General features: G+C 50.4%; 6 protein-coding genes and 1 long non-coding RNA gene across 20 annotated transcripts; 6 read left to right on the top strand and 1 right to left on the bottom strand.

The window, feature by feature from the left end:
- Positions 1–14,105: 14,105 nt before the first annotated feature.
- On the top strand, positions 14,106–17,074 carry LOC126489089 (intestinal-type alkaline phosphatase). The gene is made up of 11 exons (XM_050123137.1): positions 14,106–14,213; positions 14,297–14,413; positions 14,527–14,642; positions 14,829–15,003; positions 15,081–15,253; positions 15,362–15,496; positions 15,577–15,649; positions 15,782–15,916; positions 15,996–16,187; positions 16,446–16,559; positions 16,658–17,074. The coding sequence occupies exons 1-11, from the start codon at positions 14,141–14,143 to the stop codon at positions 17,020–17,022; spliced, it is 1,668 nt and encodes a 555-aa protein (XP_049979094.1). The 5' UTR covers positions 14,106–14,140; the 3' UTR covers positions 17,023–17,074.
- Positions 17,075–28,643: 11,569 nt separating this feature from the next.
- On the bottom strand, positions 28,644–37,824 carry Ecel1 (endothelin converting enzyme like 1). Of its 5 annotated transcripts, none has more exons than XM_050123134.1 (18): positions 37,392–37,824; positions 35,359–36,243; positions 34,694–34,762; positions 34,477–34,587; positions 34,297–34,389; positions 33,999–34,123; positions 33,150–33,372; positions 32,605–32,703; positions 32,281–32,355; positions 31,979–32,151; positions 31,777–31,835; positions 31,647–31,698; positions 30,685–30,752; positions 30,425–30,549; positions 30,064–30,129; positions 29,589–29,684; positions 29,224–29,300; positions 28,644–29,076 (listed from the first exon to the last, which is right to left on the bottom strand). In XM_050123134.1, exons 2-18 carry the CDS (start codon positions 36,142–36,144, stop codon positions 28,977–28,979), a joined length of 2,397 nt encoding a protein of 798 aa, XP_049979091.1. In that variant the 5' UTR covers positions 36,145–36,243; positions 37,392–37,824; the 3' UTR covers positions 28,644–28,976. The 5 variants fall into 5 exon arrangements, 4 of the variants coding, with proteins under 4 accessions (XP_049979091.1, XP_049979092.1, XP_049979090.1 ...); XM_050123135.1 differs by lacking the exon at positions 37,392–37,824 and adding an exon at positions 37,169–37,320 and having other exon boundaries at positions 32,048–32,151; XM_050123133.1 differs by lacking the exon at positions 37,392–37,824 and adding an exon at positions 37,169–37,320.
- A 25,309-nt stretch (positions 37,825–63,133) lies between these two features.
- Positions 63,134–66,451, top strand: LOC126489095 (uncharacterized). Its single transcript, XR_007588852.1, has 3 exons — positions 63,134–63,383; positions 63,938–64,061; positions 64,685–66,451. It is a non-coding gene; the product is annotated as an uncharacterized lncRNA (long non-coding RNA).
- A 40-nt stretch (positions 66,452–66,491) lies between these two features.
- Positions 66,492–71,035, top strand: Prss56 (serine protease 56). The gene is given in 14 exon segments (XM_050123179.1): positions 66,492–66,519; positions 67,080–67,187; positions 67,505–67,558; positions 67,662–67,851; positions 68,203–68,302; positions 68,389–68,548; positions 68,768–68,910; positions 69,123–69,285; positions 69,427–69,606; positions 69,688–69,843; positions 69,938–70,000; positions 70,315–70,421; positions 70,723–70,906; positions 70,909–71,035. Coding segments are annotated over 14 exon segments (1,725 nt in total). The 3' UTR covers positions 70,998–71,035.
- A 2,151-nt stretch (positions 71,036–73,186) lies between these two features.
- Positions 73,187–79,306, top strand: Chrnd (cholinergic receptor nicotinic delta subunit). 4 transcript variants are annotated; one of them, XM_050123141.1, is made up of 12 exons: positions 73,187–73,238; positions 73,473–73,627; positions 73,997–74,041; positions 74,640–74,749; positions 74,918–75,073; positions 75,273–75,385; positions 75,894–76,094; positions 76,574–76,685; positions 76,775–76,889; positions 78,021–78,225; positions 78,312–78,430; positions 79,124–79,306. In XM_050123141.1, exons 1-12 carry the CDS (start codon positions 73,187–73,189, stop codon positions 79,304–79,306), a joined length of 1,566 nt encoding a protein of 521 aa, XP_049979098.1. The 4 variants fall into 4 exon arrangements, with proteins under 4 accessions (XP_049979098.1, XP_049979099.1, XP_049979100.1 ...); XM_050123142.1 differs by having other exon boundaries at positions 73,482–73,627; XM_050123143.1 differs by lacking the exon at positions 73,997–74,041 and having other exon boundaries at positions 73,482–73,627.
- Positions 79,307–85,553: 6,247 nt separating this feature from the next.
- Chrng (cholinergic receptor nicotinic gamma subunit) lies at positions 85,554–90,982 on the top strand. Its single transcript, XM_050123145.1, has 12 exons — positions 85,554–85,608; positions 85,798–85,937; positions 86,024–86,068; positions 86,232–86,341; positions 86,916–87,071; positions 87,761–87,858; positions 88,551–88,751; positions 88,912–89,026; positions 89,255–89,369; positions 90,007–90,223; positions 90,394–90,527; positions 90,809–90,982. Exons 1-12 carry the CDS (start codon positions 85,554–85,556, stop codon positions 90,980–90,982), a joined length of 1,560 nt encoding a protein of 519 aa, XP_049979102.1.
- Positions 90,983–93,498: 2,516 nt separating this feature from the next.
- On the top strand, positions 93,499–121,258 carry Eif4e2 (eukaryotic translation initiation factor 4E family member 2). 7 transcript variants are annotated; one of them, XM_050123152.1, is made up of 8 exons: positions 93,499–93,602; positions 99,299–99,413; positions 100,639–100,773; positions 104,983–105,087; positions 106,535–106,687; positions 106,784–106,920; positions 113,228–113,306; positions 118,836–121,258. In XM_050123152.1, the coding sequence occupies exons 1-7, from the start codon at positions 93,583–93,585 to the stop codon at positions 113,271–113,273; spliced, it is 711 nt and encodes a 236-aa protein (XP_049979109.1). In that variant the 5' UTR covers positions 93,499–93,582; the 3' UTR covers positions 113,274–113,306; positions 118,836–121,258. The 7 variants fall into 7 exon arrangements, with proteins under 7 accessions (XP_049979109.1, XP_049979110.1, XP_049979104.1 ...); XM_050123149.1 differs by lacking the exons at positions 113,228–113,306; positions 118,836–121,258 and adding exons at positions 96,674–96,751; positions 108,559–112,182 and having other exon boundaries at positions 93,585–93,602; XM_050123148.1 differs by lacking the exons at positions 93,499–93,602; positions 113,228–113,306; positions 118,836–121,258 and adding exons at positions 93,609–94,088; positions 96,674–96,751; positions 108,559–112,182.
- Positions 121,259–127,959: the final 6,701 nt, after the last annotated feature.

Consider the following 127,959-nt stretch of genomic DNA (forward strand, 5'->3'; position numbering starts at 1 on the left):
AGAAATGGCTCAGCAGGTAAGAGCACTGGCTGTTCTTCCAGAGGTGCTGAGTTCAATTCCCAGCAACCACATGGTGGCTCACAAACACCTGTGATAGATTTGGTGCCCTCTTCTGGCCTGCAAAGACAAATGCAGGCAAAACACTGTATACATAACAAAATATCTTTAAAAAAAAAAAAAGAAAGAAAAAGAAAAAGAAAAGAGGAAGTGAATTTCGTTTTTTAAAGATTTATCTTATTATTACTTGTAAGCTGCGTGTCTCTGTGTGCCTGAGGAGCCCAAAGGGGTCCCATTCCCTGGGGCTGGAGTTACAATTGTGAGCCACCCAAGTGTGGATGCTGGGAACTTGGGTCCTCTGCAGAAGCAGTGCTCACTGTTAACTGCTGAGTCATCACTCCATCCCCATAGGGAGGGGATTTCTAATAATTATAGCACGAGTTAGTCTCCTAAGTGACTATTACACAAAACCCAAAACAAGAAGAGAACAGCTCTGTGTGAGAGGAAAGTGAGACACGGCTTTTCAGAGGGATCCACGGAACCTAAAGATGGAACCCAGAAGCAAGAAATGACATCACTTTTGGAGATAGGTTCTCACTTAGCTCAGGCTGCCCTTAGACTCTCGATGTGGCAAAGGATGGCCTTGAACTTCTGATACTTGTGCATCCATATCCCAAGTGCTGGGATTGCAAGGATACACCGCCAGGCCCTGAGCATGCCTGGTAGGCGCTCTCCTGGTTTATCTTCAGTCCTAGCATCGCAGTTGTATTTTTAATCCTAAATCATTAATACAGACTAGTGGCTTCTTATTACTTAAAAGCAGCAGGAATAGCATTAATCGTGTATTATGTATTGACTGGGTTGGGATCTTTTACTAGAATATCAGCTCAAAAGCAGAAAGAAGCTAACCAAGCAAACAGACTACAGACCCAGCCACAGGAGCAGAGGCGAGGCAGTGCGGGCTATGGGGGAGGGAGAGGGGGAAGCGGGGGGGGGGGGGGCTGCAGTGTCTGGCTATCCACTGGCGTGGTTTCACAATCACCCCAGCCGTGAGATCCGTGTTCAATGGGCAGTTGATTTGCCCCCGAAACTGCTGAGTTACTCTTAAGGCCACCATTACCCTCTTGCACGAATGTCTTGGCTTCATGCTTTAGTCTGGGCTATGAGGGGCTGGAGCTGAGAAAACACAAGGCAGATGAAGAAACACACATAATCCAAAGACATTGTTCACCCTGTGTTCTAGTCTTTGGCATAAGACTTTGATTTTTTGTTTATCAATTTATTTCTTTTGATAGATCAAGACAGGGTCTCACTCTGTAGCTCAGTTGGTCTCAAAGCCTTATCCTCTATCCTCAGTCTCCTGGGCACTAGGATTATGGGTCTGGGCCACCACACCCATGCTTGGTCTGTCTGCTCTGCTCAGAACAGGAAACTGTGAAATTATCTTCTAAACAACCATCCTAGAAATCTAAGAGGATTTAAATTTCAGTATTTTGTGTGTAATGCTTTCCTTCCTCTCTCTCTCTTTCTCTCTCTCTCTCCCTCCCTCTTTCTTTCTTTCTTTCTTTCTTTCTTTCTTTCTTTCTTTCTTTCTTTCTTTCTTTCTTTGTATACAGTGTTCTGTCTGCATGTAGATCTGCAGGCCAGAAGAGGGCACCCAATAACATTACAGATGGTTGTGAGCCATCATGTGGTTGCTGGGAATTGAACTCAGGACCTCTGGAAGAACAAGCAATGCTCTTAACCTCTGAGCCATCTCTCTAGCCCCCGCCCCTTGTTCCAATTCTTAACTTTTAAATTACATCTATTTGTGTGTGTGTGTGTCTGTTCTCTTTCTATCTTTATGTAGTTCCAGGGATTGAACCCAGGTTGTCAGGCTTGGCAGCCAACGCCTTTACCCACTGAGCCGTCTCATCAGCCTCCTCATCTACAATGAATTTGGGATTTTCAGAGGGTCCTTAAGCCCAAAATACACATATTAGACTTGCACTTATATAAATGAATTTTTGTATGAATGGAGCTATGAATGCATTATTAATATATGATCCAAAATTGGATGAGTCATAAATTATAAGTCTGTATCCTGGTTTATATTAACAGTCATAATTCCAATGTTAATCTTTTTTGAGACAGGATCTCACAATGACATGTTCCAGCTAACACAGAACTTGCTATACAGGTTGTTATTGAACTCTTGGTGATCCTCCTGCATCTGTCTCACAGGGCAGGGGTTACAAACATTAAATTTCAGAGGCTGCAAAATATTGAATGTCTTTCATAGTGAAATATCAGATTTTTCTTTCTTTCTTTTTTCTTTTTTTGGTTTTTTGAGACAGGGTTTCTCTGTAGCTTTGGAGCCTGTCTTGGAACTAGCTCTTGTAGACCAGGCTGTCCTCAAACTCACAAAGATCCACTTGCCTTGCCTCTACCTCCCAAGTGCTGGGATTAAAGGCGTGCGCCACCACCGCCTGGCTCAGATCTTTCTATATTGTTGGTTTTGTTGGATTCAATTACTTTATTCCATATCTTCTTGCATGCAATTAAAACCTTAAGTGGTGTCTTCTAAGGGGTTTCTGGGAAGGAAGAGGTCACTGAGAAATGTGAATTTTTAATAACTTCAGACTGGAGAAGAATTTTCAGAACTCTGTGACAGAAATTGGTGAGTTTATGAAACCACTAACCCAAAGCAGGCAGAAAAAGAATGGATCAATGTGAGATTGAATTCATTAACAAAATCGTATGGAGAGTTAGGCACGGTGATGCATGCCTGTAATCCCAGTACCGAGGGGTGGAGACAGCAGGATTGAGGACAATATGAAGTTCGTAGTAAGATCCGATCTCAAAAACAGCAACAAGGACAAAATGAAAACTGAAGGAGATGCCAGGTGTAGTGGCCTGCAGCTGTCATCCTGGTGCTAAGGAAGCAGGTAGGAGGATTGCTTAGAAGCTAGCCTGGGCTACATCGTGAGTTCCAGGCCAGATTACCGACTAATACAGTAAAACATGTCTCAAAAGAAAGAAAGGAAGGATGGAAAAGAAAACAACACAGCTTCAAGTATTCCATTACAGTCACAGAAACCAAGCAGATAGAAGCTCTTATCACGTAAGAAATATCTCAGAAAATAGAAGCTTAGAGCTATGGCTGGATATGGCTTATGTATCTCAGGGGTCTCTCCAGGTTTCCTATGTGAAAAGCGGTGTAGTCTCCGGTGTGGCAATGGTGAAAGGCAGGAGCCTTTAAGAGCTAGGAACTATACACAAGGCCCTGGCATCAATCCCCAACACTGGAAGGAGCAGAGAGGTCAGGAGTGGGGAGAATAGAGGAGAGGAGCAGAGGGGTGTCAGAAGGTTCTAGAGGGAGTCATCAAGTCACAGAAGACGCTGTATCTGGGAGACATTAAGGTAGTTCTTATGGGACGTGAGTTACCTATAAAGGGGGTTGTTCTGTCTGTCTGTCTGTCTGTCTGACCTCTCCCCACACTCTGGCTTCCAGTCTGAGGATATTATCAGTCTCCTTGGAGTGTGCTTTTGCTGTTACAGTGCCATGGGTCATAAGGTCCTCACCAGAGGCAAGATAACAGACGGCTTGTCCCTGAATCTCAGAGCCCTGAGTTACCTCTTCTTTCTTTCCTTCTTTAGCTGTTGTTTTAGGAATTGTTGTATGTGTATACAATCTGTACATGCTGTGTGTGCATTGTTGTGGGGTACCCACCAGAGAAGACTACTCAGACGTGGGTTTAAGTCAGCAGAAAGTCTTTAGTAGCTAGCCAGAGACTGTACTGGGCTTTGGGGTGTAGCAGTATAGCCTTTTAAACACAGAAACCATATCCTGGGTTGACATACTTCCATTAGGAAGAACAGGTAGCTATAGGTAGCTATAGGCTAAGGTCTGGGGGCCTGTTCCATGCATCTGTGTGTATGGGTGCGTGAATGTGGGCACAAAACTGCAACTGAGCCTCTCTCTTCCAGTGTTCTGACAAATACGGGTGCTTCACAAATTTGTGTGTTGTCCTCTTGCAGGGACATACTGCTCTCTATATTGGTCCAGTTTTGGTGGATGTGCTGCAGACCCGAGCGTGAGACAAGGCCTTTCTTGCTTGCTAGCTGCTGATTCTCCTGCCTGTGCCTTCTGGCTCCTACTAGGGGCCCCTGGGATTAAAGACTCATGAGGTGCTGTTTGGAATTTTCCTGGTTCTGAGGATTTGAATGCAGGTTGGGGGAAATGGGTTCTGAGGGATGAGCATGAGAAAGATGCTTTTTTATTTTTATTTTTCCAGACTGGGCTTCTCTGTGTAGTCCTAAGCATCCTGGAACTCACTCTGTAGACCAGGCTAGCCTTGAACTCAGAGACACTCCTGCCTCTGCCTCTGCTTCTCGAATGCTGGAATTAAAGGCGCACACCTGAAGGGAATATAGTTTAAATGGTACCTAGCATGCTGGCTTGATCTCCAGTGTGGCCTAAAACTGAGTGTATTGCAGACTTGAATCCCTTGGGAGATAAAGGCAGGGAGATTAAAAATTCGAAATGCGAGACCCTGTCACTAAAGAAAACACAAAGTCCTGAGAAGCTACTTCATTGCAGGCTTGTCCTCCAACATCCCATTGTCTAGAGTTGGCGTTTTGTTTTGTTTAGTTGAGACAGGATGACCTTAAACTTGTGTAGCCAAGAATGACCTTGAGCCCCCTCCCCTCCCCCCTCCTCCCTCTTCCCACCGGAGTGCTAGGGTCACAGCTGTGAGCCCCGGAGCACTGACGCCCTTCGTTAAAGGGTGTGAGAAGGTTGATCTCATTTTGCCATCACCCTTTCCAGCAAACAGGCTTAGGAAACAAAGACTGCTTTAACAAATTGTTTCCTGAGCCTCCACGGGTCGAGTGAGAAAGCTAAATCCTCTGCTAAACAGCAACAGATTTTTCTAAGCTGTCTAACATCCTGTATTTCTCTTTTGGAGTCTTCTGATTGCCATTTTGATTAGATGGCTTCTTGACTATTGTTCACGGTGACCCTTGACATCTGATTAAGTGTTTTTAAGATCTTAATATGTTTTTACAAAAATTCGCCAAATCAAATTCTAGCTAGTCTTTTGACCTAAAGGTAAGCTGGAATTATCCAGCTGGGCCCTGTCCAGCCTGGAAGACTCTCCCTTTGATACAGAAAGTGAACTAATTAGGCTTAGCTGGGCGTGGGGCACACGCCTCTAATCCCAGCAAGTGGGAGGCTGAAGTAAGAGGAGCTGGAGTTTAAGGCCAGCCTGGGGCACGCAATGAGTTCCCTGCCAACCAACCTGGGTCACATAAAAAGACTAAGTAAGACTAAACCTCTTTTAGGGCCCTAAGAGAGACATACATGGCTATAGGAAGGTGAAAGAGACAGGATCTCCTGGGAAAATTGGGAGCACGAGGGTCACGGAAGAGGGTAGAAGAGAAGGGAGAAAGGGAGGGGATACTTATTAGTGGAGAAAAATGTATAGCTCAATAAAAAACAATAAAAATAGATTAATCCTCTTTTTCTTTTTCTACTTTCCATTTTGTTTGTTTGTTTTTTTAGGGAGGGTCTGCCTAGGTAGCCCTGTCTGGCCTGGCACTCACTATGTGGACCAGGCTAGCCTCAACCTCACCGTGATCCATCTTCCTCTGTCAGGGATTAAACCTCGTGCCTTCACAGCCATCAAGGCCCCATTTTTAACCCCACCCCCATCATAACAAAATACAGGACCTAATGTATTGAATTAAATGGGAAAGTTGTCAAGGAAAGAGTAATGATGAGTCTGAAGAGTTAAATTCGATAAGCGTGTCACTAATATGTGTCTCAGAAGTTGGACAAAATTCACGCAGATCTGATCATCTGGCATAGTTGTCCGCCATAGTCTGTTATCGTCACGTGTATGCAGGAGAAATAACTGAATTTCCACCTTCACAGATGGTTGTTTGCTCAGTAATTTCCCAAGCAACCATCAACCTAAAGTGTTTTGTTCTCAAGGAGACCCACGGAAGAGCTTGTGGCAACTTCCTGACGGCTTTAAGACTGAGCCACAGGACTGCTGAGATGTCCTGGGATGCCTCCCAGGAAGCCTGACAACCCAAAGGGGAGCAGAGCAAGAGTTCATTAGGGCCAGATGTGGGGTGCACCCCAGAATCCCTGCACTTAGGAGGTGAAGGTGGGGGGGTTAGAGTTCCAGTCTAGGTTATATATCTAAAAGGCAAGTTATTCAATACCAGGGCAATACTTCAGTAGATTTCCCCTTCTTCCCTCCCTCCCTCTTCCTTCCCCCCCTTCCTTCCTTCCTTCCTTCCTTCCTTCCTTCCTTCCTTCCCTCCCTCCTTCCCTTCCTTCCTTCCTTCCTTCCTTCCTTCCTTCCTTCCTTCCTTCCTTCCTTTTTCTCTCTCTATCTGCCTCTCTGTCTGTTTTTTCTTTCTTCCAGCAGGGTCTTCTGTATCCCAGGCTTTTCTTGAACTTCCAGTGTAGCCAAGGGTGACCTGGAAACTGATCTTCCTGCCTGTGCTTCCTGGATGCTGGGATTACAGGTGTGTACCACTGGGGTGCTTGGGGATTAAACCCAGGGCCCCCCTGCATGCCCTCTACCAACTGAGCTGTATCTCCAGCCCACCCCTAGACACAGTAAGCCTCTGCTATTTCTGTTAGTGACAGTCGTGAGAGTGATGACAGCAACTGGGATGCCCTGCTTAGGAAGCACTGTGCATTCAAATCCAAAAGAAAAATAAATAGTGTCAGGTGTGGTGGCACATGCTAAGGAGAGGCAGAGGCAAGCAAATCTCTGTGAGTTCAAGGCCAGCCTGGTCTACATAGCAAGTTCCCGGACAGTCAAAGCTACATAGTGAGATCCTTTCTCAAAGGGAGAGGACAGAAAGCAAACCTGCTACATAAGAAGGTACTCAGTCCCCCCTGTGACCTTATAGCTTCGTTATTAAGTGTGAGTCACTGGCAGAGTGTGCAAAGTCCTGGGTTTGATCCCCAGCACCATAAAAATAAAGTTGAAATATATAAAGCAGGAGTGGTGGTATGTGTTTGTAATCTCAGCAGTTAGGGAGTGGAGCAGGAGGATCAAGAATTCATAGCCAGTACAAGGCTTGGGCTGTAGGAGACCCTTTCTCCAAGAACCAATGGGGCTGCATATATAGCTCCGTTGATAAAGTATTAGCTTAACATGTTAAGTCCTGAGTTTGATGCCCAGCACTGTATAAACTTGACACGATGGTACATGTCTATAATGCTAGCACTTGAGAGGACAGAAGTTCAAGGTCATCTTCAGCTACATGGTAAGTTTGAGGCCAGCCTGGGATATGTGAGACCATCTCTCCCAAAATAAGTACATAAATACATTCATCGAGGCAGCCATGATAATAGATGCCAGACTTGATATTCGGTACTTGTAATCCCAGCACTCGGGAGATTGAAGCAGGTGGACTGCCAATAGGTAGAGGCCAACCTGGCCTATATCACTACTACAAGACCAGTCAGAGCTACACGAACTTGCCTTAGTAAGCCAAAAGTGAAGAAATACCAAATAAATAAATAAATGCTAGTAAACGTTTTCGATTCCATAACTCATAAAATAGACAAAAATGGTACAAATTGTGAGAAAACGTTGCTGTAGTTTTCTATTCTCAGTCTGTTATGATGGTTTATAATTAATTGATGCTTGCCCCTGAGTGGCACACACTTCTGGGAATATAATAAAACTCAGCTGGTGTGGTACTGAAGCTCATGCATCCCTTGATGGCCATTTTGGCAGAGGGACTCCCTCCCATCATCACCCTCGGACAGTGTGCACCTGTCATGGTTTGCGTGGTTTGGGTTGCAGAGACACTTTTCCACCCGGGGCCAACACTGTGACAGTAGTCAAGCTATAAGGAAACATGCTTCCTGGTGAAACCTGCAGAGACAGGGCCGCGCAGTCCCTGCACTCACGATAAAGGTGTTCAGCCAAGGCGCTACAGAGAGATGACACCATTTTTTTTTTTTTTTGGTTTTTCAAGACAGGGTTTCTCTGTAGCTTTGGAGCCTGTCCTGGAACTAGCTCTTATAGACCAGGCTGGCCTCAAACTCACAGAGATCCGTCTGCCTCTGCCTCCTGAGTGCTGGGATTAAAGGCATGTGCCACCACCGCCCGGCGAGGCGACACCATTCTTGACCCAGTGACCTCTAGTGTCCCAAGAAGGCTGAACAGACCAGATACAGTTTAAACTTGAAAGTGACAAGATGCTCCATCCATCCTGTGTCATACTGCTCTGCCACAGAGAGGAGTGGGGTACTGGTACTTGCTTGAGTGAACGCCCAAAGAATTACACTGAGGGAGAAGTCCTGCTTCCAAAGATAACCAAGGATTTCTTCCCATTGTTGCAATTGAAACATGGATGGAAGCCAGGCAGTGGTGGTGCACACCCTTAATCCCAGCACTCAGGAGGCAGAGGTAGGCAGATCTCTGTGAGTTCAAGGCCAGCCTGGTCTACAAGAGCTAGTTCGAGGACATGCTCCAAAGCTACACAAAGAAACCCTGTCTAGAAAAACAAACAAAACAAAACAAAAAAGAAACACAGATGGATTGCTGAATTAGGGGTTAGAGACAGAGGAAGAGGGTAGTGGATGCCAAGGAATGGCCGCAGAGGGGCCTGGTAGGTTTAGAGATAAAAGGGAACTTGGCCACGTGTTGACTGTGGTTTTCTGTCCTGCCCGATTCTCGCAATCGTTAAGTCCCAAAGAAATCACACAGAAGTCTACATTAATCATAAACTGATTGGCCCATTAGCTCAGGCTTCTTATTAACCCTTGTAACTAATATTAACCCATTATTCTTATCTGTGTTAGCCACATGGCTTGGTACCTGTTTCAGCGAGGCAGTCACAACTTCCTTCTGTGTCTGGGCAGGACTGCAGAGAATGGGCTTCCTCCTACCCAGAATTCTCCTGTTCTTATTGACCCACCTCTACTTCCTGTCTGGTTGTCCCCACTATACTTTCTGCCTGTCTACTGGCCAATCAATGTTTACTTAAAATAATATTGACAGAATACAGACCATTCTCCCACACCACTCCCCCCTCTTTTTTTTAAACAAAGGAAAATATCCATTAGTCCATTTTTTGGGGGAATGTGGGCATAGTTTTCCAGGCTACTTCCTGCTGGTTGGGGGCACTGATAATCTTATGGGGACCTAAAGAAAATTTAGAATTATGGTCAAGTCCTGACTAAAGTATCCTTTGAGGCTTGATCATCTCAGGCAGCATCTTGAATCCATGCTGGATGTAGAATTCTGACATCTGGGCCATCTGTTCCTATCAGATATGTCTCAGGTGGTCTTCCTTGACCAAACCTGATTTTTCTTACTTTAGAATGAATCCATAGCTTCCCATTTCCTGTGGAAACAAAAGCAAACCCTCTTCTCCAAAGTAACATACCTTTTGACTTCAATTTTGAAGTCAAGGTGTTTTTAAATTACCTACCTTGGATTAATTCAGCAGCATTTATAAACAAATATCTTTTAGTAGCTGTTGCTCCTTCCTCAGCATCCAAACAATTCAAAGAGAACATAATAACATACAGTATCCAGATTCTCTGTGTGTTTTCCATCTTTACATGGCTTTATTTTAACTGCTATTTCTTTTATTTTTAATTTTTGGCTTTTTGAGACAAGGTTTCTCTATGTATCTTTGTCTTGGAACTCACTCTGTAGACAAGGCTATCCTTGAACTCATAGAGATCTGTCTACCTCTGCCTCCCAAGTGTTGGGATTAAAAACGTGTGCTACCACACCCAACTACTCTCTTTTTTTTTTATTTTAAGGACTTTAACCATTTTCTTTACTCTTTCAAGCTTGCATATATTTTTAACACACTGTAAACCATTTAGAGGTTTTCTTCATCTTTGAATCGCTCTTTACTGTATATCTCTCTCTTTTTCTGACCACATGAGCCTTTAATTTGCTAAGCAATATGGGTAGGATTAAAGCCGTGGCTTTGATGGCTGGATCCAGCCCATTCCTTAGCTTTCTGAAATTCCAGCCTCATGGCAGAGGTGCCGGCTGGAGCCATGTTTATTGCCACAACTCTATGGTGTTTCAAGGTCCCTGCCACCACCAGAAAGCATGCAATCAGCTTTTCATCAACACCATTCAAGTATTTCATGGCAGGACCTCTTAAAAGAGCTGCAAGGTTTTACAGCTAAAGCTGAGGCAGGAAGCCTCTCTTAAATGAACCGCATTTGCCTCTAGCAAACAGAGCCCACCTGAGAAAATGCTGATATCAATAATCTGCACTTAACTCTATTCTTTTTTGTCTAGAATTACTTCCCAAGCTCTGGCAGGCTTTATGTGGATGCAGTTGTCCACACGTTGGGCGCCATTTGTTGACTGAGTTTTCTGTCCTGCCTGATTCCCACAATCGTTAAGTCCCAAAGAAATTACACAGAGGTCTACATTAATTATAAACTAATTGTCCCATTAGCTCAGGCTTCTTATTAACTCTTATATTAACCCATTATTCTTATCTACATGGCTCGGTACCTTTTTCAGTGAGGTAGTCACAACTTCCTTCTGTGTCTGGGCAGAACTGCAGAGAAATGGGTTTCCTTCTACCCAGAATTCTCCTGTTCTCATTGACTCGCCTCTACTTCCTGTCTGGTTGTCCCCCACACTATACTTCCTGCCTGTCTACTGGCCAATCAGCGTTTATTTAAAATATAATTGACAGACTACAGATCATTCTCCCACACCAGCCACAGTAGTGACAAGAACCCACTCAGGTGATAGAGCTGAACAAAGCCGGACATCATGGCACACACCTATAATCCTAGAACTCAGGAGGCTGAAGCAAGATCACAAGATTCAGGAGTCTGGGCTACATCAAGAGACATATGAAACAAGGAGATGAAGAAAGAAAGGCAGGGAAGATGAGCTGGAGAGATAACTCACTAGTTCAGAGCATATACCACTCTGGCCGGAAACATGAGTTGGATTCCCAGCACCCAGTTCAGGTGGCTCACAACCACATGTAGCACCCATAGGGATCCTGCATCCTCCTCTGGACTGTTCAGGCCCCTGCACTTGCTTGCTCAGATCTACAAAATACACACATAACTAAAAATGAAAATAAATATTTTAAAATAACAAAAGGGATTGGGAAACCTGAGTAAAGTCCACATTCCCACCTGGATTCACATATGTCAAGTTAGGGACATGAGAACAATGACTTCATGTATTGCAAAGTCCCCCCACTTTCCCCGTCCCCTGGCGGTCAGCTCACTATAAATGTGAATCTACAATACACCAACATTACAGCTTCAAAAAGGAATAGAGGCCTACAAGATGACTCAGTGGGTAAAGGTGCTTGTCACACAAGCTTGGGGACCTGAGTTCAATGAGTTCAATACCTGGAACCTACACAAAGGTATCAAGCGAGAACTGACCCCCACGTGGCATGACACACACCCGGTGATGATGGTGGCAGAAAAAGAATAAGAGGAGGGGGCAGTTTAAAACTTTAAAGGACTGACTAAGCCTTGAACCTTTAACCTACTACTTGAGGGGTTTTAATTCATTGATTAAGAGCTTCTCCAATAACCGGTCGCCTCTGAACTTTAGCCAAGAATTTTACTCTCCCAGCACAAAGAAATATTTAAGGAGATGAAAACTCTAATTACCCATATTTCCTCATTCAATATTGTATCATGGATTGAATTATCGCTGTACCCATTAATATGTGTAATTATTGTATGGCCATAAAATCATTTATTGATAAACTAGAAAAAGAATCATTTTCCTAGCACAGCATGCCAACACAGGAAGAGGAGGGAGTGGTTAGAGCGTGGGCTGGAGGCAAGGAGGCTTGCCTTGAGGTCGATTCTAGTTACACAGTGTTAAGGACTCCACGTGGCTGTGCAGTACAAGACCAGAATGTCTCAAAGAGCTGAGACACTGAACCTGTTAAACAAACCTCCCATCTCCCCCCCCCCCCCCCTTAGCAATGCTTCACTCTTATTTGCTTTTTCATTTTCATGTATGTGTGTGTGTGTGTGTGTGTGTGTGTGTGTGTGCGCACGCGCGCATGTGTGCAGGGTCTTCAGAGGCCAAAAAAGGGTGTAGGATTCTCCTGGAACTGGAGCAACAGACTTTTGTGAGCTACCATGAGGGGGCTAGGAATCAAATCTGGGCCCAATGGAAGAGTAGCCTGTGCTTTTAACCATCCAGTCATTTCCACAGCCCCTTTCTTCCTTTTAATAACATGTATGTGTGTGAATCAGTTTATGCATGGGGAAGAGTAGGCGTCTAAGGAAGCCATTAGATCCCTTGGAGCTAGAGTTACAGCCAGCTGTGAGCATCCTGATGCGGGAGCTGAGAACTGAACTCGGATCTTGTACAGGAACAGAATGTGCTTGTCACCTCTGAACCATCTCTCCAGTGCCTCATCATTCTTCTGTGTGTAGAGCATTTTATATCTCTTGGTGGCACCCAAGAAGGATGAGACAGTGTTGTGTCTTTGTGGTGGGCTGGTTTCACTTAGCACAGTTTCCTCAGGGTGTGTCCACACTGCAGTGTGAATCAGGATTCCCTTGCTTTTGATTTTGGTTTGTTTGAGTTTGGTTTGGTGGTGGTGGACTAGACCAGGCTAGACTCAAACTCACAGATATATTTGGGAGGCTCCTCTGCCTCCCAAATTCTGGGATTAACAATGCTTATCATATTGGTTTTTAACTCACTATGTAGCCATGGCTTCCTTGAACTCCAGATTCTCCTGCCTCCAACTTCTGAGTCTATGTACACAGCAGATTGTCTTCTCTTTTCAGGCTAATGGTATTCTACTTCTTATATGGACCATTTCTCTCTTTTATTTTTTTTCTTTGTTTGTTTTTGTTTTTCGAGACAGGCTTTCTCTGTAGCTTTGGAGCCTGTCCTGGAACTTGCTCTGTAGACCAGGCTGGCCTCGAACTCACAGAGATACACCTGCTTCTGCCTCCCAGAGTGCTGGGATTAAAGGTGTGCACCACTGCCACCGCCACCTGCTGGGTCACTTCTTGTTTGTTTATCCATTCATCCATCCGAGGACACTTGGTTTAGAGTTCCACCTTCCACTGTGATAGCAAAGTATCTGGCAGTGGGGAGTAAATAAAAAAGCAGGTCTCTTTAAGTAGGTTTGGAAGTCCAATGCCCTGGCTCTCGTGTGTACATGAATCTCATAAGGGTCTTTTTCACTACATCACATGGTGAACAGCACCATGATGTGGTCACAGAGGACAGAAAGATCCCAAGGGAGCCAGAAATGAAGGAGAGGCCATTCTTGGTCTTTTATTATAACCATGCCTAGTAGGAATTATTAGGAGCTCATGAGATATGATAACTCCTTCTAAGAATATAGCCTCAAAAGACCTAGTCACCTCTCCCTTCCACCCCTTCAATGTTCCCTCACCTCCCAGCACCGTCACCAAACTAGGGACCAAGCGCGTATCATATGCACCTGTGGGGGACAGACTCCAGCCATATCCAAACCCTAACACATGGTTGCTCCTGACTGGGGCCATTGTGAGTGAGTGGCACTTCTTCTTCTGTCTGCAACCTTGTTTCAAACAAACAACAGAGAGAAAAATCCCAGGTTCTTGCCCAGGTCAAGCTGGGCCGCTCGGCACTCAGGGTGTTCCATGTACTTATCTCCTTTGGCAGTGTGGTTCCTGGCATCGGGAGAGCAAATAAGAATCCTTCGTCCAAGCTGGGTCCTTCCAGACCCGCTCCCCTTCCGCACCCAGAACAACATCTGCTCCCCCTGACTCAGGAGCAAGGGTGATGTGTCCGTACGGGACAGTGTGAGCTCCCTGGCAGCATGGGGCATAGGGTCCTTGCCCAGAGAACAGCCACACAGCCCCCCACCCTACCTGGGGAGAACACATAGAACTTGTTCTGTCAGGACCCTGGCCCAGGCTGGACCAGACACACCCTGCCATTTTCCTCCAGTAAGCAGGGGTACAGTTCAGTTCACAGGAAGGAGGTGGAGCCAGCGTGGCCACCTGGTTCCAGGGGAGGAACACGAGATTGTTAATATAGGAACAAAGTCTCCCCCTATTTAAGCCCAGGCAGACTATGCCTTAGTTAGTACCCTGGTGTCCCAGCTCTCCATCTCTGCTGTCCCACCCCCAGCCCCAGCCATGCAGGGAGCCTGGCTGCTGCTGCTGCTGCTGCTGGGCCTCAGGTTGCAGCTGTCACTGAGTGTCATCCCAGGTAACGAGGCTCCTCTGGATGCCTGCTCCATTCACGCACGTGAACCTTTAGTCTGACCCTTCCTCTGCTATTCCCTTGGCCAGTGGAGGAGGAAAACCCAGCCTTCTGGAACCAAAAGGCAGCCGAAGCTCTGAGTGCTGCCAAGAAGCTGCAGCCCATCCAGACATCAGCCAAGAACCTCATCATCTTCCTGGGGGATGGTGAGTGTCTGAGGCCTGGCCACCCTGGGGTCCTTGCACTTGAAGAACCTAAGGTCGCTGGTGGGTCCAGGCGGGCCTGAGGGTTCAGTCCTGATCAGATTCTATGCCTTCAGGGATGGGGGTGCCCACAGTGACAGCCACCCGGATCCTAAAGGGACAGTTGGAAGGAAAACTGGGACCGGAGACACCCCTAGCCATGGACAGCTTCCCCTACATGGCTCTGTCCAAGGTGAGTACTGAGACACATATCTGGGATGTGGGGAAGAGGCTGACAAGGACCCAGGGAAAGGGTGACAGAGAGGACCCCGGAAACTGAGAGCCCAGTTCGGGGTCTGGCAATAATGAGCAGGTCACAGGCTTGGGTGAAGAAACAGACGTCTGCTTTGAGGCCAGTTGAGGATGTCTCTGTCTCCAGACCTACAGTGTAGACAGGCAGGTCCCAGACAGTGCAAGCACAGCCACAGCCTACCTGTGCGGGGTCAAGACCAACTACAAGACCATTGGCGTGAGCGCAGCCGCACGGTTTGACGAGTGCAATACCACTTTTGGCAATGAGGTCATCTCGGTGATGTACCGTGCAAAGAAAGCAGGTGGGTTGGAGCCAGGCTCGGGGATGGGGGCGGGCCTGGGAGACTGCATGTCCCACCCTGACCTCTGCTGTCTTCAGGAAAGGCCGTAGGACTGGTGACCACCACAAGGGTGCAGCACGCCTCTCCAGCTGGCACCTACGTTCACACGGTGAACCGGAACTGGTACGGGGATGCTGATATGCCTGCCTCGGCCCTACAGGAGGGCTGCAAGGACATTGCTACACAGCTTGTCTCCAACATGGACATCAATGTGAGGAATAAAGCCTGAGCTCCCTGGATCCTGGTGGGGAGCTGGGTCCTGGTTGGAAAGGAAGCAGAGGCCCTAAAGTCTGCCTTCTCTGATCCTCTCTGAGCATAGGTGATCCTAGGTGGGGGCCGAAAATACATGTTTCCTGAAGGAACCCCAGACCCTGAGTATCCGACTGATGTTAACCAGACCGGAACCAGACTTGATGGCCGGAACCTGGTGGAGGAATGGCTGTCGAAGCACCAGGTGATGAGGTGCACACCGATTGTGGCACAACAGAGACCGGGGAAGAGCTGTGGGTTTACCAATCATTTATGCCCCTCTAGGGCTCCCAGTATGTTTGGAACCGTGAAGAACTCATTCAGAAGTCCCTCGATCCATCGGTGACATACCTCATGGGTAATGACCCCAAACTTCCTGCACTGGTACCCCGTCAGTTCGGCAGCCTTTGAACATGTGTGTATGTGCACATACTGTGACCCTACTACCAAGCTTATTGGTCACCATAATTTTTTGGCTTTTGTCCCTAAGGCCTCTTTGAGCCTGTAGACACAAAATTCGACATTCAGCGAGACCCTTTGATGGATCCATCTCTGAAGGACATGACAGAGGCAGCCCTGAGAGTGCTGAGCAGGAACCCCAACGGCTTCTACCTCTTTGTGGAGGGTGAGTCTTCAGGACCCCATGGAAAGAGGGGGCAACGGACAAGGACAGGCTGGCGCTCACGCTCACTGGTTTCCTGCAGGTGGCCGAATCGACCGTGGTCACCATCTGGGCACAGCGTATCTGGCGCTGACTGAGGCTGTCATGTTCGACACAGCCATTGAGAAGGCCAGCCAACTCACCAGTGAGAAAGACACGTTGACCATAGTTACCGCTGACCACTCCCACGTCTTCTCCTTTGGTGGCTACACACTTCGGGGGACCTCCATCTTTGGTAGGTCGGGAACAAATGGCGGGTTTTTTGTTGTTGTTGCTGTTTGGTTTTTTGTTGTTGTTGTTGTGTTTTGTTTTGCATCAATTATGTAAAGAACTTTGTCTGATCCTCCCCTTCTCTATTTGTTAAATGGACAGAAAAGGGCACCTGCTTTGTGGAAATCTAGCAACCACTGGGCAGACAAAAGGTCCGGAGGGGAGGCGGGGCGTCTAAGCTTTAGACTTTGGCAGAACAAGATGTCTCTCTTCATCTATGCAGGGCTGGCCCCACTCAAAGCTCTGGACGGCAAGTCCTACACCTCCATCCTGTATGGCAATGGCCCGGGCTACGTTGGTACAGGGGAAAGACCCAACGTCACCGCTGCTGAAAGCAGTGAGTGCAATGTCACGGCTTGCCTGAGGGTGGGGCGGGGGGGGGATACTCCACAGAGATCTTGAGAGACCTTCTCGCTGAATGTCTTGTCCCTCCAGGTGACCCCTCATACCAGCAGCAGGCGGCTGTGCCGGTGAAGTCGGAGACCCACGGCGGGGAGGATGTGGCGATATTCGCGCGTGGTCCGCAGGCACACCTGCTGCACGGAGTGCAGGAGCAGAATTACATCGCGCACGTCATGGCCTTTGCAGGATGTCTGGAGCCATACACCGACTGCGGCCTGGCGCCCCCTGAGGACGAGAGCAGTGAAACCACCCCGAGCCAAACCACCACGACAACCCGCCAGACCACCACCACCATCCCTGTCAGGGACAGCGCTGGTAGCCTAGGCCCAGCCACCACCCCGCTGGCCCCGTCGCTGCTGGCCGGAATGGTGCTGATGCTACTGTGGGTTGTTGCGTAGTCCTCGGGCTCCACCCACCAGGTCCCAGGCCCTAACCTGGTGCTTCCTTTACCTTGACCACCCACTAACTTCTCATTGTCCCCTCCCTCCACTGCATCTCTATTCTGGCTGTGGGCCCTACCCTAGGACCTCTCTGCTTGTAGCCTCAACCCTTATCCCAGTCTAGAGTGACTGCTTCCAGGGCACCTACCCAAGCATTCACAAGGGCACAGTCACCTCTGAACCAGCAGCCAGCCTCAAACCTCACAGAGCTCCTCCTTCGGGAGGCACCATGACAACATGGCCCTGATTCTCCTGGGGCAGTCTGGACTCTCCTCTCTGACCTCAGCCCCCAGCTGCTTGCAAAGGAGAGGACCTCAACGAAATTTATAGAGGACCAAGCCTGCACCCTCCCAATGGTGCCCCCACCAAGCTTGGATTCCTGCAGAGGCCTTTATGGCCCAACCATGCCAATCCTCAGAGAGAAGATTCTGGAGTCGCTCAGCCCTCCCATGTCTACTGCCCAGCTAGGAAGTTCATGGCGCTGCACCTCACCGACTGCTACATCATCTCAGGCTGCACCGACATTTCTGAACTAAGGAAATCCCCTATGTGTTCTCCCGGGAGAGGCAAACCAATAATAAAGTGTTATGCAATACAATGCCAAGAATAGCTTTCTTTTTCCTCAGCTCCAAACAAGAGCCTAGTGCCTGCTGGGAATGTGCTCTGCCCCTGAGCCACATCCCCACCCTCTAGTAATATGTCCCACTCCTCATCTTGCTCCTCTTCTTTCTGAGACTCCGTAGCCCAAGCTGGCCTCAAATGTTAACAGTTCTATTGCTGTAGTCTTTCCAAATGCTGGGATTTTAAGTGTGAGCCACACGCCCAGTGTTCTAGTAGGTTCTTTGGAGAAGGAAAGCCTGGAGCAGCTAGAGCACAGGGCCCAGATTGGGAGGGGTGGGTGATAGTGGATATCAAGCCAGGGAGACAGCTGGTTGAGCAAGAACCCTGGACAAAGAAAAGGCCTGAACGGCACAGAACAGCAGTGCAAGGGGCCTGGGGCAGTGGTCATCAGGGACATTAGAAGGACAGAGTCAGAGAGGGTGGTTGGGATGAGGGCATAAGGGGGGGGGGCAAGGAGGGGAGGAGCCGTGAAATCTAGAGTGCTGTGGTAACAGCCTTCGAAAAAGGATTTAGACCAGCCAGCCCTGGCTGTTTCTGGAAGCATGTCATCTTTTCTCTTTTTTTCTATTTTTTCAGGTGTGTGTGTGCATGTGTGTGTGCAGGAGTTGGTCAGCTCAAGGGGAGGTACAGACCCTCCCTAACCATCTCTGACCTGAATAAGGAACTTTGTGGACCACCCCAGTATAGTCATGCTTGGCTCCTACCTAACCTGCCCAAGTGGACATTAGAAAGAATTACGTAAAGGTGGAATCGACTGTGCTTCCCAGCAAAATTTTCAGCATTAAAAATTTATTTGTACATTTATGAAGGTACAAAAACACACTTTGCTTCCACTAGTAATATTAGGAAGATTGAATATGTTTCCTTATTTGCTAAAATATTGATTTAACACGGTGAAGCATCCATTTGAAGTCTTGGCTCTTGGAATAGTTCATTTCAATTCCGAATTTTACTGTCTGTTGTGAAAATTCGGAGGCTGAGTGGAGGAAAGCGTTCTTAGCGGAGCTTCCAAGTCATCATACTGGTTTTTAAATTCCATCCGCCAATTATGCAAGGCTTTTGTCTGGCTCCAGCTGATATATTTCTGTCTTCTTGGGTGTCATTTGGTTGCTCTTTCAACACAATAGAGTGGCATTACACATTTATGTTTTATAAATTTGTTCAAAACCCAGGGACCTCTTCATTTTAAAACTTGCAGTTTTAAAAACAGCTTATCCCAGAATTAGGTGCTGGGTAATAGATGTTCAACTCCGTGAATGCCCTGAAAACTGCTAACTTGTGCACTTTAAAGGGGCAACTTTTATGGTGTGTGTAGATTATACCTAAATTTTCAAAAACAGAGTAGATGAGTTTCTACTTCGGAGCATCAAGGTGTGTGTATGAGGGTTTTATTAGTCATACACGTTGCTGGGGCACCAGCGAAAAGGCTCAGCAGGTGAAATTGCTGCTGACTGCCCAGCAAAGTAAGCTTGATCTTCAGGATCCACCTACAGGTAAAAGGAGAGATCCAGCTGCGCAATGTTGTCTTCTGATCTCCACAAGAAGTCTGTGGCATGCATGGGCATGTACATACAAGAGCACGCACACACACACACACACACACAGAGAGAGAGAGAGAGAGAGAGAGAGAGAGAGAGAATAAGTAATTTCTTTCTTTCTCTTTTCTTTCTTTCTTTTTCAAGACAGGGTTTCTCTGTGTAGCCCTGGTCGTCCTGGAACTCGCTTTGTAGACCAGGCTGGCCCCGAACTCTAAGAGATCCGCTAGCTTCTGCCTCAACAGTGCCGGAATTAAAGCTGTGCACCGCCACCGCCCCACGATAATTTAATTTCTAAAAATACATCTTTGGCCATGGGACCAAGCCTCAGTGAAAAGCCTTTTCAGGAGCTGGACTAGTGACTAGTGGCAGGAGCACTTGCAGCTCAAACATGAGTACCAGAGTTCAGATCCCAGTCAGGCATGATCTCACACATGCCTGTAACCCCAGCACCGAGGAGAACGAAGCTAGGAGGATCTTCAGAGCTCGGTAGCTGTGAGCTCCAGGTTCAGAACCAGACTGACTCAAAGGAATAAGGCAGGGGGTACCAGAGGAGGCCGTGTGCTGCTCTTCTGGCCTCTATGAACGCTCTCTCAGGTGCTCACGCCCATGCAAAGAAAATCCTTTCAAATCTGTCACCAGGTTCTCTTTCCCTACCACAAAACAGTATTCAAAGATTCACAGACAGTGACCCTCGTGCTTTTTCATTAAAAGGACATCCTCACTAAGAGGACACGAACAGGGAGGGAAAGCACATTTCTTTTTCAAGCTTTTTTACCAAGTACCTAAACAGACAGCTCTCATTGCCTTAATAAGTGTCAGCACATGCGTCTAGAAGAGCCAGTCATGGTGGTATAGCCTTGTAATTTCTAGCTCTTGGGAGACTGGGGCAGGAGGATAACCACGGGTTCAAGACCAGCTTGGGCTCCATAAGGCAGCCTGGACTATATAGTGAGACAGTGCCTAAAAAAAAAATGGAGAAAAAAGATGGAGGAGGAGGAGGAGAAGGAGGAGGAGGAGGAGGAGGAGGAGGAGGAGGAGGAAGAGGAGAGGAAGGAGGGAAAGTAAGAGGGAGAGGAGGAAGAGGGAGAGGAGTAATGGAACCAGATGATTCTGGCTACTGGGGAGGCTGAATCAGGAAGGTTTCTTGAGCTCAGGAGTTCCCTATTACCCTGGGGCAGCACAGTGAGACCGTGCCAGTGGCAGAGAAGGCTTGGGGTAAACTCAGGACACTGTCTTTGAGGACTTTGCCACAATTATCCCTGACTCATTCTGTCTGGCCTGGAGAGCTTTCAAGATCACACCCAACGTCGTTATCAATAGCAACGATTCTGCTCTAAGGTGAGGATCTTGTCTTTTTTAGAAGCTCAACCCACACCTCCTCCATCTGATGTGTGACCAGGCTTCTCTGCTCTTGGTGCTGGTTTAACCATGGATGGACGAGCAGGTGGGTGAATTGAAGGCGCTGAGCCTCAATTGTTACCCAGAATCCTTTTAAACATCCTTTCCAAAAGGTCCTTCCATCAGCGTAACTTCTACCATGCTCCCCATCGGCAGCTGCTTTCCTTCAACAAGGCATTTACTGGGGCAGTATATCTTCCCTGCTGTAGCTCGCCGTTCGTGGCGCACACACCCAGAGAGTGGTGTGTGTGTTTCATTATTGGGAGAGAATCCAGAAGATACCTTAAGCTGCAATGTGCTAGAAACATCTGTACTTCCAGTCAACTGTAGAGAAAACCTCCCACACTGGGTAATTTTCTCTAATACTTGCTTCTTCCAATCAACGGCAATGTTTCCCCCACATCTTTCAGGAGGATTTGCGGACAAAGATGTGCCTTCCGGTTTGTCGACAGATCATTTACTGCTCATTGTTTTTGCCATTTTTTACTGCAGCAGAAAGAAAAACCGTGCCTGGTGTTAGGTGTTTTTTTTTTTTTTTCCTGTTGTCTTATGCTATTATGTAAGAAACTTTACAAGCGCTTTCCAAATATTTATCATTGCTTAGGGAAACATCAGAAGTGCTGAGCTGAGAAGCACGTAGCTTTAAACATCACAGGGAAAAGAATTGCAGGGGTTTGTCTTCATGTTCTGAAGACTGTTTTTAAATGTCTGGTGAACCATGAGGGTTTTATGCTGTCATTGATGAATATCGTAAGGCACAAGGCTCCTAGAGCTGAGACTGTACTAGGAAGGATGGGAGGGGAGTGTTTCAAATAGTACTTTAAAAGCAGTAAAACACCCCCCCCCCTCTCTCTCTCTCTCTCTCTCTGTGTGTGTGTGTGTGTGTGTGTGTGTGTGTGTGTGTAGGTTAGAGGTCAGAGAATAACTTTTAGGGAGTTGGTTCTCTTCTTCCACCATGTGGGTCCTGGGGATTGAGCTCGGGTCGTCCAGGGTTTGGCAGCAAGCTCCTTTGTCCACTGAGCATATCAGCAGCCCTCGGAGTGTCTGTTGTCCTGCCCTCCTCCCACCTCTGGGACTTGTGATGATGAACTTGTGCGGAACTCCTCAGCCGGCCACTTCTCTCTGGCTCAGCAGGATTGGTTGCAGTTTCTTGGCAGGAATCTTGTAAGTCACTTGGCTACCCTGGAGTTTGGTTAAAGCTGGATGATATAATCCATGAATGCACCTAGGTAGACACATTAAAATTGAATGCACTGAAATACACAGAAAAGTGAGTGGATGGGGTGGGAAGAGAGACTGGCTTAGCCCTGGTTTGGGGGCAACCCTCTTGTTTCCCTCTGGGACCCCTGTGACTTCTGGTAGGTGGGTGCCCAGGTGACAGGTGAAGGTGACAGTATGGAGCTGTGTGTGTCCCTGTGGTAAACTTGTGTGTGCAGGTGCATGTGTGTGCATTTGCACATGGAGACCAGAGAAGCATTTTAGATATTATTCTCAGGAGTCATTCACCTTGGTTTTGCTTGTTTGTTTGTTTGAAGACACAGAGTCTCCTACTGAATCTGTAGCTCACCAAATATACTAGACTGGTCAGCCAGTGACCCCTAGGGATCCTCCTGGCTCTACCTCCTCACAGCTGGCATCACACGCATACACCAAAGTACCAAAGTACCTGGCTTTCACACAGGTTCCAGGGATCAAATCCATTTCTTGTTGCTTTGGCTTGACTTAGTTGTTTTTAGACAGAATCTCATAGTCCAGGCTGGCCTTGAACTCCTGAACCTCCAGGGTTTATGTAGCACCATCCTGGGTTTGTGCAGTACTAGGGATCAAACCTAGAACCTTATGCATCCTAGGCAAACATTCCACTAATATCCCCAGCCACATCCCCAGCACTGAAGTTTGGATTACTTATGAAAAGTGACTATTCCTGCTGTGGGTTCTCCACTGTATAGGGTTGTGGCAAGCACATGACAGAAGCATGTCTGAAGATACTGTGGTACGTAGTAGGCATTCAGGAGCACATAGTAGGCACCCAGGAGCATGTAGTATGTGCTCAAAAGGGCCTGGTACCCCTTAGCCAATTCCCCAAGGGCCAGATGCACAGGGCCCTGGGCAGGATAACGCCTCATGATGGTGATCACTTTGCCCAGGCACAGACTGACCCCCAGCCAGGGCCAGAGGGCACCTGAGACTCTCACTGCCTGCCCCTGCTCACAGACCCCTTCCAAGCACAGACAGCTGGCATAGAACGCACCACAAAGGAAAGAAATGGGCACAGCTGCCTTAGCCACTTGGGAGGATTCGAGCAGGTGCCAGGTGTGCCCTCCTCTTGCCCTTGCTGCCGATATTGCATCTGATACTGGGTCTAGAAACAGGTGCCTCTACTATTTAGCATTTGCGTGACAAGCCATGGCCCCTTGAGGAAGCCCCCTCACGATCCAGCCTCCGACCTTCCAGAGGCCTACAGAAGCAGCGTGGGGCTTCCAATCACACCCTTGATCAAAAGTGGCCCCAGGGCCTGCTTATTTCTGCTGCTCCAAGCTTCCGTGTTTGCTGGCAGCACACACAACAGCCTGCAGCACCCGCAAGTAGCTAGAAGTTCCCCTTCATGTAACCTTGTCCACTGGGGTTGTCAGCTTGCGAACATTCGGCATGATGCCAGAGAATCAAAAGGGGGAGGAGCCTCATACTGCCCTTCAAGGAAGAAATGGCCTTCTCCTGCCCCTACAGTGAGATCCCCCTCACTAACCTTAACAAAGGGGTCACCAAGATCCTAATGTGGTATTCTGGCCCTTTTTACACCTGATCCAGAGTTTCACCATGGGCTAGCATGGCGTCTCAGATCCTCCTTACCACGGCCAGGGCTCCTCAGGTGAAAGGAAAATGCTCCCAAAGATCCCTTTATGCATCACCCTGCAGGCCCCTGACAGCAGCCCCTGCGACTGTTTGGTCCCATGGGAAGATGGGAGAATTTTTTTTTCCTTATTTATGCAAAGTATAGAAAAGGAGAGACGCGCTTTTACAGCTCCGCGTGACAGCAGCTCGGGGATTTGAGTTGCCTGCCGGCCCAATGAATCAGCTGTGAGCGGCTGCCAGTGGCCCCCGCATCCCAGCAGCTGCTGAGGTCGAGGAAGCCAGGCGCCTGCTTCGCGTTCCACCAGATGAGCTCATGCTGGACTCTGGCCGGCTTGGGACTGAACCCAATGCCCCATGCATCACTCTAGGTATCTTGAACCTTGTATTAATTTCTGTGGTGGGAAGGGCGGGGAAGAAGAGGATCCTGTGACCCACCAAGTGGATTTGTTTGTGCTCTACCTGAACACACTGGGAGAAAGGGGACTTAAGCTGGTAATACGTGGCAGAATGAGGCACAGTGAAAAACAGCTATATTCACTGTTATACCACCAACGCACAGTGGGTACTAGAGTATAGGGACTTTAGCCAACAGAGCGTGCAGGTAGGGTGCAAGGAAGCAAAGGCTGAGGACCCTCGACTCAGGAGACCCCAGAGGCTCCAAATGAGCCGCAACTCGTGTCACATGAATAGCACAGAAAGATGAAGGGTTTGGTAGGGAGCAGTGTAATGCCCGTGAGGGAAGGGGCTGTGATGTGCCTTAAATAAAGGAATTGTGGTATGAGGCAGGGAGGAATAAGGACCCCAACGGGTGTCTCCAGATCATTATGAGGACTATGGGAAAGGCTGTGTGAGGTCAGGGCAGCCATTTCTCTCAAGGGGAAAGGGACACACAGTCCCTAGTTCCAATGCTACTCCAGGCAGGGCCCAGTGACTGCCTGGCGGATGAGGCAGAGAAGATCTGCACTTCTCTGCAAGGCTGCCAAGGTCTCCCGGTCAGTAACGTGCTGTCCAAATGCATGGACTTCAAAACACAATGACAAGTGAGCTTCTAGAGCGAGGGCCTCCCTGGGGAGGATGGGCTCCGTTTCTCATTGTCCTGAAACCTTCTCCAAGCGTATGAAGGAATTATAAATAGCATGATTAGGGATGGATTTTTTCTCCATGAATTCTCCCAAGGACCATCCCCTGCAGATCAATTGCTGTTCCATGGCCTAAACCTAGACAGCAGGCTACTGATTCCAAAGCCCAGAGGGTCCTTGTTTCACAAAAAAACCCTCCACAGCCCCTGTGGGTTCAGAGGTAACAGAAGTGCCCAAGACCCTGTGCCAAGGAAGGAGGGGAGGGAAGATGCTAATTCAAACAGAAACTCTCCTCTTTCAAAGGGTGGAAGAGGCGGAATTCTTGTCTGTACAAATAAGCCTCTCACTGGTAGAGGCCATCGCAAAGAGAAGGAAAGCTGGGCTCTGAAGTCTGGCCACAGTTGTGCCCGCCCTGGCACCGGGTGGCCCCCAAAGACAGTGGGAGGCAGGGAGTGCTCGGTTATTAAACAATCCAGAGCCAGCAGGAAAAGGAGGAAATTGAGATCTATGTGTGTGTGTGTCTTTTTCTCTCTGCCTTTCTCTGTGTCTTTCTCTCTTTGCCTGTGTGTCTCTCTGCCTCTCTGTCTCTGTCGTCTGAGTGTGTGTGTCTCTGCCTCTGTGGGCATGTGTGTGCACACCCATTCATCTACGGGGTACATGTGCAGGAGGATACACATGCATAAGTGGAGGTCAGGGGACAAACTCAGGAGTCCCCACTTTTTGTTAAGATGGTTCTCTCGCTGGCCTGGCACTTCACCATGTTTGGCAGGCTGACTGGCCTGCAGACTTCCAAGATCTGTCCCTCTTCGCCTTTCTTCTCTTCAGCAGGGTGCTAGGCATGCCACCTCTCCCGGCTTCCACATCAATTCGGGAGAGCCAAACTTAGCTCCTCACCATCATGAAACAAATATTTTGCCAACTGGGAGAACCACCTCCCCAGCCCTTCTTTTTCTGAAGAAAAAGCCCATGCTGGCCCTGGAACTCACTATGTGGTTAAGGATAACCTCAAACTCCTGATGCCCTGCCCCTGTTTCCCAAGTGCTGGATTACGGGTGTGTATTATTACACACAGTCTTTATGTGGTGCTGGTGCAAGAAAAGGTGGGGGTCTAAAACCAGCTTTGGAGGAGTAGGGAACTCAGAAAGGAGAGAAAGAGAGAGGCAGAACACCTCGACAGCTGCACAGCCCTTCTGGGCGCACCCCTCCAGCGCCCCTAAGGATGGTCCCTTCTGCAGGTCTGGGACTGTGCCCAGTCTTGCATGAGTGGCACACTAGGGACAGAAGACGAGATTGAGTGCTGCTCAGCAGAGGAGCAGGGGAGCAGACAGGCCTGACCACGTCCCCAGGGGCCCATCCCGGGGGAATTTCCACGTGGAAGACCCTCACTTCCAATGCATTTGGAATAAGGTTCAAACCATTTTAAAAAATATGCACCTAGGGTCTTTGGCACTGGAGTATACTCCAAGGGAGTAAGACATTTGGATCAGCTCAGATGGTGAGACACAGGGATATAGAGACCCAAATCTGGGCCCCACTGAATATGTTAGAGCCTCAGTGACACCAGACAGTGGCCCTTCAGGGTGTCACACAACCTCCAGGGTCACCAAGCTGCAGATGGACAATTCACCTTCAGGATGTCCCCCCTTCCCCAGATATCTTAAGTAGCTTCAAACCCTCTCCTATTTGGTCAAAGGAATACCCACATGCACAAGCTGAGGCGTACCACCAGCATCTTTGGCCTTGAGAACCCGAGTTGAGCTCATACTCATGACCATGCCTGGCAGCCATGATGGGCCAAGGCATGATGGGTACTGTGGAGAGGCAGCCCTGGAGTGGGAAGAAGGAAGACCCGTTTGTGGATCCACCATCAGATATGGCAGGGGGCTTCCTTGCTCATTCACTGCTAGGAGCCCAGAGAAGGTATCTGTCTCCCTGAGGTCACACAGCAATAACCTCTGGGCTTGAGGGCCAGTCACAAAGATGGGTGTTGGAATCAGATTCAGCCTAGAAGGCCCAGGAAGCTGATTTCAGAAAATATTGCCAGGGAGGGAGAAGTGCAGCTCTGGGCACGTGAGCATAGGTGGGTGCCTGGAAACTGACGTGCAGTTAGAATGTCCCCGGCCCTTTATTTCCCTGCTATTAAATACTTAGTGGAAGATTGTATTTGTCATCCCAGGGTGCGGTTTGGAGTACACCTGCTGTGAAAATGAGCTCAATGGAGCCAGTCCTATCACCACCCTTCTGGACGCCTGGCGTTATGGCCTAGAAGGTTCTTCACTGGTGCGCTGATGCCCCCTCACCAAACAGAATGGAAGTTAAAGCGATGTGGGGGTGGGGGTCCGTGTTGTTCTGGGTTTACGCTCTCTCTCCTCCACCTTAGGAGATCTAATCAGTTCCCAGCTCAGGGCCGAGCCGGCGGGAGAAGGGCCATGGCCTGTGCTGTAAGTGGTTTCCTGATAGAACACAGAGAAGACAGAGTCTGGACGCCTGAATGCAAGAGGACTCAGAAGCCAGCAGGTAACCTGTTGCTATGTCCATCGCGTTGGGTTGTGATGAAGGTGTTTATGGGGTCTGGGATCTAGCAGATGACACACAATGACACTGGACTCAGCTGCCTAGCCCAGGAAATTAATATTCTCTCCCAGCACCCCACTGATGTCCTCAGCAGGGCATGGTTGGAGTTGGGGGGGCTTGGCCTTTGACCCTGAAGCTCCCTTGGCTGCACCCACAGAAGCAGAAGGGACTGGACTTGGGTAGAACTGGGGGACGTTGATCAAGACATGGAGCCTGGGTCTGGAGCCCCAGTTCTATCTAGGCCCAGTACAGAATCATGGGGTGAATCTAGGACATGAGGAACATCAGATATCAGGACCCGAAACTATCTCATAGGTCAAGGCACAAGGAGTGTCCTTCTATACAAGCTACCCAAGGGGCATGCTATATATGCACCCGGGGCAAGGAAGAAAAAAATACAGAACCTATTCATTCCAGCATGGGACACACCTCCAAGAGTGTCATGAAAATGTTCCTGACAAGCAGTTCTGAGTTGGGCTTTGTGTTCAAGACTGAACAGTGTGCCCTTTGCCACCTTTTTCCAACACCTGGGGTGTAGGGCCCATGGGTCTACCCCCGCTCCTGGGGTTCATCTTGAGGACAGTTTCTGGTCATTCTGTTTGTTCCTGTGTTCCCTCTGCCCCACCTGGTGATTAGCTATAGGGTATTGCCACTCCATCTTGGGTGCGGCAATTTCCCCACCTGCCTAGGTGAATTCCTTATTAGCAGCTAGGTGTAAAAGGATTTCTCCAAGGTTGAATAACTGATCTCCTTTCAAATGACCCAGGCCCTCGCCCAGCTCACGTACTGTTCCGAGAGGGTAACGCAGACGCGGGTGTTACACTGGAGCTCCCGTGTGACCACCACGGACTAGGAGGAAGAGCCGTCCCTCCTATACTGGCCATTCTGGAGGTTCCTTCTCAGAGTCTGCCCCCTCATCAGGGTCACACCATTGCAGACCAAGTTCAGATAACTGGGACCCGGGAGGAAAGGCAGGTGCCCACTGACTTCCTTACTTGCAGACACAGGGTCTCTCGGGTACCCAGCATGAGGGTCTTCTCCCCAGGCACTGCTCTCCATGACTGGGCAGCACCCGTGGGCACTCTCCATATCCCTTCCACGGGTTGTGCCTAGAGCCCCTCAGATAATCACCTGCCACGCCTCAGCTCACGTAGGAGCCCTCACTCCAAGCTGCAGAAGGCCAGATGCTAGGGAGGCTGGCCTCAAGTCGATGGGACCTGGGGCCCCAGTCACCTTCCCAGATGAGAAGCTGACATGGAGGCCTGGCTGGGACACTGGGGGAGAAAAACTGGCTTTCCATTGCCAGCAAGTCTCTGTATCACCCCAAAAAGTAAAAGGCAGGTCAGCAGGCCACAGGGCTGGACTGGGGGTGCCCTGGAAGGAAGCTGCCTCATGGCTGTGGGGAGCGGGGAGGTAAAACAGGGAGCCAGCATCTGTCTCTAGGTTCCCAGCTGTGCCGCACGTTGAGCCTCCTACCCACAGGACCCTCCATTGCCGCTGGGTCTGGAGGCCAAGGTAATAGATAGCACAGCAGCTTTATTGACCAGACTTATCAGCAAGAGCACAGCAGTGGGACCTGTACAGTCCAGCCCCAGCTGGCGTCCAGCTGCCTACAGCCAAGTTTGGGGACCTCCTATCTCCTCGAGTGCCCCCAGAACCTAGCCTTGCCCTTACTCCAGGCCCTTGCTGAAGCAAAGGCCTGCAGGGTATGGAAAGACAGTTACATAGAGGTTGGAAGGCAGGTAGACCTGGAGCGGGGCAGCATGGGGCTCGTGCTGCCCCAGCAGCTGGTGGAAGTCATCCGTGCAGGGCAGTGGGGGCGTGCAGGTAGACAGGCAGACAGCCAGGCTCACCACACAGAGCACTTGTGGACAGGGTTCATGGGAGAGTCCTTGGGACAGTGGAAGGCCCGGCCGAACTCCTCAAACTGGGACACACTGCCCAGGACCCTGGGATGGGGGGAGAGACCCCAGCAGTGTGAGCTTCTCCAGCTACCCCAGCGCTTTTTCTGGGTTGACCCATGTCCCTTCTTGTCCCTCTGCCCCCATGCAGATACAAGGAGGGGACTGGCTGCCCAGAAAGGCAGGCGGGCATACCGGTAGTGCTCAGGTGCGTGTTTGTCTGTCAGCACCTGCAGGTAGATGGACTGCGACCGTCGCTTGATGCACCAGTTCTGGGACCCAGCAGGCCAAGGGAAAGAAGGGAAAAAATGGGACCAAGTGTCTACTGCTTATTCCCTGCCCCTTCCCCCACTTAGGGCCCAGCAGAAGCCACAGGCCATCATCTCTCAGCGGACAGGCAGGTGATGGGAGACAGGCTGGACCCTGGGAATGGCCGTTTGAGGCCAGTACATTTGAGAATGAGCCTGGACACCGCATTCCCTACCCAGCCCCTGCCCAGCCCCTGCCCAGCCCCTGCCCAGCCCCTGCCCAGCCCCTGTCAAGCTCTCCATCCAGCCCACCTGGGCAAAGGCAATGAAGAAAAGCTGGTTGTGTGTGTACTTGAGCCGGTGCAGCGGGTGCTCAGGGCCGTGCTCCCGAACCCACTTCTGATAGGCCTGGCGGTGCAGAGCCGGGAGCTGCTGTGACCACTCTGCTGCATGCTGTTCCTTCTCCGTCCTCCCCAACCAGCCATCCTCCCCTACCAGAAGACGAGCATCTCCGCCCCCCAGCTCTATACTGCCCATTCTGTCATACTCCCGGCCTGTCCACCTTCCTGCTTTGGCATATGGATCCCAGAATAGCGCCACCCCCTCCAGGCAGTCCTCTCTGCTCTCCCAGGGAAGGTGGCACCTGCTCTGGTTTGTTTTCCCCTAAAGGACCCTGGTCTAGGCAAAGCATCAGCAGGATGAGAAGGGAGGGGCTGTGTCCCTTGTCTGGAGTTCTCCACATCCACCTGTTCCCCAGCAGAGACAGAGAGTAGGCTGGGTGGCTCACATAGTAGGCCAGCTTCAGGCCTCCCATGTCTGCGATGTTCTCACCAAGTGTGTGCTTCCCATTCACCTGCCAGAAGGAAGAGGAAGGAGCCACATGGGGCCTGCTGGCCTCCCACAGATCTGGCTACCCTGAGCCCCTCCCCCTTTCCCAAGGAATTCAGGAACCGCTTTTTCCTCCCCTCGCTCCTACACATGTACCAGGTGAGTCTTCTTGGTGAAGTATGTGGCTGTTCATGAACGTGGGAATCCAGAGCATGTGTGCAGGGACCTTATTTGGGTACATGCAAATGTGCGTGAGCGTGCATGATTCCAGTTTGTGGCCAGCCAAAGGGGCGCTGACGACAAAGGTGGCAAGGTCTCACCCGCTGGTTATAGACGGTGAAGTTGTCATAGAGACGAACGATGCACTCGGCCTTGCGCAGAAAGCGGCTGTAGGAAGCTTCTGTCCACCAGTGCAACAGGTTTCCTGAGCGGTCATACTGGCCCCCTGTGGACAACAGATGGACATGCCAGCATGCCAAGAGTGAACCTCACTCTAAGGCCAGCCTGGGCACCTAGTTCATCCCTTATAACTCTCCCACTCTCTGAACTCCCCCTCTCCCAAGACCCTCTCAGGTCTTACCCCAGTCATCGTAGCCATGGGTCAGCTCATGTCCAATGATGGTGCCGATGCCCCCATAGTTCAGAGACCTGGACGCACGGCAGCAGGTTAGGCCCTAGCCCTCACCTGCCCTCTGAGAGCCCCACATTGCTGCCCAGGTCTCTATTGCCCCTGGCCAGGTGGCCAGGGAGGCCTCAGAGGTCTAGGCATCTCCAAGGTCCTGGGTATGTGTCCCGTAGCTTCCTCACAGGCTCCATGAAAGGTACCAGTGACCACATGTCTACCCGTGTTCTGGGAAATAACATCTTACAAAGTTGATGGAGGCTGTGAGCTAAAAGAAGCAGGAAGGAAACTCAGGAATTCACTTGAGGGCTAGGCCTCCTTCCTCATCTCTAAGTTCCCTCGCTTTCTGAGCCTAAAATGGGTAGAAATATGCTAGTTAGCTTTGGCTGTAAGCTTGGCATAGCCTAGAGTCATCTGAGCTGGTCTCAGTGGGGGATTGCCCATCTCAGATTGGCTGGTGGCCATGTCTTTGAGAGACTGCCTTGAATGATGATGGATGTGGGAGAGCCCAGTCAGTCCACTGTGGCCAGCACCATCCCTAGGCAGGGGGCCCAGGATGTATAAGAAAATAGGCTGAACAGGAGCCAGAGCAAGCTAGAGAGTGAGCAAGTGACATTCCTCCACGGATTCTTGCCTGACTTCCCTCAATAATGAACTGTGACCTGGGAGTATAAATAACTAAACCCTTCCCTCCCCAGGTTGCCTCTGGTCAGGGTGTTTTATTGCAGCAACCGTTATAGTCGAGAAGCTGTTGCATACAATTTCTTCCAAATAACCACAGTGACATGAAACGGGAGTATGGGAACCCCGGGTCTGTGGCTGAAATCACTCGGTTCTTCCCCCCTCCCCGTGCCCCTATAACCTGCCACCTGTAGACAGGGCTGGCGGACCCAGCTGCACCCTTTAAGTTCCCTACTTACTGTGGGAAGTCGGGGTCATACAGGGTGGGCTGCAGGATGCCAGCAGGGAAAACTAAGAGGAAGGTATGGTCAGTGGGAAACAATGCACTTTCAGGCCCACCCCAGGGCGGGGCGGGACACGTCTCCTTACCCATCTGGTTCTTGTTGGGTAGATAGTAGGCATTGAGTGCCTGTGGAGGGAGCAGCCACCTGTGCAGGGAGGCCAGAGTCACCTGGAGGGTGCATGCCACTGCCCCCGGGGTTCCCGATAGTACAGCTAGCTTCTAACAGAGCATCCTCTGGCCTCCCTCGGGCTAGGCCCTCCCCTTGGTCTCCTCACTTGGCCTGTGTACCCAGCATGCCAGCACGTCCTGCTTCCCTCAAGGCCCTCCTTGACCCCTAGCTCAGGGCCAGGCACCCACGTGGATTTGTCCACCTCCTGTCGAATCTTCTTGACGGACAGCTGGATGCTGAAGCGGATGCTGTTCAGGATGTTCTTGAAGTAGGTCTTCTCGTGGACCTCAAACTGCAAGGGGGATGGGCAGTGCTCAGCCATGAGCTGGGGAAGGGCCAGGCCTTTGGCTGAAGAACCGTGACTCCTCCCAGGCTCGTGGTGGGTTTCTCTGGGGCCTGGGGGCAGCGGAAGCCTGCCTACCTCGTATTCTTTATCTACGGCCTCGGGTTTCAGCAGGAAGTCCGGGTAGCCGACCATGACCATCATGTACTGGAGCTGCGGGTGAGAGGCAAGGGACCCGGGCCTCAGGAGACAGCCTCTCCCAGGCCAAAAATAAAAATCAAAAGAGCTTCAGACTAGCCTGGGACTGGGATGAAGGCAGGACGGAGCAGAATAGTCAATTCCATACAATCCCATAAAGGTATCTTTGCCTCTTTCCTCCTCTTATTCCCTGGACCTGATACCCAGTAGGCACTCAAACAAGTATTTGTGGAACCAACTGCTGGGACTCAGGCCCTATCTCACCTTGGCCCGAGCGGCTGCCTTGGTCTGGGCGTCCATCCAGTCCAACTCCTCTAGGCGCTGGCCGAGGATGAACTTGATGTCTTCCACCAGCTGCTGTACCTGAGGGTCAGACACCAGGGAAGAAGAGTCAGCTAAGAAACGAAAGCTGACCTGACCCCAGCCCCTGGTACCAGAGGTTTTCCTATCATCTACTGCCACTCCTTCAGTGCAGGGCACCATGCTGAACGCCAAGGAGAGACAGGAGAGCAAGCTCCAGCCTGAAAGAAGGAAGCACCCCAGCACAATTCTGACCAGTTCTAAGATCATGTCTCCCAAGCACGGCTAAGGAGAACCCTCAGGGGAAAGGCAGAGCAAGCCGCCTGCAGCTGACTGCATGCAAGCTTCCCAGGAGAGGAGAGGCCCAGGGAGGCGCATCCTAGATCCTCAGGGACAGCTGAGCCCTATGCCCAACCTATGCCTGAGCCATAAAGGGAAGCATGGAGTCTTCCATTGTTCACACCAAGCTCACCACCTGAACCCCCACCCTAGACCCAGGGCAGCCTGACCTTGGCTTTACTGGCAGCTGAGAAGTGTTCATGAACAAAGAGGGCACCAAGAGCCATGCCAAAGTGGCGGTTGGCCTGGCCCAGGCAGACTCGTGCCAACTCCTGGGGCTTGTCACTGCCCTCCATCTCTCTGGCCAGCTCGTGCAGTGCCTCGCGGAATGGTGGGGACAGGTGCTCACTCAGAACCACCACCACACGCCACACTAGGTAGTTGTGTAGGATCCTGGAGGCCAGGTAAAACGGGATTGTCCAGACAGGCATGCAGGAAGGTTACCATGGTCCTACCTCCCTGTGCTCCCAAGCTAGGATAGGACCCAGTACCCTACCCTGCCCACTAAGAAGATAAAAGAGGTCAATTTAGACATGCAGAAGTCAACTTTGAAATGTTCCAAGCCCCACCATACAGCAGAAGATGTTCTTGCTAATAACCCTTAAGCCTGCCCCTGATGGGCCAGCATGGTTTCCTACTTTTGTATGGGACACCAGACACTCAGAGATAGTTGTCTGGATGGCCTTCTCTTCCTTCCCTGGATGTGCAGAGACTAGCAAGATTTCCCCCAAGGATCGACCCATGTGCAGTATGACTTTAGCTACAAATCCCTGAGTGATGTTCAAACTCTCCATCCTAGGAGGTGAAGGCCGCCCAAGGGAATCCCAGGCTATTCAGTCTCCCACAGGGGAGGAGAGGGCACCAGCTTCCCATCCCAGCCCTCCCACCCGCCTCCTGGCCTCCTGAAGCGTGGCTTCAGCAGAGACAGGGTTTACAAAGGTCGCCCAGCCGGCAGCTCTAGGTTGCTGAAGGAGAGGCCTGGAGCCAGGAGTGCAGGGGTGAGGGACCTGCAGCCTCACCTGCGGGGTGTGGAGCGGATGAGCTGGGACACCTGCTGCATGTAGTCTGTGGCCAGCAGCACCACCTCCTCGTCCTCAGAGAAGTCCTCCTGGAAGATCTGGTCCAGCAGCCACTTCCACTGCAACTGCGGGGCCAAGGACAGGAAAACAAGGGATAGCAAAAGGGTCAAAAGAGAGGCAACAAAGGCACGTCGGCATGGGGGTGGGAGTGTCATGGAAGACCTCAGACATGCCTAAAGAAGGTGACCTGCCATCCCAGCCCTTGCATCACCCATCCGCCAGGTCTGGGGACACTCACATGGGGTGTGATCTTCTGTAGCTGGCCCAGAGTCACTTTGTTGTACGTGGAGCTGACATCTCGACGGAGATCATCATATTCCGACACAGAGATCTGGAGTGGAGATCAGACAGACCCGGGGCTGACCTAGGCTGCCTGCGCAGGTCCCAGTCCCAGGAGCTCCCAGCCCCTCCTGCTCACATTGGCCAGCCTCTGTTCCAGCTGAAGGATCTCTTGAGCCTTCTGCTCCACGGCATCTGCCCCCAATAGTCTGAGAAGCCGCTCCATGAACACCCTGTAAGCTGCCAGGATCTACACAGGACAAGAGTTCCTCAGTTAGCCGGAGGGAGACACTTACCCCTGGGGCTCTTTCATGGGGCCACTTCCTTTCCAGAAGCCCAACCCCATACCCAGGCACCTTTTCACTCTCCTCATCTTGAGCTAGGTACAGGGTTCTTTCTGGCAGTGTGAGCCCATCCTGGTCAATCTGAGGAGGGAAACGGGAACTACAGGTCAGAAGTGAATGGCCAGTTTTCCAGCGTTCCCATCCAACTGTCACAAAAGAGGAAATGAGTCAAACATAGATTCTTTGCCACAAGCTGCAGGAGCACAAGAACCAAGCCCTCCCTCCTTCTTTAGAGGCTAGCCAAACCTTGTCGCTGTTAGTCCTTAAGACGCCTCTGTGGAGCCCACCCTTCACTCCTTCCCCAACAGCCTTCACTTCCCCCACCTGTAGGGACACCATGGGGCGCTGTACTGGGAGTTGGCACCTCTGGAATTTCTGGTCAACCCCAATCTTTCAGGGCAGTAGCCCGCGGTTCCCCACTCCCGGAGCCCCGCCTGCCTGAGGACTGGGAATTGCGGCTCCCGCGGCTCAGCTAAACACCGCAATTACTCCAGGGAAATTACTTGCGCCCTCCTCCCGCGCTCTGCCCGCCGCGCGCTCCGCACCTCCCCGCGCCCCTCGCAGTCCGAACCCGCATCTCGGGCGCGGGATCGAGCTTGGGGCACGCGGCGCCAAGGGTCCCAGGTCTCAGGCGGAGCGCAGGGGTTGCGGTGGTGGGGTGGGGGTGACACACTCACGCGGATGACGTAGCGCGAGGAGTTCCTGTCGTCCAGGCTGACAGTGAGCGAGAAGAGCGCGGCCGCGCTGTACACGCCTTGCGCCTTGTACAGCAGTCGGTTGAGGTCCCAGCGAGCAGCTCCCGGGCGATCGGCCGTGCCGCCCAGGTCCCAGCCGCCGCAGTCCTCGATGACCTCGAGCATGGGCCGCGGCCCGAGCCTCTCGATCTCGCGCATGTCGAGGCACGAGCGGAAGAAGGCGCGCACCTTGCGCTGTGCAGCACCGCCGGGGCCTCCCGCGGGTCTCGCCAGCAGGCGCCGCAGACGCTCCTCGTTCTGCTCGCCGATGGCAGCGATTGTACCGTAGGTGAGCTTGTCGTCGGGGATGGCGTGGCGCCGCAGCCAGCCCCCACACGCAAACGAGTAGAAGTCCTGGCACGGGTCGATGCTGGCGTCCAGGTTGGCAGACAGGAAGCGGGCGGCGCGCGCGAAGGCCTTGCGCTCCGGGCAGCCCTCGGGACAGGCTCCGCCACCTCCCGCCGCTCCCGGGCCCAGGTACTTGAGTGCCAGCATGGCCGCCAGGATGGCACAGAGGCCGGCGGCGAACACCAGCCCCGACAGCAGGCACACCTCGCGTCGGTTCCAACGCGGCAGCCCGGCCCGGGTCCCGCTAGCGCTGCGCCCTGCGCCCCTCGGGAAGCCTGGAGGCAGCGAGGTCCCTCGGGCGCCCCCAGAACCACAACGGCTTACATACTTGACTTCCTGGAACTCATCGTAGTGTGCTGTCATGGAATATGGGGCCTCCATGGTGCTGAGGCTGTGGCCACACACGCCTGGTTTGGTCGTCTATATGCTGTTTCTGTCTTCGGGCTTTCTGATGGGCGCCCACATGGCCCTCGGTCGCAGCTGTAGGAAGGGAACATTAGCAGGCTCAGAGAGGCCCTAGAAAGCGAGGGGGACCCAGGAACAAGGATGGAGTTTAAGAAGAAGGAGGCCACCTGTGATCCACAACCAAAGCCTGCGCCTGGCTTCACTTCGCCACCCAAGGAAGAAGGAAAGAGGAGGGCTCAGTAGCCACCAGCTTGTACGGGAATAGTAGCTTTTTAACCTGCCTTCCCACATCCCCGCATGGTCACCGCAGAGTTGGGATGCCCTGACACAAGGCAAAAGAGCACCGGGCACAAAGTGGGGCTTCACTAGCAACCTGTTTCCCTTGCCTTTGCCTTTCTTGCCCATCGTCTGCTCCAGCCGAGGCTAGGTGGGGGAGGGGGGAAGCAGAAGCCAGAGAAAGGAAGTGTGGTCAGGGGCGCCTCTATGCGGACCCTGAACCCTCCTTCAGCTCTCTACACTAAAAAGCTATCAGACACCCAAACTTTGTCCTCGGGGAGGTCTGCAGGACCACTCCCAAGCCAGCTTCTGACTGTTTCTCTTCAGTAGCCCCCAGCCCACCAGCCTCTTCCCCAAGCAGCGGCCCACTCCAGACCCCACCCCTCCCCACCCCCGACGGCCCTGACCGGAGGTTGGTTTCATCATTTGCCACCCATCGCAGCCCTGGGCCATTCCTGGCGTCAACAGGTTCTCCCCAGAACCCAAAGTTGGGCGAAGTTTCACCCCTTCTGCTAAGCTGGCCCTGAGCTCGGAGTCTCCTGCGTCGCGCGGTGCAGCTAGCGGAGCTTAAGAGCCGAGACCTGGAGTCGCAGCCGCAGCCGCAGCTGGAACCAGAGCCGGGAGGACACAGACAAAGCCAAGAAGCTCGGCTCAGCGACCGCGGTGGCCCCAGAGGAGGCTGGGATGTGTGGCCTCGGCAGCAGTGGACCCAAATGACACTTACCCGGCGGGTGCGCGTCTGGGCCAGGCGAGGACAGATGAGTCGGGAGCAAATCCCGGCCTCAGCTGGAGCAGAGCTGTACTGGCTGCCGCTCCGTGTGCCCGCCGCCTCCTCTGCCGCCGCGCCGCGCCGCCCGCCGGCCCCGAAGGAGGGGGCGCGCAGGCGGCTCCACCCTCCTCCTCCCGCCCCCTGCACCCCTCCTTCTCCCTGCTTCCCTCCGGGCTACCTGTCAGCTCCCGCAGCGCGGAGGTGGGGATGACGACCGCCGATGTACGCTCCTGAGGGTGGTGCACCAGTTTCAGGCTCCAGAACTCCGGAGTCCGGATCTGTCCCGGGAGGAAGAAGCGGCAGTCCCTTCTGATGAGGTGCCTCCGCTTGGAGCCACCTACAGTCTGCGGGTAAAGGGGTTGAAGCTAGAGGTCTGGAGGCAAAACTGGAGGCTATAGGGCCGTCTGGGCCGAGCCCACAGCAGCTCAGCCCAGGGAGGACTCAGATGAGCTGTGGGAGGCGCAGGTGAAGAGCTTGATCTTGCCCCGCACTCTGCCAGGCGCCCTTAGCATCAGCCCTTCTTTGTCCTCGTGTTCACGCTTGCCCCGTCTGGGTTCTGTGGTTGGTGCAGTGCCCTTCACTTAGCTCTGCTGGGGAGGCTGCAAGAAGAGGCTGAGGCTATGGCCTCCTCAACCTTATTTTTTTCTCCTGCCGTCACTGCCGGGAAGTCCTGGGCCCACATAGGGAGAAGGGCCAAGAAAAGGATGCTGTAGGCTGGGAGAGGCAGGGATCTCAGCCCCCACTTTGCTCAGAACTACTCATGGGATTACATGGGGTGACTTTACCCGGCCTTCCACCGCTTCTAGTTGTACTTCCTTTTGAAATCTTGTCACTCCCTCCTCCCAAGAGGCAGAAGCATCTTTGCCCCTCCACTGTATCCACAGGGTAAGGCCAGCAGGTGACAGAGAACTAGGAGCTTCCTAAAGGACTGGTACTCTGCTCTCTCTGCCTTGCCTTACCCATCTCTTCCTGTGTCCCCAGCAAACCCTGTGGCTCCCGCCTGCAGCCCTGGCCTAAGCAGTGTTTCAGCATTGGTGAATACCCATATGATGGAATCTGTGTTGAGGTGGGAATGAAGGAATGTGTCCAGTGTCCTGCCACCCTCCCCCGGGGATGTTCTTCAGTTGGCCACCCAGTCACAAGCCTTCAGTAGCCACCTCTACCAACCTCCTGCCTGTCCAGTCTGTCTATCTCTTAAGTCTCTCAGTCAGGCCATCCTAAGGTCCTCCTCTGCCCCATGCATTTCTTCTCAGGTCCAATTAATTCTACGGAGGGGAAATGGAATTACGCAAAACGCCATGTTTCCATGAGGGGGAGGGGAGGGCAGGGCGGTGGCAGAGTGGCTCTTTGTGCTTTTAATCTGCATTTTCCCCTCAACATTCCATCTCCAGGAGGATAATTTTCCAGCCCTTTCAGGCCCTGATTGGTATCATTTCTCCAGCAATGACAGCTTTTATTTTCCCCGAAATGAATGCCGTGAAATTTCCAAGAAATATAAAAATGGATATTGTCTCAAGAAGCCGACTACTCCAACAGGAAGGCACAGAGGCAAAACCTGCTTCCCCTGCTTCCCCGGGGACTTTTCACTGCACCCACAGGAGAATGGGGACCCTGGTCCTCAGTCCCTTCCTCTGTTTCCTGCCTCGGAGTCAAACCTTGCACTGCCTTCATCCGGGTACCGTTCCCACGCTCAGCTACCATTGATCATTCATCTAGACCTCCCAGTCTACCTGTTCTATTCATCATCTTGTTGTCCACACAGAGTAGTCCTGAGTATAGGATCAGTCAGCTGGAGTTAGCTGAGAACTGGGTCCTCTAACCAGCTGGTCCTCGGCACCCTGACATGTTCAGTGGTCAGGCTGCCCGAAGAAACAGTCCAGACACTCATCCCTTCTTTCTCCTGCCTGTCTTCAGAAAAAGAAGGTGAATGGGACCCAGGGATCTGAACTCCAGCTCCTTGCTCTCTTCATTTCTGGGGTTCTCAGAGATCCCCCTTCAATTACTAGGTGATTCCAGAATTGATTAGCGAGAGAGTGACAGGGCACGGCCATGCCTACCTGAGACCAGCAGAGCCCCGAGTGAAACGAGTGGGATGCTAGAAGCCCAGCTTGGGGAGAGAGGGCTCGTGGCAGCCAGAGAAGGCACAAAGAGGTGCAAGGGATAGCAGAGAAGCATTTAGAAGCAGTTCCTTGCTTCCACATGAGCCGAGAGCTCATCCCAACAACTCTGGTGATGGGGCATCTCTGGGTCTGTGTTCTAGGAAGGAACACCAGCAGCCCCATCTCTGGCCCTCTTTGGGACAGCAGCATTCACACTAAGGACTCTTGAACATTCACCAAGATGCTGCTTGTCTTGCCCTAAAGGAGGGTTACAGCTTGAAGCCAGACCAACCAGTCTCAGACCTAGTTATGGTCAGTCCCCACTCTATACCATGTGGGATAGAACCTTGGCCCTGCATTGTTGTCAGCGCCGGGATACACCCCAACCTTTACCCTATCCAGTCAGTGTCCTAGTCTCCCAGCCGTTCTGTGGTATCTCCTAGGCCACAACCAGCTTCCTGCCCTCCGCCCGGCCTCCCCGGGCTCATCCATCCATTATTCACGGCACAAAATGGATTTTTAATTTGAGAAATGAAATGACTCTCCCTAGTGGCTGGTGTGGTGTGGTGGGAGGGGGGAGGAGAGTAGAAAGGTCGGCTCCTAGAGATGACTACACACTGCTAACTATGGAGTTATGAAGGCCCACCACAGGTGATGGAGGTGCCACAGGTACATGCACCCCACCCACCGCCCAGACCCATGCCTCCACTCCAGTCACGTTGTTGCTGTCGTTGGTTGGGTTAACTGTGCCCATCAGTTCTGCCTCAGGCCATTGTGAGGTCTGGGGTTAGCTAGAGCGGCCATCCCATTGCTTTCAGAGTCCTGTGCCAGCCTCCTGGCAGGTCTGTCACCTCTCAAAGTCCTGGTCTTCACTCTCTGGTCATCTGGCCTCCCCAGGATTCTACCCATCCAGTAATTCGCAGCTCAAAAGGTATTTTAAATTTGTCTTTCATTTATTATTTAGTTAGTTAATTTTTTTTTGTTTTTTTTTTGTTGTTGTTTTTCGAGACAGGGTTTCTCTGTGATTTTGGAGCCTGTCCTGGAACTAGCTCTTTTAGACCAGGCTGGTCTCGAACTCACAGAGATCCACCTGTCTCTGCCTCCCGAGTGCTGGGATTAAAGGCGTGCGCCACCACCGCCCGGCTAGTTAGTTAATTTTTGCAACAAGGCCTCGCTATGTTGCCCCAGCTGATCTGGAACTCCTGGACATAAACAATCCTCCTGCCTCAACCTCCTAACTAGCTGGGATCACGGTCAGAGCACACTACCATGCCTGGCTATGTAATGGCTTTTGGGGTGGGGTTTTATTTCTCTGTGAAGCCCTGGAAGCCCTGGAACTCAAATTGTAGACCTCGAACTCAGAGATCCACCTGCCTCTGCTTTTTTGAATGTTGTGATTAAAGGGTACGCCACCACACCTGGCTATGAAATGGCTTTTCAGTTTGAGGAACCACTGATGGCTGGGATGACAGGCAGAGACCAAAGAAGCCTGGGATCTCCTATATCCAATCTAATTTAGGTTCCCAGTTGAGCTCCTATGTGAAGCCCTGACTTTTCACTGTGTGTCCTTTGGTCTAGGCAGCTGCCTTGGCTTCCCTTCTGGCCTCCAGTCTCCAGAACCCTGAGTCACCCCTCACGACTGAGCTTAGTCACGTTAATATATTCCTTGAGGCAGTCATCCCCTACCCCCACCCGTGTGTGTGTGTGTGTGTGTGTGTGTGTGTGTGTGTGTGTGTGTGTGTGTAGACCAGACACCAACTGCAGGTATCCTTCCTCGGGTACGACTACCTACCTTATCTTTTGAAACAAGGTCTCTCATTGGCCTGCAGCTCACCAAGTGGACTACGCTGGCTGGCCACCTGCAGTGGGATCTCCCTGTCCCCATCTTCCTGGTATAAGTTTTATGAGCATGGGTACCACACCCAATGTTTTTGTCTTGTTCTTGTTTTTAAGGTGGGTTCTGAGAATCAAACACTGGTCCTGATGTGGGCGTGGCAAACACTTTACCAGCTCAGCTCTTACTCCCCAGCCTGGAAGGGGCCATGTCTATGTCTTCTCTGCCCTTCCCACTCTGAATCCTCCCGCCTACTCTCCCTCCTCTCCATGATTAACACAACTGACTCCCTTATACCTCAGGACCTTAGCACTTACTGACTGGAATATCCGCTGTCACCTCTTGGCCTGTTGTCAGTCATCTTTCTGACTTTCTGGAGCATTCCCAAGTGGCATCCTCAGTCCTCAAGTCTGGGCAAGTGTTATCTCCGTGGCCTTGGGGCATGCCCTCTGAGTCCCCGCCACGCTGCTCTTGCGCGGAGCATAGCACAGAGACTTGCGAAGTGGGCTCCAGGAATCCACTGGTACATACCTTCCCAGCACCAAGTTCACCACCACAGCCAGCCTCTGGGGATTGGGCTCATGTTCTCATGCTTGCACGGCCAACGCTACCAACTGCGCATTCCCCACCCTCTGGAACAATGTTTTATCTTTTTTAAAAAAAACTTTATTTAACTTTATTTCATGCACATTGGTATAACTGTGTCAGATTCTCTGGAACTGGAGCTACAGACAGCTGCGAGCTGCCATGTGGGTGCTGGGGATTGAACCCAGGTCCTCTGGAGGAGCAGTCAGTGCTCTTACCCACTGAGCCATCTCACCAGCCACCCAACGTTTTATCTTAATAAATACCTGAGTATCTTCTTGTTTCAAAAGATTTAAGCCATACACATATGTGGAGGACCAAGCTGAAGAGTCTCCTTCCCATCTTTTCCCATCCTCCTGGGCCTGTGTATCCATAACCCATGTGAGCCTCCCTTCCTCCTTGGTGTGGCCCTGCACCCTTGGTCATGGCAAATGAGTGTCCTTCCTCAAGCCCACTCTACTTTTGGGGCTGTTCCACAACTGTGCCCAGAAACTCGGGCAAGGGCATCCCGAAGCTGGCTGGGACCCAGCTGTAAAGTCCAAGACCTGAGCTGCAGGTGCTGAGTCTGGGGAGGACAGATGCTAGGGCTGGCTTTACCCAGAAACCTCTGAAGGAGGAGCAGACCTTGTGGCTGGGACCTTGACCTCCTGTCCAGATACCCTGCCTCCAAAGGCCTTTCCTGGATCTCCTGGTCTGAGGTGGCCCAGCCATCTTTCATCTGTTGCTCTGGGTACATTTTGTACCAGATTTGTCCCTATCTGACATTCTCTTGTGACTTGCTCTGTTCCCAGTGGCAGCCTCCTTTCCTCAGTCTGTTGGAAGCAGATTATTTTCCATTGTACCATTCATCCTGCCCAGTGAGGTTTGGGTACCGGGCATGGGATCAGGGTGGGGCTGGACCAATAGAACAGGCAAGGCAGTATCCATCAGAGGTGGAAAGGACAGGTTATTTGGAAGTCAGGTTTGCAAGCCTGCAGCTCTGACAGCTAGGCCTCTGGGGCTCACCGCTTTGATGGAAAGGTAGACACTCCGCTCTTGCTGCAGACAGAAACAAGGCAGAGGATTAGGAGGACTGTGTGGCATTGGACCTCACAGCCTAGGCACCCCTTCCTGCCTGTCACAGTGGCCATTGCCGTTACTGCAAGAAAAAAGCCAAAGGGACCCAAAAGGAATCTTTCTCGGCCCAAAGAGTCTCCAGGTCCCCTCCCCCAGCACTCCATCCTCATTCAAGTGATTGGAGCTGAAGGGGATTGTTAGGTAATTAAAGCTGAGCCACTAATTGTTCCTTTTAGGAAAAAGAGCCTGGATGCAGAGGGGAGGGGGCAGGGAGTCTCATGGGGCTAGGGCTGGCTCTGGCCCTGGCCCTGGGTGGGGCCTTCTAGAATTTCTATGTGTTTGAGGAAGGGATGGATTCAGAGACTAGGCAAAATGGATGGAAGACCAGAACAGAGTTCAGGGCCCTATGGAGCAACTGTGTAATACCATGGTTGTCCAAGCCTAGCTCTAAACTCTGCACCCACCTGTCCAGGTGTGGATTAGAATGGAGCTTGGCATCCTCTACAGCATCCTCTGAGAACAAGTGGCAGGATGCCAGGACCCAGCCCCCACCCCCAACAGTTCCAGGCTGACTTCTGGACAGGGAGCTTTGGTTCTAAGTTCCTGCCCTGCCTTCCTCCCCTGCTGGCCACTAGAGCGGGCACTCTGGCCTCACAGAGTTAGCAGAAGCTAGGTAGGTGTCCACCAGCTTAGGAAAGCAGTCACATCTGGAGATGCCAACAGCTTGGCTCCAAGCCCCCTCCTGGAAAGAAATCCCGGGCCTCTGCCACTGTTGCCAAAGCAAGTTTTCATTTTCTATCGCTGCCTAACAAGCTACTCCAAACACAGCCTTTAACATAGCTGAACTCTATCACCATCTCTATGTGCTTAGCCTGGGTGTGGCTAACTATATTTTTGTGCTCCGTGTCCCACTGGACTTAGATCAAGGTCTCGCTCACTATCACTCTTCCCTCAGACTCAGGGTCCTTTGCCATGAGCACTGGTGGGGCAGAATTCTGTTCTTTGTAGCTAGATAATTCAGGTGTCTGGCTTGGGCTAGTCGTCCACCAGGGGCTACTCTTCACTCCTGTGGTCCCCTGCATCCTAATCAGCATCCCCATCTCTAAAGACAGCAAGGGGTGTGCGCTTCACAGTGGGTGTGAACTTCTACCGGATGAACAACCAAGGAGAATGTTCTGCTCTAAAGGGCTCATGGGCTAGGTCAATTCACCTCCATAATCTCCTCCATTTTGAGGTCAACTCCCTGGAATATTCATGGCATCTTCAAAGCCATTTCACAGTAGGGTCTAGATGTGTGTTTGGTTGAATTACAGGGAGCGATGCGTGTATTCACCAGGGGCCTAGAATCTCGATGACCCCGTAGAATCCTGCCACATGGATGAGTCAAAGGTCAGAGTCAGTGCTAAAATACGAGCACTGAGCTCTCTTCTGGCCTGGTGAATTGTTTGGGTTTTTTTGTTTGATTTTTAGACAACTTGACCCACACCAGGGTCATCTGGGGAGAGGGAACTTCAATTGAGAAAATGCTTCCATTAGATTGGACAATAGCCAAGTCTGTGGGGGCATTTTCTTGATTAATGACTGGCATGGGAGGAAACAGCCCACAGTGGGCTGTTCTGTGTTGTATAAGAAAGCAGGCTGAGCAAACTATAGGGAGCAAGCCAGTAACCAACACTCCTCCATGGTCTGTGTTTCAGTTCCTGCTTCCAGGTTCCTGCTTTGAGCTTCTTCCCTGGTGACGACTATAAGCTGAAATAAACCCTTTGTTCCCCAAGTTGCTTTTGGCCATGATGTTTATATCACTCTATCAGACATAACCTCAGCCAAGCAGTGGTGGCACACACCTTTAATCCTAGCACTCAGGAGACAGAGGCAGGAAAATCTCTATGAGTTCAAAGCCAGCCTGATCTACGAAGCAAGTTCCAGGACAGCCAGAGCTATGCAAAAAGACCCTGCTCTGGAAAACCAAAAACAAAAACAAAACAAAAAGACACAGCCTCTGGGCCAGGCCCTGGACTCTAGGGCTAAATTATCTCATTTAGTCCCCAGAATGATCCCAGGAAGGAACACTACTATTCCCCGATTTTACAGAGAATGCAACCAAGATACCATGAATTTCACAAAGTCACACAGCTGATAAGCAGCCTGGCTGAGATGCAAGGGTTACCCAGGGTCTGATTTAGACCTTGCTGTGTGTTCTTGGGAAAACTGTGCAACTACTCTGGGCCTCTGTTCGATGAAAATGCTAAAATACATTCTTCATAGACAAGTAGGTCAGACTCAGCACACATACAATAGAAAATCAACAAGCTGGTCCACCCCTTCCATAGCCAATTAGTGTGTGGTTGCTGGTCTGGCATCTATAACACCTGATGAGATAGGGACCAGTCCCCAATGTCCATCCAACTACAGCCAGTCTGACTCTGTGACCCAATGACAATGCCCCCAGCATTGAGGCCGAGAGGCCCCCCAGCATCAAAAACCCAAAAATCAATGGCCAGGAATTGCCGCTCACCAGCGCAGGCTGGCTCCTAGACCCCCCCCCCAAGTGGGACCTGAAGCCCTAGGCCAGGATAGACACACGTATCTGTGAGGTGTGCCTCTCTTGCCACCCTCTCCTCACTGTGAGGCAGTTCTGAGAAAGGAGGCGAGATACAGAGGAGGCAATGGCCACCTGCTCCCTCCCCATGAGAAAAGCCACCAGTCACCCCCGTGGTCACCTCCCCCACTCCCCGCCCCTGCCCCCACGCTTGAGCTGCCTCCCTCAGTAATGGGCTTAATCATAACATGCATTAGCTGGGCCCTGCTGCCTGCAATTACCACTTCAATCAGCCACCCACCACCCGCCACCCCCCAGCCTCGGGCCACCCATAGGGACACCTCACCACTCCACCCCACCTCCCCCCAAATGTAGCACAGGAGCTCCAGACCGTGCAGATGGACAGAGATGTGACCCCTGCAGCAGAGCCCTGGGGTGGGGCTGGCCAGTGGGCAGAGAGCCACCGCTCGGGGTTACAGACAATTATATTAAAAGCCTGTTGAGGGAAATGTGCTGCCTGTCCAGCGCAGCTTTATCTTCCTGAGGTTATGTTGACCCAGGGAGCTGACGGGCAGCTAGCACACAGTGTGTTCACACGCTGGCCACACCGCACAAGCACCAACTGGTACCAGGGCATCAGCAGTATATACACAGACCGTGGTACCCACCTGGACCTTAAAGAGTTGGGTACTATCTCTAAGATGTAGGCACAAAAAGCCAGAACTTGGCTTGGGTTTTTTTTTTTCCCCTATGCAGCCTTTTGAACTCTTTAGCCCCAATTCCTAGCACCAGTTCCTTCCTAGGGTGCAGGGAGCAGAGGTGCTGAGATGAACTGGAGGACTTCCCATGACACCCAGCCTCAGCACTGGATGGGGACTGGCGAGAAGGGCAGGAGGCGGGCCTGGTGCGGGGAGGGGGGATGCTGTTGTGCTGTGCTTCTCTCTAATTGCTGTTTTGCTGAGAGGTAATTAAAATGCCTTTTTATTTCACACGTCAGAGCCCTCGCCAGGCTGTGGAGAGGGCACAGGGGGAAGCCAGGAGGTGGAGGCAATAGAGAGCTAGGTGCCTGGCACATGCGGGAGTTGGAGAGGTGAAGCATTGCGCCCAGCCAGCCTGCCAGGAGGCCCCCTGTCTGGCCCCTGGTCCAACCTATGAGCATCAGGAGTGTAGCCCAGACCGAGGTCTGTGGAGACCACCACACTCAGCAAAGGCCATGATAATGAAATCAGCATCATGCCTGCTGCCTCCTCCATGCAGGTGTTTTGCTGGCCGCTCAACCTGCAAAAACAACCACACCATTATGCTGGGAGCGAGGAAGAAAGAGCCATGAACTTCAGGCTTCTCAGTCAGTCACCTAGTAGGATGGGATTTGAACTGGACAGACTCTAAACCCAAAAGCTTTAGGGAAACCTGCCCATCCAGCCACAGACCTGTACTCTCCTAGAGTCCCACAGCCCTACTCTGACTCTCCTCGGAGCCACATAGGAAGGGGCACAGACTTGAGTGTGTGACAATACCTACTGTCAAGCAAGTCCATGCCTGTCACTCTGGGCCCGTGAATCGCAACCTTTCACAGGGGTCACCTATAAGATATCCTGCATATCAGATGTTTGCATTATGATTCATAACAGTAGCAAAACGACAGTTATAAAGTAGCAACAAAAGTAATTCTACAGTTGGGGTCACCACAACCCCTGGGGAACTGTGTTAAAGGGTCGCAGCATTAGGAAGGCTGAGAACCGCTGCTCCAGACTCCAAGTTACCTGCCAATAGATGGCTTGAGGCAGGGGAATCAGGACTTGCACTGGCTACAATTAGAACAGATAATTACTCAGGCAGAGTCAGGCTGGAAAGCAGAAGGTCCCCTGCTTTCTCTTACGGTGGTTGGAGATCACGGGTTAACAGCATCTAGGCATCACTGGTTGAGGAGGCAAACCCAGGTCCAACTGAACCACACCTCTGTGTTTCTTTTTTTAAAATAATATTTATTTATTTATTTATACGGGTTAACAGCATCTAGGCATCACTGGTTGAGGAGGCAAACCCAGGTCCAACTGAACCACACCTCTGTGTTTCTTTTTTTAAAATAATATTTATTTATTTATTTATTTATTATGTATACAATTTTCTGTCTGTGTGTATGTCTGCAGGCCAGAAGAGGGCACCAGACCTCATTACAGATGGTTGTGAGCCACCATGTGGTTGCTGGGAATTGAACTCAGGACCTTTGGAAGAGCAGGCAATGCTCTTAACTGCTGAGCCATCTCTCCAGCCCTACCTCTGTGATTCTTGTTCTGCTCCAACCAACTTCCTAGTATTCTTATTCTCTCCTCTCAGTGTGGGCCTGGTACCACACCACCCCATCTGTATCCACATCCTTACTCCTTCTCCACCACCATCATCACCCCATCACCTCATCTATTGTCCCTGTCTTAGTAGAATTCATCATCATCTCTACCATGGGCGTCAGCATCAACATCATGTAATCACTATCCCATCACCAGCGTTGCCATCACCACCATCAGCAGCAGGGCTCGCCTGGTACCCAGCACTATCTAACCTTACCGAATCCCCAGAAGACCTGCATGCTCCGGTTTCTCAGGTGGGCAAGCCAAACCTTACAGCCAAGGAGCTTATCCAAAGCCACTGAAGCAGAATTGAAAGCTAAACTGCTTGACCCCAGAGTTTGAAGTCATAGTTGCTACAGGCCACCACTGTCAGTCCAGAGGACTGGGACATGTCAAAGGGAAAGAGACATCAGGAGAGGCTCACTAGGACTACTTAGGGGGCAGCAGCAGCAGAGGTGTGCCCTGTACTTACTCCAGTTTTCTTAGTAGACAGCCACTTGTCAGCCCGACTTGTCACTCCGGTAATGCTTAACAGCCTGCTTCCCAGCTATCCTCTGTGCTTCACCAGAGCTGCAAGGCAGGATAGCTCCAAGAAGAGCCAGTAATACTCATGCTAAAGGGGAGAGATGGTTCAGTGGTCAAGAGCACTTGTTGCTCCTCCAGAGGACCTGGGTTCAACCCTTAGCCCTTACGTGGTGGCTCCCAGCTATCTGATGTCCTCTTCTGATCTCTGCAGGTACCAGGCAAACACATGGCTCACATACATTCAGACAAAACTTTCATACACATAAAATTGAAATAAATAGCTGGGAGCTAGTTCCAGGACAGGGCCTAAAGCTACAGAGAAATGCTGTCTCAAAAAAAACAAACAACAGCAACAACAACAACAAAAATAATGTAAGTAAATATATATAACAAAAAATAAGATAGGAAACAATCGGAGAAGACACCTGACTCCAGCTTCTGACTTCTGCATGCAAGCACATTTCTACCTAAACAAATAAAACTCTGTAATTCACCTTAAAGATGTGTGTGTATGTTACGAGATAGGATTTCTCTGCATAACAGTCATGACCATGCTGTCTTGGAACTCTATTTGTAGACCAGGCTGGCCTCGAACTCACAGAGGTCCGCCTGCCTCTGCCTCCTGAGTGCTGGGATTATAGGTGTGTGCCACTACCACCCGGCTATTTATTTACTTTATGTGTATGGTGTGTTGCCTGCATGTATGCATAGGCACAATGTGGAAGTCAGAAGAAAGCATCGGATTCCCTGGACCTGGAGTCATGGATGGTTATGAGCCACCGCATGGTGCCTGGATCATAACTCAGAACTTCTGCAAAAGCAACAAGCACTCTTTAACCACTAAGTCATCTCTTTAGCCCCTTCCGACTTCTTTTTTGAGAGAGTCTCTCCTTCTTCAGTGCTCGGATTACAGGCGTGCACGGCTGTACCTTTTTGGTTTGGTTTTAAAATGCGGGTTCTAGAGAACTGAACTCAAGTCTCCTCATTTCTATAGCATGCCTTTACTGCTGGTCACTTCCCGGCCCTGAATTCCAGCTTCATCTCCAGTGCAGTGGAGGCCAGATTGTCCCGTGTTCCCTCGTTTTGGTTAACTCTAGGAGGCACCCATCACCAGGGATGGCCAAGCTAGGGCTGGACTGGTATAATAAACATAACGGGACTGGGACTCCTCAGCGTGGGAGGCATGGTCAGGTGATGGGTGAGGGCTTGCTCCTGTTTATAGATGGCAGTCTCCCTCCTCTGGTCTCAAGTAGCAGAGAGGAGAGAGGTAAGGCAAGCCCAGTCATGCCTCCTCTTATGGGGATGAGAGTCTGAGCATGAGAGGGTCCTCTCTTGGGATCCGTGCTGTAGTTTCATCCATCAGCTGGGAGGGAACACTGTTAGCCAGTCAACAACAGGCAGTGGGGCCAGAGGGTATGCAATAGCCCAGCCATGCCATGGCCAATGATACAGGAAAGATGTGGCCAAGAGAAAACACCTTCCTCCCAGCCTGCCAGCCTTCACTCCTCAGCCTTACCTGTCCCTACATCCTGTTGGCCTTGGTCACTTGGGGAGGGTCATGAAAACACAGTCACGTCTTCAGGGTCTAATTAGATCTTTGGTGCCTTGTGATGTTTTCTGGAAGCACTGGGGTGGGAACCCTCGGGAGGGTTGAAGGGTGGCAGAAGAAGAATGAGGGGTCCCGAGGTCCATCAACAGTGACCCCCCCTTTTGCTTTCTCTGTGTAGTTCTGGATGTCCTGGAATTCAGGGGTCCAGCTGCCTCTGCCTCCAGAGTGCAGGGACTAAAGGCATGTGCCACAGCTGCCCAGAGGGGTGCTCCCCTCCTAAAGGCAAGGATGACAGCCTGTTCATCCTCTTGTCCACTATGGTAGCTCTGTGGTCTTGGAGGTAAGTGATCCAGGAATGGAGGGAAGAGGCTGGGGATCTTCTAGGTCTCTAAGCAAGACAGGAGATGCCTCTGCCACGTGTAGCAGCTTGGCCTAGGGCCAAGGAAGGGTCTCAATTGTCTTTGTGCCCCTAGTGTGTCACACAGATGGGAAGAACGAGTAGGGACCTTCTTAGGATTAAAGTTGCCCCAAGTGGGTTATGACACCCCCCCCCAGGAGAGGCAGCTCTCCATCACTGGAGAAAATGGACTGTCCTCAGGCTCCAGGGTGAGAATATTCTAGTTGAAATCCCAGCACTGCCATTTACTAGCCATGAACAGATTACGCGGTCTCTTTAAGGTTTGAAGTCATCATCCGAAGAAGGGAACAATAAGATCTCTGTTGATTTGCTCAGCTATGAAGGACGATACTATCTAGGAGGGCAGAGAGGAGCCCTGTGCCACTGATGGAGGCCAGGAAACAGCCCAGTGTGAGTGCTATGTCTGGATGGTGCCATCTTCCAGGAGCAGCTGGTCACGGTAGATCCCCGTGCAGTGAGATGTTCTCAAGGGGACAGGGCTATGAGACAGGGAGGGGACACGTTTCAGAGCAAGGTGGAGCCTTGGGAAACCAGCTCAGGCTGTGTTTGGGGACCACTGAAACCTGGGGAAGAACCTCTCAGAGGCCAGAAGAATCTCAGACTAAGAAATGAGTCTTCTGCCGATACTCACTGAGCTAGAGCCCTCCTTGTCTCTGAGACTCCATCTTCTCATCAGTTACATGGGAATCCCAAAAGGGGCAACAGCTCAGGGAATTGTGGGATTTATACCAAGCAATGTAATGAAAGCTCTCAGCAGCATGTTGGGCATACTATGGTAGAAGCTGAGTCACATATACAAGAATGCACACAAGCACACATACACGTTCATACACACACATGTTCACACACATCTTCACACGCACACAAACATGTTCACACACATGTTCATACACATACATGTTCACACACAAACATGTTCACATGCATGCATGCACACGCATGTTCTCACACACACGACTGGCTCCTCCGAAGGAGCCCTGGTGCCCCCACCACCCTTACCGTCCACCCCTGGAGCCTACAGCAGTCATACTCACGGCTGTCAATGTTCCCTGCCAGCTAATGGACCAATTTTTTAGCATTACGGAGATTTGGCCAATTTGGCGGCCCTGACAGAAAGGCGCACAGAGTGAGCAGTTGCCTGAGGGTAGGGTGGGGTGGGAGAGCCAAAGAGGACTGGGAGAGAAGGGGCTGCAGGCACTCCCCACCTTTCTGCCTGCTCCAGGCTGAGGGCTCACAGTCCAGCAAGGGAGGTGGAGCCATTGGGAGATTACAGAGATAATTACCCCCACTTACCGGCCCCTCCTGTGCTAAGCACTTTGCATATATTTTCCTCTTTTAATCCTCCATAACCCTATGAGGCCATTTCTATTATTTTCTCCATCCTTCCTGATGTGGAGTTTAGGCATAAGGCACTGTGCTTGCTCAAGGTCATATGGCCAGAAAAAATGATGGGGGTTAGAAGGAAGAGTTGAGGCTTAAAGCCAGGCCCTAACTATCACTGGGCTCCTCTGTAACTGGCGACTGAGAATCAGGCCAAGACACCCGTCAGCCACCCACCCACCCTTGTCGCTCACTTAGTGTCTTAACCCCAGGAACACCAGCCTCTAAGTGGGGATTCCCCATGTGCCACATAGGGCTCCTGATGCCCTTCTTCCTCTGACTGAGGGTGTGCCCTTGCCTCTTCAAACACTACTCAAGCCAGGGAGGGGGCACTGGTGCCCTAACCTGGAGCTGGGCTTCTTTCTCCTGCCCAGGCTGTGGCTTTCCGGGGCTGGTCCTAGAGCAGCGGCAGGCCAGGAACTCACCACACACCCTGGGCCCTTCTAGGAGCTAAGAGGCTGCCTTACCAGGGGGAAGGAGGAGGGGGCTGCAGAGGGGGAGGGGAGATGCAGCCACCAGCAGTGGGGAGGGGGCTGCTGGGCTCTGTGCATTAAGCGATCAGAGAGCACAATATTTCATTGCCGGTGATCGCAGCCAAGACATCAACCGCTCGGAGAGAGCAGCCTTAAAAGCCTTTTGATTTTATTTCTTCCACTTCATTTTTTTTTTCCTCCCTTCCCTTGCTAGTGTCCTTGACAAGGCTCCCTTCCCCCCTCTCCTGCCCCTTCCCCAACCTGGGCTGTAATGCTCCTTAGAGTCTAGCTAAGGATTTCTGCCTTTTGCAAAGCTAAGGGCCTCGGAGGGCTCTAGTCCAGTCAGACTCAAGGCTTGCGTGTGCAGGAGTGGCTGGGGAGATGCCTGGGTGTGCTTGTGTACATATACGGCCCCCGTACCCATTGTGTGCGTTCAAAATTCTTACAGGTATAGGCCTGTGTACACACGTGTGTTCATGCCTTAATGTACACACACACACACGCGCGCGCGCGCGCGCGCGCGTGCGCGCTTAATGTCCTTACCCCCGAGTCACCAGCATGTCCCCACAGAAAGCACTATACTAAAGTAAGAGATATTGGTGTGGGCAATTGTGTCGGGTGAGTGGGAACAGTAGCAAATTCATAGACCCTGGATGAGGAGAGGAGACATCCGTAAGTGTCCAGGCCAATCATGGACCCACTGTACATCCCCGAGGCCCTGAGACCAAGACTTGTGTAGGAAACAGGCACTGGCTCACTACAAAGTGAACCGGGGCCCTCCAGGTCGCGGCAGGACACCTGGCCTGGCGCCCCTGACGTCAGCCAACGGGCCGTGACGTCACTGCCCCGCCCCCGCCGCTCCCCCACCCCACCCCACCCCGGCCGTGTGTTTCATCTCCGCCTAATGGCAGGCAACGCAGAATTGCACATCTGTCTTGTCGGGAATTAGTTAATTGAATCAGGCGGCCTCGAGCTGCCGCAACGACCTCAGCCCTGGCCCCTGGGAGGGGGTTGGGCAAGGTGGGGGGAAGTTCAGACTGAAGGGCCGCTGCCAGAGCTCACCTAGGCTGGGGGGTTCGGGGGGGGGGAGGGTTGCAGCGATGTGTGAAGGTAGGTCAATGTCCCGCTCAACCTTCCCTTCCCCCTGCACCATGAGGATCTGAGTCTAGACGCCCCAAAGAGCTGGCTGAGGACAAGGCTCCCAAAGCCAGGGCTAGAGGGACACCCCCTCGGCTAACTGCGCCCCTGCCAGAGCACCCATTGCTGGCCTGTTCACATGCGTCTTCAGCAGCCACTCATATTGACACCCCCCCTTCTCCTCCTCCCCCGCACGTACAGGGGAGCCAAAAAGCGCAGCCGACTTCCTAGACCGGAAGTATGTAATCTTTCCCTCCCCGCTAACCCCCAACTTCTGAGAATGCATTCCTAAACCCTGGGGTGAAGTGAATGCCTCTGCCTGAGTACAGCTGCCATACCCATCTATATGAACTGATCTGAAGGACCAAAGAGCACGAGGGACTGTGGGCATGAGACAGACTGGGCTTGTTCCGTTGAAGAGGCTCCCGCACCCTCCCACACCAGCTCATACCGTTTGCGACTGGGTCTAGTGTTAAAGAGCTGGCCCTCTTTCACTCGGTCCCCACCTTTGTGTAGCACTTCTCAGTTTCAGATTCTTAGCTAAATGCTCTATCCTTGAGCGGTAGCCTCCCCATTTCGCAGATGGGAAAGCAGAGGTCCAGGGAGGGTAAGTGGCTGCCCTAAGACCTCAACAACTACAATATGCTATGTCCTGGATTTGAACTCAAATGCTCTGGCCTTAAATGTCAGTCACTCTGCTGCTCTGCCTCCCCCTCCAAGGACCACTTAGTTGCTAGGAGACAGCAAACTGGTGGTTACTATGGGAACTAGGCTGATGGGGAAGGTGGAAAGAGTTGGTGTCCAGACAGCAATGGGAAGGCTCCAGGTGGGCTCCCTGGCTCCTTCCCCACTCCTCACATGGAGGCTTTCAGCTTTGGGCTCTAGACTCCAGTTCCTGGGGTCCAAGTAGCAGGTTCTAAAGGAGTGAGACCAAAGTAATGGGGCGTAGTGGCACTGGACAGTGCATTGGGGAACAAGGATGCACTGGACCCCCAAATGATAAGACAGGCAGGTCAGGGAGCCTCACACTTCCGCTTCCATGACTGGTATTGGCCAGTAGTACAGACAGCACTCTCTTCTCGGGAAGCAAGAGCAAAATGCAGGACAGGACTATGGCAAAGTCCCTGAGAAGACTCTAGCGTTGTGTCAAGTGGGAGTACCTCTCCCACAGACAGTTGGAAAACTGGCAAAGGCACAGAGCATGAAGCCTGATATATAGACTTTGCTGTGTGATCCTAGACAAGTCACATAGCCTCTCTGAGCCTCTGTAAAGTGGGCATAGTAACAGCACCTCTCACAAAACACTGTATAGATTGCATGGACGAATTTGGCCCAAACAAGGCTGGCAGGCTCTAAGGACCATCGGCCTTAGTTGCATTTTTCCCTTAGATGCTCACCAGTTTACAGAAGTCCAGAGCACCGTGGACCCAGCTTTTTGTCCCCTCCTTTCCTCAGAAACACAGTCACCTGTGTGCCTAACCCCCTGCTAGGCACTGGAGAAACCGCAGCAGAAACAAGACCGTCCCAGGCCCTCCTACCGATAGCTGGCCCCACAGTTTCGGGGGGTGGGGGACCCAGAACATGGGAGGCTGAGGCAGGAGGAGTGAAGAGGTGGGGGCATGCTACAACTAAATCTGCTCATCCAGCCTGCCGGTCCCTTAATCTGGTCCCAGAGGAACAGCACAGAGGCTTCACTCTGGATGACAAACGAGGAAGGGAGAGGCCCGCTCTGCCTGGACGCTGGGTGAGTAATGGCCTTGCATTAAGATATTAGACCTGGCCAGGGGCGCGTGGAAAGGGGGACATGCCCTCCCCCTGCCTCTGCAGAACAGGGAATATCTCTGAGCAGGAGGTTTGGGAAGGACTGAGCACTGGGGGGCGGGGGGGAGGGGATCAGGACCTTCCCAAGGAACCTGGTAAAAGACACCAAAGGGAGGGGCACTTAGAGAAGGATAGGGTGTCAGGGAGACAAGGAGATAGAGTCCCAGGCAGAGCTGACAGGGCGGGGGGCGGGGGGACTTTGCTCAGACAGACAGGACTTTGGGGACAGAAGGGAAACCCAGGGAGGGGACTGCTTACTCACAGGGTTTGAAGGGGCTGAAGGAGCAGGCTGGCCACCAGGGGGCGTCTGGATTCCTGGTGGTCACTGTAGACCTACGTACATCTCCGGAGAGTGCCACCTGGAGGTGGGGCATCCTGACTGGACCTTTGATGTCCCTCTACTTCATTCTGAGAGAGCATTGATTGGGTGTGTCTGGCAGCCCTAGCAGAAGTGGCCTTGGTTGCTAGACTGGAGGGGAGGGGCCCTGTTCCCATAAGCCAGTACCTAGGACAAGCACCCTGTGATCCCTCTTCGGTAAACTCTGGTTCTCCATGATGGATCTCTGAGGACAGGATTGGCTGGGGAAGGGGTCTCTGAGGAGGACAATGGAGTCAGACAGTGAACAAGGTTTGAATTAGGTGTAGCACAGACAGAGGCTATCAGAGCGAAAGGACGTGATGGGCTCCAGAGATGCCCATGGGGAAATGCCCCCTTGCACCCTCCCCTGGCACCCTGAGCCCACCTTCCCCATCGGGACTCCACCCCTGCGTTGTGACTCAAGCAGGGTGTGGGGCAGCCTTGCTGTGCCTGCTTCAGGCTCCCACTGAGAAAGCCTAGAGATTGTGGCTTAGTTTCAGGAATCCCCTTGTGGGATGCCGAGAAGAGGCATATTCAATAAACTCTCTAAGTGAATGCTGATTTTATTTTCCCCTGGACCTACCATGTCTGAGTAACCAATGTGAAGCCCAGAACAAGTCCCAGAAAGCACTGTTTTTCTCCTCAGAGGGGTCTCCCAGTGGCTCACATTCAGACACGGGAGATCATCCATCTCTCTGTGCCTCGGTATGCAGGTCTGGAAAATGGGCCTCCCGTGAGACTCAGTGGCGTGAGCAGTTTAAATACATCATGAGATCGTATAGGTTACCCAGAACCCCAGCCCTCTGCTGGGATGCCCTCCATCTCCTCTCCACGACTGCAGGGGCATACTCGTGCAGGAGCGCTAAAAATGTGACCATCCCAGAATGGATAAGGTCAGGCAAGAACTAGAAGGGAGCAGGGCTTATCCTAGGTCTAGGAGCCAATGGAGCAGAGTAAAGATCCAAGGGCCAGCTACCACCCTTGATCTGTACTGCCTATCCAGCTTCCTGGGTGCAACCTGTTTCGTGCAGTCCTCTGAGGTCACGGACTCAAAGCCCTTAAGGCTCGTTGAGCAAGACCCTGCTCAAGAACTGGGCACACATCTCAATTGGTAGAGTGGCTGTAAGCATGCTCAAAGCCCTGGTTTTTCCATCACTTAGCTCCCCACAAATTGAATGTGGCCGCACATGCCTGTTACCTCAACACTCCCAAGACAGAGGGAGCACAGAAAATGTGTCCCACAACTCAGGAAGCTGGCTCCAGCCTAACTACACTTGACCCAGAAGAGGATGATTTGGAGATGGGGGTCCAGTGTTGGGGTCCTGGGGCGCAGAAAAGCAGTCCCAGAAGAGCAGATGCCCTTCTGATGACTACGTCTGAGAGAGGAGTCTCCTGAAGGGTAGATAGCATAGAAGGAAGGGCTTCTGAAATGTGCCCTCACGTCTCTCCTGTTCTGACCCATTAGGTTTGTCCTCAGTCCTGCCGCCCGCAGTTCTGGACCTCAAGCAGTCACTGCCCAGGATTTCCCACCCCTGCACAAGACCTGCATTTTCACACAGAGCCACCAGGAGGCGCCTCGCGCCTGCAGGGCGCCTTCACTGCCGCCTGAAAGACTTTACTGCAACGCCTCTGCGCCTCGTAGGGCGACCCTTTCCTTCTCTTAGGAAGTGTTTCTCTGATCCCAGCTAGGATCCCACCGCTGAGCCGGCCACAATGTGGCGAATGTGCCACCAGTGAGCCTGTAGTCGAGTCGGTGTTTCTTCAGCTCCCACCACCGTCAGAAGTCCTCCGCTCTTTCCCTGAGTTTTTTTCTACGGAGTTCTCGCCTCAGAGAGATGTTTGAGTAGAGTGACCATTACTGGTTAGGGTCTGGTTCATCTGCTCTGGTCCCAGCCACTGATGCCGACTCTCAGCTCATCCCAGGTCTCAGGGATCGAACTCGGGTCTTTGGGCTTGGAAGCAGCTGTCTTTACCCACTCAGCCATCTAGCCAGCCCCTAATATGTGTGTATTTTTAAATATTTGTGGGCTGGATATAGTGGTACAGATGTGCAATCCCAGAATTCGCTGAGTTGGTTGCCTGTGTGCCCAGCACCCTCTCAGGGATTTTGCATAGGGGACACTGCTGACCCTCTCAGCAGCCCAATGAGTACTAAACTTAGTTCCATTGAACAGACGTGGAACCTGAGGCTGGGGAGACCTTACCATGATTCGCTGATGGGTTTAAGAGCTTACCAGATCCCTGCTGCCCCCATCCCTCTTCCTGAGACATTCTCTTTACGACCCCCTCCCACAACCAGGCAATAGGGTCTGCAAGTGGATCCCCAACATCCAAGAGATCCCAGCTCAGGGTGGGTGGGTTCCTCTGCACCACAAACCTTGATGGCAGCCAGCCTGGGGCCGTCTTTACTCTTGGGGCCAGGTCCCCTGTATGGTGGTGGTTTGGCGCCACAGTGACCCTAGCGGTTGGTAACATCGCTGTGAGACCCCCTTCCTGGAGGCCCTGCATCTGTGCTGGCTCGGTGCCTGGAGTGTCACTCTGTTCCCAGGGGCTCCTCCTCACGGTGGCTGCCAGCCTCTCTCCCTGCCTCCCATTAATCATGTGTGCAGGATTTATTTTCTCCAGCCATTTATTTCAGTAAATGCAATCTGGGTGTGCCTGCAGGTGGGCAGGATGCTCCACGGCTGCCAGAGTCACGGAGCCTGGCTTTATTGCAAGGGTGATGGGCATGACTCAAAAGCCAGCACCCCCAAGGAAGATGCCTGGCCTAGCAGAGCCCTGAGGCAGGGCACTGGGGACCCGGGGACCAACCCACACACACACTGACCTGATCCCCAGCATTTTGCCCCACCATCTTTTCCCAGCTGAAGATTTGGGGGGGGGTAGGAAGGGACTGCCATCTCAATCCTCAGCTTGACACCTCAAGAACCAGATTTGGGGGGGTCTAGTTTTCTAATCCAGCTCCTCCTCTAAACTGTGACTTCCCCATAGTGCCAGGCCCATTCTGGAGGAAATAATCAACTAATTCAAAGCCTGCCATGCCCCTATCACAACCACCACCACACCCAGAGCCCCAGACACCTTCCTGGGTCCTCTTGTGCCCCTTCATCTTCCTCTGTCCCTTTCTGGTTGCTGGTTATGGCAACCTGAGGCTGGATAGGAAGAGGGCACGCGGTCAAGTGGAGGGCTAGGTTACCACAAGCCCTGAGCCAGTCCTCCCAGTAATCGGTATCATTTACAGGCCTGGGACAGAGAGAGAGGACAGCAGCAGAGGCTGGCCCTCGCCCTCACCATGCCCTCTGTAGTTCCTCCAAGACTCTGTTCCTTCAGTGCCAGATCCTAATCTGCAATCATCTATCTCTTCCTTTGGGATCCCCAAAATCAAAGCAAAGTAGCAGCACCCCCCCACACACAGGTTTCCCCACCTATCACGGCTGCCTCTAATGCTGCAGATGATTCCTGCAGTCGCTAAGCCATTACCCTGCAAATGGGTTGGCTTCTGTGTGCGTGCATGCGTGTGTGTGTGTGTGTGTGTGTGTGTGTGAGAGAGAGAGAGAGAGAGAGAGAGAGAGAGAGAGAGAGAATAGTGGCTGCAGCAGGCGGAGCAGGGGCACCCTTTTCTGCCTTGCTCTCTGTAATTGCCTCCAGGGATTTATTGGCTTTGTTTACCATCCCACACCTTCCTGGCTTCCCCTCTGGTCCATACCCTAGATATCCCCCTCTCTTGGTTCTTAGGGGCAGAGCCTGATGCTGTAAACAAGGACTGGGTGTGGCCTGCAGAGGGGCCCTTTAATAGAGAGTCAACCCCATGCCCGGAAGCTGGAAACAAAAGGAGAACATGTCTGGGGCACCCCAGAAGAGTCCCAGGCTGCACGCTCTCATACTCTCCCTTTGTTTCTCCACGACTCGGAAATCAGGGGTACAAGATGCCCAAGAGGCACTGAAGAAAATTTGGCAGCTCTGGGTTCTCCCTGCCTTCCCTCCAGGACCCTAGCTCCTCAGCATCTTGCCTGCCATTTGCAGACCCTGGCCCCAGCTGCCACTGCAGCTCCCCTAACTCTTTCTGTCCATTCTTCCCCCCACTTTCCCTCTTTCAGCTCCATCACTGAAGAGGAGGCAAAGTCTGGACACCGATCCTCTCATTTCTAGGACCTCCCGCCTTTCCTGAGGCGTGGGTGCCGCAGGAAAGCCCTCAGAGTGGTAATGAGGAGGTGCAGTGGGCCCAGAGGCTGGCCTGCATTGAGGTCAGGAGAGAGGTCTTAGGGAACAGGCACAATCAGAGTTGATATCTCCTCCTCTAGAGAGACATGTCCTTAGACAGATATGGTGAAGGCTTGACACACTATAATACCTTGAACTTCATGAAATTGCCTTTGTTTGGTCAGACAGTAATAAACATTTGGGGGTTAAGTACTCCATCAACAAACACGTATCATTGTGAAGGTTCCTACTTCTCATACTTTAAAAAAAAAAACTCTAAACTCTATACTGTCATACACCACACGCTACCTGCTGGTTTTAAAGACATCCCCCCCCCGCCCCCGCCCGCAATGCAGGGAAACACAAGGAAGCAAGTTTAAAAGTAATGTAAGAAAGTCTCAGCTTCAGAAGCAAAGATGCTTGTTGCTGGGTGACATAGTGGTGCATTCTTACAGTCTCCCCAGCACCAGGAGGCTGAGGTAGAGGACCTTGAGTAGGAGGCCAGCCTGAGCCGCACAGTGGCATCTTTTGTCTTTAAAAAAAAAAAAAGAAAAAGAAAGAAAAATTAAATATTATTAATATTAATGAACAGACATTATTTCCAGAAATCTCATTTTGCACTGATGCAGATAGAAGTTTAGAGACAAACTGACAGAAATTAATATTGTTGAAGGCTTTTAATAGACTTGATGAAATTTAATTTTAAGTTGTGTGGGAAGCATGGACAGAAGTGACCCTAAAGAGAGCCACGTGACTCCAGTGTGCCTCTTTACTGGCTCCCCAAACTCACAGACACAAATGGGTCTCGCATATCCCAGATTCGCCAGGCCTCAAACTCCCAATGTGCACAAGATGACCTTGAACTAATCCTCCTGCCTCCACCTCCTGAGTGCTGGGAGGACTGCCCCGCACCCAATTTATGCTTTACTGGGAATCAAACCCAGGACCTTGTACATACCTGGCAAACACCCCTGGCCCCAGAGATGTTTCTCTCTAAAAAGGCCGTCTAAGCCAGACATACTGGCTCACCCTTGTAATCCCAGCACACAAAGACTGAGGCAGGAGGATTGCCTTGTGTCTGGAGTGAGCCTGAACTTCACATTGAGTTCTAGGACAGCCTGGGCTACTGTGTACGCCTGTGTCTCAGGAAATCAAAACAAATAAAAAGATCATCTAATGTTAACAAAAATGTCTGAAATCCTGATCAAAGAAAAACGTATTACACAGGAGCTGGGATTTATTTGTTACTTTCCTCTTAGACAAAGTGCCTTTTAAAAAAAGACAACTCAAAGAGTGTTTGTTCCGGCTTCCAGGTCAAGGGCACAGTCCAACATGGGAGGAGAGGATTGTCGCACTCATCTTTCTCCTTTTCTGAAGTCCATGACTACAGTCCTGGAGTGCTGCCCCCTACAGTTAGGGTGAGCCTTCCCACCCAAGTCAATCCTTCCTGAAAATACCCTCAAGGACATACTCATCGACTTGTCTCCAAGATGACCCTAGATCTTGTCAAGTTGACAGCATTAAACCATCACAAGGGATAATGTGAATCCCTTACCAGAGTGGAAGGCGTTCAGTTACCAAAAATCAGAGCCACACAGCTTAAACCACATTTTTGGAAATGGGAAAGAAATGTGTGATGAGAAATGGCAGAAAAGAAAAGAAAAAATGAAAGACAAAAGACAGGAGAAGAGGGGAAAGAGGGGGGAAAGAACGGGAGGACGACGAAGAGGAAAACATTATTCAGGCCTGTAATCCTGGCTACTGGGGAGTCTAAGGCAAGAGGATTGTAAATTCCAGGCCATTCTGGGCTACAGAGTGGGTTCAAAGTAAGCCTAGGCGAGTTAGAGAGACCATCTCAAAAGCAAAAAGTAAAAAACAAGTAGCAGGTACGGCGCAGATACCTGTAATCTCAGCTGTTAGACATAGAGATGAGGAGCCTTAGTCCACAGTAGTTTCAGGCCAGCCTAGGCTACTTGAGACCCTGTCTCAAACAGAAAGAAAGAAAAAAGAGAGCGAAACAACCAATAACTAATTACAAAGAAGGCTGGAGAGGTAGGTTGGTTGAAAAGTCCTTGCCTAGTATGGGCTTAGGTTCATTCCCTAGTACCAAAATAGGAACAGAGGGAGGGAGGGAAGGAAGGAGGGAGGGAGGGAGGGAGAGAGGGAGGGAGGGAGGGAGGGAGGGAGGGAGGGAGGGAAGGAGGGAGGGGAGAAGGGGTAGAATTCTGGCTGTACAATGGTCTGCTCTTTCAATCACAGGTTAGTCAGTGGCCTGTAGTGATGTGGGTGGTTGTCAGGATATGTCCAGTGGCTGGTTGAGTCAGGAGGATTGCTTTAAGTTTGAGGCCAGCCTGGGTAAGGAGGGAAGGGAAGGGAGAGGAAGGGCCTGCCCAGTCACAGAGCCCTTCAGGTAATTCCAATATTACCCTACTCTCAATTTGTGGAGCCAGCTTCAGCCACCCCTGCTCCCAGACAGCACCCCCACCTTTCCAGGTCCCTCCTAAAGCCTAGAGAAGTTGAGAAGGTCAGAGTGCGAAACAAAGCTAAGAAACTGAGGGGATCTCATAGCCACTAGGAAGACCCCTTCTCAGCCACCCTCTGAAGTGAAGCCAGTCCCAGCCCCTAGGGAGCTCCCTCTTGCTGCCACCACTCCATGTACCTTTTCCTTTTCTGGGTTGCCACATCTTCCTTGCTGCCCCCCTCCCCGTTCATTCAGAGAAGTAGCATCCTAGCGCCCGCCCCCAGACCCAGAGTGATGACCCTGCCAGCCCCTTGCAAAAAGACCTAATTTATGTCAACTCTGCTAATCTTCCCAACAGGGCAGATATTGACCCATCCTCCTGGACAGCTACACAGGCAGAAGAAGCTGGCCATCCCGTCCATCCGTGAGGGGCTGTTGTCACATAGCGCCCATTGGGTGCTTAAAGCAGACCTGAGCCACATTCCTGAGGCCAAGGGCTCGCTGCAGGCCACTGTCTTTCTGGAAGTTTTTGTCATTCTCAGGTCTGTGTCCCTTTCATTCCTGCTTGTGCCATCCCACATCCTTCAACCCATGGCCTCTGTCTCTGCGTCACATTGGACCCAAACCTCTTCCCTACTGCACGCTCCAAACAAGGTCACATTCTGAGGTAAGGGGTTTATAATTTTAGCACATCTTTTGTGGGGATGATCTGGAACCCGGCAGGAAGTGACTCACTAAAGCTCACACGGGAGTGCAGTCAGACACACAGGCCCAAGCTCTGAGTCACAGCTGTGTGATCCCTCATCCCTCTCTGATGTCAGTCCCATCTCATGTTTCATTGCAGCAGATATCAGTCCATGGCCACCGCTGGGCCCATCGGGTCCGCTGATGCCGATGCAGGGGTTACTGTGGGGGGTGGGACAGCCTGGGGGTGTCTCAAGCAAGTTCATCCTCCTGTGCCCCTCTGCTCCCCCTCCTGACCAAGTATAGAAGTCAATATCTCTTCCGTTTCGAGACAGGGTCTCACTGTGTATCACTGGCTGGCCTGAAACTCACTATGTATACTAGGCTGGCCTCAGACTCTCAGATCTGCCTGCCTCTGCCTCCTGATGCTAAACTGGAATTAAATTCATGAGACCCTCTTGATGTGGGAGTGTCATATATCAATCTGTTGATTTCATTGGCTGAGCAATAAAGAAACTGCTTGGCTTAGCTTAGAGCATAGATGGGAGGAGGAAACAGAATAGAATTCTGGGCGGAAGAGGAAGTGAGGTCAGACTCTGCTCTGCTCCCAGAGAGACCCGACAGCTCTGCTGGAGCAGAGACGCCATGCTCAGCTCTCCCAGGCAGCTGCAACCCACGACGGACTTAGGCTAGAATCTTCCCGGTAAGCGCACCTTGGGGTGCTTACACAGATCATTAGAAATGGGCTAGTCCAGGTGCGAGAATTGGCCTGTAAGGGCTAGAGTTCATGGGCCAAGCAGTTCTTTAAATGAATACAGTTTGTGTGTTGTTATTTCGGGCATAAGCTAGCAGGCGGCTGGGGTGTTGGGGACGCAGCTCCGCCGCCGCTCCATATTTCAACACCCTCTGTGCCTACCTGGAGGCCTAAGTGAGGGAGGGGAATTCCCTCCCTCAGAGCATACCAAAGAGGCTATAACTATTGGTCTCTGGGGGAGTTCCTGGACCCCCCCACACTGTACCTCCACTTTGGTCCCTCTTCCACCTGTGTTTCCCATCTCCCACCCCTTCCTCCTCAACTGAACTCACAGATGCCTCTCCTCTTCCCTCTCTCTCTTCCTCCTTTTAGAAGTACTGGGACTAAGGACTCCTCTCTGTCTTTAGGAGGGTCAATCTGTGGCTTTGGTATGATATCATTTGGTATGATAATCTTAAGACAAAATACCACCCTACCCACGAATCCCAATTAAATTTCTCCAGGAATACTGGGGGAAGAGAAAGATTCGTCTGACGCTGGCCAAGGAAGAACCCTGTTCCCCAGGAAGACAGTTCACGTTCTTCTGACAATGTGTAGGACCCCAGAAGTGGAGACAAGGGTGAATCGGTAAGGGACAAAACCCACATGTTGACAGCGACCCCTCAGTCATGAATAATTTACTGTCCATTTAAATCCAAATCTCATATCAGCACCCCCAGAAGACGGACTTGGTGGGAGAGGCCACTGGAACCTTTATATGTTCCCTTTCCCAAAGTGACCACGTTAAATAAGTCTATCTCTTTTATTGGTGTGTTAGTAACAAGTGTTAGAGCCTAGCTTGTGGCTATGAAAACCCCGTCTTTTATTCTAAAACCTCCAGTAACACAGACTCCTCTCCCTCTGAGTTAGGAACAGATGAAGGAAGACAGCCTTTTATTTTATAAGAGATATAGTCCTGCTTTGTGACCCAGGCTAGCTTCCAAGTCCTGAGGCCACACAGACATCCTGCCTCCACTTTCTGGAATTACAGGAGTGCACCACTGCACCTCATGCAGTCACTGTCAGTTACAGGGCAGAAATGCAACTGAGATCCACAGAGCACAGCTCTCCCCACCTCCTCCTAGTCTGTCCGGATTTGTTTTGTTGTGGGAAGTGACATGCAGGGTGCAGATGGGGACACAGGGGGACCTTTAATGATATCTGTGTGACCCTTGATTTCTCCTCTCCCTTTTTTCCCATCTCCCTTCTAGACAGCCTCCCCCCACTCTCTTTCCTGGAGCAGACCAGCTGGCCGCAAAGTGCAGAGCCTCCTTCCGTCCCCAGTCCATGCCCAAGAAGCTAAGGGCTTAGAGGTGGCCACAGACAGAAAGGAGGACACAGCACGGAGGGGAAGGCACCTCCACAAGGACAGGAGCCCATACCGCTCATCACAGGCATATGTCAGGCTCAGTCCCTGTGCTGGTGACAACACAGGGACAGGGCAGACAAGCCCTGCTCTCCTACAGGTGGCAGATGACCAGACTCAGAAGTGCAGATAGTCCTGACTACCTTGGACAGAGGCGTGGAGGAGGGGAGACATCTCAACTTGTAGGAGCAGACATGAAGTCACTGAGTTTCCGCGCCCTGCCCTGTGTTGTGTGGGTGAGAGAAGGGTCTGCTCCCTTCTAGCCATTGGAGCCCTCAAAGCCTGATCTATGCCAGGGAGGTAGAGGGAGGAAAGATGGGCTCCATGCTACCCACTGGCCTGGTCAGGCTACGGCAGGAGCGCATGAACCACACCTCTCTACTGAGAACTTGGAGACCACCTAAGATTTACCCTGTGATATACACAGGCGACTCTGATCCCTAGTGTCCTTAAAGTCACACAGCAATCCGTAAATAGAATTTTCCCACCTTCCTGAATGCAGTGTGTTAGTAACAGAGAGGAGAGTGGATAAGTAGTGTGATAAATAGTCCTTTTGAAGAGAACACAGCCCCTGGTCACAGTATGTCCCAATTCCTGTACTTAAATACTTAACCAAAGTTAACCTTTTGCCAGCCTAAACCGAGGTTTCTGGAGGAGGGGAGTAATTTTTTGTTTTTACCCAAAGGCCCCACCCTAGCCCAGGTGGTCACTGGATACCAGGACAGCTGCCTATTTATGGAGTCTCAAGACTCCCTCCTCCCAGATCAAGGTCACAGCAACTGAAAACAATGCTGGATAGACTGAGCGGGCAGGGACAGGGATCTGTGAGAGGCTCAAAAGCTGCTGGGCCCTGCGGTCCCTGAACTGGGCCACAGTGAGGCCTTTCATCTCCCGCCTTCGCCTCTTCCCACCCCGCTACCCCAGTGCAGCAATTAAGGCGCAAATTAGGATACTTTGATCATCTTTAGAAATGGCCACATGGAAGAGGGACACTGCCAAACAATTAGGGACAAGGGGCTGGGCGTTCAGTGGCTTGCTTAGGGGGTAAGAATGCCCAGGACACCCACCCCATCCCTTGCTCTCCTCCCTCCAAGAGGGCCTGCCCCCAACATAGCAGTGAACTCCTCAGGGGGGCAGAAGCAGATGGGGATCCCCCTCCCAAACCCTGCCCACCAGTCTCCCTCTGCCTGGCCCCCAGCCCAACCGTCGGCTTTTCATCCCGGGCTCGACCTCTTTGAAGCAGCCGCAGTAACAAGGGCTGCTTTGACAGAAGTGGGGGACTCAGAGCCGGGATGATGAAACTTCAAAGGTGAGGGTCGAGCCCACTACCTCATTCCCTTGCCCAGGCCTGGCTGCCCTCCCACGCACCCCCCCTTCGGTCCTCTATATAGCCCCCTAGCACCATTTCCCTGAGGGCTCCCGGGAGGTGAGGTCCAGGTGAGGTGCAGACCACCAGAAATGGGTAATTCGGTGTAAGGAAACAGGATTGGGTGGTTTGAGGAACACAAATCCTGAGCCCAGGAAGAGGGTGGATTCCAGGAAGAGGACAGGGTCTCCTGCCTCGGCCCCGGGTCACCATGCTGCTGGCTGTGTTGCTTCTGCTGCTGCTACTGTCCCCAGACTCCCAGACTGCCCGCGGGCATCCGCTGTACATGCGCCTGTCCTCCGGCACCCTGCAAGGTGAGCCTGGTCGATCTGAAGAAGCCACTTCTTCAGGATGGGAGGGGCATAGGAAAAATGAGGCCCTGGGCAACGAAGATACACTTGTCACTGTCACTTATGAGGTCCTGTGGCCCTGCTAAGCCCACCTGCTGAGAGGAGGGACCTGGAGTTGAAATATAGGAAGAAAGGGAGGGGCAGACGGCCTCACCCAGGAAGCAGAGGCACACAGCGCTGCCAACGGGCTTTCGAGTTAGCCAAGTCAGACATCCAGGCCAGCATGCCTTGGCAATTCAGTCCCCAAATGGATACCTCAGCCACATTTATGAGGTACCAATGGGTAGTGATTCTCCTCTGAAGCCTTTAAGAAAGAAACTTCTCATAGATTCCGGCCCAATTCAATTGAGCAGTGGAAACCATTTGCCCTGGGGACTGGGCCTCAACCCCTGGTCCCTCTCCTTATCTCTACATGCCTGGTGATCCAAGAGCCTACCCTGCTTCCCCACCGTCTCAGGGTCCAGGGAGGCTAGGCTGAGGCCGTCTACCAAGGAGATGTGACTTTGTGTCCCATGTCCCAGCAGTTTTGTCCACCCAGGGGACTCAAGCACTGCAGGCTGCCCAGAGGAGCGCCCAGTGGGCCGTAAAGCGCGTGTTGATGGAGATCCAGCACAGACTGCATGAATGCCAAGGTTGTACCAATAGGGCTACCCCACCCACGTCCCAGCAAACTCACGCTATTACAGGGGACTCATTTTCTTGTCCATGCCCACCTCCTGGGGGTCAGACTGGTTTTGAAGGTCCAAGTGGAAGGGGTATGCCAAACTTGAGGCATAGCAGGGAGATGGGGACAGCGTGGGCTCCTGTGGTCGCAATTCACAGCTGCTCAAACCTGTGTGCTAGGGGTGGCCCAGGAGGGGTGTGGTTGAGAGAGACAAGGCTCAGGGCCAGCGTAGGGAGAAGGTCCGCGATAGGGCGGCAGCGAAGATCATGAACTGTTTCTCAGCAGGACTTGGGCGCCCCAGACTTCAAACCTCCCTCCTCCAGGACCCACCCGAGCTAGGTGAGACTAAAAGGCTCCAAGGAGCAGGGCTGAGAGCGAAGTGGGTCTCAATATGTAGACAGCTAGAACTTTTCCTTCATGACGCGTGTTTCTGCCATTCTAGGACCTTGTGGCCAAAGGCGCCAGGGCGTGGCCAACGTGACCCGGGCTCATGGCCGTATAGTCGGGGGCAACACGGCTCCATTCGGGTCTTGGCCTTGGCTCGTGAGGCTACAATTTAGGGGACAGCCACTATGTGGCGGCGTCCTGGTGGCTGCGTCCTGGGTGCTCACGGCTGCACACTGCTTCGCCGGGTACGTCGTCGACAGCCCAGGCACCTGTCCAGCAGGGCTACCCAATCCAGAAGGAGTCTAGCACCCATGGGCCAAAGTACGGCAGAGCAGGTCTCTGCTGCCCCCTAGCGGAAGCCGGCTCCCAGCCCTGGACCTCAAAATGCCGGCTGCGGAGAAGGAACCCCAGAATGGGAGAATACCGTGAATATCCTGGGAAGCCTCCCCTTCAGAGGCATTCCTCTCTACCCCTAGGACCGCAATAGCCACATTTGCAGGCTCACTGCGCCGTATGGGTGCTTAAGGGGCTGGGCCTCCGAGAGAACTTACAGCACCTCTGTCCCTGATGCGTGAAACCTTCTGCTTGCTCGGCAGCGCCTCGAATGAGCTGCTTTGGACTGTGACGCTAGCTGAGGGCCCCCAGGGGGAGCAAGCGGAGGAAGTGCAGGTGAACCGCATCTTGCCCCACCCTAAGGTGAGACGACACGCGCTGTGTCCTCGGAGTTGGGAGCAGCACCCCAAACTCTCTTCCTTGACATTGTACTGTCACCCGCTCTCCAGTTTGACCCGCAGACCTTTCACAATGACCTGGCTTTGGTACAACTGTGGACGCCAGTGAGCCCAGAGGGGCCAGCACGCCCCATATGTCTACCCCAGGGCTCTAGGGAGCCTCCTGCCGGCACCCCATGCGCCATTGCAGGCTGGGGAGCCCTCTTCGAAGGTATTGACAGCTAGGGCCTGGGTAAACTTCAAGTGGTAGTGGTAGTGGACGAACCAGCGGGGGCGTGAAAGAAAGCGAAGGAGATGGAGTTTGGGGAGGCTAGGATGATGTTCCAGCTCACAAACTGGAAAGAATCTAAGAGGGCAAGTGGGGGCGGGGGAAATCTCAAGGTAAAGCTTCTGCCCTCCAAACCCGGATCCCATACATTCTTTCCCGTAGATGGACCCGAGTCTGAGGCGGTGAGGGAGGCCCGTGTTCCGCTGCTCAGTGCAGACACGTGTCAAAAGGCACTGGGACCTGGGTTGCGTCCCAGCACCATGCTCTGCGCTGGTTACCTGGCCGGGGGCATTGACTCGTGCCAGGTATGAGCTCAGACTGAAAGGGTGCGCTAGATGCGCTGCTCCCCTTGGCAAGATAATCCTCTTCCCTTTGGGGTCTGGCTGACAGCTTCTACCAAACTGCTAAGTCTTCGCTAATAATATGAAAGGGGATCCGCCTTCTCTACCAGGTAAGAGACAGGTATAATTCAGAGACATGGTGAACGCATTGTTCTTTGTTGGCTCTGGTCCCTTAGGGTGACTCCGGAGGCCCTTTAACCTGTTCCGAACCCGGCCCGCACCCCAGAGAGGTCCTCTTTGGAGTCACCTCGTGGGGGGATGGCTGTGGGGAGCCTGGGAAGCCTGGGGTCTACACCCGTGTGGCCGTGTTCAAAGACTGGCTGCAGGAGCAGATGAGTGGTGAGCGCCCCCTGCCTACAATGGTCCCTCAGACTGCTCTGGATAAGCCAGTTTCCATCCGGCTGCTCTGGCTTCTGGAGGAGTTGAGGGTGAGTGACTAATGGACCCACACACAAAGGGTGATCGGTCATCTGCTTGCAGCGGCCCCCTCCACTCGCGAGCCTAGCTGCCGAGAACTTCTAACTTGGGACCCCCCGGAGGAGGAGCCAGCCCCGGACGTAGCAGGGCTCTGTGCCTTCTACGCGCGCCTGTGCCCGGGATCCGAGCGCTCCTGTGCGCGCCTAGCTCTCCAGCAGTGTCTGCAACGCCGACGGCGGTGCGGTTAGTCCTGTTCTCCCAGGTCGGGGTAAGGGACGGCCCCTCACCCCGGGACGGCCGCTCAGACCTTTGTCCCACCCTCAGAGCTGCGGTCGCTGGCTCACACACTGCTCGGCCTGCTGCAGGGCGCGCAGGAGTTGCTCGGTCCCCGGCCGGGGCTGCGACGTGGAGTTCCCGCACCTGCACCGTCGCTCCGGGACCCTCCCGGCCACAATGTTCGTGAACAGCGGTTACACTCAGGTATCTCGTGTGTCCCAGTCAGGCCTAGGCCCTAGAGTCCAGGAGTCGTGTTTCGTCGCCGAGGCGTGCACCCTAACCCCACAGTCTCCTCCAGGATCGCGAGTTGCAGGGACGTGGTTCCAGAAGCCAAAGCCAGAGCGGCGCGCGGAAACAAAGGGTAATGTCGCCCCCTGCCGGCCTTCTTCTAGAGAGGTGATGGATTGTCTGCTAGAAAGCCCTAAATGACTAAATGACAACAGAGAAGACCACTAATCTCCCTCTCTTCAAGGATAACTTTTTAGGGAGACTGGAACCGAGCCCTCGTTAGTGTCAGTCAGATAGGGGCACTCTGCCTTGAATGACCATGGAATCTCTGCCAGCCTCAGTTTCCCCATCTGGAGCCCACAGAGGATGCTGGCCCTAGGATATATCCATCCCCAGCATCCTCTGCTGTCCTGTTTATGACAGTCTGGGGATCTCCCCTTCTTGTAGGCTGCCCTGGGATAGAGTCTCTGCAACAGAAGTTAGTGGCCATTCAGCGAGCACATGCCTGGATCCTACAGATCCCAGCTGAGCACTTGGCCATGAACTTTGACGAGGTACGTCCCCAGGCTGCCCAGGCTCCTTCGCAGTGGCTTGGGAAGGATCACCTGACTGGAGACCAGTGCAGCGAAGGGAAAGAGGAATACAGCTTTCGGGGGATAGTGAGCTGGGATAACAGGTGGATATGAAGGGGGGGTAGAGAGGTAGGAGCGAAAGAGCTCGTGCGGACATCCTTTTGATTGGGAAATTAAGGAAACTTCAGGGAGAGGAAGGGCAAGGAGCTAGGATCTAAGTGGGTTCCTAGGCTCCAGGAGGAGGGAGTGACCCCAGGTGTGTCCTGACCTCCTCCCTCTGCAGGTGCTGGCCGATCTTGGCTCCAAGACACTGACAGGGCTCTTCAGAGCTTGGGTGAGGGCCGGCTTGGGGGACCAGCATGTGATCTTCAGTGGGCTGGTGGGCTTGGAGCCTTCTACACTGGCTCACAGTCTCCCACGGTTGCTAGTGCAGGCCCTAAAGGCCTTCCGCTCAGCTTTCCAGACAGAGAAGAGTGCCAGGGACCCTGGATTGGTGTGAGACAGGGACAGAGGCTGGCAAAGGAGCACCACCACCAACTCCAGCCTCTAGTTTGCTGACACAGGAAGCCCTGTGAAGGTCACACTGTCCCCAGGGGCTAAGGGGGTTATATGAGATATGACAAGCTCTCACTGTCCCAATTGGTCTTGTATGTGTGGATAGGATGGGGGTCCTGTGCCTCGCATATCTTCCCAAATGTTACCAGACACAGCTGCTTTAATAAATGTTATTTATGATCTACTTTAAAAATTGGAGATTTATTGGGAAGAGAAGAGGGGGCGTGAGATGGGAGGGGGCAGGGGCCAGCCTCCAGAAGCAGTTAGCAGAGATGACAAAGAAGCTGGCAGGAGCCAGGAGTGGTGGCTCATGCTTGCAGTTCTAGCACTCTGGAAACTGAGGCAGGAGGATTGCTATGAGTGGGGAAAGTGCTGCACACGCATAAGGCTCTGGGTTCAGGTCCTCTGCACCCAGGTTAAAGCTATGGATGCAGCAGCACACCTACAGCCCCAGGCCTGGATGAGGAGGGGGCAGACAGATCTCAGGAGGCTGCTGGCCATTCTAGCTGCTCCAGGCCAGCTCTAGGTTCAGTAAAGAGGCTCTGTCTTGAAAAGTAAGGTGGAGGGGTGCAGTTGGATCTCAGCAGCAGCTACAGAGCCTCGGTTCTTCTGTGGCTTTCCTTGTCTCGCTTCTGGAAACACGACCTCTGGTGTGGCCGTCTCAAGTGGCTGATCAGTGACATGAAGGTGTGCAAATCAACCATGCCAGGGGGAATGGAAAGCAACGCTGTGCTCTTCTGCCTGAGTGAGGACAAGGACACCATCCTGGGGGAGGGCACAGAGATGCAGCAGGTGACGTGGGCCAAACCTATGACAAGGGCTGCACTGTATCCCCTATGGTACAACCTGAGACCACTGACAGCGAGAAGGACAACCTGCATCTCATCTTCTGTGTCTCTAAGAGTGTGCCCCACCCTGCACGCGAGCAAAATGACCCGCGTCGGCTCCAAAGATGCCATCAGGAAGCTGACAAGTGTCTAGCATGAGGTATAACAAATGAGTACAAGGATGGCTGTATCCTGACAGCTGGCAGTGACAGCATTATCTCCCTGGAGGGCAAGTCTTTAGGAGCCACCTCCAACCCCCTACTTAGAACAAAGAACAGCCTCAGACCTGCCAATGGGTGTTGCAGGCAGCTACCTTCTTGCCAGATGCTACGGGCATCCCTTCACCCCATCACCAAGGAGTCTCCCTGACCCCTAGACCAGCAGCCTCCCTCTGTCTCTGATAGTTTAGCTTTCTCCGACTGCTTTCCTCTTGTGTACAGCCTCACGGTGCCTCAGGCACCCGGTTTGAAGATATTTTATTTTTGTTTGGAGACAGGGTTTTTCTGTGTAACAGCTCTGGCTGTCCTGGAACTAGCTCTGTAGACCAGGCTGGCCTCGAACTCACAGAGATCTGCCTGCCTCCGCGTTCTGAGTGCTGGTATTAAAGATGTGCGCTACCATCACCCAGCTTAAATGTAATATCTTTAAAGACAAAAAGAATGCCAAGTAAAGGTGGCAGGCTATGGAGATAGCTCAGTCGGCACAGTTCTTGCTTTACAGGCCTGGCATAACCTGAGTTCACCTCCGGAACTGAATTATCCTCTAACCACATACACTGTGGCAAGTGCACAGCCACACTCTCGTGCACCCACACACGCACATACATGCCAACACACACATATTAAATAGAATAAAAATTTAAAACCAGGTAACATGGAAAACAATAGAATGATCTCCACAGGCCCACACATAAGCACAGACACACGCGTATACACCCTAGACACATGTACACAACCATACACATATACCACGTGCATAAAAGAAGCTGGAGGCAGGGCAGCTGCTAACATGCCTTTTACCTCCCAAGTGACAGCTGCCGGCCATGGCTACCAGCATGCTGCACACACACACACACACACACACACACACACACACACACACACACTATGTGTCCCCCACCCTCCACCACCACCCTCCCAGCCCCCACCCTCCCAGCTATCTGTGTCAATCCCTGCCTGGGATCTTTGCATCCTGCCCTTGGGCTCCTGCCCTAGCTGGCAAACCCCACCCCCTCATCACCAGCCTTGAAGTATCTGGTTGCATTTCCGGCCTCTTCTTTCCTAACCCCCAAGCCAGCCCAGCACCTGTTCCATTCCACAGCCAACAGACTGAGGGGAAGACATAAGCCCTCGTCAGAGGTGGGGGATGGCAGGGCCGGTGCCCACACTGGGGCTGCTGGCTGCCCTTTTTGTGTGTGGTAAGGGTGGACATGACCCCCCTTCCCGGGGGCTCTCTGTGCCTACCTGCTCCCCCCCCCCCGCATGGCCTCCTCCCTAAGGTTATGCCTAATTCCCACTCCCACTCGGGTCTAACTTCAGGTAACCCACTCCCAGCGAGCCGTTGGCTTCCCTCTGCTCTACCCTGACCCAGCAGGACCACAGCAAAACTTCCTTTCTGGGGTGCAATGACCAGAACCTGTTCCTTTCCCAAACCTCCCCAGGCAGCTGGGGTCTGAATGAGGAGCAGCGGCTGATCCAACACCTGTTCAAGGAGAAGGGCTACAGGAAGGAGCTTCGGCCGGTGGCTCACAAGGAGGACAGAGTGGACGTCGCCATAAGTCTCACCCTCTCCAACCTCATTTCCCTGGTGAGTGGACCATCCCGGGCTGGGCTGGGGAGAGAAGGGACAGTCACTCTAGACTGACCAGCTCCCCTTCCTTGAGACATGCCTGATTATTCCCCACACCAGACAGCACCGCAGGCCCATGGCTACCCAAAACCATCATCTCTGCCTCCCACGGCCACTGCTGGTCCCTATGCTCCCCCAGGACTCACTTCAGCACCTTCTGTCCACGGCTTCTCCAGTCTGCCGAGCCACCTCTATCCGTTGCTCTAGCTGGCTGGCACCGGCCCTTCCAGCTGCCATGGTCCCCTGGAATTAAGGCAGATTAGTGAGTGAGTTTGGGTGAAAGTTTGATGGGAACCTTTAGGGACCAGCCCTCTTGTCTGATTACAGAAAGAAGTGGAGGAGACCCTCACCACCAACGTGTGGATGGATCACGTAAGGACACCCTGCTGAGGGCTCCGGTCCCTTGTGCTCACTTCTGCTAGGAATCTGAAAGCTTGTGTGGCATTCCTCTGGGAGGGCTTGACTACACGGAGCCCAACGATAGTTCCTAGGACATGTCCAAGAAGGCTAGGGCTCCCCTGTCCTAAAATTGCCACTCTGTCCTGACTTGCTTTGTTGTTTTGAGACAGGGTTCTCTGGTCATATTTCTCTGACTGGTCTAGAACTTAAAATGTAGACCAGGCTAGCCTCAAACTCACGGAGATTCCTTTACATCTGCCTCTCGACCACTGGGATTAAAAGTGTACACCACCCCATCGGCCTCTGCACTAGAAGTCACTTTTCTAATCAAAATATCAAAACTGGTAGAGGTTTGTAACATCAAAACACGCCTGCCCAGGATGGAAACTGTGCTCAGATCCTACACAACGAACTGTCCACCACAGGCCTGAATCTCACTCTTTACCTAGTGCCCCCAATTTTTTTTGTCCCAACTCCCAGGCTTTGCTCCATCTTCCCTAGAGAAGCGAGAACCACTGGGGAGGGTGGACAGTGGCAGAGCCCACTTCTGATGTGGCTTTTGGACGTCTAGGCCTGGATGGACAGCCGGCTACAGTGGGATGCTAACGACTTTGGGAACATCACTATCCTGCGCTTGCCTTCTGACATGGTGTGGCTGCCGGAGATTGTGCTGGAGAACAAGTTGAGAGGAACTCTCCCAGACCTCCCTCCCCCATCTTGCTTCCCTTCCTTATGCCCCATGGTCTGCACCTCCAGCCCTGCCCGCCTGCCCTTCCTCTCCCGCCTCCTCTAGCTCTGCTAGTTCCCGGTTGCACAAGGCACCCAGTGATCGTGGTCCCCATTCCACAGCAATGACGGCTCCTTCAAGGTTTCTTACGCCTGCAATGTACTTGTTTCTAATTCGGGGTCTGTGACCTGGCTGCCACCTACCATCTTCCGCTCCTCCTGCCCCATCTCGGTCACCTACTTCCCCTTTGATTGGCAGAACTGCTCCCTCAAATTCAGGTGCGTCCACTTGAGACACCCAGCCAGGGGCAGGAGGTGGTGAATCAAATGCTCTCGGGCAGAGACCTTGGTCCCATGCTGACCAGAATCCCCTCAGACCACGGCCTTCCCCAAGTAGCCTTTTCCCCTCTGCCACTACCTCCTGCCCTTAAAGCCCCACTGAGAGGCTCATGCCCACTCTGCATATGGCTCCCTCCAGTTCACTCAAGTATACAGCCAAGGAGATCAGGCTTAGCCTGATGCAGCAGCAGGAGGAAGACGGCCGCACCTACCCCATCGAGTGGATCATCATTGACCCTGAGGGCTTCACAGGTATGTCAGAAACCATGGCAGACTGGCACTGAAGACACATACCTCACACCAGCACCTCACACACTCACAGCTAGGACACCAACATCTGTACAAGCAGGGATGGCCATGCAGACACAGCCTATACACCTACCAAAAAGACTCCAAAGAGCAGATCTGAAGGGAACAGGGACCCTCTCATCACTACCTCCCTCAACACTCACAGGAGATACTTGTGAGGATAGCAGGGACTCTGGATGGCTTCAGCTGCTGGGGTTTTTTCTAAGAAGAGAGAGAAAAAAAAACAGTCAAAAAACTATAAAAGAACCCCCAGAAAAAGTCACGAGAAAAACTTCTTCCTCAGAAACTGAACCTGCCAGCCCAACCCCCAGCGGTAGACCCCACAGCACCCAAGAGTCCTCCCTCATCTCCCTCAGACAGTACCCTAGCCCTTCATTCTATACCAATGGTCCTTGGCCCCATGGGTTCCCTTCTCCAGCTTGATCCCGAGCTGTCCTTATACCTTCCTTAGAGAACGGGGAATGGGAGATAGTCCACCGGGCCGCCAAGGTCAATGTGGACCCCAACATCCCGATGGACAGCACCAGCCACCAAGACATCACCTTCTACCTCATCATCCGCCGCAAGCCTCTCTTCTACATCATCAACATCCTGGTACCCTGCGTGCTCATCTCCTTCATGATCAACCTGGTCTTCTACCTGCCAGGCGACTGTGAGCCTCAAGTCCCACCCCCTGCCTCCCCGGCAGCCTCTCCCAAGGCCGCCTAGTACAGTGTTCCAACCCGGCCCCTCTCTCTGGGGGGGGGGGGGGGCGATGACTCCGGATGACACTGTGTATAAGTACTCAGGCAGGAGCAGCAGGCAGGCCTGGCTGCTCTTTGGTTTCTGAATTGCATTTTGGAGGTTCTATAGGGATGCCTGGGAGCTTTCTGAGTGGCAGGCGCCAGGCACACATAACAGTTAGTGTCGATCACTTGCTTACCCAGGGCTGTGCTCGCATTGCTTTGAGAAACAGGGAGTTTGAAGTTAGGGTGCGGGTGCTTGTCCAGATATCTCAGGTAATAAGCCGGGATTTAAGATGCTGTCCCCTAAGATACTTACCATGGTATTGTGAATAGTGGTAGCAGGGCCCCGCTGTGGGGGACCTTGTGGTCTCAGAGAGTGAGCGTCCAACTAGGTCCTACTCTCCAGGTGGAGAGAAGACTTCAGTGGCCATCTCGGTGCTCCTGGCCCAATCTGTCTTCCTGTTGCTTATCTCCAAGAGGCTGCCTGCCACATCCCTGGCCATCCCCCTACTAGGCAAGTGAGTACAGCCCTGCCCACGCCCAGCCCTGCCCATGCCTCAGTTCCAGGCCCGGTGTCCCCAGTTCCAGGCCCGGTGTATACCCTCAGGTTCCTGCTCTTCGGCATGGTGCTGGTCACCATGGTTGTGGTGATCTGTGTCATCGTGCTCAACATCCACTTCCGAACACCCAGTACCCATGTACTGTCCGAAGGAGTCAAGAAGGTGAGGGTTTGTCTAAAGTTGGAAGCCAAGGCCTGGCCAGGAGGGGCGGTGAGAATGACGGGTATACGGAGATGTATGAGCCACAGAAGCCCTGGTCCTGTGGTGCGGAACGAGGACCCGGGTTCAATCCTCGGCCCCACTCAACTTCTAAAAACCAGGGGCCAGTTAGATGGCTCAGTGGGTTGGAGCATTTGCCATCAAGCTTGACCACCTGAGTTTGATCCCCAGGAACCACATGGTATAAGGGGAGAACCAAGGTAAGGGACACTTGTGCACATGTGCGCGCACACACACACGTGTGTGACATAAACAAATGCAATTTAAAAAGTAAAACAAAATTACTAAGTAATTTTGGTGAGGACACAGGGGACAGTGCTTGGGACCAGGCTGTCTTTTGCTCTAAGGCCAGGAGACTCTTCTGGAACAGGTCGTCTCCATGATGGTGGTTCTGTAGTTCTTTAATGGCTTTTGCCTTTAATTGCTTGAAGGGAGAGCTCAACATTTGGACTTTTATTTGTTTGAGATGGGATCTTACTATACAGCTCATCAAAAAGAGGGGGGGCCTGTGTATATAGTCAGTTGGTAGAGGGCTTGCCTAGCATGCGCAAGGCCCAATACTGAATGTGAACCCAGTCTGATGGCCCAGGCCTATGATCCCAGTGGGAGGATCAGAAGTTCAAGGTCATTCTCAGCTACGTGGTGAGTTCTAGGCTAATCTGGGATACAGGAGACCTGACTCAAATAAAGAGGAGGAGAAGGAGGAGGAAGAGAAGAAGAAAGAGAAGGAGAGGGAAGAAAAGGAGGCTGGGGTGTGGCTCAGTGATAAAGTGTATGCTCAAACTCTTAATTCTCCTGCCTCAGCCTTTTGAACGCTGGGATTGAAGGTACACATCCCCATCCTCAGCCTTTTTTGTTGTTGTTAAGATTTATTTTCAGGAATTGAGTTCTGCTCTGTGCTGTGAGTCATGGGGGAGAGTTGAGAGCATCTTACATGCCAATCAGTGGGGGATCCGGGAAACAGGTGATGGGGTCCACCTGGGAGCTACGTGTGGCAACCAGGGCTATCAGAATGTGCAAAAGTCATTCCGCGTTCGTGAAATGACCTGCCTTGTGTCCCCTTGCCTGCTAAAGTTCTTCCTGGAAACCCTGCCCAAGCTCCTGCACATGTCCCACCCAGCAGAGGAAGACTCTGGCCCCAGGACTCTCATCCGGAGGAGCAGCTCCCTGGGCTACATCTCCAAGGCCGAGGAGTATTTCTCCCTCAAGTCCCGCAGTGACCTCATGTTTGAGAAGCAATCAGAGCGGCACGGCCTGGCCCGGCGCCTCACCACAGCCCGTGAGTTCTGGGAGCCTCGGAGCTTGGCCCACGCTGGGAAGGGGGCACGGATAGGCATCACTCCAGCGGCTGACCCATGTCCACAGGCAAGCCCCCAGCAAGCTCTGAGCAGGCCCAACAGGAGCTTTTCAATGAACTGAAGCCAGCTATGGATGGGGCAAACTTCATCGTCAACCATATGAGGGACCAAAACAGCTACAATGAGGTGAGTGGCCTGGGCTCAACATGAAATCAGATGTTCAAGAAATGTACTCAAGAGAATTCTGTCTTCCCTCATATACTTCACACCTCATGTGTCCACTCGGAAGAAGAGATGCATGGTGGGTAAGGGTCCCGCGCTGTATGTTCTCCCAGGAAAGCAAGATTCCTTCATGAAACCCCACAGCTTCACACTGGGCCAGGCACAAACTCAGGGGCCCAAACAGACACACAAACTTGCCCCACCGGGACACATTCCACATCCTTCTAGGGTTCCTCCTTTCTGATCAGGCACTCCAGACAGAGTCAGATGCTTATTAAATTTGTTTTATTATTATGTTTCTTTTGGGGTACTACAGACTGACTCAGAGTCTGATGTATGCTGGGAAAATGCTACACCACTGAGCTATACCCCCAGCCCAGTGTCAGATCTTTCAAAGGAAGCTATACTGGGCTGTCTGTTCTTAAGCAACTTCCTAACTATTCTCCGTTATATACACCTGTTGACACATGGCTGGAAGCAGCCCTGAATGGCTTAGGCTGTCCTGACCCACCCTATATGATGCAAGCCTGAAAGGACCCCCACAGACACACAGAAGCCAAGTCTATGTGCCTCCATTTCTAGGGTACTAACATATGGGCATGGTTCTGCAGTCTGAGGACCTCCCTCATCCCCCTGGTGTCTTGGCCCTCCTTGTAGGAGAAGGACAACTGGAACCAGGTGGCCCGCACAGTGGACCGTCTCTGCCTCTTCGTGGTGACACCCGTGATGGTGGTGGGCACAGCCTGGATCTTCCTGCAGGGTGTCTATAACCAGCCCCCACCCCAGCCTTTCCCTGGGGACCCCTTCTCCTATAATGAAAAGGACCGGCGCTTCATCTAGCACAGGCATGAGTGGACAGCCAGGAAGACAGTAGTCTGAGAATAGCCATTTGTTCCTGGCCTTGAGGTTGGGCCTAGCCGATGCCGTGTGGCTGGGCTAAGGTCGTGGTAGGGAGAGGCCCCATCCCAGGAGCAATTCCTTTCCAAATAAAGGAGAAGGAACTTGAGATGGACTGAGAGTGGACATGCTTGGGGGAGGCCCCAGGGCTGGGGGAGAGGCAAGGGGCTTGCTCAGGGGCTAGGGAGTAACACTGGGACTAGCTCCTGGGGAGAGCTCTGTAAGGGAACCCTCAACCTCGACTCTTCTCTGCCTGTTCCCTTCCAGGGCAGGTCAGAACTAAGTATCCTGTTTCCTCTTCTTCCTTCCCCATCTGCCCCTCAAACTCAGGCTCTCAGTCCCACCTGGGGCCCAAAATGGCGTGCTTCCCTCTTTATTCCCCAAGGGAAGGAGGTTTTCTATAGTGAGGAACCGTCCAGAATGTCATCTGCTGGCCCTTGACCCCATGGTCATTCTATCTGTGTCCTTCTAAGAAGCTGGGGACTGGTGTGGGAGGGTCATGATTGGCATCAATTAAGCCCCATCAGCCTGAGTCACACATATTTCAGAGCACCAGGCTCCAGCCCCCCTAAGGTCCCCCTACACCAAATCCTTTCCTCCTTGTCCCCAGGTTCCCCAAACTATGGTTACTTTGTAATACACGAGACATACCTGTGATAAAGAATTATCCCACATTCAAATTTAAATGTGTACCCGGTTGTCTTATTGACCACAGCTGTCAGCCCTATCTTAAAGGAGGCTGGCATTCAGAACTATCCCAAGTCCCATGAGGTGCCAAGAGGCTAGGCCTAAGCGTATGGAGCCTGCAAAGTCCGCCTCCTGAGTCACACCTGAGGCGGCCCCTGCCAATGTACCTGGCGGTTCAGAGTAACACGTAGAATGAGGTAGAGGTGATGATATATTCCATCAAAGAGCAGCTGCTGAGACAGTGTTGCTCTTGCTGGGCATGGTCGCATGCGCCTCTCACCCCAGCGTTTAGAAGACAGAGGCGGGTGGATCTCTGTAAGTTTGAGACCAGCCAGGGCTACACAGTGAGACCCTGGTTCACAAAACAAAAACAAAAGCAAGCAAACAAACAAAAAAGACACTGGTCTCCCCTCCCACCCTCCCACTCTCTTTAGGAAGCCAGCTACAGAGGCTCTGCAGAAACGTTCCCCTAACAGCAGCCACGGGAGTGGGTAAACCGGAAAGGGGGTCTTTCCAGTAGAATGTGGTAGGACCTCCAGATGAGAGCTGAGCTGTTTCCGAGTTCTGGACCCTCAGAACTGTGGGGGATAATAAATGTGTTTGGGGGAGCAGTGTATGTGGTGGTTTGTTTCACTCACGGTATGGTCTTCAGAGCCCTGCCACACCTGTCATAGCCTTGGTTTTACATTTTTTTATGATGCTGGAGGTGGAACCCACAGGCCTGCACAAGCATCCCCATCAGTTAGCTGCACCCCAACCCTTAACTTCAGGATCTTCATCTGCACTATGCATGCATGCACTAAGCCCCATTCGCAAGTTGTTAACACCAAATCTGCTTGTTGGGGTAAAAGGACCTGTGTTCTAGGAACTTAGGGAACTCCAAGGATCATTTCTTGTCCTGGTCCTCATTTGTGGGCTTGGGTTGCAGGACACAGGTCAGAGGGGTTTTGTGCCCAGCATTCCTGCATTCTATTGTGGCAGACAGGTGACAATGGCCCAATTACTCACCTCCTTGTTGTACAGAGGTAAGGTCATCACAGCTCAATATATTTCCTCAGACCCAAACAGGCCCTAATTACATCCACACAAGCTCAAGGTGAAGTTCAGGAAAAGCAGCTTGATCCAACACATACCAGATAAGCAGGGAGTCCAGGCCTCCCAGAATTACCCATCCATCCCTCTGCACAAAGCACTGGAAGAGGTCCTCATTTGCCATTACTGGCTGCTTCTCTGCCATTCAGTGGCACTGCTGGAATCCTGCCACAAGGTGGCGCTGCTGGCAGCAGGTCCAAGGACTAGTAAGGTCCTCCTCGTCCCAGCTGAGACAGGATTCTCCAGAGATGACAGCCCCCAAATGCCACACCCAACCAAGGGTGCCTTTTGTGCATCTCATCAGCACCCTGAGGTGCTGTCAGGGCTGGTCCTCCATGATTGACTTGGAACCATCTCCTTGGGATCCAGGATGTCACATTCAAAAACCAGCTTCCTAGGAGGCAGTAGGGTAACCCTGTACTCCCCAGTCCAGTAGAACTACCAATCTTCTCAATGGATAGCACATCAGTTATGAGTGAACTAGGCTTCAAGGGCAAAATGCAGTGAGCCATAGACACAACTTAAGCAAGCAGGTGTCCTTTTCCTCAAAAATAAATAAATAAAAACAAAAAAGCAACTGGAGACCGCAAATTCTTGCCCACCTAGACTGACTTCCACATCTCCCTGGCCTTGCTCCTCATGCTTGCTGCCTCAGGTTGGGAGCTGACCGCCACAGTTCCATATCTTACACCTATGTTCTGGCAGGAAAGGAGCCTCCATTTATTGCTCCTTTCCCGCCAGCTCAGGGGAGGAAGCAATCATCCAGTATGCACAGGGCCCAGGGTTTGATCTCCAGCATCCCCGGCAAACCCAGCCTGGTAGTCCTGGCAGTTGGGAAGGCAGAGGCAAGAAGCTTAGGAGCTCAGCTTTTCCTTAGCTACATAGCTGGCCTGAGGCCGGCCTGGGCTACACAAGACAGTCTCCAAAAGTTAATTAATTAATTACCAAGAAAACGGTAAGCTTTGAAAACCAGGTGGGAGCCAAGTAAGACGACTCAGTGAGCAAGAGCTTTTGCCATAGAAGCCTGACGACCCAGGTTTTATTCCCCCCAAACCCGCATAAAAGTAGAAGGGAGAACACGTTCTCAAATGTTGCTCTCCGGGTCAGGTGTAGTAGCGCACCCTTTAAAGTCAGCCCTTGAGAGACAGAAGCAGGTAGATCTGTGAGTTCAAAGCGAATCTTATCTGCAGAGTAAGTTCCAGGACACCCAGGGCTAGCTGAGAAACCCTGTCTTGGAAAAAAAAAATGTTGCTTTCTGACCTACTCACACCACACACACACACACACACACACACACACACGTGTGCGTGCGTGCCATGGCCATGGCATGTGCAGGTCCCTCAAACACATCATTATACAATAATATAAACTTCTTAAAAACCTTCCTGTGAACCCCGGAGCTTCTGGTCTTAGTTGGGGTTTCTGTTGCTGTGACCCAGAACAGGTTGGAGAGGAAAGGGTTTATTTCAGTTTGCAGTTTTAGTCCATCATAGAGGGACGTCAGGGCAGGAACTCAAGGCAAGGCAGGAAGCTGGAGCTGGGAACTGAAGCAGAGGTCAAAGAGGAGCACTACTTAACCGAATTGTTTGTTCATCGCTTCCTCTGCTTGCTCTCTTATACAATTCAGAACCCTGGGGAGGCATTGCCTTTCCTGAGCTGGGCTCACTCATATCTAGCATTAATCAAGAAAATGCCCTACAGACTAGCCAACAGGCAATCTGGATGGAGGCATTTTCTCAACTGAGATTCCTCTTGCCGGATACTGTTAGCATGTGTCACGTCAACAACAAACAAACATGCAGACAGCAACAAGCCAGGCTCCTTGGTGAACCAATGTAATTGTGTAATGATTTGATCCATGGGGTGTGACCCATATCTGTAAATTCAGAACCTGCGGACTGAGCCAGTCACAGACTGAAAATGTGTAGATGAAAAATGTGTGCCTGGATTGTACACAGAAGACCAGGCTGGCCTCTGCCTCTGCCTCCCAGTGCTGGGATTAAAGGCGTGTGCCACCAGCACCTGGCCTTTTTCTTGTTGATCTATAAGCATGACAACTATTTGTACAGCGCTGACACTCCGTTAAGAACTCCGTTCAGCCCGTGGGTACCGAGGAGGAGATGTCACTAGTCACCCATTCCAGCCTCTGTAATAGGTGGTGACAAGAAAGTCGCAGCTGGAATAGAGAGAGACCTATATAATGCTTTTTTTCTTTGTTGGCTTTCTCTCTCCACACTGGACTCTCCCAGGAGACTCCACCCCTCCTAAGTGACTTGCCCTGTAGAGAATGACAAGCCAGCTCCCAGACCTCTCTCCCAAAGCTCTAGGGGAACGAGCAGAAGTGACAGTCTTCGCAGGTAGGGCGACATCATAGTACATGCGCAAGGGTGGGTGTAGGTGGGGGGAGCAGCTTTACACTCCCTTTTCTCTCCCACACACTCATGGCAAGGAAGGGAGGATGGGTTGGAGGGACGGCAGGTGGCCACTGCTCACACCACTTCCTGACTACAGAGACCACTGCTCATCTTTGGCAAAGGTGCACCAGACGGGAGTTGAGTCAGAGACACTGATGTCCAAGAAGAGAATGAAGGAAGTATATTTGAGGGACACCAGAGGGCAATGAGAGGGCCAGAGGCTTCGAAGTAGGAAGGAATCTCTGACTTTGGACCCTTCAGGAAAAGAACGTCTCCCGGGTGTTTACAGGAAAGCAGGAGCTTTCAGAGGGAACAGGGACCCAGAGCAGATCTGGCACCAAGGAGAAGCCACCCACAGGGTAACCCAGTGGAAGAGGGGTTAATACGAGGGATGAAGGAAGAAGACAAATGTCACCACCGCTCCCTGCCCCCATCCATAGAGTCCTGGTGGCACATGAAGGACTTGGGGCCCTTCAGGGGGCCAGGTTCTGAGTCGGAGCTGGAGAGATGACTCAGAGGTTAAGAGCACTGGCTGCTCTTCCAAAGGTCCTGAGTTCAATTCCCAGCAAGCACGTGGTGACTCACAAACCATCTATAATGAGATCTGGTGCCCTCTTCTGGCACAACACTGTATACAAAATAAATAAATAAATAAATAAATAAATAAACAAACAAATAAATCTTTAAAAGATAATAAAATAGAAAATAAAACACGCTGCAATGTCACAAACATCTGGTGGGGTGGAGGATATAGTCTCCTAGTGTCCCTCTCTGCCTGGGGCAGCTCCCAAGTGGTAGCACTTAGGGGCCAAATACTAACACACACTGACCAGACTGCTGGGAATAGCTGGCCACATGACAGGTAGCCCAAGTACTGACACAGCTAGCAGCAAGTCCCTGCTCCTAGATCAGCTCCAATCCCACCCTTTAGTGGTGACAAGCCTAAAAGTAGCTGGGGCTCATTCCCCAGTCCTTTCCCCTTTAGTCCCCCTCCTCTGAGTCTGGGGCACACATCCTAAGTCTGGCCTGCCTGCCCCAGTGGCCCATGAGTCTCCCAAGCGGCTTGATACATCCCTGGGTCTCCCCAGCCTCTCACAGGACCCACCATTATCTGCTGGATGATTTTATGAACTTCAGCCCCACTGACAAGCCACTGCTCACAGGTAGCCTAGTCACAAGGACCCCTCACATTCGAGACCCTTCCCAGCCCTCCTAATGACAAAGCTTGCTGGCTCTGTGTCCGCTGTCTCAGGGCATGGGAGAAGATGCCATGGTCCCCTGATTGTCAGTGCCATAGTCTTGCTTTATCCATGCAGCCTTCTTCTCCAGTCTGTGGCCTATGGGTCACGTGCCTCCCAAGATGCAGCCCCACATTCTTGTAAACAAAAACAGGATATGACCCCATCAAAAACTAGACACTCTCTAGGTACTTCGTTCTGTGTCTTGGTTTAGTGGACCAAGTGACCCACAGAGGCACTGGGCTACTGGGAAAGGGTTGAGATACTAAGTTAAAATCGTGGGCACCCCATGTAGAAATTACACCTACCCAACACCCTCCCAGCTCCCTGAGACAGAATGACGGTCCCTGATCAGCCACCACCAGCCTCCTCGGCAACACCTCCCGTCCCACATCCATCTGTCCTTGCCATTTGCGGAGTCTCCGAGCTGGAGAAAAAATAGTTACACAACTGAAGCGACTATGTTTGAGGGCGGGACGTCTCTGCTGAGACAGTTTTGAGGGTGTCCTGTCTCTGTTGGGGATGAGTCCATCCCTCATCCCCCTGACTGGTCCAGGTAATCTGAGCCCAGACTGGACATATCCTGGAACAGCTGACAATGCTGTGGTCAGACAGCTGGTGGGGCCAGTTCGAGCTGGCAGGGGTGGCTAGGATGTGAATGCCGGCTGACACATGACACACCAGCCCACCCTACCCCACCCCCACCCCCAGACCTAGAGAGGTACTGTCCCACCGGCCGCTGAGCAGAGCTGAGGCACCATGCATGGAGGCCGGGGACCTCCGCTCCTCCTGCCGTTGCTGGCTATCTGCCTGGGTGTGACACAAGGGGACCTGAGACTTCATTGGGAGGTGGGGGTGGAAGGAACAGATCAGGACCGCAAGGCTACGGTGGATGGAGGGTCTGGGAGTCATCTGTGCTCTCCCTAGCCCCAGCACCCTGAGTCTCCAGCTTGTCCCTCTGTGTCTCCCACTCTGCTGGAATGAGTCTCCCTGTCAGTTGCAGGGATCCAGAGCCTCAACCAAGAGGAGCGCCTGTTTGCTGACCTGATGAGAAACTATGACCCCCATCTGCGGCCCGCTGAGCACGACTCAGATGTGGTCAACGTCAGCCTGAAGCTTACCCTAACCAACCTCATCTCCCTGGTAAGCTGCAGGAGGGGAAAATGATAGGCACCAGGCTCTACGGAGAGGGGAGGTGTAGGAGATTCAGCCCTCTCTCTGTGCCCCAGAATGAGCGAGAAGAGGCCCTCACAACCAACGTCTGGATAGAAATGGTAAGAAGTCGCCTGCTGTATCTTTCTGCTTATTTCAGTTGTCATCATTCCTGCCCCGTCCCCCGCCCTCCACCCAACCTCTTGGGCCCTCTAAGCTGGCCTGCCATTCACCAGCCTTGTGTAGCCTAGGGCACAGGCTCGGCAACTGCCTCTTCATCCATAGCAGTGGTGTGATTATCGCCTGCGCTGGGATCCACAAGACTACGAAGGCCTGTGGATACTGAGGGTGCCATCCACCATGGTCTGGAGGCCAGATATCGTGTTGGAGAACAAGTGAGGAGGGAGCTTGGGCAGGAAACAAAGGGTACCAAGGTCCAGCAGGATGAGGAAAGTTGGAGAAAGGGAAAAAAGAGGAAAGCGGGGTGCTGCAAGGTGCCAGGCTGAGGGCGGGACCCCAGGCACAGATATTAGTCCAGGGCGCCAGACCTGGCTTCCTGTAGTGTGTTAGCCACCTGGATGGGCTTTTCCCATCCCTGAAATCAGGAACCAATTTTAACAACCAGAGAAATTGTGAGAGGTCATTACGACACACAAAAATAGTTCATTCAGAGTGAGGTACTCTGCAAGAGCTTGATAATATTACCTATTCTGCCATTACTGTAGCTATTAACACCGAGAAGGAGAAGCCAGGATTACAGGGTGGTTGTGGGGGTGCTGTCTCTCCCAGATCTCATCTCCAGTCCAGAGCAGAGGTGGTCGGGAGGTGATGGGGTGATGCAGGAGTTACTAGATGAACGTCCATCGGGAATGTGGCAGTCTGGGGGACTGGGGCTCTCAGATCTCACCCATGCAAGGCAGAGGGCTGGGATCTCTGCCCACAGTTCTTTATCCTGCCTTATGCCAACAGTGTGGATGGTGTGTTCGAGGTGGCCCTCTACTGCAACGTGCTCGTGTCCCCTGACGGTTGTATCTACTGGCTGCCACCTGCCATCTTCCGGTCCTCCTGCTCCATCTCTGTCACCTACTTCCCCTTCGATTGGCAGAACTGCTCTCTCATCTTCCAGTGAGACCATTGATGGGATGGGGGAGCCTCAGGGAGCTAGGAGGGGACTGGGTGCGGGGGACCAGCATCGGAGGCACCTCAAGGCCAGGTGGCCTGGACCCATCACTTGTACCTATTCAGGTGGTAACACCTGAATGTGTCCTCCTACTAAGTCATCTCACCCATCCTCCATTGCTCCAGCTTCCTGCCTCTGTCCCCAGGGGAGATATTAATGTCTGGAGTGTGTGGGTAAGAACACACAGGCATGCCGGCATACACATGGGACCGTAGAAAGGCAGGCTTCCCTGGAAAAGAGAAGACTGGCCAAAGCCAGCATGTGATCTGAGCCACACCTGGGACCTCTGGGTCTCAGTTCCCTCATCCATAAGCTATGAATGGCAATCTTGGAAGGAATTGGCAGGATCCAAGAAGTCTTGGGAAGTTAGTAGGACCCCAAGGGTCCTCTTATGATAGGCCTGTATTTCTACCCAACGGTCTTTGGTGGCAGTAGAAGGGACAGAGTAGCCGTGAAGCCTTTGGCCGGGCAGTAACACTGGGCACCACAGAACCTGGGACTTGATGGGGAACTCAAGGATGTGTGGCACTGTATACGTCAAGGCCCAATGCCCACAGCTGCCCTTAGATCACTGTGTCTGTGACCTCAGGAGCAGGTCTGCCTGGCTTCCCCTTACCCTCACTCCTGACCCCAGGTCTCAGACTTACAGCACCAGTGAGATTAACCTGCAGCTGAGCCAGGAAGATGGACAAGCCATTGAGTGGATCTTCATCGACCCCGAGGCTTTCACAGGTAACCCCATGTGGGGACCCCTGCTAGACCAAGGCCATGCCCTCCCACACACCTCAATATGAAAACTGCGGTGTATCATAGAATATGGTTTTCAAAAGATCCCACCAGAAAGTCAGGTATGGTGGCACGTGTATGTGACCCCAACCCTCCAGAGGACTGAAAGTTTGAGGCTAGCCTAGGCTACACAGGGAGGCTACCTTTAAAGAGAAAGGTAGGCAAACTGGGGAGATGGCTCTGTCAGGTAGAGCACTTACTGTACGTACCAGAATTCAGGTCTCTAGAGCCCACATAAACCCTGGTTAGAAGTGGCCGCCTACCCTGCACAAGGCGAATGGAAACAAGGGATTCCCAGAGTAAGGCTCTGGGTTCAAGGGACAGACCGTATATCAGGATAAAAGGTAAAGAGTGATTGAGGAAGATACTTGATGTCAGTCTCTGGCCTCTGTGTATATACACTATAAACACACACATGCATCCATACATACACATGCACCTACACATATGTGAGTGTATCGTGCATGTGTATATGTGTGTATACATATGCCACGTGTACATGCAAGAAAGGATCCAGGGAAGTTCTCACCTTTCCTACAATAATTGATCAATATTCAATCTCTATCCCACCTTGCCCCTGCGACTTGGCTGTTCAGGCCACACATTTACCCAGGTCACGTTCCCTGTGCTCACCACAGAGAATGGCGAATGGGCCATCCGGCATCGACCAGCCAAGATGCTCCTGGACCCTGTGGCGCCAGCAGAGGAGGCAGGCCACCAAAAAGTGGTTTTCTACCTGCTCATCCAGCGCAAGCCCCTCTTCTACGTCATCAACATCATCGCCCCCTGCGTGCTCATCTCCTCCGTTGCTATCCTCATCTACTTCCTTCCTGCCAAGGGTACCTGGGCCTGTGGGAGGGGGAAGCCCAGGCCTGACTGGTCATGGCATAGGGTGGCACCATAATCCTAGGACAAGAGTAGTGGGCTCCCTGTAGGGTAAGGGAGTTCCTCAGGGGGTGTGAGGGGGACCTGCTCTGAGGTCATCTTGGTCATGGGCAGCGGGCGGCCAGAAATGCACAGTGGCCATCAACGTGCTCCTGGCCCAGACCGTCTTCCTTTTCCTCGTGGCCAAGAAGGTGCCTGAGACCTCCCAGGCAGTGCCGCTCATCAGCAAGTAAGGCTAGTCCTCACACCTGTCTCCCACTCCTCAGCACCTGTGCAGGGGGTGGAGCCTTGCTAAGCACGTGTTCTGGCAGTGGGCTACATCCCCAGTACCCCCTTCCCTTCCTGGGGCATTTGTCATGACCTTCTACCAGGGGGCCCGAGGGAAGCAGGGTGGGTGGCACCTGGGTATGAGGTGCCTAACGGATACCCAGCCTCCTGCTTGCCTGACCCTGGACAGGTACCTGACCTTCCTCATGGTGGTGACCATCCTCATCGTCGTGAACTCAGTGGTGGTACTCAACGTGTCCTTGAGGTCCCCACACACACACTCCATGGCCCGGGGGGTCCGCAAGGCAAGGCACTTCCCTGTCCCCTTGGGCATCCATCTGTCCTTCCCAATAACACATGACTCGCTCCACACCCCTGTCCCTACTCTCTAATTCAGCAGCAAATCTAGGCCATACACATCTTCACATCTAAAGCAGGCAAATGATATCAGTGCCCAGGGATATATTATGGGTACTAACTTCCTTAACATTCATAAAATCCCTTAAGAGGGCATTGGTGTATCGTCTCCATTAAACAGATAGGAAAACGGAGACACAGAGAGGTTAGACAGCTTACCCAATATTACCCATTCCCAGAGAGCAGAGGAAAGAGGGTTCTGTCCTAGCTGTCTGTGTGCCCTGCAGCCCACCTGTAGCAGAAAGCTGAGAATCGTGTTGCAAATGTAGAATCCCTAGGTATGTTCCAGTAGCCTAGGCTATTCTAGCAGGGAGCAGAGAGTTAGAGTCCGAGAAAAATGCTCTAATGATTCTGAAAGTCACAAAAGCTCAGGGCACTGGTTCTGTGTCCAGGAGAAAGTAGTCAAACTGGACCAGGACCCAGTTGCTGCCCCTAAGGTACAACCTTCATGCCCATCTCCTGCTTGTATTACCAAGCTTGCCCTGGCTGCCCAAGGGGGCGCCTACCAGAACAAACCCTCTACAGGTGTTCCTGAGGCTCCTGCCCCAGCTGTTACGGATGCATGTGCGCCCACGGGGCCCCGCTCCTGTCCAGGATGCCCGGTTGCGGCTCCAGAATGGCTCCTCCTCGGGGTGGCCCATCACAACTCGAGAAGAAGGGGGTCTCTATCTCCCACGCAGTGAACTCCTCTTCAGACAGAGGCAGCGCAATGGATTGGTGCAAGCTGCACTAGAAAAGCTAGGTGAGGCCCAAGGGGTGCCACTGAGGACAGTCCTGTCCAGTTAATGAAGACAGAGCTGGGCACAGCAGATAAATGCTGAGCAAGTGCTCAAGTGGGAGAGAGGGGGGCCAGGTCTCTGGGGAGAACCCACAGCCCTGCTAGCTCTCTCCCATTGACTATTTTCCCAGCAGAAAATGGGCCAGAAATGAGGCAAAGCCAGGAGTTCTGTGGAAGCCTGAAGCAAGCCTCCCCAGCCATCCAGGCCTGCGTGGAGGCCTGTAACCTCATGGCCCGTGCCCGGCGCCAGCAGAGTCACTTTGACAGTGTAAGCTTGGAGCAGAGTGGGCGAGTACTCTAGTGCAGCATGGGGACAGGATGAATGGGGTGTCTTAGCTCTGGGGACAAAAAAAGCAGACCTTGGAAGTGGGAGGGGGAGTGAGCAATGGGACGGATACCACGAAAGGGGACAGGTTGGTATAGACAGAGGTGAGAAGGCTGAAGAGCAGGGAATGGAGGCCAGCTGTGGACCTAACAGTGAAAGATGGAACCCAGGCTAGATGCTGCCCCTGGTCACACCTCTACCCCACAGTGTGTTGTTGCCCTCAGGGGAATGAGGAGTGGTTCCTGGTGGGCCGCGTGCTGGACCGTGTCTGTTTCCTGGCCATGCTCTCTCTCTTCATCTGCGGCACGGCTGGCATCTTCCTGATGGCCCACTATAATCGGGTGCCTGACCTGCCATTCCCTGGAGACCCTCGCCCCTACTTGCCTTTGCCAGACTGAGTCAACCAATCACTCCTGGGCCCTGGAATCAGTTATATATGGGCCATGCTGTCTATGAAGCTGTATTCTGGGTTGGGATCTTGAGTGTGCTCCTTGGGACGTACCCAAACATCTCTGGGAGGAGAGACAGAAATAAAGAGAGAGGGGGAGTTCTGAAGTGGCTGGTGATGGGTGTGGCCGTTCGTGACTTTGGGCCCGGCATCCACGTGGCAATGGCTGGCCCCTACAGTCACCAGTCCTCCACTTCCTACATCCCTCTCACTTCGGCAGAGCATTACTGACTCCAAGTCACTTTGGAATCCTAAGGACTCTGCTTTGCATTCTGTCCTTGCCTGGGTAAGGTCTTACCCTTTGAGGCCTGAGAACATTTCCTCCTACCTCTTTGTAAGATGTATTATTTTTAACTAGATGTCTGTGTGTGCGGGGAGTGGGTTATGTGTGCACAAGTGAAGGTGCCCTTTGGAGGCCAACAAAGAGTGTCAGAACCCTGGAGCTGGAGTAGTAGGTGGTAGTGAACAACCAGACAATGGGTGCTGGGGACTGAACTCATGTTCCCTACAAAAGCAGAAGATGTTCTTAACCACTAAGCCATCTCTCCAGCTCCAATATCTCCCCTTTTGTGAATCTTCTCTGGAAGAAGGAGGTAGACGATGTGGGAACTCTCTTAAAAGAAGAGAACCAGTACTGGGTGGTGGCACACGCCTTTAATCCCAGCACTAGGAAGACAGGGGCCAGTGGATCTCAGTGAGTTCGAGGCCAGCCTGGTCTACAAAGTGAGTTCCAGGACAGCCAGGGCTGTCACACAGAGAGACCCTGTCTCAACACACACAAGAAGAAGAGGAGGAGGAGAAGAAAGAGGAGAAGGAGGAGGAACAGGAGGAGGAGGGAACCAGCAGCACTGGGTGTGGTGGGGTACTTCCTCTGATCCTAAGCACTAGGGAGGCAGAGAAAGCCAATCTCTTATGAGTTTGAAATCAGCCAGGGCTACAGAGTGAGACTCTGTCTCAAAAAAAAAGAAGGAAGAGGAGGAGGAGATGGAGGGTAGGGGTGGAGATACCTCAGTGGTTAAGAACACTGGGTATTTTTCCAGAGGATCTGGGTTCAATTTCCAGTTACATGGTGGGTCACAACCACCTGTAACTCCAGTTCCAGAAGATCCAACACCCTCTTCTGGTTTTTGCAAAACACACATACATGGTACACAGATGTACACATGTGCAGGCAAAACACCCATATACATAAAATGAAAATTAATTTTTTTTTACAAAAAGTGCTAGGAGATAGGGGTGTAGATAAGTGTGGAGTCTTGGCTCTTTGGAGGTTCAGAACACAAAAGTGAAGCTGATTTCAGCTCCCTGTCTGTCTTCTGGGTACCACAGCCTCAAATACAGACAGCTTCAGCAGCACCTTCCTATCCATTTGATGTAATACCCCCCGCCACTCATCACAAGAGTTCTTACATTTTATCATCTTTTTCCATTGTTAGAAATTCTTCACATTATGGATAGGCAAGAGACTCACCTGACCCACAGTTCTCATGAGCTAGTTGGGGTCCAGAATAAGAGGAACTCCCTAGAACACTCCTTTAGGGTCCAAATTCCCATCTCTGACCCAATCGCAGACTCTAAGGAAAATTCCTAGCACTGCAAATGCACTTTTCTTTCCCCCTCTTGTCAAAATCCAGGGCACTTGCAGGGCTAGGACCAAAGCCCCTGAACTGGGCCTCACAGGAGAGCTTCCCAAGTTTCCCTTGTACAAGTCAGGAAACAGGATGATCCCTTGAGGTTCAAATGCGGAGAAGAACGTGACCTTGCTGAGTGACCAGGGAGCAACAGTCCAGGGAGACTTTTCTCACCTGCAAACACAGACAGAAACTTCAATTTCTGCCTTTCCTCACGTCTAACAATGGAACATGTTCAGCCAATGGATCAGGAAAGATGCACAGTTGGTGGCTTTAGAGATCCATCACCAACTGGGGAATTTAATTTATTCACTCGTTAGGAGTGTGGGGGCAAAGACTGCAATTGAGGAAGCAACTTGATAAGTGAGACCATCTCGGTTCTTGGTAGATGTCTTTTGTCACCCTGGTGCGACTTTTTCCTCACTTAACCCAAGGCAGGGTGGGTCTCATGTATCCCAGGCTGGCCTCGAACTCGCTATGCTGTCCAGATTGGTCTGGATATTCCTACCCCCACTTCCCAAGAGCCTGAATAACGGATTTGTTTGGGGTACTTTCTCGTCTTCTACAAACACCAACGGCAAAGGATCAGCTCTGAGATGAACATTTAGGCACCATTTACTAAGGGTTACTGTGCTGACATTTCCCCTGGAATCCACCGGGAGGTTAAAGCAGATGGCCGGCCGCGTAGACAGCACTCCACGCCACACGAAGGCGACCGCGAGAGAGTCCGCCGAGACAACCCGGACCGTGACTTGCGCCGGGACTAGGCCACCCGTCAGGGAAAGAGGCCCCGCACCCAGCCTGCGCGCCAACGTTCCGCTAAGCGGCTCGTCAACCGGAAGTAGCCGGGCCCTTGACGAAGGGACCGGGCAGAGCGGAAGTCACTCCGTGAGGCAGTGGCGACAGCGGCGGCGAGAGGATGAACAACAAGTTCGACGCGTGAGTGACGCGTGGCCGCCCCCGGGGCCCCTTCCCCCAACCGTCCCCCGGGACCGCTCCCGCCGGGGCCGGGCGCGCACTCAGCCGAGCCGCTTGCTCCCGGGCCGCCGGGGCCCGAGCCTCCCTGCGCCCGCGGGCCCGACGGGGCCGGGAGAGCGCGGCCAAGGTCGCCGGGACCCCTGAGCCGCCCGACCCCGGCGCGGCGCGGGCCGGGGGAGGGGAGGGGAGGCCGCACCGCCCGGAAGGAGATTTTTTTTTCGGACGCCCCGCCCTGGTGGGTGCGGGCTGCCGGCGGCGTGGAGGGGCGGGACCTCGGCGCTTCGGTTGTTTCCGCAGCCTTGCTGCCTTCTCTCTGAACGCGGCTTCCCACCCGCACTCGCTCCGTGTCCTGGGAAGGTCACCTCTCCCTTCTGAACCTCGGTTTTGTCTTCTGCAAGCGGGGACTGTAACAGAGCCCGTGTCGTAGCGTTGGGCAGCTGCGATGAGGTAATGGGGCAGCCGCACTGAGTACTGTGGCCTCTCTAGTACGGAATGCTTTTCATCTGAGATCCTTTCTGCTTCCTCCCAGCCCCACCCCCTCCCTAGTTCCTATCTTCCAACTCTTAGGGGGCTGCCCACTGCTGCATTCTTTCCAAGTCCCCACTCTCATCCCTAATTCCAGCTCCGAACAGTTGGGAAGTACAGAGAAGAAATATAAAACTGTTTAGGGAGGAGCATTCCCCTCTTAATGATGATATCTTTTTGCATTTAAAAATAATTTTCCTTTCATTTAACAGCACTTAAATTAGTATTTCACAAGAATTGTATCTTTCCGTAGTGCTCCTTTTTGTAACGCTCCCTCCTTGTTTAATGTTTTCAGAGGCCTACATTTTTTTCAGCTCTGCGCCCACCAAATGTTTTTGCCAGTACAAAAGTTCCCCACTCTGAACTCTTGCTCTAAGTTCCCTAGTGGTTAGAACCCACCTGAAAAGAGCAGAGCACACTCTACAACGCTTAGAGGTCCTTGTGTAAAATGCTGATAACGAGGTGTGAGGGTCAAGTGGAACCACCTTAGGTGGAGAAGCTGCAGTGTTTCTGGTGTGCAGGAAGTACTGGGATGCCAGCCGGCAAAGCAGCTCTTCGCAGCTCTTCATGGTGGCTGAGGGAACTCTCGCTTTCTGAGAAAAGCAGTTGTCTTCTCCAGCCTGCTGCTTTGCTGAGCCCAGCAGGAGAGCAACCCTCTTGGCCTCCCATCCTAAGTCCTGCAGTTCCTAGCTTCCAATCTGCAGCCTTTCCATCCTTCCTTTTCTTATTTGAGCAAATCAAATTGCATCCCAAGAAAATAGTTTTTGGGCCATTTGTCTCAGATAAGGGTGGTTACAATGGCCACTGTCTTAAGACACCTTAGGACTCCTTCAACAAGGCCATGCCTCCTAATCCTTGTAATCCTTTCAGACAGTTCCCCTCCAAGGTGACAAAGCATTCAAATATGTGAGCCAATGGGGCCATTTTCATTCTAACCCTTTTTTTTTTAAGCTTTTTTAGGTTAGCATAAAGTAACAGGTTCTGTTATGGTTCCTTCATATTTATGTATTAGTACTTTGTTCTCATTCTTTCCTGTCCCCTACTGTACTCCCCATGGTCTCTCTCCTCTAACTGATCCCCATCTAGTTGGTTCCCCCCTTCTGCTTTCCTATTATATGTGTCATGTTGTCCTCTATTTCCCACTGCCTTCTTTATGATAACTCTGCAGAAAAGATCTTAGGCTCCTCAAGGCTAAGTTACTAGTGCAAGATAGCCTAAAGGCCCAGCTCAGCTTTGTTCATGGTGCCTTGATCAACACTTTGCCGGGTGGCTTTAAATACATGTAACTATTAGCTATTTTAAGGAGTGGGTCTTTTTAACATCTGCCTTCTAACTTGCAGAAAAAAATAAAAGCTTGGTTTCATTTGAAATTAGCAATTAGCGATCATATACCCTTGCCCCTAGTTTTGGTTTTGTCATTTCGGATTCTCACGTGAAACCCTGCAGGTTGTAGTCTATTGTTTCATATCTGGAGTCTGCATGATTTATTACATTTCCTGAAATTTCCCAGGCTGGCCTCAAACTCAACAGAGATCCCCCTGCCTCTGCTTCCAGAGTGCTGGGATTAAAGGAATGTGCCGCCACCACCAGGCTAGTTGCCTTTCTTGTTATTAATGTGTAAAACCCTAAAATGCTCTCTCAAGAATTATAGTACCAACTATGATAAACTTGGTTTTCAGATCCTGCATTTTTAGATGCCAGGCTTGATTTGGTCCATTTTTTACAGTCCCTTTCTGTTGTTAGCTTTTGGCCTGTTAAGTGTTTCTAAACCACCCAATTTGATATCATTTTGATTTTGGAGATCTATTAATTCAACATATTTGTTTTGTTTGTGTCTGATGCTAGAGGTATAGTGCAGAATTAGATCAAGTTCTTACCTGCACAGAATTAAGCCTAGTTCAGAAGGTGTTGGGAAATACCTGAACAGAAGCTTGTCACTTAGTCTGGACATAAATTGGGCAGTCTGTGGAGTGCTGCTGTTTCAGTGTGACTGTTCCTTGGCTCAAATCCAGCTTCAAGCCTGGAATAGCAGCTTCTGAAAAGTTGGTTGTAAAACTTTTGCCTTAGGTGTAGGCACAGAGAGTGGGTTATTTAGTTAACAACTTCTTCAAGAAATAGAAGCAGGTCAGGTGTGGTGTAACACCACACCCTTGATCCCAGCACTCAGGGGCAGGCAGATGTATATCTGTGAGCTCTAGGATAGCCTGGTATACATAGTGAGCTCTAGGACAGCCATGACTACACAGAGATCCTATCTCATAAAACCGAAAAAGAAAAGTACTGGGACTGTTTCTGTCATTCATTGGTGAAATGAAACCCTTGCCTCCCATGAAGGAGGTGCTGGGGTCTACTACCAGCCTCACCAAAACTAAAACAAAGGCCAGAGCATGAGGACGCAAAATGAAGTCAGTCCATTAAGGTTCCTATTTGCTGGCTTAGAAAGGAGTCCTAGAATGATAATAGCATTGTTCTTTTTCTCTGACTTGTTTTTGTTTTCTGTTTCCTAGTAGTGACTGAAGGAAAACCACTAAAAAGGAAAAGAACATAACATTTTTCTTGGAGCTGGCAAAAATGGGAGATCCTAGGTGACTGTCTTTCTTGAACCAAAACCTAATGAAGGAGCCTCAGGCTATAGTAGAGATTAGCAGCAGAAAAGAAAACAAAAGTGCGTATCTCTAGGGTGTGCCCACAGAAGAGTTGTTCTTGATTGGCCTTGACAGTACAGCTAAGACAAATATGTTTGTATTAAGAGCAAAACTGGGGAGTTTGATTTGATTTAGCCTATATTGGGAGAAAGTAGGGAATGTTGTCCTGAAAGTGAGTCCTGAAAGGCAGTAAACCAGCAGTAGAGGCATGACTATATGCCAAACATGGTAGGGTGGGCAGAGATTAGGGAACTGCACTTAGGGGGACACAGCAGGAGTGGAAGGGGTTCATTGGTAACAAGCAGAAGATGCTTTGGGACATGGAAACAGAATGGGCCTTTGCAGCAGGTTAAGGCTTTGTATGCCTTATCTCCACAGTTCTTGGAGGACAGGCACTCTGGTAGCTAGTGAGATACTTGGTTAATGTTGGTAATTTTTAATCCACGGACCTTTGTCCATGTCAGGCTCATTTTGAAAAGGAAGCTAAACAATACAAGTTTACTCAAGAAAGGAAGTTCATGAGCACTGATGGTGCTTCTGATGGCCGTGCTCATCAGTTCCCTTCTCCATTCCCTTTCTCGAACTGCTCTAAGTCTTGCTTCTTTCATGGACCCTATAGCTGCCTCAGTGTCTAAATCCTTGGTCTTTGCTCTCCTTGATAAAATCAGTGTAGAGAGGAATAGGTTATTAGGCAGACTGAACTGCCTTTTGCTCCTATGCCTTACCTAGTTGGGTCTTGACCAGAGTGGGAATAGGGAGTCTGCATCACAGGGAGTGGCTACCTGAGTATCCCCTACAATATGGCTGCCACATGGGCAGAGCAGGCACCCCAACATAGCTAGCTCATCCATCCTACTATTTATTGGTGAATTTTATGTGTCGATTATTAAAGATTTTATAGACAAAAACCCTACCACTTTCCAAATGTACAGTGCTGTACACCATGTTTATGTCTCTGTGTAGGATGATATCTGAGCTTCTGGTAACTGTCTTGAAAATACCCGATTCTGTTTATGTGTATATACTGTCATAGAGCCCAGAAGTGATCCAGGAGAAAACAGATGGGTGAAGGGTCTAATTCTAGAGTGAATGCTATTCTCTTCGTGTTTTGTTTTTGTGTTTTGTGAGTTTTTTTGTTTTTGTTTTTGAGACAGGGTTCCTCTGCAGCTGTCCTGGAACTCACTCTGTAGTCCAGGCTGGCCTTGAACACAAAGATCTACCTGCATCTGCCTCCCAAGTGCTGAGATTAAGGGCATGTGCCACCATCGCCCAGCTATAAGTTCTATTTTTTTCTCCCCCACCCCTTTTTTTTTTAAGTATATGTATAAAAGTCAGAGGACAACTTAGCAGGAGTAGGTTCTCATTCCAGGATATAGGTTACAGGGATTGAACTCAGGTCTGCAGGTGTCCTTATCTACTGAGCTATCATACCAAATTAAGCAAATGGTGCTCCTATCTTTGCCCTAACCTGTTTGATTTTGACTGCATCTGGTGGGTCTTAGGTGTTTTCACATTTAACTCAACTTTTGAGACAAGAACACTTCCATTCCTCCTTTTTTTAATTTAACCTTTAGTCAGTGTCATCTTGTTTTGAGTGCCAGTGATACTACTCTGAAGAAACCCTTTTACTCAGGCTAGAGAGATGACTCAGTGGTTAGGAGCACTAGCTGCTCTTCCAGAGATCCTGAGCTTACTTCCCAGCAACCATATGGTGGCTCACAACCATCTGTAATGGGATCTGATGCCCTCTTCTGGTGTGCATGGAGACAGAACATTCAAACACACAAATAAATAGATCTTGAGAAAGAAACAGTCAGGGAGGAAATGGCTCCTTGAGTTGGAGGCAAGGTGTTTGTCATAGAGAAAGCTTGCTGGGGAGGAGAGGACTATGGCACTGACATGACTCAGCTTCTAAAGTCTTCTGAAAAACTTGGTGTTGTACTTTATTCTAGAGGATAGGTAATAGAAGCTGACAATTGAGAGTCTTACGAATACAGGTTAAATAACAGAGTCACATTTAGAAAACAGAGGAAAGATTTGTGTTGGTCCCATTTAGAAATTAATAATTAATTAAATGACTGGAGAAGAAAATAGACCTAAGACTTAGGAGAGAGGTGGGAAGGAGAGAATGAGCAATATATGTAGATGGGCAAGTTTTTAACTTTCAGATGTCAAAGGAATTATTTGCCCAGAAATTCTCATTACTGACTTATTCTTGACAACAAAAACCACCCTTTTAACTGCTTTGTTATGCTGCTGATGGGAAACGGAAAGACTGATGGTTGATGGTTGGGGATCACAGGTTAGCTAATTTAATGGTAGTTATTGCTTAGTCCTCCCCTTTTGCCCTTTTCACAGATACATCTCATAGGCCTATGATTTGAGTGACTTTGGACTAGTTACATGGTAGTTCTGTGGCCTTAAAGTTTTGTTAGGTAACAAGAATAGTTTAGTGATGGAATGACATTAATTTGCTTTTCCACTTAGCTTAAAAGATGATGACGGTGGAGACCACGATCAGAATGAAGAAAACAGCACACAGAAAGATGGTGAGAAGGAAAAAACAGAACGAGATAAGAACCAGAGCAGCGGCAAGAGGAAGGTATGTTTTGGGCTGTAATTCAGGTGTAGTTACCTTTAGCTATAAGCCTTGGTTGTCTCCTGGAGTTTGTATCTAAAGATGGCAGAGGAACTTGATGGCGGGTACTCTTGGGACCTTTGATTTGTTCTAAAAATAAAAGGTCAAGGGAGCTGGAGAGACTCCCTCCTCCATGTGCTCTTGTGCATATGCACATACATGTGCATACTCTCGTGACCACAAGTATACTTACAGAGACACGAAATGATCGTGAGACTTGGGGGTTCAATTCTTAGCACTGAACACAAGGGGAAAGGTATAGAGAGGACAGAAGAGGGTAGCAAAGAGTGCATGGGTCACTAGGTGTGACCAGAGCCTGGTGGATGCATATATGGAAATGTCACAGTGAATCCTTAGTATGCAGTTAGAATTACAAGTTTTAAAAAATTTAAATAGTGAAATGACTATAGAGTTAATTTTGGAACTTAGAACTTTCTCTATTGTGGGTCTTGGAGTTGCTTTACAGTATTCTCATGTGAGATGGGGGAGTCAAGGTTCTCAACTGGTGCTTCTTTAAAGGCCGCTTAGTAATTCAATCCTACACATTGCTATTTTAGACTCCTCGGTCAGCAGTAGTACACATTAAAAAGTGACTTGGGATAGAGAGAACTTAGGGAGTAAAAGACCTGAGTGGCCTCAAATTCACAGATCTGTCTGCCTCTGCCTCCCAGTGCTGGAATTAAAGATCTGTAACACCATGTCTAGTCAGTGTAACACTGTAACATGTTTATTAAGGATCAGAGAAATGGCTCTTCAGCTTCAAGCCTGGTGATCTGAGTTCAGTCCTTGGATCTCACAGAGAGAAGGAAAGAACCAACTCTGAAAATTGTTCTCTGACCTCCAGACACACCATGGCATGCATACTCCCACGTTTAGTCTTTCACACGTATACATGATAAGAAAAATAATCATAATTTAGAAAACAAGGTGCTGAAGAGATGATTTAGTAGTTAGGAGCACTTGCCATTCTTACAGAAGACCAGCGTTTGATTCTCAGCACCCATGCCAAATAATTACAAGCTCTTTCCTGGCCTCCACAAGCAATCCACGTGCATGCACGCGCATGTGCATGTGTACACACACACAAAACAAAAAAACTAAATCTTATAAAAAGGGCAATACAGTAAATGTTTGGACTCATGTCCTTGTGACAAATGCCATGAATTAACTTACCTTCTGGACTTCCCAGGCTGTTGTCCCTGGACCAGCAGAACATCCCCTGCAGTACAACTACACCTTCTGGTACTCTAGGAGAACCCCCGGCCGTCCCACCAGCTCACAGAGCTATGAGCAGAACATCAAGCAGATTGGTACCTTTGCCTCGGTGAGTACTTAGTCCAGTGGACTGTCCATTGGCATGGCACTTGTCCCTGCGCTTCTGTCACTGTCTACTAGCTTAGTAACCTGTTAAACATTCTGGTTTCCTTACTAGACTGGCTTGCACTCCTAAGATCCTGTTTGTTCAGTTCTTAGGTTTATCTTTAGTATCCACAGGTAACATTTAGATAATCTAAATATGAGAATGGTTGCTTTGATCAGAAAGGCATAATGCAAAATAATAAAAAAGAAAGGGGGGTGTTTATTTTGAAGTCCCTTATTTGAGCAGGTATTTATTGAGTCCTTATATACAGAGTTGTTATAGGAGAGACACAGCTTCATTGTATATGGTATCTGCCCTCATGAAATTAAATTCTGTTAAATTTGTGGATGCCATCACTACAGAGTGCTCGGGCTCCTTCTCACCCCAGCCCACCCTTACCTTTGCTCCTGGCTCTTTACTACATCTGTAAGTTCAGAGACCTTAACTACATACAACTAATACCAGTGTGTCCTGTTCAACAGAGATTCTCCTGCACCCCTATGTTCAGTCTGTGTGCAGAATCGGTTTTCTGAGCGTGGGTCTTGCTGTGTAACCCAGCTGACATGGAGCTTGCCACAGCCCTGTCTCAAGTTCTAGGATTACAGATGTGAACTGCCACATCCAGTTTATCCATTTATTTCTAACACAGAAGCCATCAGAGAAGTTTTGATTATCTGTTATGTGGGAATGTTAGACTAGTTTCCATGTACTGTGACAGCTGCTATGTTAGGAACAATTGATTAAACAGGAGGATCAGAGAAAGAACTGGGAAAAACGTTTTCATTCGGGGTTCTGTTAAATTAGTTTGGAATAACTGTAATTATGTCTTGCATTTTTCTCTCCTATATAGAAAAAAATGTAAAAAAAGAAATGTGAGTTTACCCCAAGGAAACAAGCAGATTTTGTTTTTATTTTCTTTCCTTGTGATTTTAAGAGTTTTGCCATCAATACCCTCAGTATGCACTGGACAAATAATACAGCCTAAAGTCTGCTGTCATAATCCACGGCCTTAGGAAATGGTTTGTAGCCAGGCATGGTGGCACATGTCTTTAATCCCAGCACTCATGAGGCGGAGGCAATTGAATCCCTGAGTTGGAGGCCAACCACGCGTACAAAGCAATCTCCAGAACAGCCAGGGATACACAAAGAAACCCTGTCCCAATGAAAAACCTAAAAGAAAGAAATGGCCTATGGTAATAATCCCTCCCAGAGAAGTAATGATAATGAATCCTTTTTCAAATCCAAAGCAGTAGCTCCGGTGTTGTTTGATTGGTTGGTTTTGGGGTTTTTTTTGCCCCCCCCCCCATTTCCTCTCCTTCCCTCCCCACCTCCCTTTCTTCCTGAGACAGAGTCTAACTATGCTGACTTAGAAGTTACTATGTAGACCAGCCTGGCCTTGAACTCACCAAGATCTTATTGCTTCTGCCACCACATCTGGCCTAAAGGTTATTTTTTTTTAGTGTTGTTGACGTGTATGTGTATATATGCATACATACTTGTAAGCATCCTCAGAGGGCATTGGATTCAGTAGAACTGGAGTTACAGGTGGTTATGAGCCTCCTATTGTGGGTGCTGGGAGTCAAACTAGTCATTTGGAAGCACAGCAAATACTCGTAATCACTGAGTCATCTCTCCAGCCCAAAAAGATGGCTTTTCAAAAGTTCCACTTCAAGCCAAAAATACTACTCAGTGACTCAGAAAAGACCTCTAGGAGTCGTTGCAGCTCCTTTTCTCATCAGACATTTGAGAAGGTAGGAATCCACCTATCACAGAGCCAGGCACCAGCACAAGTTGTGATTTTGTTTGTTTTGAGACAGGGTCTTGCTAGACCTTAGTCTGGTTTGGAACTTGTGATTCTTTTGCTCAGCTTCCTGAGGAATGGCAGCTGTAAGCCACATTCCCAGCACCCTTGTCAGATAGCTCACTACTTCCTGTAATGCCAGCTCCCAGCTTGAGGGCATGTACACAGACACATACAGACACACACAAGCACATAATTAAAAATAAAAATCTTAGCCAAGTGATGGTGGTGGTACACGCCTTTAATCCCAGCACTCAGGAGGCAGAGGCAGGCGTGAATTCAAGACCAACCTGATTTACAAAGCGAATTCCAGGACAGCCAGAGCTGTTATACAGAGAGACCCTGTCTCAAAAAAACAATAAATAAATAAAAATCTTTTTTTTTTTTAAAAAAGGCATCTTTCAAAGTTTAATGCTATTTCTTTTTATTATTTTATTTATGGGAGTATGTGCACATGGATGCAGGTGCCCACAGACAGAATTCAGAGGTATCAGATCTGGTGTTATAAGCACTTATAATAAGCCACTTGATGTGAGTGCTGGGAATCGGATCAGCTCCTTAGGAAGAGCAGTGTATGCTTTTAACTACTGAGATCTCTCTCTAGCCCCTTAATGCTATTTCTTAAGCTTTTTTATTTTATCTCTCTTGGCTTGGATACAAGTTTGTGTATTTTGTCTGTAAGATCTGAAGACCTAACCATCAAATGATTCTTGCCTAAGAAATTAATATATTTTGTCCCCACCACATCCTTCCATTCCTAGTTCACAGTAAGCCTTGGTTCTCATGAGCTTACTTAGTTTTTTCAATTGTTAGGGTGGGTAAAAGCTTAGATTAGTGCTCACTATATGTGTATGACCACTTAATATTCCAGATTACTGTATGTACAGATAGACCTAGCAGTTGCAGAGATGAAGTATTGCTTTAAAATCCTGTAGATGGCATTAGTTTCTGACTTTGAAATATAGAAGACATTTCACATGTTCTATTCTGGAAGGCAGCTGGAGAAAACAACTGTTTCATGTGATAAGTCAGTTTCTCTTGCTATCTAGATTTAACAGGGGCTTGAATTTTTGCCAGTACCTGTTTCCTGCTACACAATTTCTTGAGTGTGGTCTTGATAGTTACTAGTAGTAACTGTCTATGTCTCCACTTCCTAAAGTGCCTCCTTACTGCTAGTGCCTACAGGTGGCCTCTGTAGATCACAGGGGACCAGAATGATGAGTATAAGTGATTTGGGTTTTTTGTTGTTGTTAACTGTTTGTAAATTGTGTGTGTGTGTGTGTGTGTGTGTGTGTGTGTGTGTGTGTGTGTATGCCTGCTGAGTGTCTACAGAAGAGAGCATCAGATCCCTGGTGTTGTATTTATAGGCAGTTGTAAGCCACCTAATGTGGATGCCGTGAAATGAACCACTGAGCACCAGCCCTTTTGTTTGTTTGTTTTTGAGGCAGTGTCTCACTATATAGTTTCATCTGGATGATCCCAAACGCCTAACTCCTGGATACTGGTGAATTACAAGTGCATAAATATATTTGAAAGAAAAATAGAAATCTAGTTTTCTTCAGAAGTTTAAGGTAAATCAGGGAGAAAAAAAATCTTTCAAGCTGAGAGGAGGAATAGAAACCCTAGCCCTAGGCCAGTTTAGGCTGCAGTGAAAGACTCTGTTTAAAGAAAAAGAAAAAAGTAAGATTTGGCTCTATGAGTGTAGGCAAGTGCAGCCCTGTGGTAATTGACTTACCTTATACAGAAGGGTTTCAGTTGTTCAAAAAGCTGGTTTTGTTACTGCATGGTGGCAGGAGGTATGTCGATGCGACTTGCTGCTAGCTGAGACCAGCATTTTTCACCAAGGTTTTTTATTGTTGTTTTTAGATTTTAGGTTTATTTTATCTGTATTAGTTTAGTGTTTGGCTGAATGTATATCTATGCAATACATATGTGCAATACCCAAAGAAGTCTGAAGAGGGTATTGGATCCCCTGGGACTGTGAATCACAGGTGGTTGAGAGCTGCCCTGTGAGTACTAGGAATTGAATCTGGGTGCTCTGGAAGGTCAACAAGTGAACTTGACCCTGAGCCAGCTCTCCATCCCCAGAGTTTATCTTCAAAGTGTTGTATGTTGTATTTTTGTTTTCTTTTTCTTTTGTTTTTCCTTTGATTAAACTGTATTAGCCAGACATAGTTTCTTAAATAAGAAACCATGTCTCAAACCAAATACAGTATATGATAGACTTTTTTCTACCCTACTCCAAATGAAGTGTGCCCCCCAGAGGAGATAGCTGGGGCAGTGTCTCCCATGTTTCTCTTCTTCAGTAACACAGCTTTGTGTTCATGCAAAGAAGAGAAAAAGTTCTTGTACCTTGGCTCTTCTTTCTGCAGGTGGAGCAGTTCTGGAAGTTTTACAGCCACATGGTACGTCCTGGGGACCTGACAGGCCACAGTGACTTTCATCTCTTCAAAGAAGGAATTAAACCTATGTGGGAGGTGAGGACTTTTGAAAGCAGATTTTTTTTCTTTTCTTCTTCTAATTTAAGCCCTACCAAAATGAAAACCATTTTGAAGTTTTCTCTTGAAGCTGTGACCTTATTTGATAAATTTTGGAAGTCTGTACCTCTAGGAAAAGGCATTGATGCAATTGCATGTATTCTTGGGTTGTGGCTGCAAGATGACTTTAAAGATGGTGCTAGTTTAGTTACTATTGTATTGCTGTAAGAGACATCATAACCAAAGCAACTGTTACAAGACAAAGCATTTCGTTGGGGCTTGCTTACAGCTTCAGAGGTTTAGTGCATTATAGTGGCGGAGACCATGATGGCATGCAGTCACTGGGGAACAGTAGCTGAATATCCTGATCCATAGGGAGGGAGGGGGAGAGAGAGAGACTGAGACACTGGGTTTGGCGTGGGCTTTTGAAACCCCAACATCCACCCCCCGACCCCTGAAACACACTTACTTTAACAAAGCCACACTTCTTAATCCTAATTCTTTCCAAAAGTGCCACTCCCTGTTGACTATGAATTCAAATATATGAGCCTCTGGGACCATCATAGGCTCCTGAGACCATCATAGGCTCTGTCACTTAAATGGTGCTGTTACAGGGGTAAAAAGCTTTTTAAAATGTTCTTGTTCCCATAGAACTTGTGTCTATGTGTATGTGCTTAGTAGGTAGAAGATTAAAGAGGTAAGAAAAAGCTGGTAACAGCAGACCCAGAGGTGAGCTCTGATCTCTTTGCAGAGATCACTCTTGGGCAACACATGTTCTAGTGCCAGAGCATTTTCTAGGGAGGAGAAATGTTCTAGAAGATATCAAAATCTTTCCTTCCCTGCAGTCAGCCCTTGTTCACATATCGCTGACTCTGAGACATATTCCTCCCAGTGCCCTCAGCATCCTTCACCTGCTTTACATGTTAAGTGTTTCCTCACGACCAGTGTATGTGCTTCCTCTGAGGGTTCTAGCCATATGCTCTCACTGTCATGTGTGCATATTACAGTAAGACTCGTTAGACTGTGTGACTGTGGTTAATTTGTTGTCTGTCTCCTCTACTAGATTGTGTCTGAGTTAAGATCTGAACTTTTGTCTGTGTACTTGATACTTAATGACAGTGAGCTTTTAGCAAATGGTGGTTATGGTCTGTGTTTAAAACGGGACATTATTTCACTTGGGTTCCTGAAATAATTGTTCTGGCAAAAGTGAATTCTTTTTAAAAGATATAGTTAGTTAGTTAGTTAGTTAGTTAGTTAGTTAGTTAGTTGTTCTCAAATGATTTAGATCAAGGATGCCTTTTTTCCCTCCTATTTCGTCTCTCAGTGATATTAAAGTAATGTTGAATTAGAATGTGACCAGACTGCCCTGGTCTTCAGAGATGTTCCTTTGGTATTCAAAGATGACACTGTGGACCAGTATTCACCTCTGCTTTCTCTCATTCTATAGGATGATGCAAATAAAAATGGTGGCAAGTGGATTATTCGACTTCGGAAGGGCTTAGCATCTCGCTGCTGGGAAAATCTAATCCTGGCCATGTTGGGGGAGCAATTCATGGTTGGGGAGGAGATCTGCGGGGCTGTGGTCTCTGTCCGCTTTCAGGTAAGTCAGCCCAGGCCTGTGTTCTTTCTTGTGTCGCCACTGCTACTCTCATTGCTGCTTCTGGTGGTTTGATAATTCATTCTGTTCCTCCCTTAGGAGGACATTATTTCTATATGGAATAAGACCGCCAGCGACCAAGCAACCACAGCCCGAATCCGGGATACTCTTCGGCGCGTGCTTAACCTACCTCCCAACACCATTATGGAATACAAAACTCACACCGACAGCATCAAGTACGTGTTGGGGGGTTTGGGGGGAATAGGTCCCTGAGCTTAGCAGAAGTAGCTCCATAGTTGGGCCCAGACACATGTGGTCATACATGACACTGACTTGTGGAGTAGGGCTTTGGCCACTTGCTGAAGTTCTTGTTAGTGAGGCTCCAAGGACCTACTGTGAGGGGTTGTGAAGCAGAACCCCAGTTTTCCTGCCTGGGCTGGCTTCATTTTTACAGGCTGTCTTATCTTTCCTATGCTAATCACTATTTTAAAATGAAAGACAAAGCTCTTTCAGAGGTTCGGGTTTTTTTTAATGGCTGTTTTTGAAGACAATTTGATTGAATAATAAACTCCTCTTCCCTGCCCACCCTGACCCCACCTTTGCATGTCTGTTTAACCTGTTAGCTTTAGTCTGTTTTCTTTGTCTTGGGAGATTGACTTCTTATCAGGGATGGTGACTCCACTTTCTATGTTTAGAACTCAAGTCTAGAGGAAGTAGGGTAGATTATGAGCGAGGAGAACGGAAGGAAGGAAGGTAGAGTCACAGGACAAAGAAGACAATAGGTGTTGTCTACTTTGAGAATCACTGGTAAGGGCTTGCTCCTTCAGGGTTAGTGACAGAGATAAACTCAGGTCATTATAAATAGGTTAGGGAAGTGGCTGACAGATTGTCTCAAAGGAGGATGGAAAGCCAGCCAGGAGTCAGGTCTCTTTATGTTTATTGTCTCCTGTGGCCCTGAGTCAGTATGTGCCTTTGGCAAGTCTCTACCTCTCTGTTTCAGTTTCTCCAGCTATAAGATAAGAATACAGGAATAAATAGTAAGGCGTGGTAAGGCTGGTTTAATCTTTATAACTAAGGGTCCTTAGAGCAAGAAAGCTCTTACAGGGCCAAGTATTATTGCTGTCATCATTAGTACAATGTCATAATCATGCCGTTCCTGTTCAAAATTAATAGTGAGCCAGTAGTTGTGTTCAGCAGGAATACTATGTGAGACTCTTTCCCATGCGTTCACATATGATGTTGTGGGTGGAGTTTGCTTCTACCAGCTAGGTGCCAGTTTTTAACTGGGAGTACTGCCATGGGAATTGGTCTGATATCCGATGGCTAGCTCTGACTCACTGGAGCGACCAGCACTCATTTCCCATGGACCTGGTTGCTTGTCTCAGCAATCCTGTATCACTGCTATTTTTCTTAGAGTAGGTCTGTCTTACTCTCTGCTGCAGGATAGACTAGTGTCTGCCCTCCTGCCAGGTTTAGTCCAAGCTCTAAAGGTCTGCATCTTTCCCTAGGATTCTTGTTTGCTAGGTTCCCTTTTAACCTGGTTAGGAAAGGGAAAAGTCGTTCCATTCACTCCCCACTGTTCTCCCTTTCTGATACCTGGAGGCAGTTCATCTTGACTTATAAAATCCCATGAACAAGTCCTTCCAGGACTTAGAGCCTCTGGGACTCCTGCCCTGCAGCTATAACACCCTCCTCAAGACCCAGATGTCACTTTCCCTTGCTCCCCATTCTCTTTCCTCTCCCAATGAGCTACCTTTTGCACTTCCACTAGAATGCCAGGCAGGCTGGGCCCCCAAAGGCTCCTTTTTCAAAACCTCTGGAAGCCGCGATTGAATGTGCCATGACACTCTCCCTCTCTGGCACCATCATTGAAGCTGGCGTCATCGGAGTCTCTTGTTCTGTTGGCGTGCCACCTGGAAGACCCTTCTGTCCTGGACAAGAGGAACGGAAGAGCATGTTATGCTTTGAGAACAGGCTGACAGCAGCAGCTCCAACAACAGCTGAGATCACAAATAAATGGTGCTAAACCAGCTTGTCTCATGCTCTTGCTCTTTATGGTGCATCAAGATGTGGCCTTTGGATTGACTGTCACCATTACCAAGGGATGGCACACAGACTTCTCCATGCAGGGCCATTCAGGGAATCCACAAGCCTATTGTGTAATCATATGGTACTTTATTCTTGGACTCTTGCGGTGTGACATAAGGAGATGACATCTAACAAAGTAAGCCCCGACTGCCTGGTGCTCAAGTGTATTAGTTTCCATCCAGTTAGACCGATGGCTGGCCCAGAGTAGCAGCTGAGTTCAGGTCCAGCTTGAAAGTCTCTTAAGGTTGGAGAAGAGGTATTCTTGACTTTTCTTTGCTAATTTCCATTTGCTTTTAGTTCATAGAAATCTCTTGCTTGGAGCTAAAGCCCTGCTTCTGTCTGTCTGTGGCTGTACATACATACTTTTTTGCTTTATGCTAATGGGGTATTCTCTCTGGTGCCAAAGCCGCTTGGCAGCCTCCTCCCTTTCCTTGCAGAGTAGATTGTCTTTCTCTTTGGTAGTCTTGCTTGGTGAGAGCCCTTCCTTCCTCCTCCTAGCCCAGAGGTACTGTGCCAGTTCTAGTGTAAGAGGTGCCTTCATCTTGGGGAAATTTACCCCTGAGGTAATCTGAATGTACACTTGCCTTGTGAGTACTATGGCTTTGCTTATGTGTGTGTGCAGCTTGGCTTTCAGGACTTACTCTGCATGGAGAGTTTCAGCGAGCTTTGTTGGCTACCCCCAAAACTAAAAATTAAAAAGCATTTTTGTTGCTTGAGTGGGAAGTAACTACAAGGTTGAGTTTTCCAGAGTGCCTCGTCCAGTCTATCAGCAGCACACTCCTTAATACCAGCTGGCTGACTTAATCCTGGTCTTTGTGTGACCCAGGATTCCACAGAACACACAGTGAGACCTTAGACTCTGTGTTCTGGAAATGTTCTTGCCAGTGCTGCTTCATCACATTCTCCAAATTGACGTATCTAGAAAAAGGAGATTTGCTGGGATGCAGAAAGCCTGTCGTCTGTTGAGCACATGTCAAACACTGGCTTTCTTGGGCCTTTGACCTTATCTTTCACCGTGGGGTACGTGTGCATTATAGCTGTGCCAGCAAATAAACTTGATGCCACTTTCCAGAGTTGGTGCCTATCAGCAGCAGACTGAGGTGAGACCCCTTCAGGTGCCGGCCACTGGGGAGGTGTCAGCACGGCTGCCTTGGTCTCTTCCTTGTGGCTCCCAGCATCCGCTGAGACTCGAGAACACCAGCAGTAATGGCTGTCTCCCACGTCCTCTGGAGATGAGGGCAGCTAAGAGTGAAGGGCATGTGTTTAGGAGTTGCTCAGCTTCCTCACTCAAGCATTACCCCAGCTGTCTGTTCTGTGTTTCAGCCAATTTCTAGTGTCTGTCACCTGTGTGTCTTTCCAGCCTTCCCTGATCACCTGCCTGCTGTGGTTTTCTGCAGCATTGCCCCACAGACAAGCTCCTTTGCTTGGTCCTTGTGCTGCTCACTATTCCAAAGAAAGACAGAGCTTACTCACTTGTGTTCATGCCAGGTCACCGCTCTAGAACTTGCCATGTCGTCCACACTGGACCCCAACTCACATCAGAGTGCTGGGATTAGAGGTGTGTGCCACCGTGCCCAGTTCATGCCTAGCTCATGGCTCCTCGTCATGAAGCAGATTTGCGTTTTCATAGGTTTGGGTCCTCACATCAAATGGCTTACTCCATCCTCTATTTGAGGAGAAAATTCATAGCAACCAGAATTCTGGGGCCACCAGGGTACTGCTGACTCAAAGGTAGTTAACACAGCATTGTCTTGTGAGAAAATTGCTCTTTGGAGTTGCCTCACTGATTTCTTGTGCATCTGGTCTGGATTCGCAAAAGGGCCTTCTTCCCATAATGGAGCACAGTGCTGGAGAAGACTGATGGGATTTCTCTGCAGAATAAGAGAGAAGGAGAGAGACAGGCCAAATGTAGAGACTTACTTTACTTGGTTGGCTGTCATTGTATTTCAGCATTGGGCTTTAATATGCATATGAGGGCCAGTGCACTCACTCTGTCATAGTTCAGTCATAACTTGGTGGTAGTGGGCCACTTTAGATTAATGGCTGCCTAGCCTTGCATTGTACCCTGTGCCCAGTTTAGCAGGTGGCTGAACCCCTTTCTAGATGTTGAGGGCTGGCTGAGAACAAGGCAGTGGTGCCTGTAGGCTTTGGGCAGGGGTAGGGAGGCATGGACTTACACATAAATGAGGTCCCTCTGAGAATTTGCTTTCTGCTAAGTGAGATGGGATCAGTTGCTGTCACTGGATCTGCTTAGAATTCCCAGTCGGAGCCGGGCAATGGTGGCACACGCCTTTAATCCCAGCACTCGGGAGGCAGAGGCAGGCAGATCTCTGTGAGTTCGAGACCAGCCTGGTCTACAAGAGCTAGTTCCAGGACAGACTCCAAAACCACAGAGAAACCCTGTCTCGAAAAACCAAAAAAAAAAAAGAATTCCCAGTCGGCTGCATTAATCTCTGGTTTGTTTTTAGATGCTCAAAGCATAAAACAATTTTTAGGATAAATTTATTTATTTATTTATTTATTTATTTATTTATTTATTTATTTATTTATTTTTGGCTCCCCATCAGGGAATCGAACCCCGGTCTCCCACGTGACTAGGATAACTTTAAAGAAGGAAGTTTTGATGTTACCTAATGTACTTGGGATGCCAAGGGAAGGGAAAGTAACTAGAAAGTCCCATCTGGTTGGCCTATGAGAGTAAGAGTAAGTACACCAAGTGTTATATTTCTCCTGAGTCCATGCAAGGAAGTTTCCAAACCCAGAGTCTCCATGTCTGAGCTTAGTTTATTGAGTGTACTGGAAGGATCTCCAGATCTGCACCCAGTGATCTGTTGTTAGGCAGATGTAGTAAGGATGGAGCCTTCTGGAAACAAAAGAAAAAATGTGATGGACTTCAATCGTGCTCTGTAATTCCCTGCTGACCTCTAAGTTACTTACAGTGGAAGTTAAATCTTGCTGTTAGAGAAGTTCCCAGGTCACTGTCCAAGCATTGAGTTTTCACTCGTAGTGGAGCTCTCCAGTGTCCCTTAGGAACCCAGAGTACAACTCATCACTGTCTCCACAAAGCTTGGAGCTGACAAGTTCTGGCATGCTTCCTAAATAGCCTTAGATTTCCCTTTGAGTAAGTTCTCATAAACTAGTAGCTTTGATAATATTCTGGGGGAAAACAAATACTGCTATTTTGCAGAGGGAAAATACTGAAGAAACTGGGACAGACATTACGTAGTCCTTAATAACTTTACTTAGTTTTGAGACGTGATCTTACAATGTAGCCCTGGTCATCCTGGAATTTACTATATAGACCAGCTGACCTCAAGACTCTACAGAGATCCACCATCCTGTTTCCCAAGTACTGAGATTAAAGGTGTGTCCCACTTTACCCAGGTCACCATTCCTTTTTTTTTTTTTTTTTAATAAAGAAAAACTGCCTATAGTGCCTGGTAATGAAATAGTTGCCTGGGCTGGTAGTACAGCCTTTAATCCCAGCAATAGGGGGGTAGAGGAGGCAGAGTTCTTGAGTTTGAGGCCAGTGTGGTCTACATTAGCAAACTCTAGACTGGCATTGAGTGTGATATATAGTGCCTAGGACAATCACTGCTTTCAAACTGAAAAGTGGGTAGGACAAAAATGCGAGAAAATGGGGTGGGGAGAGATCCCAGAACACTGGGGGATCTGAAGTCTCCTTTTTCGTGCAGCAGCGCCTGGCGACCTGTTTGTGGAATACTGGCTGTGCTGTGAGCTGAGTGTGTGCCCCTCCATTCCCACTTCTAATTCCTTCCTAATCACATTTCTAAATTATGTTCACCAAAATGTGTTAATCGGCATGCGGTTGTAATGGGCTGTGTTAACTGGAAATGTTAGCTGCAATGACCCACACATCTTAATTCTAAAGATAGGATTTACATGGGTGTTTTCAGAATCAGATAGACTCTGACATATTTAGCATCTCAAGTTTAGAAGGTTAGGTTAGAAAGGTGAAAACAGCGAACATGATCTATAACTGGATTGCGTCTTTAGTGATAATGCTGGTGGATCCCTGGCTTTACCCTCAGGGTCAGGCCCAATGAAGAAACATGGCTTCCACTACCTGTTTCCTGGACCCAGTGCAGCAAAGGCAGGGACGGGTGCCCTTGCTGAAGCAAGATGGACGTGTTTGTGGGCATGGCTGAGCTTCAACTCTGACCTCAGTGGCCCCCCTTTGACCCTGTTGAAGGAACACTGGCAAGTCCTCAAGGGGGTAGTGAAGGCTAGACTTCCTAAGGAAAGCAAGCCAAAAATGCCAGCTGCCTGTCGGTCTAAGAAGAAAGCTGCTGAGACCTCACCACTCTACCCAGCTCCCTGTGTTTCCAGTCAGCATGGAGGGTGTCGAAGTGGGAGGTGGGCTGATGGTGTCTGCTCTCTGTTCAAAGCGTCTGACCTGAATGTGCTGTTGTTTTTTTGTCTCTGGTTTACCAGGGCCTGGGAGGAGTTTCATGGCCTAGTGAACAGCAGCGGCCGCTGATCGGACGCTCCCCCTCTGTCTCTCACACTCAGGGTAGGGCCTTGTCTACCTTCTCTGTAACCCCATGACTTACCTCTCAGCTATAGGAGCCCTCTTCCCAAGGGGATGCCCTTCCCATTTGCCTCCCTGGGTCCTGTGTCTCAGGTCAGCAGACTTCCCGCTTCTGCTCCCATTTAGCTCTGTGCACCAACAGATCTGAGCTCTCTTCAGATGGTAACTTTTCATGAGAGAAACTGCACCATAGTGTCCTATTTTGTTCATCTATGGCCATTTTTAAGCCATCTCCCAATATTCTGTAGCTAAAGGACAGTTCCACAGGCCCCAGTATGGGTTAGGTGAGAGGTATGTTTCTCATTTGCTGCTGCCACCTGTCAGTTGTGAGGAAACAGTGTTGTAAATTTGGTTTCCACGATGAAAGTCAGCAGACAGGTGGATTTCAGGGTTATGACCATGGTGACATGACAGAGATGGAACCCAGAGTAGGGAAGGCTGGGCCCACCCCAGTGTCTGCCTACCTGAGTATTTGCAGTTCATCAAGAGAGTGTCTAGTCCATGTGGGTCTCTAGAAGAGGGAACGGGGTAAGTTTAGCTGAAAGGAGAGGAATATTTTCCTCACTCAGACGTCAGGCACCATGAACCTCTACAGTAGCTGCTTCATCTAGAGCCCCCTCTTGCCCCAAGAAGGATTGAAGGTGTCCAGAAAAGTAGACCTGCCACTCTCAGATGAGCTAAACGAGGTTACACTGTAGGAAATAGAAGCAGGCAACTGCAAGTCTGGGTGCTGTGTGGTGTGGTGTGATCTAGGAGGACTAGTTGCAAGATTCCTGAAAATGGATGGTGTTTCCAGGGTGTGTGTGTGTGTGTGTGTACACAACACCTTGGCTGTCTGCCTTCACTTCCACCTTGTTTGAGACCTTCCTTATCGGAACATGAGGATTACAGACTTGCACCATCCTGCCGGGCTTTTTATGGGTTCTGGGAATCCAGACTCAAGTTCATATGTTGGTACAGCAAGCACTTTGCCTACTAAGCTATCTTCCCAGCTCTTGTTTTGTTTTGATAGGGTTTTTGTAGCCCAGACTGGCCTTGAACCCACTGTGTAGTTGAGATAACCCTGAGCCCCTTATCCTCCTACCTCCACTTCCTGAGGGGTTGTATTATAGGCATGAGCTACCACATTGAGCTCCCTCTCCCCACCCCGACTTTAATAGCTTGATTCTGTTATAAATTGAGTTTTGATCAGTCATAGTGATTCACACCTACACTCTTAGCAATTAGAAAGCTGAGGCAGGAGGATTGCTAAGAGTTGAGGCCAACCTGACCTACATGTGAATTCAAGGCCTACCTGGGTTATGTTGCAATCTTGTGTGTCCTCCCCTGCCTCCAGCCCAGGGGCAGGTGGGGGGGTGAATTCTTTTCTTTTTTTTCGAGACAGGGTTTCTCTGTAGCTTTAGAGCCTGTCCTAGAACTAGCTCTTGTAGACCAGGCTGGTCTCGAACTCCCAGAGATCTCATCTGCCTCCCGAGTGCTGGGATTAAAGGTGTGTGCCACCACCGCCCGGCCCTAAATTCTTTAAACTACAAACTTTAAATGACTTCTTCCTTCACAGACTCTTAAATTCTTCCAAGTGAAATACCTTTGACTTGTCTGGAAGAGTCATATTTTTGCATGATCACTACTGTATATTCCTCTTTGTAGCCCTCCATGTCTTTATGCACTTGATGGTTCAGGAGGAGTCTGTGAGGAACATTCCAACTGAAATCCTAAACGCCCATCACAGTACCGTAACAAACTTGAAAAGACCTCATAGTCCATCTCTACTGGTTGGATCTTGCTTTCAATGAGAGAGGTGTTCCAAGATGTAGACACCTGCCACACAGCATCTTAGCCTCCTGCTCCTTTCTTGCTTTGCTATTTCCCTATACAAATGGATCGTGATCTGTAAAGAAAATTGATAGAAAAACTGCTGTTTAGATAATCCTAGCTGGGCAGGGTGGCACCTTAGTCCCAACATGGCAGAGGCAGGAGGATTACTGAAAAGGCCAGAGTGGGCCACATAGTATAACCCTTGCCCCCACTCCAAAATAATGAACATGATGATTCATATATATGCCCCTAGCACTTGGGAGACAGAAACAAGGGCGTGAGGAGTTCAGGGTCATTTTCCCTTCAGAGCAAGTTCAGAACCAACCTGTGCTACATGATCCTGTCTCAAAAAACAAAACCATACGTGCATACATCTTAAACTTGTAATTTTCCCCAAATTACTTGCTATGTTTATATGTTACATATTTACACATACTGAGACTATTTTCTCTAACTTTGATTATGCAGCCGTGGCTTTTAATGAACGTACACTAGGTTGATGAGTAGACCCTGGCTACCTGATCACTGGACTAGCATGGACAGAAAAAGAATGTGTGTTGCTTGTCAGGGCCACTGTCATGATTGTTTAGTAAGACACGAGATTAAAATTCACTGCCATTGAACCTTGATTTTACAACTGTGCCAACTCTTCAAGGAGAGAAGAAGGCGGCAAAACCACCCACCAGGGTAGCCCACGGATAGCCAGGGATGAGGCAGGTGTCCTCAGGGTAGCAGGTCACGGTGAACAGAGACTTGCAGGGGGCAGGCAGCATTCACCTGAGGACCCAGGCACTTTGGTGCTACCACTGGCACAAGTGCAGAGACGGACACTTGCAGAGGAACACATCTTTCTGAGATGTGCGCCTCTGCCCAAGGGGTTAACCCCTCCCTTAGTTAGAACTTGAGTTAAATGACTTTTGAAGCAAAGAAAATTAGAAAGTCATTTGGGAGTATTTGGACAGTAGTTTCCCCAAGGTAACTGGGACTATGAAGTTAGAAACCAGTTTGAATGGGAGTCTCTGGTGTTTCTGAGATCTTATCAAGACCATATAATTGAATTCATAAGAATTCTGCTGATTTCCTCTCAGGCTCTGGGCCTGGATACTCAGGTGTCCATATGCTCAGGCTACACCGCTCAGTCACACACCGCCACATCATGGCCAATGTTTCGTTGTTGTTTGGGTGATTGGTTGGTTTGATTTGGTTTTTGGTGGTTGTTTGTTTTAGAAGAGCAGAAGCACAAATAGGTGTATGGCACTCACCTATAATCTTAGCGCTAGGGAACTGAGGCAGGAAGTCATCCAGGTCTATATATCAAGTTCCAATTCAGCAAGGATCACATAGAGAGAGCCTGTACCCACAGCAAACCAAGGTAAAGGAGAAGGACGAGTGCAGAAGCCACTGACAGCCTCCGCCACTTCCTTTCTTATTCTCCTGTCACCTAACCCCACTGAATGTAGTTCTTAGTCAGGGGAAAAGTAGACATTCTAGAATTACTTTGGGGAAGACTGGTCTACTGCCATAGATCTTGCCGCCGTCCTGCTTCAGCTTGTCCTGGCAGAGCCTGCCACCTACCTTCATTGCTCTTTGTTTTTCTATTAATCTGGGAAGAGGCTCCTGGGTTATGGCTCTTCTAATCTTCCTTTTCCATCTTGCAAACAGACCTTCAGATGATAGGACTGCTTAGGTTTTCTTACTAGAGAGAGGCCTCTGATGGGAAGTAACTAGACTACTGCCTGATTGTTGAAGGAACGTGGAACAGAACTCTCCAGTGGCCTGCACAGAGGGAAGGGCGTTTCTGGCCCAGCCCCAGCGCTGATCATTATTTCCCTGAGCTCCTCTTCCTGCCCCCTACCTGTGCTAGATCCAGAGACTCAGCTACCCATCTCCTTACCCAGGAGACAGTCCTCTGTCTCTCTTCCTGAGTTGGAAAGTCTGGTCACTTTCCCACTGCCCCGCCTTCCTGTTTGTCTTCCCAAGAGTAGACTTGTTTTTGTCCAGCCTTGTCTGGGCACAGAGGTGGGTCTGAGAGGGAAGAAGTGGGGCAGAGCACACTTCCTGTGGTCAGTTTAGCAGGTGGCACATGTAGAAAAGGTGTCATCTGAAATGTGGGCTTAGTGACATAGCACACCAGCTAAGAGTTCAGAAAGAACCTTGAACATCACTTCCTCATGTGCTCCTCTGTGGCATGGTTAAGGTTCCTTAGCATCTTTTGCTGGCCTCTTGTGACACTCCAGGAATCAATGGTTGCCAAATAACCTTGTGTTCAGCTGCTTAGATGCAAACGCAAACAGTTGATAGGTGAGCCACAGGGTCATGTGTGTCAGTTAGGGAAAGGCCAGTGGAGTTTGGAAATAAAATCAGTTTCTTCCCAGTTCCCTCGAGCAGCTCACCCATCTCTTGGCATATAGAACAGTGGGGCTCTTGGTCACTGTCAGCTTGTTTTTAGTAGCCAGTGGCAGTAGAGAACTGCCATGTGGCTCCCTGAGCATACTCCCTCTTCGTTGTTGATTTACTCTGGACCAGTTGTCAAAGCCCAGTTACATGTAACAATGTTAAGGAAGATCAGTTAAGTGCTACAGCAACCCTTTAATGGAAGAGGAATAGACTTCAGAAGCCTGAGAAATGAGTTTGTTTCAGAGTTTCTGGTACGTTTAAACTCAAAGCTCTGGGCTAGGGCAGCAGCTGATTGGACCTTAAAGTCCCTGCCAGAGAAACCCATGGGATTTTGAGGTTCAGGTGATGTGAGCTGCTGAGCTGTGGCTGGATTTCTAGACAAGACCGGTGGTCAGGGCTGCCTGCACCCAGTAGAAGGCACATAAGACCATACTGGGGCCACATCCCATGTTCCTCTTTCAGGAAAAGCTTTTCTGCTGGTAGCAGGATACACCCTCTGGAGATGCTGTTCTGTTTTAAACTGGGTGGGCTGTGGTGGGTGGGGTTTGTTTATTGCATGGTCTGATTGTGTCTTCCTCCTCCCTGTTTCACCTGCCACTTGCCTTTGGACCCCTGTTGTCCCACCTTAGGTGACTTTGTATGTTCCAGAGTTCCTTTTTTTAAATTCCATATTATATTTATATTTTATGTATGAATGCTCTGCATGCCTGAAGAGGCCATCAGATCCTATTACAGATGGTTGTGAGCTACCATGTGGGTACTGGGAATTGAACTCAGGACCTCTGGAAGAGCAGCTAGTCCTCTTAACTGTTGAGCCATCTCTCCAGCCCCCAGAGTTCCTTAAAGTATTATATCCAGGCAGATGAATATGTATGTAGCCTTTCTTCTCACCCACCTCCACTGAAGATAGCTGTTGTGTACCCACTGCTGTGTACTAGAGATTGCTGGTTGATCTTGGAGATGTTTCCGTAATAGCAGAAAGCTTCTCCCTTTTTAAAGCTAGTGTCCAATTGAGAGAATGTGCATGCATTAATATTTCACCTGCATTAGGGAGTTACTAACCTTTTGCCTTTCCAAGTAAAAAGCTGGCAGTTTTTGTGGGGACTTTTAAGGCATGCTGCTGTTTGATTTTAGACTGGCAGGGAAGGGCTGGGTGTAGAGAGCTGGAGAACTGGTCAAGTCCTTTCCCGTGTGTGTGTGTGTGTGTGTGTGTGTGTGTGTGTGTGTGTGTGTGTGTGTGTTTATATCTAGATGGTCCATATATTGAATACTCTTATTTTCTCCCTTTTTCTCTTTCAGGGACAATTCAAGCTTTCGAAATACAAAAATCACATTGTGAAAGTGCACACGCTGGCAATAATCCTTTTCTGTTTGTGTGTTTGTCTGAAATGGATGCGAGGCTCAGGCAGTCCTTCTGTCTGCTCACTGAAGGGCTGTACCTGAGTCTTGTCTCCCCTTCTGCACTCATTCCTGGAAGACGGACTCTGCTAGACACCTTCCAGCATTGCTGACTTTATAAAACAGGAAACAATGGGGAAAATTTGACTTTGTAATAGACAAACACTTTTTTAATGGGGTTCTGTGCAGGAGTGCAGCTATTTTCTTGCTGTGTGCTATCCAGATGCCTCTTGGCATCCTGCTGTACAAAGGACTTGATTACCGACCACATGTATGTGCCCTGTGCTGAGTCCGAGCTGAGCGTTATCAGTATTATGAATGCTTGTACATCCAGGAACCGAATGCCTCTTCCAGCTCTGCTGTTAAGTTATTGTATGTTCCTCTCCCCCAAGCCCACCACTCTGAACGTGTGTTAGGATGTGACGACAGCCTAGGGTTCTGTGTTCTTAGCGCCTTACACCTCCAGTTCCCTTCAGTGGGACTCTCTTCTTAGGCACTGCAGCACTTAAACCATGATCCTGGGCAGCTCTAGTTTTGCTGGTATCTGCCCTGCAAGAGAAGCTGGAGAAGAATGCAGTTCAGTCAGAAGCCAGATTAAAGTGTAGATCCTCGTGTGGGATTGGAGCTGAGGGTAGTGACTAATCCCAGCCTCCCATACGAGTGGGACTTGTGTGCTGAGCGTGGTCTGTGGGGCTTGCATGTCCCTCGTAGAGGAGAAAGTGACAGCTGGTTGGTTCCACATTACACTCTGTATAGATCCGACAGTGCTGACATGGACGTCTGAAGAAATGGCAGCCTTGCTGGATGGTTTCATTTAATGGCTGTGTCTGTCTGCTGTGGTTGGAAAAGACTTTTGGTCCTCGATGCCTGGATATAAACAAACTGTCCAGATCCCCAATGCCCAGAAGGCTCCTGCAGGCATGTCCTCATCAGAGAAGCTGGGTGAGCTGACTCTGGGAGCCTAAGGCCAGAGAGTTCTAAAGAGCACCCAAGATCAAGTAAGAAGTGGGCAGCTACAGCAGCTTCAAGTAACTCTGAGTACTGGGCTCTTGGGAGCCAAGATGGCAGTGCCTTAAATTAAGGCCTCTCTCTAAAGCAGAGCACTGAGCCTCCCGGTCCTCAGCCATGGTCCCAGGAGTTCTGACCATAGCAGCAGCTCCTTATATCCATCAGACTCTTCCAGCTTTCAATCTCCTGAGCCCCCCCCCAAGTCATTGCTGTCTGGGGATGCCTTTTCCAGAGTGCAGGGCCCGAGAGGGGAGGTCTTTCTGCTATGGGTGAAGCCATCTAAGAAGGACGTCCAGCCACGAGTGAGACTCCAGGAGCCTGAAGAATGCCTTCTGGGGTGACTGTGAAGGGCTCAGACAAAGGCTGCCTCTGGAAGCTTGGCTAAGGCAGGGGGCCTTCACATTTGCCTGTGCTCAGGTCACCTCAAAAATTCCAAAGAGCAGACATTTGGACTTGCCTTCCTTTGGGCATCTCTGGTGTGTGTGTGTGTGTGTGTGTGTGTGTGTGTGTGTGTGTGTGTGTGTTCATGCATACATGTGCAGTTAGTTTATGAATGAGGCCTGTGTCAGGCCTAGTGGTTAGATGTTTTGTTTTACCTTTTTAAAATCTCATTTGTTCAAACATTTGAATCTCCTATGTTTTCTAGAGCTGCTTGTCTTTTCCCATCCTCTTGGTCATAGTATTTGACAGTTGGGCTTTTCCCCTCCCATCCAAAGTATGCTGCCCTGCTCCCATTAGAGTGAGGGTTCTCACTGTCAGGCAACATCTCCAGCCCAGTGTTCTTCAGGTGCTCTGCCTAACTGCTAAAAGGGGAAATCGGATGATCAGTCTAGCCACACCACCCATTCTTTGCAAACGAACTGGAGAAGTCTCTCCGTTTATTTTGACTCCATGGGCCTCTGGTAGGCTGAGATACCACATAAGGTTATGGTTATGGTATCATCGGTTCTCAAAACAGATGGAGGTCTCCGGAGCCAGTGTGACCAGCATGATTGCTGCTAGGGAAGGGAAAGCCATGTTCGGGCTGTTCTCCCTTCTGCCTTCATGGCCCTGCTCCTCTTAGAGCCTTTCTGTTTGTCCTTTTGTCTGTGTGTGTGTGTGTGTGTGTGTGTGTGTGTGTGTTTTCCCTGTGACACAGGCAGTGGCAGTACTCGTCCATCAGAGGAGTTTGTCAGTGCACCAAGATGAATTTCCAGGTGTTGGCTGGAGGGGAAGGAGCAGGGGCTGTGACAGACTGGCGGAGTGTTGCACTTTGAGAGGATTGTCTACTGCGGGAATAAACGGAAAGTATCAGCAAGATCAGGCTGTGGACTTGTTGATGAAAGGAAGTGGGGACGCTGGGGAGGTGGGATCGCGCGCGCTCCTGTCCTCCATTCGCAGTGCATCCAGAACTTTGTGGGGTACGCAGATGGCACTGACACAGATTTAGTATGAAATTTGTCTGGATTGCTTTCTTAATTTTTTTTAATATTTATTTATTTATTATGGATAAAATATTCTGTCTGTGTGTATGTCTGCAGGCCAGAAGAGGGCACCAGACCTCATTACAGTTGGTTGTTAGCCACCATGTGGTTGCTGGGAATCAAACTCAGGACCTTTGGAAGAGCAGGCAATGCTCTTAACCACTGAGCTATCTCTCCAGCCCGCTTTCTTAATTTTTTGAGAGAAAGACAAGTTCCATGTAGCCGAGGCTGTCCTCAAACACATACTATAGTAGAGGTTGACTTTGAACTTCTGAGTCTCCTGCCTCTGTCTTCCAAAAGCTGGGAGTACAGGCATGTGTGCCATTCCTGGTCAGCTTTTGCAGTACTGGGGATCAAATCCAGGACTTCGTGCATGCTAGTCAAATACTCTTCCAACTGAGCCACATCTTTAGCCCTCCGATTGTCATAATCCATTTTTACATTTTTACTACTGTTTTATTGGACAGGACCTCACCTTGTTGACCAGTCTGACCCTGAATTTACCATTAATCTCATGCCTCTGGTTCTTAAGTGCTGGGGTTAAAGGCGTGTCCAGCCTCAACTTACATATTTAACATCCAAAGAATGCTGTTAACTATCCTCAGCTGAAGATACAGAATATTGGAGTGGAGACAGAAGGAAATCCAGCGCTAACCCCATAGAAATGGGCTGTTCATGGTTGGAAGCTGGGAAAGTCGTACATCTGCAGGGCAGCATTTCAGCTGAACTGCACAGGGCTGTTCAGTGCTCCTGAGGCCCCTGCACTTGGCCTGGAGGAGGGACCAATGCCAGAGCAAGGTTGCTCAACAAGGAAGGGGGGGGGGGCTTTAGGTTTCAGTAAACTTTCCTGAGCATTTGAGCTGTTAATGAAGAGGCTGGCTGGACCTGGGAAGAACAGCAGAGGACAGATCACCTATCAGAGATTTGCCCAGGAGGTCTCAAGTGGTCATTGTAAGGGTAGATCAGATGGCCAGGTGGCCTTTTTTTTTTTTTTTTTTATTGTCTTTCAAGGCAGAGTCTCTCTGTGACTGGCCTGAAACTCACTCTGTAGCTGAGGCTGGCCTGGAACTTAAGAGATCCACCTGCCTCTGCCTCCTGAGTGCTGGGATTAAAGGAGTGTGCCACCACTGCTGGCTGACCAGATGGCTTTTGAAGCTTTATTCAAGAATGATACCTGAGGATTTTAGAACCTTGTTAGTTAGATGGTATCAGACAAATGGTGTCAACTGGTAAATAGAGTCCCAACAGCCAAGCAGCCTGCCAGTTTGGCTAAGAATATACTAAATTTTTAGTTCTTGGTCTCCTGGGAGATGTCTGTGGCCAGCTTTTCGTAACTACCTCTGCCAGAAAGAGGTAGAAAGGGGTGGTGTGTGACTTCTTTGAGCCCAGCAGGAAGTCTCAAGGGCCCGGGACAGATCTCAGGAGCACCAGCACCTGTCACACCCCCTACCATTCCTCCCAGGTAGCCCGGGCCTAGGACTCACGTTCATTGCCTACCCTGACTGCCCAGGGCTCAGGGCTCATGTTCATTGCCTACTCTGGCCACCCACAAGCCTGCCCTTGGCACAGAACCAGCATCTACTCTTCGCCACAAGTTTTGTCGCCCTCTCTAAATGGCTTTCCAGTTTTTTGGGATTTTTTGTTGTTGTTGTTGGGTTTTTTTGTTTGTTTGTTTTTGTTTGTTTGTTTTTTTGAGACAGGGTCTTGCCATGTAACACAGGCTGATCTTGATCTTTCTGTTTCGGCCTCCCAAGTTCTGTGATTCCAGGCATGAGCCACAATGCTTTATTTCTTATTTCCAAAAACAGAGAAAGAAAATGGCATGGTGGTACATGCCTATAATCTCAGAACTCAGAAGACTTAGGCAGGAGGATAACAAAGGCAAAGATAGCTTTGGCTGCATAGGTTGTCCTGAAGCAAAACAAAAACAGAATCCCCAGATTAAACAAACTGCTAGATACATATAACGAGGTAAGATTCATCAATAAAGAGAAAAGGACTAACAAACCATGAAGAGACACTTTCCCTCCAATGCCCTTATAACTCCATGACACTCTGGAATGGGAAAGGCTATGGAGACAGGAAATGAGTGGCTGGAGATTGGCATGGGGTGCGAATAGTCATGGCATGTTTGATTCCTGTCCGTACACAGTTGTTGACACACTGCCGAGTGTACACACAGCTAAGGACCGTCAGGAGGACGTGCCCGTGTTCATTGCACCCTGCAGGTGCACCTCAGCCATGCTGGACACACTCCAGGACTCGGGAGCAGGGAAGGATACGTGAGAACTGCATTTTTTTTTTTCTGTAAAGTACCGCTTTGCAGGTAGGAAATGAGAATGTTCTTTTAACACTCCATGTTGTTGCTTACACAGAGAAACGGTTCTTTTCTCCTAATGGTTAAATGACACACTTAAATATTTTATCTGTTGTGCATGCGTTTGTGAGTGCAAGAGCATATGTGAGTGTAGAAATCAGGACAACTTTTAGGTTTAGTTCTCTCTTTCCACTCTGGGTTCTGGGGCTTGAACTCAGTCTCTGCATAAATGCCAGGCACTTTGGTCTGCTGAGCTACCTTGCTGACCCAGAACATTTATTTAAACAGACTTGAGTTAAGTGTGAGGAAGGGAGGCAAACCCAAGGCGGCCTCTGGGTTCAGTGGGTAAAAATGCCAAGCCTGACAACCTGAGTTTGGTTCCCAGAACCCACATGGTGGAAGGAGAATCAACTCCTGTAAATTGTCCTTTAACATCCATACATGCACTGTGGCATCAATAAATAAATATTTTTAAAAGTCAGCCTTTAGGGGCTGGAGATTAGCTCAGTGGTTAAGAGTACCGGTTGCTGTACCTGTTTTGGGGTATATGCATGTGGGTGTAGATGCCCTTGGAGGCCAGGAGATGGCACCAGATCCCCTGGAACTGGAGTTAAGGCAGTTGCAAGCAGAACTCAGATATTCGGCAAGAGCAGCCAGTGCTCTTACACTAAGCATCTGTCCTGCCCTACCCATGTGATATTTTCTACTGTGTAATGTGATTATAAGGCCACACAGTCCCTATTTGACAAGTCACCAAGGGAGTGGCTTTAATATTGTGTTCATTCTTTTATACCATACAATGATTTCAGATTTGGTTTTGTTTGTTTTCACTGAATTAAGAACACAGATAGGGGCTGGAGAGATGGCTCAGTGGTTAGGAGCATTGCCTGCTCTTCCAGAGGTCCTGGGTTCAATTCCCAGCAACCACATGGTGGCTCACAACCATCTGTAATAGGGTCTGGTGCCCTCTTCTGGCCTTCGGCATACACACAGATAGACTATTGTATACATAATAAATATTTAAAAAAAAAAAAAGAACACAGATAATTTAAAAATACTACCTCCTCACTACTGTATTAAAATGACTAGCCTGGCATTGTGAGGCACAACTTTAATCCCAGCACTCAGGAGGCAGAAGCAGCTGTATCTCTTGAGTTCAAGGCCGGCCTGGGTTCCAGGGTAGCTAGGACTGCACCTAGAAACCTTGTTTTGAAAACCAAAGAAGAAGAGCCTTAAGAGGCAGGCAGATCTCTGTGAATTTGAGGCCAGCCCGGTCTGCAGAGTGAGTTCCAGGACAACCAGGACTACCCAGAGAAACCATCTCCCAAAGCCAACAACAAAAATACCAAAACAACCTATACTATGTCTAACATCCAACAAAAACTGACCACAAAATGCTTACAGCAGGCATCAGCCCTGACATGCTTAATAATTGATCCTATAGTATAATTACAGGTCGTGGTTTTAGCATTTGTTCTTGGTCTCACTGAATCAGGACAAGCAAACACAAGCAGTGAAGGCATCCACAGACCCTGCTAGCACTTCTGTTAGTTATCATGACTCCAGTACGGCTCTTCTGTGCATGAACAAGTCAGGGCCTCAGATGATAGGGGCAGATGGAAGGAATTGCTTCAGGAAGTGTGCTACAAAAATGCCCCCTTCCTTCACAGTGCTTGTTCCTCGTGCTGAGAGTGGCCTACCCAAAGGTGCCCTTGCTAGAGAGTGACAACAGCAGGGTCACTCCGCAGGTTTCCTTCCTGTGGTTTGTTTATTTGTGTATCTAGTTTAGTGGCACACACTTTAATCCTAGCACCCAGAAGGCAGAAGCAGGTAGATCTCTGAGTTCAAGGCCAGCCTGATCTCAAGTTCCAGAACAGCCAGAGCTAGATGGAGAGGCGCTGTCTCAGAAAACAAACAGGGTCTGAAGAGATGACTCATCGGTTAAGAGCTGGCTGTTCTACAAGAGGACTTGGGTTCAATTCCCAGCACCCCGTGGCAGCTCACAACTGTCTGTAACTTTAGTTCCAGGTTAACTGACATACTCATACAGACAGCCATGCAGGCAAATCACCAGTGCACATAAAAATAAAAAACAATGTATTTATATGTGCACACCCTTGAATACATGTGAAGAGGCCAGAGGTCCATGTATCTTCCTCAGCTACTCTCCACCTCTATTATTATTAATAGCAATTATTTACTGACAGGGTCTCTTTGTAGCCCTGGCTGTCCTGGAACACTATGTAGACCAGGCTGTCCTTGAATTCTCGGTGATCCTCCTGCCTCAGCCTCCCAGCTGCTGAGAGGAGAGAAGACCGTGGCAACAAGAGCCCCTGGCAGCGAAGGATCTACTGTAGTGTTCACAAGTGGGGAAGCGCTCCAGTTCCAGGTGGCCGACTCAGACTTGAGTCAGGTACACAGTGACGGAGGCCAGTGAGGTGGCATTAGCCGAGAAGGAGAGGCTGCTTCCCACCCACCCTGAAAGGCTTGAAAACAAGTCTTCAAAAGACTGGAGCAATTTCCAAGTGAAGGGTCTGCTCACCGTAAAAGCCCCGACGCTCTGTAAAGACTGACAGCATAGTCTACCGCCAAAACCATAAATTTCACAACGTTTGGTATCCAATAAAAATTCCTTGACACAGGAGGAAGTGGAGAACACGACCTATAGTCTGAAGAACAGACACTATAAATAGGTTTAACAAGGGCAAAGATGCTATAATTCTCCAAATTTCCATTTTAAATGGATCTCCAACTAATATTCCTTAGCGAAAATTGGAACTAGAATTCCTTTTTGTCGATGTGCCCCACCACCCATAGCAGTGAGCTGTGCCTAGTGACCCCCAACAATGGACCAGCCCTGCAGTATGTTGTTACCAAACTCACCACACCAGGCCCCAGTTCTGATGTTGCCTCCTCCAGAAAACCCACCCCGGCCTCCTGTGATGTGTTCCTGCTGCCCTTTTCCTTCTTTCTTGCGATTTATCACAGTGCGTGTTGAATTTGTGTGAGTATAAAACCATCTCCCTCTGAGAATATAAACAGGCCTGGTGTGTTCTTGAATTGCAGTGAGGAAACAGCGCCTGGTTAAGTCTTCGTCTCCGCAGTTTCTCTTCAGGTCAGGAACTGTGGCTCAGAGAGCGTCACCTTCGACGTGAGTCTTTTCGGGGCTTAAAAAGCAAAGTGGGCGGGTGCCCTTGCTCTTTGATAAAGTCTTTGCTACCCCTCCTCAACCTAGGTTGGTTTTGGTCCTATCCCCACCGGGTGCATGGCCATGCCCGAGTGTCTCCAATAGGGGGCGCTCCGGGATTCCAATTTGCAGGGCAGCCTGCAATCTTAAATGTCTGCCCAGGCCGGTCTTCTAAAGAGGATCTAAAAACTCTCAAAGTCTGGAAAGCCTGCGAGATCGCCTCCTACGATCCTCCAGGCGTAGTGAAATCTACAATGGATCTTACCTGTCCAGGAATGAAGCGGCTTCCTTACCTTAATCCTCTGCGTCCCACGCTTGGTCGCCTAGGGAAATGGGGACAGAGCTCTGGTACCGCCTTGGGCAACGCCTGCATCTGCATCCGCGCTGACCCCATACTTCAAAGCAGGGGAGCGCCAGATCGCTCCATTTTCGCAGAGGCAGGCCCTTTTGGAAAATTTCTCCACTTCCCTCTATCTTCCCTTCCGACTCGCCTCTATTTTGATATTGGGTCTTCCTCCCATCTAACTATGTGGTAGAAGATGACGCTGAACTCATTCTGCTTCCACCTCCCAAGTGTTGAGATGGCAGGTGTATGCCACCACACTAGACAGGTATTTTGACTTTATTAATTAAAAATAAAATGTATTAGTTCAATCTCTTTTTGAGGTACTGGGAAGCAAACCCAGACCTTCATTCATGCCAGGCAAGTTTTTTGTCTGTTTGTTTTTAAATATTTATTTATTATGTATGCAATATTCTGTCTGTGTGTATGCCTGCAGGCCAGAAGAGGGCATTACAGATGGTTGTGAGCCACCATGTGGTTGCTGGGAATTGAACTCAGGACCTTTGGAAGAGCAGGCAATGCTCTTAACCTCTGAGCCATCTCTCCAGTCCCTGTTTGTTTTGTTTATTCATTAGCTTTATATGACAATAAATAGTGGCACGGGAGTGGTGGCACACGCCTTTAATCTCAGCACTCTAGAGGCAGAGGCAGGTGGATCTCTGTGAGTTCAAGGCCAGCCTGGTCTTCAAGGACAGGCTCCAAAGCAA

This window comes from Alexandromys fortis, unplaced genomic scaffold (genome assembly GCF_014885135.2).
Source record: "Alexandromys fortis isolate MF-2015 unplaced genomic scaffold, M_Fortis_MF-2015_v1.1 scaffold_213, whole genome shotgun sequence".
In the NCBI taxonomy this organism is placed as follows: Eukaryota; Metazoa; Chordata; class Mammalia; order Rodentia; family Cricetidae; genus Alexandromys; species Alexandromys fortis.

Excerpts from the sequence above, each read along its gene's own strand:
- Chrng (XM_050123145.1), top strand. The coding sequence starts at position 85,554 with ATGCATGGAGGCCGGGGACCTCCGCTCCTCCTGCCGTTGCTGGCTATC. Across the intron at positions 85,609-85,797 it reads GTTGCTGGCTATCTGCCTGG|GGATCCAGAGCCTCAACCAA; the intron begins GTGTGACACAAG and ends TGTCAGTTGCAG. Across the intron at positions 90,224-90,393 it reads AGCTGCACTAGAAAAGCTAG|AAAATGGGCCAGAAATGAGG; the intron begins GTGAGGCCCAAG and ends TTTTCCCAGCAG.
- Chrnd (XM_050123141.1), top strand. The coding sequence starts at position 73,187 with ATGGCAGGGCCGGTGCCCACACTGGGGCTGCTGGCTGCCCTTTTTGTG. Across the intron at positions 73,239-73,472 it reads GGCTGCCCTTTTTGTGTGTG|CCTCCCCAGGCAGCTGGGGT; the intron begins GTAAGGGTGGAC and ends TCCTTTCCCAAA. Across the intron at positions 75,074-75,272 it reads AACTGCTCCCTCAAATTCAG|TTCACTCAAGTATACAGCCA; the intron begins GTGCGTCCACTT and ends GGCTCCCTCCAG.
- Ecel1 (XM_050123134.1), bottom strand. The coding sequence starts at position 36,144 with ATGGAGGCCCCATATTCCATGACAGCACACTACGATGAGTTCCAGGAA. Across the intron at positions 32,152-32,280 it reads CCGTAGATAAAGAATACGAG|TTTGAGGTCCACGAGAAGAC; the intron begins GTAGGCAGGCTT and ends TCCCCCTTGCAG. Across the intron at positions 30,130-30,424 it reads TCACCGTCTATAACCAGCGG|GTGAATGGGAAGCACACACT; the intron begins GTGAGACCTTGC and ends TCCTTCTGGCAG.
- Eif4e2 (XM_050123147.1), top strand. The coding sequence starts at position 93,583 with ATGAACAACAAGTTCGACGC. Across the intron at positions 93,603-99,298 it reads ATGAACAACAAGTTCGACGC|CTTAAAAGATGATGACGGTG; the intron begins GTGAGTGACGCG and ends TTTTCCACTTAG. Across the intron at positions 99,414-100,638 it reads AGAGCAGCGGCAAGAGGAAG|GCTGTTGTCCCTGGACCAGC; the intron begins GTATGTTTTGGG and ends TGGACTTCCCAG.
- LOC126489089 (XM_050123137.1), top strand. The coding sequence starts at position 14,141 with ATGCAGGGAGCCTGGCTGCTGCTGCTGCTGCTGCTGGGCCTCAGGTTG. Across the intron at positions 14,643-14,828 it reads CCTACATGGCTCTGTCCAAG|ACCTACAGTGTAGACAGGCA; the intron begins GTGAGTACTGAG and ends CTCTGTCTCCAG. Across the intron at positions 15,917-15,995 it reads CTTCTACCTCTTTGTGGAGG|GTGGCCGAATCGACCGTGGT; the intron begins GTGAGTCTTCAG and ends GGTTTCCTGCAG.